At 42.8% G+C, this 138,554-nt stretch overlaps 1 protein-coding gene across 1 annotated transcript; it reads left to right on the top strand.

Annotated features, from left to right (window-relative positions):
• Positions 1 to 17,589: 17,589 nt before the first annotated feature.
• LOC116984416 (mucin-2-like) lies at positions 17,590 to 121,334 on the top strand. Its single transcript, XM_033038569.1, has 87 exons — positions 17,590 to 17,668; positions 22,657 to 22,918; positions 23,776 to 23,890; positions 26,011 to 26,098; positions 26,181 to 26,287; positions 27,105 to 27,369; positions 28,506 to 28,631; positions 29,851 to 29,968; positions 30,110 to 30,248; positions 30,339 to 30,449; positions 30,566 to 30,635; positions 31,655 to 31,792; positions 31,900 to 32,064; positions 33,498 to 33,592; positions 35,888 to 36,014; positions 38,638 to 38,890; positions 40,289 to 40,341; positions 40,425 to 40,525; positions 42,177 to 42,328; positions 42,441 to 42,579; positions 43,168 to 43,278; positions 44,438 to 44,617; positions 46,033 to 46,272; positions 48,800 to 48,956; positions 49,969 to 50,097; positions 51,036 to 51,183; positions 52,465 to 52,508; positions 53,295 to 54,406; positions 54,575 to 55,745; positions 57,689 to 57,901; positions 58,684 to 58,896; positions 59,645 to 59,857; positions 60,420 to 60,632; positions 61,012 to 61,224; positions 61,787 to 61,999; positions 62,781 to 62,993; positions 63,735 to 63,947; positions 64,696 to 64,908; positions 65,471 to 65,683; positions 66,466 to 66,678; positions 67,427 to 67,639; positions 68,202 to 68,414; positions 69,197 to 69,409; positions 70,158 to 70,370; positions 70,933 to 71,145; positions 71,928 to 72,140; positions 72,520 to 72,732; positions 73,295 to 73,507; positions 74,290 to 74,502; positions 74,882 to 75,094; positions 75,657 to 75,869; positions 76,619 to 76,831; positions 77,472 to 77,684; positions 78,916 to 79,128; positions 79,877 to 80,089; positions 80,729 to 80,941; positions 81,690 to 81,902; positions 82,543 to 82,755; positions 84,541 to 84,753; positions 85,840 to 86,052; positions 87,838 to 88,050; positions 88,616 to 88,828; positions 89,579 to 89,791; positions 90,431 to 90,643; positions 91,392 to 91,604; positions 92,242 to 92,454; positions 94,240 to 94,449; positions 95,230 to 95,439; positions 98,278 to 98,496; positions 99,757 to 99,941; positions 101,749 to 101,923; positions 104,957 to 105,201; positions 107,308 to 107,491; positions 108,166 to 108,412; positions 109,156 to 109,337; positions 110,559 to 110,628; positions 110,742 to 110,836; positions 111,471 to 111,502; positions 111,605 to 111,782; positions 113,568 to 113,672; positions 113,801 to 113,841; positions 115,355 to 115,477; positions 115,559 to 115,657; positions 117,157 to 117,285; positions 117,377 to 117,416; positions 118,579 to 118,696; positions 120,497 to 121,334. The coding sequence occupies exons 1-87, from the start codon at positions 17,590 to 17,592 to the stop codon at positions 120,729 to 120,731; spliced, it is 16,998 nt and encodes a 5,665-aa protein (XP_032894460.1). The 3' UTR covers positions 120,732 to 121,334.
• Positions 121,335 to 138,554: the final 17,220 nt, after the last annotated feature.

The following is a 138,554-nucleotide window of genomic DNA, read 5'->3' as shown; positions in this document are numbered from 1 at the left end:
TCAATAACTTTAAAAACATTCAAATTAAGATGAAGTGAACTAAAAACATTCCGAAGAAGGCTCTCAACCCGAAATATCTTCCATTCCTTCTATCAAGGGATGCCGCCTGAGTCACTCCGGCATTTTGAGCCTATCTTCGGGGTGGGAGATTGCAACCTTCACATGGTCCGCCCTGTTTCGATGAATGCAATCAGCCCGGCGTGCACAATCAAATAAGATCAAATAAAACAAGTTGTCCTACAACTTTAGGCTGTGCACGCCATACGCAAGAACAAGAAGTCTATCGTCGGTGTAAATCAGCGTCTGCGGTTCCTTCCTACACACGGAAGAGAGCCATGCCACCTGTACACAGGGAAGCATTCCCAGTAGTCCCATTCCCAATCACCCTGCAGTTTGTTTTCATACACATGCCTTTTAAGCTATTTTTTAATCCTTATGCCATACACAATAAAATAATTCACAGTAGCCAGTTAAACGGGAAGTGGGAGGAAAACTACACAGACAAATCCATGTCTCCAGAGCTGTGAGGAAGCAGGACCAGTTGCTTGGCCAGTGTACAACCAAACGGGGTTAAGGGGTTGCATATATGAAACCCTGTTCATGTGAGCCAAACTTGAACTGCGTGCGATACAAACCATCACAGTTCAATTCAACTGCGTACAAACCATAATGCAGGATATCATTTAATTTCTAGACTAATGTCTTGAAAAGTAAAATATAATTATCTAACACCACCTAACCATATGGATTCTCCTATAGTCATAAAACACTGAAGTAGGCCCTTCAGCCCATCATGTCAACATTGAACTTTACCTAATTACAGGAATTCCATTTACCAGGACGCACCTTACTGTGAGCAAAAAGCAAACTGCAGTAGGAACTCAAAGGGAACAAGCAGCCTCCATGAAGGAAAATGGACAGGCGATGATTCAGATCCACACCCTAAATGCCATCTGTCCATTTCCCTCACAAATGCTGCCTGAACCGCTGAGTTCCTCCAACATTTAGTTTTTTTGCTCATGAGTCTTTTATCCAGAATGGGGGAATCAAGAACCAGGGACCATAGATTTAAAATGAGAGGGGATAGATTTAAAAGGAACACGAGGGGCTACTTTTTCACACAGGGTGGTGGGTCTATGGAACGCGCTGTCAGAGGAGGTAGTTGATGCAGGTATGATGACAACTTTAAAAAGGCATTTGGAAAGGTACATAAGAACAACACTGGCACAGCGGTAGAGTTGCTTTCTTACTGCGCCAGAGACCCGGGATTGATTCTGACTACGGGTGCTGTCTGTACGGAGTTTGTACATTCTCCCCGTGACCGCGTGGGTTTTCTCCAGGTGACCCGGTTTCCTCCAACACTCCATTGAGTACAGGTTTGTAGGTTAATTGGCTTCGGTAAAGATTGTAAATTGTCCCTAGTGTGTAGGATGGGGCTAGGGGATAGCTGGTTGACGCGGACTCAGTGGACTGAAGGGCCTGTTTCCAAGCTGTTACTCTAAAGTACTAAACTAAAATAAGAATGGTGTAGATGGATATGGGCCAAATACGGGCATGTAGGACTGGTGTAGATGGCTACCTTGGTCGGCGTGGGCAAGTTGGGCCGAAGGACCTATTTCCGTGCTGTATGACACTCAGGTTCCAGCTCCTGCAGTCTTGTGTTTCAGCTTACCATCCCTTCCTTTAGATATCATTTGGAGTAATTAATTTTTAAAGTGAAAATATAGAATTCTAAAGAAAAATTATCTGCTTAAATTCAGTGAATTTTTTGTTCACTACCCCGTGACAATTGCTTTCATTCTTATTTCCCTGTTGATTCTACAGTTAAAGGGGATCCACACAACATTTTGTGATTAACCAAGGAGTTGTTTCTCCCTTGTGTTATTTATCACACTTCTGTCCAGCTTAATATTTAAGTATGATAACATTGTTTAAAAACCTCAAGCTCCAGGTGTCAAATTGTTTTTTTTAAGCAAACAATCTCACCCTGGTATGTTTACAAGTAGATTACATTTTAGATCCAAGTCCAAGAAATGCTTTCAGACTCATGACAATAATTTCTCCAAAATGGAAATAAAACTTAAAATACCGTGGGACTGAAATTCCAGTGGGATGAATGGGATTCTTCCTCATAAATTAATTCAGAAACCAGAATCAGCTTTTAGATCACTTACATGGAGTGCTCTGGTAATGGTGATCAGTATAGATTCAAGGAGTCATACAGCACTGGGACCCACCATGTCCGTGTAGATCATTGTACCTATCTGCACTGATCCCATTTGCCTGCATTAGATCCATAGGTTTCTATGCCTTGGCAAATCAAGTGCCTGTCTATATGCCTCTTAAATATTGTGATTGCATCAGCTCCTCCTCTGGCAAGTTGTCGATCACACCCTGTATGAAATCCCTTCATTTTGTTGCTGAACCTCCTCCCCCTCCACATTAAACCTCCGCATTCTTATTCCATCATATTTATGAGATGATTCGCAAAGCATAAAGCCACGCCAATAGGAGTTATAGGAGTATAATTAGACCATTCGGCCCATCGAGTCCACTCCGCCATTCAATCATGGCGGATCTCTGCCTCCAAATCCCATTTCCTGCCTTCTCCCCATAACCCTTGACAGCCGTTCTAATCAAGAATTTGTCTATCTCTGCCTTAAAAATATCCACTCATTAGGCCTCCACAGCCCTCTGTGGCAATGAGTTCCACAGATTAAATAACCTCTGACCAAAGCGGTCCTCCTCACCAATGGCAGTTTCCAATGGCATTCCAGATATGGTCTACCCTCTGAGTGAAAAAGTTGCCTTGGAGGTTTCACTTAAATCTTTCCCCTCTCACATTAAACCTATGACAACTAGTTTTAGAGTCCACTAGCTTTGGTGAAAGTCTGTGAAAGACCTTATCCATGCAGTTTATGATCCTGCGCACCTCAATAATATCAGCCCTCCGCAAAGAAAACAGTCCCAGCTTCTCCCTATACCTCAAGTACACAGGTCCAAGTAACATTCTGGTGAATCCCTTTTGCACTCCTTTCAATGTAATACCATCTGAGACCTTCGGGGAATGGATAATTCAAGTACTTATCCAAATACTTATTGTATGACTGAAGAGTGTCCACCTCCACTGCCCACTCTAGCAGTTCGTTCTACATTCCAATAGTAGTTTATTTTTTTGTAAATTTAGTTTAGTTTAGTTTAGAGATACAGCGTGGAAACAGGCCCTTATGACCACCGAGTCCACGCTGACCTGCGATCCCCGTATACTTGCACTATCCTACACACTAGGGACAATATACATTTTTTACCGAAGCCAAATTAACCTATAAACCTGTCTTTGAGATAGGGGAGTAAACCGGGGCACCCAGGGAAAACCCACACGATCATGGGGAGAACGTATAAACTCTGTACCAGTAGTTAGGATTGAACCCAGGTCAATGGCACATAAGGCAGCAACTCTACCGCTGTGCCACTGTGCTGTCCATACTCTGGCAAAAGTTCCTTCTCTCAGCTTCTTACTCCCTATCACAACCTGCCCTGTAGTCTTAGATATTTTCACTCGGGGGGGGGGGGGGAATTATACCAGTTACCCATTCCACGCTGCATATTATTGTGCATCCTTCAGTCAGGTCTCCCCTCAGCATCCTTCTACCATGGAGAGTAAAGCCAGCCCATCCACTCCAAAGACGTACAGGTATGTCAGTTAATTGGCTTGGTAAAAAATATTAAATTCTCCCTAGTGTGTGTAGGATGGTGTTAATGTGCGGGGATTGCTGGTCGGTGTGGACTCGGTGGGCCGAAGGGCGTGTTTCCGCGCTGTACCCCTAAACTAAACTAAACTCCGAACTGAAGTATTCCATCCAGGTCATGTCCTGGTAAAACCAAAACAAAATGCTGGAAAATCTCACCGGCTCAGCCAGCATTCGCGGAAAGAGAAACTCGACATTTTTTTGTTAGAGTCAAAGAGTTGTGTAGCACAGAAACACGCCCTTTGGCATATCTTGTGCAGGAAGGAACTGCAGATGCTGGTTTAAACCATAGATAGACCCAAAATGCTGGAGGAACTCAGCGGGACAGGCAACATCTCTGGAGAGAAGGAATGGGTGACGTTTCGGGTGGAGACCATTCTTCAGACTATCTTTGGCATATCTTGTTCATACCCACTAAGATGTCGACCCAAGTTAATCCTATTGGCCTGCATGTGGTCTTTAACCCTCTAAACCTTTTCTATCCATTTACCTGCTCAATTGTCTTTTAAACATTGTAACTGTATTACCTTTGTGGTTTCCTTTGGCAGCTTTTTCCATTTACTCATCTCCCTGTGTGCGGTAAAATTGTGCCTGGTCCCTTTTAAATCTTTCCATTCCCATCTTAAATCGGTATCCCTTTGTCTTCTTATCTCCTACCCTATGACAATTATTATGACCACCCCCTTATCTACACCTCTCACAATTTTATAGACCTCTATCATGTCAAACCCCAGCCTTCTACACTCCAAGGGAAAAGGGTCCAAGCTTAAACAGCAACTCAAGACCTCCAGTTCTTGTAACATCAGTGTGACACCGAACTTCACACAATACTGGTCTGGTCTCACCAACATCTTCTGCAGTTGTAATATAATGTCTCAACCCCTGTGTTCAGTGCCCTGACCGATGAAAGCAAGTGAACCAAATACCTTCATCACCACCCTGTCCACCTAACTCGCCACTTTTAGGGACCCACATATTTTTACCTTTGAATCACTGTTCAACAACACTCTCCGGGCCCCCGCCATTTCCTGTATGCCAAGATCAGATTTCCATATTCAAAATATACCATACTTGTCCAGGTTAAATTCTACCAGCCATTCCACATCCCACATCCCCAGTATATCTACAGATTGTGACGGCCATCTTCACACTCCACACACCACCAATTTTGATGTCATCTGCACTATATTCTTACCATGTTCGCAACATTGTCATCCAAATCATTGATCTAATTTGACCTTGAAGAGCCTATGACCAGACATCCTTGAAGCACACCACTGGTCACAGCTCTAATCAGAAAAATAATCCTCCACTATTACCCTCTCTCCTGCCACCAAGCCAATTTTGTATCTTCATGTGATCTTACCTTCCAAACTGGATTACCATGTAGGACTTGTAAAAGGCCTTGCTAAAGTCCATGTAGACTTTCTTACCACATATAAAATCATGAGAGGAATAGATCGGATAGATGCACAGAGTCTCTTGCCTAGAGTATGTGAATCGAGGACAAGTGGACATATATGTTTAAGGTGAAGGGGAAAAGATTTAATAGGAATTAGAGGGATAACTTTTTCACACAAAGGGTGGTGGGTGTATGGAACAAGCTGCTTGATGAAGAAATTGAGGCTGGGACTATGCCAATGTTTAAGAAATAGTTATACAGGTACATGGATAAGACAGGTTTGGAGGGATATGGGCTAAACACGGGCAGGTGGGACTAGCGTAGCTGGGAGAGGTTGGCTGATGTGAGCAAGTTGGGCCGAAGGGTCTGTTTCCACGCTGTATCACTCTATGGCTCTATAACTCTACTAAAAATATGTTATACACCTCTATAAGATCACCCCACATTCACCTGCGCACCAAGGAATAGAGTCCCAGCCTACTCAACATCTCCCTATAGCTCTACGCTCAATACAATACGCTCCTGTTTATTTGGTATCCAGAAATCTCACGCCACTGACAAAAATGTCAAAAGCCTTTGACTTTAACCCACAAACTACTATTGAACGTGATAAAATTATGTTAGAATCTGCACTGCTCTTTTAACATTTAGAATTACTATCATATGTTGAAAGAATGGGGTTCTATACTGGAATTTAGAAGGATGAGAGGGGAACTTATTGAAACACATAAGGAGTGTGGGAGTGGCGGCGCCTAACAGCAGCGGCTCGACTACAGTCGTCTGTCTTTTTTTATTTTTTGTCTTGTTAAATGTATGTCTTTGAGTCAGTTTTTTTTGTTTTTTTTAGCTGTGTATATGTGGGGGGTGGTGGGGGGGTCTGTGGGGGAAACCGTTAATCTCTTCCCTGTGCGGGGACCCGACTATTCCCTGTCGGGTCTCGGATGTCGTTGGGCCTAACATCGTGGAGCCGGCGGCGAGCTCCGGCCGGGACTAACCTGAGGGCTCCAGTTGCAGAGCCTGCGGAACTGAGATCGCGGAGCTGGCCAACTTCGGATCGGGAAGAGCTGTGGTGGCGCGCGGCTGCGACCCAACTTTTGGAGTTCGGAGGCACCGGCCGCAGACCCGGTGGACGGGAACATCGGGAGCTCGCAGGTCCCTGGTGGGAGACCGCTTTTCCGAGCTCCGCAACGGCGACTTCTCCCGCTGGAATCGCGGGTTTAAGGACATGGAGCCGGGGCCTAACATCGCCCGGTGTGGCTTAAACGGCCTCAGGACTTACCATCGCCCGCCGGGGGCTTTAACATCGGAGTCCCAGTTCGCCTCGACACTGCAGTTGGACTGCTGGACCACGGGAGAAGGAACAAAGGGAAGAGATAAAGACTTTGCCTTCCATCACAGTGAGGAGATGTTGGAGACTCACTGTGATGGATGTTTATGTAAACTATGTTAAGTGTGGGTCTTGGATTGTGTTTGTAATGTAAAAAAACTGTAGAAATGGAATTTCGTTCAAACCCAGGTTTGAATGACAATAAATAGCATTCTATTCTATTCCATTCTATTATTAAGGGATTGGACACGCTAGAGGCAGGAAACATGTTCCCGATGTTGGGGGAGTCCAGAACCAGGGGCCACAGTTTAAGAATGAGGGGTAGGCCACTTAGAACGGAGATGAGGAAAAAAGATTTCACCCAAAGAGTTGTGAATTTGTGGAATTCTCTGCCTCAGAATGCAGTGGAGGACAATTCTCTGGATGCTTTCAAGAGGGAGTTAGATAGAGCTCTTAAAGATAGTGGAGTCAAGGGATATGGGGAGAAGGCAGGAACGGGATACTGATTGTGGATGATCAACCATGATCACAGTGAATGGCGGCGCTGGCTCGAAGGGCCGAAAGGCCTACTCCTGCACCTGTTGTCTATAATTATGTTATTTTAGCTTAATTGGTAGCCCAGGCCTTGTGAACATCCATGTCAGAGACTCTATGACATAAAGTAAACTCTAGACAAAAAGTCATAGAGTGATACAGTGTGGAACCAGGCCCTTCGGCCTAACTTATACACCTCAATCTGATCACCCCTCATCCTCCTACGCTCCACGTAATAGTGCCAGCCCACTTAACCTCTCCCTATAACTCAGGCCTTCTAGCACTAGCAACATCCTTGTAAATCTTCTCAGTACCCTTTCCAGCTTGACAACATCTTTTCTATAACATGGTGCCCAGAACTGAACACAATACTCTAAATGTGGCCTCACCAACGTCTTATAGAACTGCAACATGACCTCCCAAATTCTATACTCAATACTCTGACTGATGAAGGCCAATGTGCCAAACGCTTTTTTGACCACCCTATCTATCTGCGACACCGCCTGCAAGGAACCATGTACCTGCACTCCTAGATCCCTCTGCTGTACAACACTCCCCAAAGCCCAACCATTCATTGTGTAGGTCCTGACCACATTAAATTCCATCAACCTTTCCTTAGCCCACCTGGCCAATAGATGAAGATCCTGCTGCAATTTTTCACAACCATCTCCACTATCTAACCACCCACTTTTGTATCATCTGCAAACTTCCTAATCTTGCCGTGTGTGTTCTTATCCAAATCATTGATGTAAATGATAAACAGTAACGGACCCAGCACAGAACCCTGAGGCACACTACGTCACGGGCCTCTAGTCCGAGAAGTAACCTTCCACCATCACCCTCTGCTTCCTTCCATGGAGCCAATTTTTTATCCATTCAGCTGTCTCTCCTTGAATCCCATACGATCTAGCCTTCCAGAGCAGCATACCATGAAGAACCTTGTCGAATGCTTTGCTGAAGTTTATATATACAACCTCTACAGTTCTGTCCTCATCGAACTTTTTGGTCACGTCTTAAAAAAATTCAATCAGATTTGTGAGACACGACCTCCCACGTACAAACCCATGCTGACAATCCTTAATCAGTCCTTGTTCGTCTAAATGAATGTATAACCTATCCCTCAGAATACTCCATAGTAACTTTCCAACTACAGATGTTAAGCTCACTGGCCTATGGTTCCCAGCATTTTCCGTGCAGCCCTTCTTGAATAGAGGCACAACATTTGCCACCCTCCAGTCTTCTGGCACCTCTCCTGTATTTAAAGAGGACTCGTAAATTTCAATCAGAGCTCCAGCAATTTCCTCTCTGGCTTCCCACAATGTCCTCAGATATATCCGATCAGGCCCTGGAGATTTGTCTACCTTCATACACGATAGTACCTTCAGCACATCTTCAACCGTAACTCTGACCTGAGTGGTAACTTTTTAATGCAGAGGGTGGCAGGTGTATGGAACGAGCTGCAGGAGGAGGTAGTTGGGGCAGGAACAATTGCAACATTTAAGAAACACTAGACTAAGTGGGACCCGTTGGGTCCCAGTCACACAGGAGGCCTGGTCCCCCAATGCAACCCATTCCCCAATGCAATATTCCACCACTCACCCGTTCCCCCAACGCAAACCGTTCCCCCAACGCAATCTTCGGCAGGGGTTGTGGAGGTGGATTATGGGGTTGGGGGAGTAATGGGGGCGGGGGTGTTGTGGGAGGTGTGGGATTGTAAAGGCAGGAGGTTGTGGGGACGAGGGGTTGTGGGGGCGGGTAGGTTGTAGAGACAGGGGAGGGTTGTGTGGGTGGGGGTGTGTGGTGGCGAGGGGTTGTGGAGGCAGGGGGCGGTGTGGAGGCGGGGGGTGGTGTGGGCGGGGGGCATTGTGGGGGGGTATTGTGGGGGGAGGGGGGTGTGTGGGTGGGGCGTTGTGAGGGGGAGAGGGGTGCATGGGTGGGGGGGGGAGTTGTGGGAGGAGAAGGGTGTGTGGGCGGGGGAGAGGAGGGGAGTGAGCTCGGGTCCCTCCGAAAATTGTGTCCGGTTGGAAACCTCCGCCGGCCATGCTCAGCTCCATTAATGACGCGATGGCGCAGGAAGGGCGGACCATCCCGGTGATGACAGGGGAAGAGACTAATCCACGTGTCGCTGAACAGCAGGAGAAGAGATCGATCTGCGCACGCGCTTTTAAAAAATATTTTTTATACCTCGCTAACCTTTATGACATTCAACCAATCGGAACAAAACTTGGTGCAATCGCAGCATGGGAAAACTGTGAGTGAAGTGGCGAAAAATCGTAGCGCTGTCGCGAACCGTTTTTGTGCAAATAGAAAGACCGCCCAAACCGGAAGATAACAAGATCAGAGATAGATAGATAGATAGATAGATAGATAGATAGATAGATAGATAGATAGATAGATAGATAGATAGATAGATAGATAGATAGATAGATAGATAGATAGATAGATAGATAGATAGATAGATAGATAGATAGATAGATAGATAGATAGATAGATAGATAGATAGATAGATAGATAGATAGATAGATAGATAGATAGATGGATATGACAGGTTTAGGGAGATACGGGCCAAATGCAGGCATGTGTAGCGTAGCGTAGCGTAGCTGGGACATGTTGGCCGGTGTGGGCAAATTGGACTGATGGGCCTGTTTCCACACTGTAAGACTCTATGACTCCATGACTTTACAGGGCAGTGAAGTTGTAGGCTGATTGACAACAATATGGTCAGAAGATTTGGCGCTTTATTCATTTGCTCCAAGTACTTTTCATACGTGTAGCTACTGCTCAAACACAGCGCGTGCAAATATTCAATTTCTTCTTGACTCTGTTGGTGTGAGGTGGTGGGAATTGGAGGATTTGGAGTCAGTTTGAAATGTGCCATGGGGCATTCTCTTCAATGGTAAAGAGGCCTGCTTACCTACACTCTTATAAAACTGGAATTGAGGAAGATGACCTCCAGCTGCATAAAGGGAAAAATAATATTTATATATCTTTAAAATAAGATATATATATTGCAGTGGAGTAGTATATATTGCATTTTGGTGACTGACAAGTTAGTCAAGCCCTGAATTCTGTCCATATTTGTTGTAAATAGCTACCTCTGGGGTGCACAGGATTGCACAACTATTCCTCTCTGACATTCTGAAGGTGAAAGACGTTATCCCTCTATTGTTTAATTACACGAGAACAAACAGGATGCTGTTCCTGATCCTGGTTGCAAACGTAAATCCATGTTGAGTCATTCGCTTTTAACCAGAATGTCGAGTGGATTTTAACACCATTAATCTAGATTGTTTGCAATAGGTGTCAAAAATAAAAGCACAATTAGTGATGAGCAGTGGTATTGGTTTGGATTACGGATTTCAATGTTAACCGGTTATGAATTGCCCCATCGAGAAATTCCAGTAGCTGCTGGAGTGCAGTAGATATACACCGGCTATGGGGCTGTAATGACCCTCTTGTCGATGATGGCCGTCCACTTTAACTTGCTTCATCGGCTACATATTTTCCAAATGCAACATGCATCAGCTGATGGTTCCTCTGAGGCCATGTTAGGTTGTACACTATCCAAGAAGAATTTGATGTACACTTTGGGTGAACTATGAGTTCTCCAATTTTAGATAACTAACCGAAGAAGTTGGTAACTAAGACTTTGACAAGGCTGCATTTAGAGTATTGTGTTCAGTTCTGGGCACCATGTTATAGGAAAGTTGGTGTCAAGCTGGAAAGGGTGCAGAGCAGATTTACGAGGACTTTGCCCGGACTCTTGGGTCTGAGTTATAGGGAGAGGTTGAGTAGTCTTGGACTCTGTTTGGGCCGCAGGAGAATGAGGGGTGATCTTATAGAGGTGTATGAAATTATAAGAGGAATAAATCGGGTAGATGCACAGAGTCTCTTGCTCAGAGTAGGTGAATCAAGGACCAGAGGACATAGGTTTAAGGTGAAGAGGAAAAGATTTAATAAGAATCTGAGGGGTAACTTTTTCACACGAAGGGTTGTGGGTAAACATACTCCGGGGGCGCTGTTCTGGCAGCAGCCATGTCAGCAGCGCGTCAGTTTTTTCAACCTTTTTTATTTTTTTAGTTTGTTTTAAAGTATGTATTTAATGTTCCTTCGTGTGTTTTGTGTGGGGGTTGGTGTGGGGGGGGTAAGGGGGAAACCGCTTTGGTCGCCTCCTCCATGGAGAGGCGACTTTTTTCTAGGTCGCCTCCCCCGTGGCCTAACATCAAGGATCGGCGCGGCCTTTCCCGGAGACGCGCCCGGGGCTTCAGCGGCGGGCGCAGCGTGGACTCTCGGCGTGGAGTGGGTGAGCCCTCGCCGGGGCTCGCTGGAGGGGAGTGCTCCGTTTCGCTGGCCCGGGGCAGCCGGCAGCCTGAAGCCGCGGTCTGCAGAGCTCCAGCTGGTGCGGCGTCTACAGCCCGGGATCCCTCGTGGGGGACCCGGGGGAAGAAGAAGCCATCACTGCCGGTCCGCGGCCAACTTCTACCGCGGGGCCGGCATGGACTTACCATCACCCCTGGAGGGGAGCTTCGACCGCCGGCCCTGCAGTCTGCGGTGCTTCTGGCTGCGGCGGGGACTTTAAATCTTGATCACTGGCCTGCGGCCTACAACAACTTAAAGCCGCGGTCTCCGGTGAGGAAGAGCCGATCCTGGACTGACTCTGGACTCTGGTCCTGACCACGGGGGGGAAATGGAGGAGGACTGGCCAAATTTTTGTGCCTTCCACCACAGTGATGAATGCTGTGGTGGATGTTTGTGTTACAGTTTGTGTGTTCTTTATTATTGTATCGCTGCTGACAACCCAATCCTTGCCGGGTCACTGCTCGTGCGGTCGACTGGTTGGTGCAGAGAGCAGCTTTGAATGTTTGTCTCTTCGTTGATTGTGTTCCTTTCTTTTTTTAAAAAGCTACTGTAATGCGCCCTTTAAATTGCCCCTCGGGGATGAATAAAGTGCTTGATTGATTGATTGATTGATTGATTGGTATATGGAACAAGCTGCCGGAGGAGGTGTTTGAGGCGGGAACTATTGCAATGTTTAAGAAACAGTTAGCCTGGTGCATGGATAGGACAGGTTTGGAGGGATATGGGCAAAATGCATGCAGGTGGGACAATTGTGGCTGAGCCAAGTTGGCCGGTGTGGGCAATTTGGGCTGAAGGGCCTGTTTCCACGTTGTACCACTATGACACTATAAACTTTCAAACAGCAACCCACCGACTCCCTCCGCCTTCATCCATTCCTCTCTTCTCTGTGCCTCACCTGCATTTGAACCATTTCTCCACTTCCCTCCCTCCCCTCCCTCTCCCTGTCCCCTCCCTGCAATCCTCCCCTTCACTAATCTCGGCCTTCCCCATTGCTATAAACCCCCTCTGCCATCAACTGTATCCATTCATCTGTTGAATCTTCTCTTCCTCATCTCCTTCCAGTTTTCCCCCCCCCAACCCCAAACCCTGAAGAAGGACCCGACCCAAAACATCATTACACGAGAACAAACAGGATGTTGTTCCTGATCCTGGTTGCAAACATAAGTCCATGTTGAGTCATTCGCTTTTGACCAGAATGTCGAGTGGATTTTAATACCATTAATCTAGATTGTTTGCAATAGGTGTCAAAAATAAAAGCACAATTAGTGATGAGCAGTGGTATTGGTTTGGATTGCAGATTTCAATGTTGACCTGTTATGAATTGCCCCATCGAGAAATTCCAGTAGCTGCTGGAGTGCAGTAGATATACACCGGCTATGGGGCTGTAATGACCCTCTTGTTGATGATGGCCGTCCACTTTAACTTGCTTCATCGGCTACATATTTTCCAAATGCAATATGCATCAGCTGATGGTTCCTCTGAGGCCATGTTAGGTTGTACGCTATCCAAGAAGAATATGAGGTACACTTTGATTTCTCCAATTTTAGATAACTAACCGAAGACGTTGGTAACTAAGATGTTGACAAGACTGCATTTAGAGTATTGTGTTCAGTTCTGGGCACCATGTTATAGGAAAGTTGGTGTCAAGTTGGAAAGAGTGCAGAGCAGATTTACGAGGATGTTGCCCGGACTCGAGGGTCTGAGTTATAAGACTCCCGTTCTTCCAACACAATCAGTCTGAAGAAGGGTCCTGACCCAAATCTTCACCTGTCCACATTCTCCAGAGATGTTCCCTGGCGTGCTGCGTACCTCCAGCACTTTGTGTCTATTCCTCCCCAAGGCATGGTTGACTAATTGCCCCCTGTTACGTTTGCAACCCTGATGGCAGGGGGATTCCCAACATCAAGGAGGATCACACCTGCAGCGAGTACAGTGCCAGGTAGCACTGGGGAAGCCTCCAATGCTGCCGCAAACAATGTTGACGGGGCAGCTTGCACAAGGGTCCACAACCGCCCTCCCCCCCACATTACATGTTCTGCAGCACCAGGCGATCAGACATCTTTGACCACTGCTATTTCACCATCAAAGATGCCTATGGCTCCATCACTCGCCCTCACTTTCGGAAATCCGACCACTTACTGTGCTCCTTCCTCCTGTGTGTTGGCAGCAACTGCAGAGTGCAGCCCAGGGGTGAGTGTTGTACACAGCTGGTCACGGGGAGGCAGGGGAATGACTCTGCCTAGGAGTTGGTAGACTGGGCAACGTTCAAGGTCTCCGCAACGAGCACGTCACGGCTGTTCGTGGCTTCATAAGGAACTGTGTGTGCAGGAGTGTGCTCCCACGAAAACCATAAAAGTGTTCCTCAACCAGAAGCCTTGGATGAACCAGGAGGCCCACAATCTTTTGAAGATCAGATCTCGTGCATTCAAGTCTGATGATGTAAATACATATAATGTGCTTTTTCCGGCACCCATAGCCCCCAATGGTCTTGCAATCTCAGTCAACACAGCCCACGGTAGAAGATTCTTCAGGGACGTTAGCCCTCAGTAAGCATCTAGACCCAATGTTATACCTGGTCGCATTCTCAAAACCTGTTCTGGCCACCTGGCTGGAGTTTTTGCAGACTTCTTTAACCTCTCATTACTGAGGTCTCAGGTTCCCACCTGCTTTAAAAGGGCATCAATAATATTGTTGCCCAAGAAGAGTAAGGTAACTTGCCTCAATAACTACCGACCAGTGGCATTAACATGCATGGTGATGCAGTGCTTTGAGAGGCTAGTTATAGCGTATATCAGATCCTACCGCAGCAAGTACCTGGACGTATTTGCCTACCACCACAATAGATCAATTGTGGATGCGATTTCAATGGCTCTCTATTCTGCACTGGACCACTTGGACAATAAAGAGCAAGTGCTAGTGAATGGGAGTAGTACAGATGATTAGTACTTGATGGTCAGCATAGAATTACAGGTCTGAAGGACCAATTTCCATGCTGTATGTATTTATACAGGAATAGATAAAGGAAAGAGCCACAGTGTCCCACTTATGTGTTGAGGGCTCTTAACACTATTGATTTACAGAGGGATCTTGTGGTGCAAATCAATTGCTCCCTGAAAATACCGACATAAGTCGATAAAGGGGTAAAGATGGCATGTGATATACAGGACCTTCACCGTGAAGAGTAGGGCCCTGGAGAGTTTGTGGGCTAGAGGGATCCATGAGTACAAGTACATATTTCCCTGAAAGTGTTGTGAACTGTTGTCCAATATTATACCTGGAGAATTGTGTTCAGTTTCCGTGCCCTGATACAGGAAAGATGTCATTAAGTTGGAAAGAGTGCAGAGAAGATTTACAAGGATGTTGCCAGACTTGAAGACCTGAACTACAGGTTGGGCAGGCTAGGATCTGAGGAGGGATCGTACAAAGTATAAAATCATGAGGAGACGGATGAGATGAATGCTCCAGGGCAAGGGAATCAGTAATCAAAGTGTTTAAGACAAAACTGCAGATGCGGGAAAATCGAAGGTAGACAAAAGTGCTGGAGAAACTCAGCGGGTGCAGCAGCTTCTATGGAGGGAAGGAAATAGGCAACATTTCGAGCCGAAACCCTTCTGAACTTGGATTGGCTTCTGGTAAAAGGGGAAACATTTAATAGAAAAGTAAGAAGCAACATTTTCACACAGAGGGTGGTGAGTGTATGGAATGTGCTGCCAATAGGATGTATTTGAGGCAAGTACGATAACAATATTTCAGCATTTGGACAGGTGCATGGAGAGGACAGGTTTAGAAGAATAGAGTTCAAATGTGTGCAAAAGCAATGCGTTTACATGGGCATGTTAGTGAACATGGATGAGTTGGGCCAACGGGCCTGTTTCTGTGCTGCATGACTCGATAAGAGACTGTGAAGCAGCACAGGCTCTCTAACATCTGAGGGCTTGGTAAGACACCTTGATCGGCAGGGATGAGTTGAGCCAAGGGTCTGTTTCCAGGTTATAGGACCTTATGACTCAGTGCTAGTGGGCTGGGCTGAAGATGAGCCAATGCATTCTCATCCATGCTCAGCCAGGCATACGGGCTAGATGAACAGCGTAGCTCTCTTGAGATTTCCAACATCTCAGAAGCCAGTCTTCAACCAATACACTCCACGTGTCAAGAAACAGCTGTGAGCACTGGATACAGCAGAGGCTGTGAAATTGGAGAGGATCCCAGCTGTTGTACAGAAGTTGTGCTCCAGAACTAGACGTATCTCCATCTAGGCAATTCATTTAGTTACAACCTAAATGATAGTAATACAAGTCTGTTGGTTCTGACCTTCATGGTGGTTCTGAACTTTAATCAGCTGGCATTTAAATAACTCCCACATATCACATGTGGACTTACCCAATAGCAATTCCTCCCAGTGTACCTTCCAGAACTCCTGCCTAATAACATGTTTAAGAAGGAACTGCAGATGGTGGGAAATCGAAGGTAGACAAAAATGCTGGAGAAACTCATGCGGGTGAGGCAGCATCTATGGAGCGAAAGAAAAAGGCAACGTTGCCTATTTCCTTCGCTCCATAAACTCCCGCTGAGTTTCTCCAGCATTTTTGTCTACCTGCCTAATAACATTGTAGTTTGCCTTAATCCAATTTAGCATCTTCCCACATGGTCCAGCCTTCTCCCTATTCAAAGCAATCTTAAAACTTAGTGAAGAAAGAACACAGAGTGTTGGAGTAACTCAGCGGGTCAGGCAGCATCCTTGGAGAACATGGATAGGTGATATTTTCGGTCGGGACCCTGCTTCAGACGGATTGTGGGGGTGGTGGGGGGGGGGGGGAAGCTCTTTTCGAGTTGTGATTACCTGCGCACTTAATCTGCACTGAGTTACTTCATGTCTTCAAAATTGTGACCAATGGTGTACACTATATCACCACATTTGATATCATGGACAGTGAGGAAGTGTATCTAAGTTATAGAAGGACCTCATAAAGTTGGAAAGGGTGCAGAAGAGATTCACCATGATGTTAGCTGCGCTTGCGGACTTGAGTAATAGAGAGATATCACAGAGGCTGGGACTTTTTTCTTGGGAGTGTCGGGGACTAAAGGGTGATTTTATTGAGGTCTGAAAGATCATGAGGGCCATGGATAAAATGCATGATAAGTCCCTGTCGGGGATTTTTCCCAGTCGGGGATTCTAAAATTACAGTGGGACTAATAGGGCATAGGTCTATTAGGTGGTGTGATGGTAGAGCTACTGCCTTATAGCGCCAGAGACCCGGGTTCGATCCTGACTACGGGTGCTGTCTGTACGGAATTTGTGCGTTCTCCCCGTGATCTGCGTGGGTTTACACCAGGATCTTTGGTTTCCTCCCACACTCCTAAGACGTTCAGGTTTGTAGGTTAATTAGCTTGGTATAAATGCATAAATGTTAAAAAAATGTTGGCAAATTTAATCAATAGACAATAGACAATAGACAATAGGTGCAGGAGTAGGCCATTCGGCCCTTCGAGCCAGCACCGCCATTCAATGTGATCAATGCTGATCATCCCCAATCAGTACCCCGTTCCTGCCTTCTCCCCATATCCCCTGACTCCGCTATTTTTAAGAGCCCTATCTAGCTCTCTTTTGAAAGCATCCAGAGAACCGGCCTCCACCGCCTTCTGAGGCAGCGAATTCCACACTCACCACTCTCTGTGAGAAAAAGTGTTTCCTCGTCTCCGTTCTAAATGGCTTACTCCTTATTCTTAATCCAATTTAGCATCCAATTTGTGGAAATAGCTTGAAGACTAGGATCAAATCAGTCAGGACATTTGCAGTTACAGAGTAAATGTTTCAGGTTTAGGTTTTGTGCGAATAATCTGCGCAGTGATACATTTTTGTCTCATTCTCACAATTTGCCTCACAAATAGCTTGAAGTTAGGAAATAATTTGTCAACCTGTCAGTTACTTTCTGATTGTTATTTATTTTATCTTTTACTTTCTTCTTGAATAAATAAACGACAATTTTTCTACACCTGTTTAGCAAACAGTCTTTGCCACACACACATACTCCTTAAATCAGATCTCATGAGTGTTTTGATGTTGACACTTGAGGGTAAAACAAATTCTATCTTGGTGAACTCCTCCCAACAGTCACTTACAATCTGGACACGTGCCGAATTCTCCTGTATAAAAGACTGAGCCACAGGTGAACAGCCACCTACGGGGGCTCGGCAGCTCAGACTGAGTTCTAACCAAGATGGGAACCAGTAGGACTCCATCAGTATGGATCCTCATACTGATTATTTCATCCTCGTCTGGTTTAAGCAGCTCGGAATGTAAGCATGTTCTTTTCATAACTTTTTTTTTTATAATTTTAAAATCCAATTTGTCAATGCAGTCCATGTTTTTACAAGTAGTTACAAGGAGGCACAGAGACTGCAGATGCTGGGATCTTACACAAAAAAGAAATTGCTCAAGGAATAGAACAAGTCAGGCAGCATCTGTGGAGAGAAATAGACATCAGGGTCAGACTAGTCTATTTCCCTTCTTCAGGCTAGTCTATTGCCCTGAACAATTTGGTGCGTGTCTCTTATCGTAAGGTTCAGTTAACTGAGAGACAGAAACACATGCAGAACATTATGTACCAATCCATTGCAGTGAAAGTATTTTCAATGTACATGAAGCCAATGTTCTTTTAAATAATTGGTCTGTTGATCATTCTAGAAAAAAAATACTTGATTATTCTTGAATATTAACTTGATTTTTAATTTGAAATTATTTGATGATTTTTGTTCTATTTTCTCAAAATTCTTCAGAATTTTTATATTTATATTTTATATTTATATTTTTATTTTTATATTTAAAAATGCTAATTAAAAATAACATTCAATGCAATTCAATGATTCTTTAATATCACGTATGCTGAGGTAACACTTAAATTATTTTTTTTGCATACAGTTCAGCAAAGTATTACCATACACAAGCACCATCTTAGATTAATGCAAAGTGTATAGAAACAGTACGTTGAGACGATAGACACGAGTCACCAGGTTTTAGGATCGTTTTCAAAGTCGTTTTCAAGTTGCTATAAGTACAGCTGGCCATTGAGGCCCATTGCCCTGGCTTACTTGAGGCCTATTGCCCTGGCTTGGCCAAGGGAAGTTGTAAGCTTCCTCCACCACTCTGTGCAGCTACAGGTCTTTTCAATCTTTTCTCATAAATTAACAACATTGTTTTCAACATTTTCCCATAAACTAATGACTATTCCAATGTGCCAGTTGTTAGAGGCACACGCTAGAGGCAGGAAACATGTTCCTGATGTTGGGGTGGTCCAGAACCAGTGGCCACAGTTTAAGAATGAGGGGTAGGCCATTTAGAACAGAGATGAGGAAACACTTTTTCACCCAGAGAGTTGTGAATCTGTGGAATTCTCTGCCTCAGAAGGCAGTGGAGGCCAATTCACTGGATGCTTTCAAGAGAGAATTAGATGGAGCTCTTAAAGATAGCGGAGTCAGGGGATATGGTGAGAAGGCAGGAACGGGGCACTGATTGGGGATGATTAGCCATGATCACAGTGAATGGCGGTGCTGGCACGAAGGGCCGTATGGCCTACTCCTGCACCTATTGTCTATTGTCTATTGTCTATTGTTGGCTTTGTTGCTGATATATTAGCATCATAAAGTTAGAAAATGCTGGAACACACATCAAATATATAAATGCGCTTTCCTCAAAATTGGAAAAATTAAACAATGAATCAATAAAGTTGAGATAACCCTGGCAAATTGCTGCCGAGCATCTTGTGGGTGATTTTCAATGTAGTCACAGTGTTTTGGCAGTGGAGAGAGTAAGTGCTTGTGGTGGTGAACAGGGTGAGCTGTCTTGTCCTGCCTGCTTTTGAGAGTTAATTGAGCTACCCAGGCAAATGGAGAGAGTTCCGTCTCCTGATTGAGGAGGAGGTGTTACGGCTCTTGAAGAGCTTTAATGTGGATAAATCCCCGGGACCTGATGGGATTTATCTCAGGTTATTGAGAGAGTCAAGAGAGGAGATGATGGGAACATTCACAAGGATCTTGGAGTCTTCTCTAGCTATTGGCAAGATCCCGTATGGCGGGAGAGTGGCTCATGTTGTTCCTTTATTAAGAAGGGGAGAGAATCCAGGGAATTATAGGCCAGTGAGCCTCAGTGGTGGGGAAACTATTGGAGAGGATTCTTTGGAAAGGGATTCACTCTCATTTGGAAGAGATTGGGTTAATTAGCGACAGTCAGCATGGCTTTGTACACGGCAGGTCATGTCATACTAACTTGATCGAGTTTTCTGAGGGTGATCAAGAATATCAATGAGTGGAGGGCAGTGGATGTTGCCTCCATGGATTTTAGTGAATCATTTGATAGTCCCCAATGGGAGGTTAATCCATAAGATTAAGATGCATGTGATTATTCGTGACTTGGTCAGATGGATTCGGAACTGTCTTACTGACCAAAGACATAGGTTTGTGGTGGAACGACAATATTCAGGCTGGAGGTCCGTGATCAGTGGAGTTCAGCAGCGGATCTGTGGCGGGACTGCTGCTACTTGTGATATTGGATGTGAACGTAGACGGCTTGGTTACAGATGACACCATGATTATATGGGTGGCGGATTGTGAGGAAGCTTGTCAAAGTATACAGTGGGATATAGATCAGCTGCAGAAATGAGCAGAAAAATGGCAGATGGGGTTTAATCCGAGCAAGTGTGAGGTGTTGCAAAAGTGATGGTCTTGCCATCATATTCAGCACCAATATCATGGGCCGAAGGGCCTGTTCTTCTGCTGTACTGTTCCTTGTTCTTTGAGTCAGATTAACCAGCCTTTGGCTCTTCTCTCAGAGTAAAGGGCCTGTCCCACTTGGGCGTCATTTGCGCGTCATTTACGCAACATCATTTACGCATCACGACGCACGGCGCGCTCGTTGTGACACGTACGTGATGCGCGCATGGTGTGCATTATGCGCGCATGGCGCGTGGTGAGGCGTGGTGGCGTAGGCAGTGACGCGTGGTCGTGTCAAGTGGGACAGGCCCTTAAGTGCATTTTATGACAGCTCCAATGTGTTTCTGGTCAGGGGAGTTTTGTAAAATGTTGGAAGTAGTGGATTCAACATGACCCTACCCTTTCATTATACATGCCCATCAGGCCAGGAGATCCACCATGGTTCTGTAAGGAACGTATAGCTTAGCAGGAGCAGTATATTAAAGAATTATGTATAAAACTCGTGAAGTTCTGACCAGACGCTAAATAACAGAAAACAGTGTACGATGGACAGAGCTAAATGACTTCGAGCCAACAGATTAGGTCAAATAGAGACACAAGTGTCTGCTGATGCTAGAATCTTGAACAAAATATCAAGTGATGGAGGAACTCATGGGGGCAGGAAGCATCAAACTACAGATTAGATGAAATAACAGCAGGAGGAAACTTCAAACATTCAGATGTTCAATATGGGTGCATTCTAGCATTGGAGAAAAAAAAAGGACTCAAGCTTTTCCGACATCTTCAACCGAGCCACAAGTAGATAAATCTATGCACTACCTGTTGTAGTTACGTATGACTTGATTGTACTTGATGAATAGTATGATTCAATCAGATAGCACACAAGAATAAACCAACACCAATATTTTGTCACCCAATAGTTGGACAGATTAGGAGAGAGATACGTAATTACTTTTTCAGCTAAAGGAAATGCAGATCAATAGAAGGAAAGTTGGGATTAGTCTCAAATGGTTCATTTTTGGTTAGAATCAACACGAATGGCGCTTTCTTTGCCATTTTCTATATTTCTGCGATGTTTTGATGTTGTACTTCTAACTAATTACTGTTATATAACTTGCAGAAGTTTTAATTTTTGTACTTTGCTCTAATTAGTTTATATTAAAAATATAATAATTCTTGTGTTTTTGGATAAAGCTGAATCGACATCGGTGAACAAGAGCGTGGTGCTGCTTCCCAGAATATCATGGACTCCAATTTTTACAAGTAACTACACAAAATAATTAAGAGAAAATGTTTTCCAGTGTAAGACTTCATTTGCTGGCACAGATCCAGAGTTAGGATGCTAAAATGCTTCAAAATAGAAAATCGGGGTTAATGAACAAGTTGTGACAAGACAAAATCACATTCTTGTTAAAATCAACAGATTTTAGAAGAGACAATTAAAGCAAATCACAGATTGCAGTTTCCAGATGTGAGCGTGGAACTTGTGTGATAAATCTTAGCTTTAACATCGTGAGAACTAGGGTGGGGAAAATGTTTAGTATGACATATGGAGCTTATGAGGTTCAAAGGCAAATCATTTGGGAGATTAATGATTGAAAACAAAAACTCCAAAGGGATATAATAAATATTATATCAGAAAAATGTTGCAGCATTTTTTTTCTTTCCAATTGTCATTGAATGTGCCCAATGCTTACAGTACCTTTCCAAGAACAGGAATGGTAATCTCTACCTGAATTAATTTATATTTTTGGAGAGAAGAATGATCATGTTGAGTAACCATCTAGTCAGGAAAGGGAATTCTGACTTCTCATTGTGCAAGAGGTGAGACAATGTAGTGCAAGTTCTCTAGAGATGGTAATGCATTACACTTAGGAGCAGATATAGGGGGAAGAACAATGGAGGACCCTGCGTGGTGGGAGCACCGTGAGAGAGGAGGGGGGAGGCCTTAACAGTGGGGGGGGGGGGGGGGGGCGGGGCGGACAAAGAACAATGAGGACCCGGTGTGGGGGGGAACTGTTGGAGGGGGGGGAGGGAGAACAAAACGGGAAGCTGGGGTGCTTTGTAACTTTGTCAGTGCCGTAGGTGGTTGCTATTTGTATACATTATGTATGCAAGCAAAGAATCTCACTGTGCCTAATCACATGTGACAATAAATATTCCTATTCCTATTCCTATCTAGTGTTTGGAACTAACACTAGATAGATATTTAGGAATTTAAGGGAAAATATCTACTTATGAAACTTGTTCTAACAGATTAGCCAGTGCTGCCCTTATATGAATAATTGTGCTTTGTTTACTCGATAAACATGATTATAAACATCTCATCAAAAAGGTGTCTTTTAATTTCTTTACCAGATTCCCGTGATGAAGTTTATTTTCTGAAAAAAAAATGGATAAACAAATGTGTTCTAAATATTAATAATTCATCCGAGTACAAAGTTTAAAGGGACGTGATCTTATGTGTGCAGATACACAGATATTTTTTTTAGTATCCTGTATACCATAGTGATATATTTTTTAAACCATGTGCAACTCACCACACGTCCAAGTAATGGTACACTATTCTCAATTCATAGGTTACAATCCAAACCACAATTACCGTGTTTGCAGTACCTGGGGCAATTACCACTTCAAAACCTTTGATGGAGATGTTTATCATTTTCCTGGAACCTGCAATTATGTCTTCGCATCGCAGTGCTTGAGTTCGTACGAGGACTTCAACATCCAGATAAGGCGAACCAGCACTGATGGTCATCCAAGGATCAGTCACATTGTCATGAAAATTGATGGATCAGTTGTAGAAGTAATTAATTCAGCCATTTTCGTCGATGATAATGTGTAAGTATTTTTGATTATCAAGTATCATTTGGATTTTTTCCTTTACGATTTAACTATTTAAACCTGCACTGCAGTGTGTGGTGAAATACATAGACTAATAGAACATTGTAGCACACACACAATCCATTCAGATTACCATAATGTCTTCTCACCACATCAACGGTCATCTAGTTGAATTGTTTTTCTCACTTTCCTTGCCCTCATTTGCAAACAATTTTTCACAACATTTCTGGATTATCCATCAAGATATTTCTCAAAACGCTTGCATATTGATTTGTTACTCTTAGATTCGTGCAGCATGGAAACAGGCCATTCGGCCCAACTCATCCATGCCAACCAGTGGGCACCCTTCAGTATTAATCTTATCACCCAGTACTGGGTCCATACTCTTCTAAGCCTAAGCCTTTCACGTGCTCATCTGGACTCTTTATCAATGCTGTTAGTGCTCAGGTACTCACTACTCCCTGGAAGAAGAAGATCCCCCTCAAATTCTCTCCAAATCTCTTATCTCTTACCCCTAAATATATGTTTTCTATTTTTATCTACTCTAACATGTAGAAAGGTTTCCTGCTGTCCAATCTATCTTTACCGCTAAATACTTTTTGATAACTAACATGGACTCAGCGGGCTGGAGGGTATGTTTCCGATCAGTGTAATTCAATGACTGTGTTATGGTAAACTTATTCTGCACCTTGTTTAGGCTGCACTTTATGTATTGTGCATAGTCCAGATTGCAATGTTATAAAACAGATACAAATGTTATTGATAAAGTAGCACACAGCAAAGTGTTTGGCAAATCATAATCATAAAAAATGTTGAAACCGTGCTGGAAACTGAATGAATTCCTTTTATTGCAGGGTGACACTACCTTTTGCCCATTCTGGAATCATGATAGAGAATGTCAGCGATTACACCCGCATTACAGCAAAGATTGGCTTGACATTGACGTGGAATGGAGATGATGCCCTTGAGGTATGACAATCTCAATATCAGTCAATTCAACAAATATGGCTTTATAATAGGACGTATGTTTACCCTCACATTTTATGAGTATTTTCTTTGCTTCAAGATCCTTGCCAAAATTAAATGAAGGACATTGCATTTCCTCGTCCCTCTTTTGTTAAATCTTCATCATCAGTTTGTTGTGTGGAATGATTTTCCTAACAAAGGGTGTCTATTATGATTACCGTTACATGTCATGCCACTCCATTCACATCCAATATCCTGAGGGTCACTATTGCCCATGTAAATAACATGGCAATAGGGTTCAGGTCAGGGACTGGATATCCAGAGTCCCCCAAAGGTCCTTCACCATTTTCAGGTCATGAGGTGAGGTTTTCCACTAGCCTGGATAAGTTGCTGCTTCAGCACCACTCAAGATCCAGGAGAGAAGAATCGGAGAGATTGGTATCCAAGCTAAGCTTTAAATGTACAGTCCTGCATCACCAGCATATGGTTGCTGCAGCCTTGCTATAGGATCTGCTACAATTCTCCAAGGCTTCCTCAACAGCACGCACACAAAAATGTACAAACATTATCAACTGAAAAGGAACAAGATGGCAAATACATGGATACTACACACAAGTTCTCAATTTATACAAACTTCTGATCTTGAATTGAAATGGTTTTTGCAAGTCAATAATCTAAGCATGATGATTTGAGGTAGTATTTCTTCAGGGTTTTAGACCTATCGCTGCCTTCAATGATTTCCCTGCCCGCACAAGGTCATAAGTGGAGATTTCTGTTGATAATTTAAATTGCATTCTCAACTCTGACAAAACAATGCAGTCCATGTCTAGGTGCAATATCTCTGACACCATGTGGACTGTTAAATGCTGAGTAATATTGTGATGAAGTTGAAAGAATGCAGAGAAGATTCCAAAGGATGTTTGCCGGGTTTGTGTTGTAAGGAAAGGCAGGATAGGCAGGGGCAGTATTCTCTGGAGAAGGAGGCTGAGCAGGAAATCACACTACCACTGCTGAGTCCCCCACTATCAAGGCTTGGGGTGGAAAAGGTAATGGTAAATGTGGTCAGGTGGTCACCCTTGACCAAACACTAAACTGAATCAGAAACTGCGGTGACAACATTCTTTGCATTAGCTACAAGGCCCGGAATGAGTGCAGCTCCAAGGAAGCCCATGTTTAATGTTTTGGCAACCTGTCTACCACTCTAATTATTCATTCCATCCATTACTGGGGCATCGGGCTTGCCACTCATCTCTGAAATACACTGCGGCTACTCAGCAGAACCTGCCCAACCTACATCACTCACCTGCAAGAAGTACGCGGGCTGGATACATTCAGGCTCCATACCCTCCTTGATTTAAAAACATCTTCTTTCTTCACTATCACTGGATACCTCCCAGACATCTTCACCAGAAGGTGGATTTCTGCCAATGAATCATAATTATACAGCACAGAAATAAGCCCTTTGTCCAGACTCCTCCATGCTAAGATCTCTATCTGAGCGTCTGCAGGCATTCAGCCCATAACCTAGTCTATCCATGTAACTGCAACCTTCTCAAGACCAACTAGGGAAGGGTAATACATCCTGACCTTACCAGCAAATGCTACATCATAAAATGAATCAAAGCTTCATGGAATCTACAGACAACTTATCTGATTTTGTTCAAGAAGCATTTTTCCACAAATATATGTTTTCTCGTCACCATCATTGATTTTAAGGATGTGTTTACTTTGTTGGAGAAAATTGTGTGTTTGACCTGTACCATGAATCTGGCTTTCACGTGAAGCTTAATTATGGCTCAGATCGGGACAGCACTCGAAGAAAATCTGAGCAAGACGGTTCAAGGCCTTAACAGTACATACTGGGAAATACTCGGAGAGAACCCAAAATGTTTTGCTGACTCACAGCATTTACATCCTTTTTCTATTCTGCTTTTTAATGGTTACATGCAGACTTTACATTTTCACAATAATTCGTCAATGATCTTGAAAGTGAATAAATAAAAAAATGTTGCTTTTAGTAATCACAACATCAATAAGTGAAAGCAAACAGCTATATTACCAAAAATGTGTTTGAAATGTAGCTCACATTATATTTTGTCTGATGTTCTCTTTTCTTGTGTTAGCTTCAACTGGGTCAACAGTTTGTCAACACAACTTGCGGATTGTGTGGTGACTTCAATGGCATCCTTGAGAACGATTTTCTTTCAAATGGTATGTACGATGGGAAGTATGAGCTGTAATTGATTTGCTATTTAATGCCCAGTATTCACTCATTGCCCTTCACTGACTGCAGGCTTCCACATGACTCCCATCCAGTTTGGGAATTTGCAGAAATTGAATGGACCCACAGAACACTGCAAAGACGTGCTCTCTGATGGTGTGAAAAATTGCTCAGAATTTGTAAGTGAATGCTTCTTCATTATCTAAATTGTTCTCTCCGTTCCCGGAGCAGCAGGTTCAGGAACAGCTTCTTCCCTGCGGTTGTTACCCTACTTAACTCTGCACCTTGGTGATTGCCAGTAATCCCCCCCCACCCCAGACACTCCTTCCCCCAGTGACTGATCTCCCCCCACCCCCACCCCCCCCCCCCCCCCCCCCGAAAATTGCATTACTGCTACTGTATATACATATATATATATTTTACTGTTCCATTATTCTGTGTTTGCACATCTGGGTGAGATGCTATCTGCATTTCGTTGTCTCTGTACTTGTACACTGCGCAATGACAATAAAGTTTGAATCTGAATCTGAATCTGAATCTGAAATCACTGCCGAAATGTGAAGCCAAATCATCTGCAAACACGTCAAGAACTATGAGTTTTTTAAAAATGGTGTTCATTCAATTACTTTTTTTTCACACAAAGTCTCTGAGAGTGACTTTTATTTCTAATCTCAAACAATGTTTTGGTTCAGGTCCCTTCTTCAAACTGACGGAGTAGAGAGAAGATAGCTGGTGGAGAGAGATGAGGGGAAGTGGTGGGACAAGTGCATTCAGATGAGGGGTTGATTGGAAGTGTCGGGCAGGTGGGTGTAAATAGTAACTTAGATGGCATTGCGGGTCGGGACCCTTGTACAGAATGGGAGTAGAGAGGAGATAACTAACAGAGAGCTGGAGAAAGCTACAAGCATTTATTGGAAATACCAGTAGCATGTGCACTGATGTTCTACACAGTTACCAACTAGTCACCAGGACCATCAATAAGTGAACCTTCCACAGGTCGATGTTCATTCCTACCCTTCACTAAATAACTTTCATTTACAGGAATCTGTGTGTGAAAATGTACTCAAAGGGCCTGAATTTACCAGCTGCTATAACACACTGGACATCTCACCTTTCATCAAAAGTTGCATGCTGGACTTATGTCAGTGCAATGATTTGAAGCAATCATCAACGTGCCTCTGCAACACCTTATCAGAATTTTCTAGGCAGTGTGCTCATGTTGGAGGGAAGCCAACCAATTGGAGACGGGATGGTTTATGTGGCAAGTACCTTTCAAAACTATCTCCGTCTCATTTAATCTTGTTTCAGGTACATTCTTATGTATGCTAATGTAGGGCAGCACAGTGGAGCAGTGCTGGAGTTGCTGCCTTACAGCGCCAGAGACCCAGGTTTAATCCTGACTACAGGTGCTCTCTGAACGGAATTTGTACATTCTCCCTGTGACCGTGTGGGTATTCTTCGGGTGCTCATGTTTCCTCCCACATTCCAAAGACGTTCAGGATGTAGGTAGTAGGTTCAGGTTGCCCTCCCCCTAGTCGCAACAGAGACAGAGTCCACCTAGTTCTTACCTTCCTCCCCATTAGCCGTCGCCTACAACACATAATCCTCCGAAATTTCCGCCACCTCCAACGGGATCCCACCACTAGCCACATTTTCCCATCTCCACCCCTTTCCGCCTTCCGCAGAGACCGTTTCCTCCGCAACTCCCTGGTTAACTCATCCCCTCCCACCCAATCCACCCCCTCCCCAGGTACCTTCCCCTGCTCCCACAGAAGATGCAACACCTGTCACTATACCTCTTACCTTGACTCTGTCCATGGACCCTGATAGTCCCTGTCAGGTTAGGCAGAGGATCACTTGCACCTCCTCCATTGTCAGAATGAGGCTAAGCAAAAATTGGCAGAACAGCATCTCATATTTTGCTTGGGCAGCTTACATCCCTGTGGTATGAATATTGATTTCTCTCACTTCAGGTAGACCCGGCATTCCCTCCCTCTTTATCCATCCCCCATCCAAGTCGCACTAGCTTCTCATTTTCATCCTACAAACAGCTTATAATGGCCCGTTTCCTTTATCACATCTTTCATTATTTGTTCTTTATCTCCCCGCATCACCATCTATATCCCTCGTTTCCCTTATCCCTAACCAGTCTGAAGAAGGGTCTCGAAGCGAAACGTCCCCCATTCCTTCTCTCCAGAGTTGCTGCCTGTCCCGCTGAGTTACTCCAGCTTTTTGTGTCTATTTTCAGGTTGTGGGTGAATTGGCTTGGTAAAATAGCAAAATGGCCCTAGTATGTATAGGATAGTTGGCGCAGACTCAGTGGGCCGAAGGGTCTATTTCCATGCAAACTAAACTAATGATGAAGACTCTAAAGGGTGAATTTCTTCTCTTTTTCAGAAAAGTCATGCCAGCTTAATATGACCCATGATGAATGTGGTACTCCATGTGCAGACACGTGTTCAAATCCTTCAAGGAGCCAGATGTGCGATGATCACTGTATTGATGGCTGCTTCTGCCCTCCCTGTAAGACACCATATAATAGAAAATAGAATCAGATCACGTAATAATATCAGATCAGATAATGAAATATAATTAGATCAGTGAATAACTTTGTATGATTATGGTTTCCTTTTCTGAAGTAGTCATAGAGTATTTGAGCATAGACATAAAAATGTGGTTATTTGAGCATAGACATAAAAACGTGGTTAAGGTTCAATTCAAAGTTAATTGATCGAATCCAATAACTTAGTGTTTCTATTACTCTTGATTGATCGTTGTCTATCGCCAGCATTTTATGTTTTTAATTTGCACCATCTGCAATTATTTTCCATTGTATTTTAAAATGTACCTCTTTTATCTTGGCTACTGATGTAGGGTGAGTTGATTATTGTGCCAAACCTAAGCAACACGGAAATATTTTCATATCGCGCCTGTGAAGCGTTTTAGGATATTTTTATAAAGTTGAAGGTTTACTGTATTGTCTTTGCAAAACAGTTAGGAGAGAAGATTGAGAGCTTAGTTGATCACTTCACGATGGAGGGACATGATGGGAAAGAGCGCTCGCAACTGGCAGCGCCATCTGTGGCCGTTCGGGGAATTTCAACTGAGCTCTTGCAATTTTCTCTGGATTACAGTCAAGAATCAAGAGTGATTTATTGTCATATGTCCCAGATAGAACAATGAAATTCTTACTTGCAGCAGCACAACAGAATATGTAAACCTAGTAAACCTATAATAAATAAAGAAAAAAGGAAAAAAACGTTCAGTAAACATTAAACATTAAAAAAAAAACAATAATAGTGCAAAAATAACAAAAATAGTCTATGTAGATCAAAGCATATTTGAGGTTGTAGTGCTTAATAGCCTAATGGCTGAAGGGAAGAAGCTGTTCCTGAACCTGGACGTTACAGTTTTCAGGCTCCTGTACCTTCTTCCCGATGGCAGGGGTGAAATGAGGGGTGGGTAGGCCATCAGTTGCTGGAAAATCGATGTTCAACCTGTATGATGCTTCTCTTAAAGAAGCACTTATATTATTCAACATCGAGAGAAGAATTAACAATGATATAGAATCCTATGAAATATTTACCTGAGAGCAGTCTTTCTGGTAATACTGTATTATAAAGCTGACATTAACAAATTCTAATGACAGTCTTGTTACAATTCATTATGAATAACTGAACCATATCATTAAGTCTACATCTTAATAATGCCTGCAAGTCTAACAATATATTTTTTACTTTAGACACTGTTTTCGATGATATTTCTAACAGTGGATGCATCCCAGAAGAAAGGTGTCCTTGTACCTACAATGGACAGGCTTATGCAACTGGAGAGTCTTATTCCACCAAATGCAGTAAATGGTAATAAATCTTTAATTTGATCTTTGACTAAAATTTAGTTGAGTGGTGACTTTTTAATTATGCTACCATTTGCCACTTATTATATCGAAATCTTATTTAAAGAAAATAATGTTTCTAACAATGTTTTTTTCAACCTGATAGCATTTGCAATGGAGGCCAGTGGTCTTGTACTGATCGGATCTGCCCTGGGATCTGTTCCATCGAGGGAGGTGCTCACATTAATACATTTGATGAAAGCCATTACACATTCCATGGAAAGTGCCACTATGTTCTTGCGAAGGTAAAAACTTTAGTGGCTCAGTAAACGGTAAAGAACTGGACTTAGTAAGTTCAATCTACCAATACTGTTTCTTCTCATGTTTTGCTTTAGGACTGCAGAAATTCCATGTTCACAGTCCTGGGAGAGCTGCAGCCATGTGGCATAACAGAAACTGAGACTTGTTTAAAGTCAGTGGTAGTGACTGCACGTGGAACTCAAACTGTAAGTGGTTGTGGGCAAGCTTTCTTTCAAATTAGTGAACTTGAGACAAAAGAAGAACAATTATTTGTAACATTCCTATATTCTGTGTGCATTTATACTGTTTTTTTCCCCCACAGATCATCTCCATTAACCCTACCGGCAGAGTTTCTGTCAATTCAATCATAACTCAATTGCCTGTTACCACTGGTAAGTTATGATCTAGAGTTAAGATCTGGGGGCGGCACAATGGTGCATCGAGGCAGCACAGTGGTAGATTTGCTGCCTTACAGCGGCAGAAACCCGCATTCAATCCTAACCACGGGTACTGTCTGTACAGAGTTTGTACGTTCTCCCTGTGACCTCCGTGGTTTTTCTCTGGGTGCTCCAGTTTCCTCCCACATTCTAAAGCGTGCAAGTCTGGTCACCATATGATATGATATGATGTGATAGCACTGGAGAGGATGCAAAGGGGATTTACCAGGACGTTGCCTGAAATGGAGCGTTCCAGTTACAGTGAGAGATTGGTAAAACTGGGATAGACATAAAAATCTGGAGTAACGCAGCGGGAAAGGCAGCATCTCTGGAGAGAAGGAGTGGGTGACGTTTCGGGTCGAGACCCTTCCTCAAACTGGGTCTGTTTTCCCTGGAGTGATTAAGAGGGGATGTGACAGGTATACAGTATAAAGTTATAATGGATATAGAGAGGGTAGATGGTAGGAAAGCTTCACCCATATCAGGAGTAGATAAAACTTGAGGACTTGAGGGTACAGAGTTAGGGTAAAGGGAAAGAGACTTAAAGGGAATTGGAGTGGGATGCTCTTCACCACCCCCCCCCCCCCCCCGGGATTTCCGCCCATGCAGGGAGGTGAGTGAGATTGATACAGATGGGTGCCCACTGGTTGATGTGGATGCGGTGAGCAAAGGGTCTGTTTGTCACTAGGACTCTTTGCCTCTCACCATCAGTGTTAACAGTTTGACCTTAACTCTAAATAATGAAAAGGTTTGAAATGTATGTATCTAATATGTGCACCACAGAAAATAATGTTAAATCTATGCAGGAGATGTAAATTAAACAATTAAACTTCATCATTATTATTCAGTAATAATTTTTACTTTTGATGTTAAAATGATTCAATGGTGTTTTGGGGAATTTAATTCTGGGAGCATCTTTTTACCATCTTGCTGTCACTTATTTAGGTATACAATTTTATTTTTTATTTTCACAGCCAATATCACTGTGTTCAAGCCCTCAAATTTCCATGTTATTCTGCAAACATCCTTTGGACTGCAGCTCCAGATTCAGTTAGTGCCCCTAATGCAGCTCTATGTAACTCTGGATCCATACTTCAAGAATCGGATGTGTGGTCAGTTACAATCTTCTTGGTACCTTCACTAACGAGTCATTGTTTTTGCTACCGTTGCTTCAGTACATTGAGTGATTATTAAGTACTGTTTCTCTGCACTTATTTAGGTCTTTGTGGAAACTTCAACGACATACTGAACGATGAGTTTATGATAGCATCTGGTATTGTGGAAGGAACATCAGCCACTTTTGCAAACACTTGGAAGACCCATGCCAGCTGCCCAGACAGAAAAGATTATCAAGAAAATCCATGCTCCTTAAGTGTTGAAAATGGTAAGCTGACAACATTTCCTTTCGGTATTGAACTAAAAAGATTCAATCAGAGCCAATTAATATTGTTTTAAATAAGCAGGGGAAATTCAACTAATCGCATAATACAACACATATGAGTTTATTCAATATTCTACAACAAAAGTGGTTTTCATCCCTGGAGACCATCATTAATAAACCTTGTGGAGGACTATGAGGAATGTGGCAAGATATCACAGCTCGCAATATGTATCTGCTGAATTTCCAGCAAGCATGCCTGGCCAGAACTAGGAAAGAGCATCAGGGAAATACAGTACAACATAACTAAAACGTTCTTTCTTCATATTCAATGCTTCTTGTTTCACTTGCCTCTCAGCCTTTACTTATGAAACCCCCTCTAAATGTCATGTAATTCATTGATATCAACATTAGCTTTATTCAACAATAATAGATCAATCTTATTCGATCTTTCCTCATAAGATCTGTGTAAACCATAGAAAGACTTTCTTATCTTTGTGTTAGATCCCCTTTATAACAAAGGCATAACATTTGTCTTTTCATTTCTTCCTATATCAACAAGTAAACTTTCTGGATTATACATTCAAAATCACCTTAAATCTCTCGAGTCATCAACATTTACTTGGTTTCAAGCCTCAGTATAGCCCTGATCCAAAATATTGGATATTCTACTCCAGAGGCAAAGTGAGATGGGCTTTTCTTAATCTCTGAGCAGCCTCTAATCAAAGCGTATCAAGAGCTGCAGTAAAATTGAAATCATTGTGGCACGAGAAAAAGTCGAGTCATCTTACCACAGAGGAAGGTGGCTGTGGTTGTTAATCATTTCAAGCCAGGACATCATCCAGGTGCTCAGTTCCAATCCGAGCTCCTCAGGTGTTGCAGTAGTCCTGTATGTAGCAAGACCTGGCCTATGCTTATGCCTGACCAATTAATTGCCAAATGACAGTCAATGGCCACCTCTGACCAGAATCATATCAGCTCCCTTTCTCATTTAGCAATAGTGCCATCAACAAGTGCTCCACCATCAACATCAAGAATACATCTTTAGCACATGAGAGGGGAAGAAACTATTCCCGAATCTGGCTGTATGTGCTTTCAAGCTTTTGTATCTGGGCCAACAGAGGAAGAGGACTGAACTCTGGTGCCTTCCCTCGCAGTGGGAAACTTTGATACCGCTGTGTGGGGATGTTTGCGTTAAAGACTATCGTGTTCCGTGTTCTTTCTTTTATTCGTATGGCTGTATGGTGACCACAAATTTCACTGTACATGTGACAATAAATGTCTCTTGTCTCTTGGCTTGTCTATCTCCTGCCGTAAGGCATACTGTATGTGTCTCAAAAAGCTTAATGAACAGCTTGTGTTGTTGTTTCTGTCGCAAAATTATCAGTTATGAAGTGGCTTCGACAGCATAAATATCTAATTTCTTCTTGTTTTAATAGCGAAATATGCTAAGCATTGGTGCGGTCTACTGCTGGCTGAAGACTCTGTGTTTGCACAGTGCCATTCACAGATTAATCCTGAAATCTACAATCAGGTACAAAAAGATTCTGTAACTTCATTTAAGAAAGATTGTCACATTAGCTGCATGAGGAGAAACTTTGATGTGAAAATCTTAAGATTGTATCGTTGTATAAGATCAGGCAAATAATTAAAGCCTGCAGAAATGTTAGATTTTATTTGCTGACATGGGCTTCACGACAAAGATTAGTATTTACTATTGGCCTCTTATATCTGCCAAAGTCAGAATATTGTCCATGCTTGCAGTCCTGGACAGCTTCATTTGCTGCAAAGTTGCAAAGGAAATTCTGTAAATATTTCCATTTCTGGTCATTGATGAAGTAAGGAATGGAAACTGAATAGGGTGAGAATACTGCTTGATAAACTTACTTGATGTCCTTGGGTCTGAAAAAACGTACTTTCAATGATCACAACCATCGTCTTTCATGCAGGGTACATACAGTAGTATTTGTATATAGTATATACATCTTTGTTATCCATTTACTGTGTTCTTACCAGGACACCTTGATATTATACTCAGTTCAATGCCACCTTAATGTCCTCACAACTCAATTCATTATCGCACAGGGTTTTGATTGTCATATTCCATTCTATATTCATATTAACTCTCATATCTTCACAAAAGATAGAAGCCCATTGAGCTCAGGCTGACTCTCAGAGAAGAGCTCGTCCATCAACACATGTCCCCCACCTACATTAGTTCATTATCATTTGTTGGGAGTTTTTTAAGGAGGTGACCAAGAGGATCGATGAGGACGGTGGATGTTTTCTCTATAAATGTTAGCAAGGCCGTTGACAAAGTCCCACATGGTAGGCTGGTTTGGAAGGTTAGATCAAAGGGGAGGTACACAAAAATGCTGGAGAAACTCAGCGGGTGCAGCAGCATCTATGGAGCGAAGGAAATAGGCAACTTTTTCGGGCCGAAACCCTTCTTCAGACTCGAAATAGGCAACGTTTCGGGCCAAAACCCTTCTTCAGACTGGAATAGGCAACGTTTCGGGCTGAAACCCTTCTTCAGATCAAAGGGGATGCAGGCGGTGATAGCCAATGGATACAAATTTGGCTGAGGGTAGTAGTGGAGGGTTGTTTATCAGATTGGTGGCCTGGGGCCAGTTGTGTGCTGCAGGGATCAGTGTTGGGTTCACTGGTATTTGTCATACGTATGATTTGGATGAGAATTAGGAGAAATACTGAGTAAGTTGCAAATGACACCGACTTGTGGTGCAGGAGACGGTGAAGAAAGTTGTCTAAGATTACAACAAGATCTATATCATCAAGGAAAGTTAGTAAGGAAATGGACAGATGGAATTTAACTCAAGACAAATGAAAATGATTCATTTTGGGAAGTTGAACCAGTCCCGGACATACGCTGTAAATGGTGAGATCCTGGGAATGTGTGGAACTCCAAGACCTTTGGGCACAAGTATATTGTTCTTTGAATATAGCAACTCAGGTAGGCAGAGTGGTGAAAAAGGCATGTAGTATGCTTGCTTTAATGAGCCTAGGCAGTGATTACAGTGAGTTTGGACGTCATGTTACCATTGTACAAACTATTGATCAGGCAGCACTTCAAGGGTTGTGTGCAGTTCTGGTCTCCTGCCTATGGGCAAGATATGCTTAAGTTAAAGAGGGTGCAGAAAATATTTACAGGAATGTTGCCTTATCTAGAGGGCTTAAGGCGTAAGGAAGAATGGAGAGGCTGAGTGGTTTTCCGGGACCAAGGAGGCTGAGAGGCAGCCTCTAAGAGATTTATATGGGGCAAGATAGGATAGATAGTCACAGTCCTTTTACAAAGCTTGGGGAGTCTAAACCCAGAGGTTTAAGGTGAGAGGGGAAAGATTTAAAGGTGACTGGAGGGGCAAGTTTTCACATAGCGGGCGTTTGATATACAGAATGAGCTACTATACAAAATGGTAGAGGTGAATTACAGTGTTAAAAAAAACATTTGGACAGGTACATGATAGGGAAGGTTGAGAGGGAAATGGGCCTAACACAGCCAAATGGGGCTGGTCAAGATAAATATCTTAGTCTGCATGGACCCCCCCCCCCCCCCCCTCCACACTCAATTATACCGAGGGAGCTTACAGTGGCAAATTAATCAGCCTGTTGTGGGAATGTGGGGTGAAATCAGAGGAAAACCAACATGGTGACAGGGAGAATGTACAAACTCCACACAGACAGAGGTCAGGATAAAACCCAGGGCACCCTGTTACTATCTACTGAGTGATACATTTGGAGTATGATATCTTGGTTCAATATTTTAAAACATTCGCCTAAATGTGTGTTTGATAACTTTTTGTGTGTCCTGCAGCATTGCAAATATGACACCTGCAACTGTGAGAAGACTGAGGACTGCATGTGTGCTACCCTCTCTGCATATGTTCAGGCGTGTGCAGCCAAGGGCATTGTCATTTCCAACTGGAGAGCTGATGTGTGCTGTAAGTTTCGTACATTGACCTACTTCCAGTGCAACAATCTTTACCAAATGTGCATCAGATTTGCAGCAGTAATGGGTGAAGCGTTTGTCCTTTCCCACATAATGAAGCCCTTTCACTTCACATGCACAGAGGTATCCACAATGGGCAATGGTGTCTTGTGCCTTAATGCCAGTATTTCCTCGTCCAGCTACTAACATTGTTTGCCAATCACCAGCATGATCGCTCTCACCAGCATCCTCTGAGCCTAACTGGCCTTTTGGAAAGTCCCTGCACCGTCACAACCTTCACCAAATGTGCTCAGCCCCCACCCCTTACTGAATGCTGTAACTCTCATCTACATCTCGTTGCTGCTGCACTTGATTATTACAACAGTCCTGGTCAACAAAACATCTGTCATCCAAATCCTAGTTTCACAGAGTCACTTCAGTGAAAGTGTCATCTTAATCTGATGCCCAAACTCGCACCACTCCAAAATCAACCAACTCCAAATGCAGACCACCTAACCTACATCATCACTCATTGTTCACCTGAACTACAGTCACACATTGTTTCCTTGTACCATCCGACCTACACTGTCACCCATCCTCCCCCATTTATTAGCAATGTTACAAAATTTTGAGATTTTAAAAATTAAGTCTGCAATTTATCCCATCTGATAAAGCATAAAAAATAAGTTTAATTTGACACCTAATTCACTTTCATATCTCAAGTATTTAAAAGTTATGGCCATTTTCATACTCGGAAATGAGCATCTTGTTCCCTATTGATTTTCTATGGACATAACAAAAAAGCTGTGATCGTGGACAGTCAAAAGCCCATAACTTTCTTAAAAATGAAGAGAACTGAATGAAATTTTCAGTTATCATAGATTGAAGCATTCTGAAACAAATATAAAATAATCTTACTTGGATGACCTGAAATTAAAGCATATAATTAGTTAGTTACCTAATTGTAGCTAATTTCGAACTTCAATTACTAGATCTAAACATCTATCCATTTCTTAATAAATGATTAACATTTTTAAATAGCCTAAGTGTCCAAATAATATTCACAAATAATTCACAATAAAACATGATTTTTAAATCTCATTTACATTAATTTATAGGCCAAATGGAAGGAATTTAGTGTTTAATTGCTGTAAATTAAAGTCCATTTAAATCAGCTTTCTAGTGGGATCCTGTGAACGCGCTGGTTTAGAACGTTCACATTGCGGTAGATTTGTACCCTCAAATGCCCAGAAAAATACTGCGGGATATAATGCGCCCAAAATTAGCTACTCGCAATATTAAACTTTGTATAAAGGGATCTTAAGAAGCCCTTTTTAACGTAAAAATAAACAGCCTACCTTCCGTTTTCCCCTGTATGAGATCTGGCCCGTTGCCGGCGGTCGGGGGTTTAGAGGTTAATTTTTAACCTACTATAACAATTAAATAACGCCCTTAAAACTAATAATAGCTCAAGCGAGGGAATCTTCCAGCGATTTTTCGTTAATAATTAACTAGGCCGAAAAACCTCGATTTGAACAGCCTAGGGAAAATCGCATTTTAAACCCGCCCCCCTCTAAACGGCACCAAAATCGCGCACACGGGCTGGGACAGATTTTCAGCGACGCTTCAGGTAGGCTTTGTAACATACCTACATTTATATTCATGTAAATTCTTCCTATCCATCTGTCAAAAATTCTAATTGTATCCACTTCTATAGCTTCTCATGGCACCTCATTCCAGATATGGACCCCCACCCCCCACCCACCCTCCTCTGAGTGCATATGTTGCCCATGAGGTCCTTCTTAAATTTCTCCATTCTCTCCTTAAGCCTGTGCTCTCTAGTTTTAGAATCCTCTACTCTGGGAAAAAGATGATAGTAAGCATTTGTTTTATCCATGCTCCTCGTAATTTTGTATATTTCATTAAGGTCACCCCTTAGCTTCCTACCCTTGAAAGAAAAATGAAAAATAAAAAAGTTAGACCCTTCCTTTGTTCAGAATTCTTCCCAAGGCCAGAGTTCAGGCCTGATTGATCACGTGATCTGCTTCAGTGTGCTACCTGCTCAACTAAAGCTAAGGATGATTTCCAGGTGGGAGTCTGACTTAGAAAATGTTTCTATTCCACAAAATGTGTAAAACACAGGATATTCCAGGTATCTGCTCATGTAGATCACCTTTGTATATAACCAGCTTCTGGGAACAATTGTGTTCATAAGGGTGGCACGGTGGTGCAGCGGTAGAGTTACTGCCTCACAGCGCCAGAGACCCGGGTTCAATCCTGACTATGGGTGCTGTCTGTACAGAGTTTGTACGTTCTCCCCGTGACCTGTGTAGGTTTCTCTGGGAGCTCCGTTTTCCTCCCACACTCCAAAGTCGTACAGGTTTGTAGGCTAATTGGCTTTGATGTTTTTTTTTTAAAGATAAATTGTCCCCTGTGTGTAGGATAATGTTAGTGTGCGGGGATCGTTGGTCGGCATGGACTCGGCGGGCTGAAGGGCCTGGTTCCAGGCAGTATCTCCAAGCTAAACTAAAATAGCAAATCTTAGCATAACCAAAGCAATCTTTTAAAAAGGTATCGTTTTAATAGTTTAATAAAGGTTTTACTTGTATTCCTCACATTGTGTTTTTTGATTGCAGCAAAGTACACCAACTGTCCAACGACACTTGTCTACAGCTACAACATGACCAGCTGCCAACGCACCTGCCAATCGCTGGCCGCACCGGACAAGACTTGTGAAGTCAGCATTGACCCAGTGGATGGATGTGGTTGTGCTGAAGGAACCTACATGGATGACACAGGGAAATGTGTGGAGCCCTCCGACTGCCCATGCTACCACAAGGGGACAGTCGTGCCCGCCGGAGAGGTCATTCATGAGAACGATGCCATGTGGTGAGTCAAGTTGAGCTAACTGTCTCGTGTACATGTAGTGTGAGGTACAGCTACAATGCAAATCTTGCCCAACAGCAGCATCACGCACATCGATTCACACAATACATATTGGCATAAATGATGTACAAATTCTACTTCAATTACATACAAGTTCTGCAACACATTGAAAAAAAGAGAAAAAGCAAGACATTTGTGCAAACACAATTATAAAATCAGGTCCGTGGTAGTGCAAGAGGTTGTGTGTGATGTTCCGTTGCTGAGGTAGGATTAGCGTTGTGCAGGTCAGTTCCAGAACCTGATTGTTCTAGGAAGGTAGCTGTTCCTGAACCCGTTACTGTGGGGCTTCATACTTCTGTACCCTCCTGTTCTGATGATGATGATGACCCTTCACACCTGCCCTAAAGGCCAGTCCCACTTGGGCGACCTAATCCGCGAGTTCTGGTGAGTTTGCCCTCGACTCATACTCGCAGCATGGTCGACATGAGGTCATAGGAGGTCTTCGCAACTCTCCTTCATGCTCGAGAGTGGTCTCCGCGTACTCGAGGCCTCAGCTAGGTCGCGGCGTTTTTTAAAAAAAAGGTCGCCATGGAAAAAATTGATACTTTTTTTACTCGTAGGTTTAGTCGTGGCGGGTTGTAGTAGGTCGGCATGTTAGTCATAGGTAATCGAAGGTAGTCGAAGGTAGTCGAAGGTGGACATAGATAGTCTTCATCATAGTCGAAGGGAGGTCGAAGAAGATTGAAGGAGGTCATCTTCACTCTCCACTATTCGGTGTCCAATTTTCCCGAAGTTAGTCGTAGCTGGTCAAAGCTGGTCTTCAACATAGTCGAAGGAGATTGAAGGAGGTCTTCAACGTGTCATTTTTTCAAACTCTTCTAAACTCGCCAATTAGGTTTCCCAAGTGGGACAGCCCTGTGACCATTCGGATGATCTATGCTGGCCTCAACTGCTCTTCCATGACAATGCTCCACACCCTTCTATTCCTCGGTCTAACAAATATTTATCCATCTCAAATATTTCTAATAGTTCTTTGTGTGAAATAAAGTGGTTTACAACCATTTATTTAGAAGTTGAATTCAGTTAATGGCAGTTGAATGAAACATTGCAACTTCATATTCCAAATAATGTATCAAACTACGTGTTTTTAAAATGGTGGGCAAATTTGTGATTATGTTGTGCCTAACAGCAGAGTTTAGTGCTTATTTGAAAAAATGATTCATCTTCCACCCAGCACTGTGAAGAATTCCAGAGATTGACCACCCGCAGTGAGAACAGACTTCTACGTACCTCAGTTTTAAATGGCCGTCCCCTTAACTTGTTCAATCCATTTGTCCATGCCTCTCCCACTATATGATGTCTGAATTCTGTAACTGATGATATCTTGCTCTTGTATTACAGCACCTGCAATATGGGGAAACTTGACTGTATTGGAGACGGTTCAGAAACGGAAGGTAATATCTTGAGAAAAAATAATATCTCAAAGGAAAAATATTTCCTTCATGTTCTTAGGTTCACTATTGGTTTTGCTTTTCAGTCTGCATGTCTCCCATGGTTTACTTTGACTGCCAGAATACTTCACCAGGCAGCAAAGGGTCAGAATGTCAGAAGAGCTGTCAAACCCTCGACATGGAGTGTGTAAGTACAAGCAAACAACCATGTGAAAAGATGCTGATATCTCAGCGTTCAGTTACAACAAGGATATCATTCCTTGCTCCCCGCAGATGGTATTCTGCTCGCTGAGAGAGAATCTACTTTTGGTCCTTTCAGTTTATCTTCACTAAAAACATGGGCGCTATCATATCTCATGGATTTTAGAATCACACAACTGTAATAGCTCCATTGTTTGAAAATCTTTGCATTCTTGAAAAGCTCCACTTAATTCAGAAACAGGATAATCCTCAGTGTGTGAATTCACTGCGAGAGCACAGAGTTTTAAAGAATGCACTTATTTTGGATCACACGCAGATAGAGATCAGTGTAACTTGACTTCCTTTCCTGCACTAACAGTGTGGTCTGAAGGCCCAATTCCTGCCCTGTTCTACGGGCTTTCCACATTGTTATATATTGTGAATAGCCAGGACCAACACAGTTCCGACTCAGTGCTGACTGATTACTGCAGCCACCCCAGGGGTACGGTGACAATTTAGGAAATTAAGAAACTAAAGCCCCATAACCAGTGAAGAACATGAAAGTAAGCAAACTGTGGTGACTTAGTTTCTCCTGTGTCGCTAATCCTTTGGCCTGCAAATATCACTGACTGCTTGCAATTCCAGTAGCAGGTACACATTTTGTGAGGTCATTCCTCACAAAGTGATGTGGAGAATCCCTGCAAGATTGGTCTCAGCTGCTGGAGTCCAGAACTGGAGGGATGTGTCAGGGCCGGCTTATAAGGTCATACATATGGTCATAAGTGATAGCAGAATTAGGCCATCCGACACATCAAGTCTACTCCGTCATTCAACCATAGCTGATCTATCTCTTCGTCCCAACGCCATATCCCCCGACACCCGTACTAATCAAGAATCTATCTATCTATCTCTGCCTAAAAATATCTATTAACTTGACCCCCACAGCCTTCTGTAGCAGCCTTCTTGTGTGGTTCATACATTGTTAACAGCAGAGCATTGGCAGGATCATTCCATCTCATTTCTTCAATCCTGTTGTGTTCCTCCACTTTTTTTTGTATGTAAGTTCTGGTCAGTTGAGTAAACCTGCAAACCATGTTACATGTGTGAGTATTTGAGGATTACCAGATATACCAACAGCCTGCCTCTTCCACGGAGCTTGCTCAAGTATACCTCAACGTCCAGGAGATAAACATAGATGTTAGAGGCTCAGACCCGTCAACATAGTCTGATGCTCCGATGCCTGTTTGCTTAGTTTTCATCAGCCACCCAAGCCAAGTTGAGTTTATTGTCGTAAGCAAAAGCACGGTGAGGTACAGGTACAATGAAAATCTTGCTTGCAACAGCATCACAGGCATATAGACTCAGGCAAACACACTAAAACATAAATTGAACATAAATTGTGCTGGACAGTGAATAAAAAAGACTGCAAGAAAAAACAGAAAACCAACTTAAAGTTCAGTTCTGTGTCTCACTTTAAAATGTTAATGCATCTAGTAGTAGTTGGTGCTCGTTTTGGTATATTGAAAGAAGCATTTACTTAGCACTGTTCACCCTACTGAGAATGCAGCATCTCAACATCTACTCTCAGGCTCTGTCTGCAAAAGAACCAAAGTAGTGCAGAGATCAAATATTAATATAATTTTTAATTGTCTCTGCAGTATGATACCGATTGTGTCTCTGGATGCATGTGTCCTGAAGGTTTGCTTTCTGATGGAAATGGTGGCTGTATTCCCTTAAATGAATGTCCCTGCACACACAATGGCATCCAATATCAATCTGGGGAAAGCCTCCAGGTAGACTGCAACTCATGGTATGTAGAAAATGTTCACTCTCATTTTGCCGTTAGCTTGATCTGTAGGAAACAAGTGCAGAATCTCAGAGCTTATACATCGTGGTTAGTAAACATCTTGTTTGATTTTCAGTGTATGCAATAACAGATCTTGGACCTGCTCAGGACATGAGTGTCACGGAACATGCATGATCTATGGCGATGGGAATTACATCACGTTTGATGGACAACGCTACATTTTCAATGGGGACTGTGAATATATAGTTGCACAGGTATTGTTAGACAAATATGGCCTTTGCATTATTATAGTTACATTTCAATTCAGTGATGAATTTGAATATTAATGTGGAATGTAAATTTTAGTTTAGTTCAGTGATACAGCGCGGAAACAGGCCCTTCGGCCCATCGAGTCCACACCAACTGGCGATCCCTGCACACTGACACTATCCTTCACACACCAGGGACAATTTACCAAGCCAATTAACCAACAAACCTGCACGTCTTTGGAGGGTGGGAGGAAACCGATGATCTCGGGGGAAACCCACGCAGGTCACGGGGAGAACGTACAAACTCCGTACAGACAAGCACCCGTAGTCTGCATCGAACCCGTGTCTCTGGCGCTTTAAGGCTACCGCTATGCCAACGTTGCTCTACCGCTATGCCACCGTGCCGCCCAATCATTGATAATACTGAAGCAATTATGATAAATTATGTTTATTATTGTTATTATGCTTCAAATATCTAAACTTTTACATCTATTCGGATATTTAAAGAAAAATGATGAATTATGTACCTAAATTCTGTGCCCTCTATTATGCATATAGATGGTCTTTAACCTTGTCTTTATATGATTGTTTCAGGATTATTGTGGAAATAATCCTTCCAATGGAACCTTCAGGATAATCACTGAAAACATCCCTTGTGGCACGACTGGGACAACGTGTTCTAAATCAATCAAAATCTTCTTGGGTGTAAGTGAATAAACAAGTGCTTGTTGGTGCTTCTTCTTTGCCGTTCACAGGCAGTTCAGTTCAGTTCAGTTTTAGTTTATTGTCACGTGTACTGAGAAACAATGAGAAGCTTTTGTTGTGTACTAACCAGTCAGCGGAAAGACAAAACATGATTACTATCGTGCCGTCCACAGTGTATAGATACATGATAAGGGAATAACGTTTAGTGCAAAGTAAAGCCAGTAAAGTCCAATCAAAGATAGTTCGAAGGTTTCCTATGAGGTAGATAGTAGTTCAGGGCTGCTCTCTAGTTGTGGTAGGATGATTCAGTGGCCTGATAACAGCTGGGGATAAAACTGCCCCTGAATCTGGAGGTGTGCGTCTTCACACCTCTATACCTTTTGCCCGATGGGAGAGGGGAGAAGAGGGAGTGGCCAGGGTGCGTTAGAAATGGAGTCAATGGAAGGGATGTTGGTTTGTGTGATGGTGTGAGCTGCGTCCACAATTCGTTGCAATTTCTTGCGGTCTTGGAGCTGTTCTCAAACCAAGCTGTGATGCATCCCGATAAACCGTCCGGTTAGGAATGGGAAGATGAGCTTGAACATACATCAGTATAATTATTACATTCTATGGGTTGTTACCTCAGCTGTGTCAGGAACATCCCAGACTATAGCTGATGCTTCAAACCAAACATCACAGTGTGTTGACTCTTCAATGTGTTCTCTCTGCTCGACAAGGTGAGATGTCATCTATTCCTCCCGCAGCCCACAGAAGCACGGACATTTGTTGGTCATTGTAGAGTTCTCCAAATATGGAGGCACTCTCTGATTGCTCCTGTGGCAGTTACAGCTCCCAATTCCCAAATACAAATATTGCTTCATGGTGACTCAACATGCAATTGATGGCAGACTATCAGAGGACTTCTCTAAAGTGCCGCCCAGCACCACGTTTCCTTTCAATAATCCCTTCTGCACTTATTTACTATTTCAGTGCATGGATGTCCTAGACTTGATGTTGAATAAAGAAGCCCATATGTCCAAATATCTCGGCCTATACAGTATGTGTGTTAATAATAGCATCAGTTGTGAACATGCCACCCTTTTTCCAATAAGCTGAGAGACCAGTTGCTGAATGTGTCATTTATTTCGCACTTGTTTCATGTGATTGTTTGAACTTTCAGAACACTGAAATAAAACTGTCAGACGGAAAGTATGAGACGGTGAAGCTGATGAGTGGTATACAAGTGCCTTACAAAGTACGTAATCTTGGCATCTATCTTGTACTAGAGGCCAGCAATGGAATTATACTATTCTGGGACAAGAAAACAAGCCTGACCATTAAACTGAGTCACTCATTCAAGGTAAGTACTTGCAGTGAACCTTGTGAATATTCCCATTTGCCGAAAGGGCAACTTTATTTTTTTTTTTAAATAAGAACATTTTAGATTTACTTATGTTTATTAGAAATATGTCAAATTCCACAAATGTACATGACACTGAGGTCGTTCAGAAGTACAGGGCGAGTGGAGACCATTCAGCAAACGGTATGCATGATGGCCACAAATAAATGGATAATCCCAGCTCCAGTCATTCTTGCTGCTAATGTCCATCCAGGCTCCTCACACATGCATGGCACAATTGCCTGCACCATGCTTTCAGACAGGGAATTTTAAACCCTGAATGAAAATACATTTCCTCAACTTCCCTCTACCATTAAACTCAGTGTGTCTAGTTATTGTTCATAAGTTGAAGCACTTTCATTAAATCTCCCTTAGTCTTTTGTTCCAAAATAAGCAACACCAGACTTACGTCTTTGCCATAATTTACTGGCACTGACAACATGCCTTTGTACATTCTCTCATATATGTCCTTTCTATAATATGGTACTCTTGGTACTCTTGCTGTGACATGACTAGTGTTTTTCTTTTAATTTCTTGCTTTATATGCCTCAACTAATAAAAGAGAGAATGATATGTGGTTTTTAACCGCATGATCCAGATGGTTCAGGGTTTCTGTGTACACATACACCAGAATTTCTCTAATGTCAGATCGAATCAACTTGTTACGGTTAAAATATGTTAATATGCTAAAATAATCATTTCAAGGTTTAGGTTATCATAGTCTAGTTTAGTTTAGAGATAGAGGGCGAAACATTCCCTTCGGCCCATCGAGTTCACACCGACCAGCGATCCCCACATACTAGGGACAAATTTACATTTATACTAAGCCAATTAACCTACAAACCTGTACTTCTTTAGAGTGTGGGAGGAAACTGAAAACCCACGCTGGTCTGGGGGGGAATGTACAAACTACGTACAGAAAAGCACCTGTGGTCAGGATTGAACCTGGGTCCCTGGCGCTGTAAGACAGTAGCTCATCTGCTCCGCCACCGTGCCGCCCGCATGATAACAAATCTCAATGTAAACAATTTTAATCGTGGTGAAAGCAAGCACTGCCAGAATTATAAGGATATCCTGGCATGATTTAACACAATGATATGAAGCTAGGAGTACATGAACAATTCAGATCATGAGATTATTATAGTTTGGAGAATCGCCAGCATTGTAAGTAATCAACACTCAATGCAGATATAATATCTACTTTGAAATCTTATTTTGTTAGCATAATTGTTGTGATTAAAATCTATTGCTCTCTTGATTTATTTCTCCATTATTTCAATTGCAAAGATATGTTTTAACACACTAAATCCGAGAAGGTACCGTGTAGGTGTGACCATAACGTATCTTGGGGATTGATTGTTTTGGATTAATTGCAGGGAACCATATGTGGATTGTGCGGTAATTATGATGGGAACGTACACAATGATTTCACCACAAGAAGTCATTTAGTAGTTGCAAATGCTGACGAGTTTGGAAACAGTTGGAAGGTGTCTCCTGTCTGTGCAAATGCGAAGAAACCTGAAGACCCCTGCTCGATTAATGTGCATCGAGATGCATGGGCTCAGAAGCAATGCAGCATCCTCAAGAATGGGCCATTCCTACCTTGTAATTCTCAGGTACTATTCTTAACATCAAGGTGTTTAATGTGCCTTTGCCTTGCCTTTACACAATTAATCCACAAATGACTCTATCTATAAGCAACAATTAATAATTTGTGGAAGCACATATACCATCCACGAGATACTACTGCAAGGATCTCAACATTTTCCGTTGCCATAGAGTAAAATGTCCTTTGCCTTCCAGATACAACAAATAACTAAATACAAAACCCTTTACAGTATATGTCACAAATTTCAGAGGTATGTTAGCTACCATTGAATATCATATTTAGTTTTTTTTTTAGTTTAGAGATGCAGCGCGAAAACAGGCCCATCAGGTCACCGAGTCCACACCAAGCAACGATCCCCGCACATCAACACTACCCCATACACACTAGGTATAATTTTACATTTACCCCAAGCCAATTAACCTACAGACCTGTACGTCTTTGGAGTGTGGGAGGAAACCCAAGATCTCGGAGAAAAACCCACACAGTCCACAGGGAGAACATACAAACTCCGTATTGAGAACACCCAAGGTCAGGATCGAACCAGGATCTCTGGCGCGTGTCACCGTGTCACCCCCTGAGGGAGAGACAGAGAAATGCCTGGCATAGCATTTATACAGCATGGAAACAGGTTCTTCATCCCAACTTGTCCACGCTGACCAATATGTCTTCCTGAACTAGACCCATTTGCTTTCATTTGACTGTGTCCCTCCAAACCTTTCTTGTCCACGAACATGTCCAAGCGTCTTTTAAATGTATAATAGTACCTGCATCTACTTCTGACAGTTCATTCCAAACACCCATCACCCTCTTTGTGAAAAGGTTACCCCCTCAGATTCACTTTAAGTCTACATCCTCTAATTTAAGATTCCCCTACTCTGGGGAAAAAGACTCTGACCATTCACATTATCTACATCTCTCGTGATTTAAAAAACTTCTATTTCCACCCCTCGACCTTCTTCACTCCAGGGAATACAAGAGGCAATCTATGGAGATTACGTTACACTTAGAAGGAGGTTGGAATCTGGAACACACTGTTGAGGAGGGTGTGGAGGCAGGCAATCACACAATGTTTAAGTACTATCTGGATGAGCACTTGAATTGTATACAGTCCCTGCCTGTCCAGTCTTTCCTTGTAGCCCAAAAGCTTCAATGCTGGCAAAATCCTCGAGAATCTTGTTTTAGAATTGACAAGATTTCACTCTTCCCCCTCCCAAATGATGTTTCTCAAATGAATTTGTGCATGCCCTTAAATTGTTAGAGAGTCTTAGAAAGATATAGAACAGAGTCAAGCCCTTTGGTCCACTATGTCCATGCCAACCATTGTACTCAATCTGCACTAATCCCATTTACCCCATATAGTTAATTCATAGCTTTGACAATTCAAGTCTTTGTCAAGATACTACTTAAACATTGTGAGATTGCCTGCCTCCCCCATCCTCTCCAGCAGTGGATTCCAGATTCCAACTACCCTCCGAGTCTAAAATAATCTCCTCCGATCTACTCTAACAGCTTTAGTCCTCAGTTTAAACCTTTGCCCTCTAGCTTTAAATGGGTTATATTTGATCTTTAAAAAGATCACTTGCAATTCAATGGGATGGCAAGTGCCACCTGAATCTTACCATACGGCAACTTCTCAGGAACTAAGGAAATTTACATCTCCAATGACTTTTACCCACTTCTACAGAGAAAGCATCCTATCCAGATGCATCTCAGCTTGGTATGACAACTGCTCTGCTTCAGACTGCAAGAAATCGCAGGGTTGTGGAGAAGTCAGTCTATCAGCAAACTAGATTACCCTCCATTGAATCCATCTACACTACCTGTTACCTCGGGATGCAGACAACATAATCACTTTAAACCTATGCCATCTAGTTCTTGATTTCCCAGCACTTGGAAGAAGACTACGCATTCAACCTATCTTTGCCCCTCATGATTTTATACATCTCCTATAAAGTCACCGCCCAGGCTCTTGGGCTCCAAGAAATAAAGTTCAAGCCTACCCAATATCTCCCCGTAGCTCTGTGCCTTGAGTCCTGACCACATCCTCATAAATCTATTCTGCATGCTTTCTAGCTTAATGGCATCTTTCCTATACCAGGGTGACCAAAAATGAACACAATACTCCTGGTACGTCAATAGACAAAAGACAATAGGTGCAGGAGTTGGCCATTCGGCCGTTCGAGCCAGCACCGCCATTCAATGTGATCATGGCTGATCATCCCCAATCAGTACCCCGTTCCTGCCTTCTCCCCATATCCCCTGACTCCGCTATCTTTGAGAGCCCTATCTAGCTCTCTCTTGAAAGCATCCAGAGAACGTGTCTCCAGGCAGAGAATTCCACAGACTCACCACTCTCTGTGAGAATTCCACAGACTCACCACTCTCTGTGAGAATTCCACAGACTCACCACTCTCTGTGAGAAAATATGTTTCCTCATCTCCGCCCTCGCTAATATATTTTGCAGCTGTTTCATCATTTAAATTCACACATTATTTTTGAATGAAATGGCAGTCATTTGCATGCATATTTTTCAGGTGGATCCAGCCCCGTTTTACGAGTCTTGTGTACGGGATGCATGTGCCTGTGACACTGGTGGGGACTGCGAATGTCTGTGTACTGCTATCGCTGCCTACTCTCTGGCCTGTAGGATGGCAGGGCTGTGCGTTTCCTGGAGGACCCCAGAACTTTGTCGTGAGTAATGTTGTGCTTCCATTCACTTTTAGGCTTAGAGCAGTTAATCGCCAGATCCCTCCATCTCCACTTCATCATTGCCAGTTATGAATTGCTCTTCGCTAAGCTTGAGTTGTTCTTCCCTGTCATTGAGAAAAATCCTTTTGTCGCTTTAGTTTAGAGTTTAGAGACACAGCTTGCAAACAGGCCCTTCGGCCCACCGAGTCAGCGCCGACCAACAATAATCCTGTACACTGGTTCTATGTTATCCCAGTTTTACATCCTGCTCACCAGGGGTAATTTACAGAATTCAATTAAACCTACAAAGCTGCACATCTTTAGAAAGGTGGGACGAGACCACAGCACCAGGAGAAAACCCAGAGTCACAGAGAGAACATACAAACTCTGTACTGACAGCACCCACAGTCAGGATCGAACCCGGGTCTCGCAGCAGTGCTACTGCTGTGTCACTGTGCCGACAAGGAATTTTAATTCATTAGTGTGAGGCCGACTCTGATCCTGTCGTTACCATCTCTACACCCCACTTGGCATCCTCCCATCCTGTGTGTCACCACCCACCCACCAGGTTCTGGACATTGTCAGATTCAAACAGAGTTAAAATTAATTCATTAGTCAGAGGAATGTAAGATAAAATAATCCATCAGGACCATTTCATTCTTTGCAGTTTAAAAATGGAAGGAATCCATTCCACAGAATGGTGTTCTGCTTTACATTACTATATCAGGATCTCTTACAATTCTTAACTTTCCAAAGAATCAACAAACAAAATGCTGTGGCTTCAATGTCAGTGCAAGTCCTTCCTCACCTAGGGAGAGTTCTTCGGAGGACAGATTTTATATAAAATAAAAGTAAGATAGCATTCATTCAGGCAGCAATCTAATCCATATTATTGCCAAGGGAACAATCTGTTCCACCATATTCGCACTCTGGTAAACAACACGAATGTGAATCTATTCCACGATGTTTAGGTGACAAGACTGATGACTACTCGGAATGCTTTTTATGTTTCCAGCTCTCTTCTGTACTTACTACAATCCGAATGATGAGTGTGAATGGCACTATGCACCGTGCGGGATTCCCTGCGTCAAAACCTGCCAGAACCCAAGTGGGGCTTGCTCCAAAATTATCCCCAAACTTGAAGGTAACAGCGTCTCTGTTAATTAATGAAGTGATGGGATTTCATTAAATGTTGAATAACAAGCAAACTGCATCAATGTAGGTTTATCTTCTGTCTCGATAAGTGAGCAAAAGTCATTCTACAGGAAACCTTTCAAATTCATAATTATACCTGAGAAGTTTCCCTTCATAATAAGTTTGCACTAGCAGGAAGTAGAGGGAATATAGTGGGAAGTGGAGGAAATGATCCAACAGATGAACTGTATCATGTTACCTGAAATCATTTGTTTAAATATCAAAAGTGAGCACTTTGATTGCCACTTCATTCACTTGTTTGATCCTGGCTACCAAAGGCATGATGTATAATTTGCTTCATCTTGCCAAGGTTTTAAGTTCAATATTGTACAAACTATCATATATTATCATGAAGAGCAAGGGTAACCAATGGATGGAGGCAACCCTACCTCCAGATTGCAGAGTCTGAGAAGGGTCCCGACCCTATCCCTTTTCGTCAGAGATGCTGCCTGACCCGCTGAGTTACTCCAGCACTGTGTGTCTATCTTTGGTATAAACCAGCATCTGCCGTTCGTTGCTTCCGCTCATCATCCTAGTCTGGATGTACATTGGTGGATTTGTACTGAGGCAGACTCTCATTCCCACAATCGTGACACTTTCACATCATGAACCGCACCACATTCCTGAGGGGAGTGGGAGAAATGGTCACATACGGTATTGCTTCCACAACACCCATTTCCTGATAATAACCATTGTTATTAGAAACCAGATAGAATATTACACCGAAGAAAAAAATGGTATCAAGTTGCTCATTGCAATTTAAAGTACTGCTGGATTTCTTTGTGATTTGGAACAAATTAGTCTGCAGGTCGACCACAGAGCAACAATCCTGGTGCTCTGAATGTTTGAGCAGTCAGTTGTAATCTGATAATTTTGTTGTTTCCATAGGCTGCTACCCAGACTGTCCCTCAGAGAAGCCGTTTCTAGATGAAGATAAGATGCAGTGTGTTCCATTGAGCAACTGTCCCTGTCACATTAATGGGACATACTACGAGCCAGGCCAATCAGTCCCATCTACTCGGAATTGTGAATCCTGGTAAGTAACATGTTCCTGTAAAAAGTAGTAAGTGAAACTCATTGCAAGTGCAGGGAACTAAAGACAAGGAGGCCCGTCGAGAGTGCAACAAGTGTAGCGAGGTGTTTAAAATGAAAAATTTGATTTGCCAACAGTCATACAAAAAAAGCAACAAGATGCATAACTACATAAAGATTAAACATAGACTTAAACAGCCCCCACAGCGGTGTGTGAGAATCCTCAAGGCACGCAGCATAAGCGGAGATCCACAGCCATCAGTTTAATGTCCGGGCCACACACACACACACTCCATCATCATGTGACCAGAGTTGTACCGACCGCTATCACACTCTCTGCAGTCCATGTCCGCCCGAACAATCAGAAAGCCGTCCACACTCGCACTAGACTCCGGGCTGTCCTCATGGCGCCATGTCCCCGTAAACAACGAGATCACCGCACTCACGGCACTCCCTCCGAGTCCTCACTAGCGCAGGCAGCACGTCCATCTTGTTTTTCGGCGACGTCATATTCCCCACTGTGATGGAAGACAAATAATGGATACCTTCCCGCGAGTCGGGGCAATTGAAACATCCACAGTCAGGCATTCGCCAATCGAACCCACCGCATCGGGGCGATCGAGGCTCCCGTGATCGGGGCGGTCGAACCTCCTGCGATTGGAGCTCCTGAAGTTGATCCCTAACAAAGGGACCGCCAGCTCCACGATGTTAAGGCACGATACAAAAAAGTCACATCTCCGTCAAGGGACAAATGTTGGCATCTTATACCGCAGGGGATTTTAAATGGTCACTGTACACAAATACAGCAATCAACACCAATGTTGGATCCACGGGCCCCACCACTGGTGCAGCAGGTGGCAGGTGGATAGGTTGTGAGGTGGTGTTCTCCTTCTGCAGTTTTGGAGGCTGCAATGTGGGCTCGGGAAGGTTGATGACATGGGTTCACATCCTGCCAAAGGACTTGGAGAGCAAATCTACACCCAGAGCTCAATGACTACAATCAAATATGAAATTACTCTTTCATAAAATATTCATTTTAGCAAACTCCGATGAAGATGTGGTATCAACTAAAATATGAGCAGTTCAGTGCAACAGATGCTACTTTCAAAGGTTCAATAACCAATTAATCTTCCTCACTCCATATTCTCTTGTGTATGAATGACAATTTCTCAATTTTAAACAATGGCAAGATAGCTAAAGTTATAAAGAAACACGGTCATTTTTTTGCATATCAGTTCTGAAATGTCAAATTGAATAACTAATGCATTTTGTTTATATTTTTTAGCAAGTGTAATAATGGTGAAGTACATTGCACCTACCACAAATCAGGTATGTCCATTGCACACAAGGCTCATCTTGGGTGTTTTATTTTTCAAAATAAATCGGACGTAATGTAATTGATGACTGAAATATTCAGGATACTAAAGGACAAAGAGTAGATGAAAATAATGTTGCTGGATTGTGGTTAAGGAATGAGGAAAGAATGAAAACAATCAGACCCAATTCGAGTCATAGACCCCATCTACACTAGTGCCAACTGCTCCCTAAATCTTTCCAAACCATGTAGCTGTCCAAATGGCTTTTAAATGTTGTATATAGAACCTACTTCAACTACTGCCTCTGGCAACTCATTCAATATACTCACTGTATGAAAACGTTGCCTCCCAGATTTCTATTAAATCTTTCCCCTCTTGCCTTAAAACTATGTCCTCTGGTTCTTATAATCTTAACTGCTAACTGCTAACTGCACGAATGAAAGTCAATGTCTTGACTTCTCCAATTCCATTGCCATTGACTTCTCCCATTGACTTCTCCAATTTCAGGTAGTCCTTGCCTTTCTCCCTCGTTCCCCTCCCCTTCCTAGCTCTCCCACAGCCCACTGTCTCCGCCTCTTCCTTTCTTCTCCCCATCCCCACCACCCCCACATCAGTCTGGAGAAGGGTATCGACCCGAAACATCACCTACTCCTTCGCTCCATAGATGCTGCCTCACCCGCTGAGTTTTCCCAGCATTTTTGTCTACCTTTGATTTTTCCAGCATCTGCAGTTCTTTCTTAAAGATAATAATTTATTGTTCATTTTCAATAATTGTTGATTTATATTTTTCCTTTCTTAGCGTGCACCTGTGTCTACGATGGCAAAATATTCCATGATGGAGATATTATCTACCATACCACAGACGGCATTGGGGGATGCATCAAAGCAACGTGCGGTGTGAATGGGACAATAATCCGACAGGTGTACCCATGCACTCCCACGACCTCCACGGTTCCCAGCACAACACTTAGCTTTGAAACCCCAACCACATCACCTGGAGTCCCATGGATTTTAACTTCCGCCACAAATTCTATTCCAACTGGAACAGTCTCTATCCCTCCGATGACAACAGCACAGAAGACCACCACCACAACAGCTCCAGTCACCACACAGAGAACCACAACTACAACGTCCACTGAAACGACCACAAAAAGAACCCAGCCAACATCAACCACCACCTTACCAACAACAGTCACCACTACAACAGCTCCAGTCACTACACATAGCACCACAACTGCAGTCTCCACTGAAGCCACGACAAAAATAACCCAACTAACATCCACTACCACTACACCTACCACCACCACCATTACTCCAGTCACTACACTGAGAACCACAACTACAACGTCCACTGAAACTACACCCGAGAGAACTCAGCCAACATCAACCACCACCTTACCGACAACAGTCACCACCACAACAGCTCCAGTCACTACACATAGCATCACTACAGTCTCCACTGAAACCACGACAAAAAGAACCCAACCAACATCCACAACCACTACACCTACACCTACACCAACCACCACCACCACTACTCCAGTCACTACCCATAGCACAACCACAACCTCCATTAAAACTACACCCGAGAGAACCCAGCCAACATCAACCACCACCTTACCGACAACAGTCACCACTACAACATCTAGCCTAACTGCCTCCACCGCTCCAAAGACAGCAGCAGTGTTGACCACCTCAACAACTCCAGTCACCACACATAGCACCACAACTACAACCACCATTAAAACTACACCCGAGAGAACCCAGCCGACATCAACGACAACTTCTCCCACAACAGCTACCACCACGGCTCCAGTCATTACACATAGTACCACAACTACAACATCCACTGAAACTACACCTGAAAGAACAACAACCACCACCTCACCGACAACAGTCACCACTACCACAGTTCCAGTCACTACACATAGCACAACTACAACCTCCATTAAAACTACACCTGAAAGAACCCAGCCAACATCTACCACCACTACACCAACCACCACCACCACTACTCCAGTCACTTCACATAGCACCACAACTACAGTCTCCACTGAAACTACCACAAAAGGAACTCAGCCAACATCAACCACCACCTTACCGACAACAGTCACCACCACAACAGCTCCAGTCACTACACATAGCATCACTACAGTCTCCACTGAAACCACGACAAAAAGAACCCAACCAACATCCACAACCACTACACCTACACCTACACCAACCACCACCACCACTACTCCAGTCACTACCCATAGCACAACCACAACCTCCATTAAAACTACACCCGAGAGAACCCAGCCAACATCAACCACCACCTTACCGACAACAGTCACCACTACAACATCTAGCCTAACTGCCTCCACCGCTCCAAAGACAGCAGCAGTGTTGACCACCTCAACAACTCCAGTCACCACACATAGCACCACAACTACAACCACCATTAAAACTACACCCGAGAGAACCCAGCCGACATCAACGACAACTTCTCCCACAACAGCTACCACCACGGCTCCAGTCATTACACATAGTACCACAACTACAACATCCACTGAAACTACACCTGAAAGAACAACAACCACCACCTCACCGACAACAGTCACCACTACCACAGTTCCAGTCACTACACATAGCACAACTACAACCTCCATTAAAACTACACCTGAAAGAACCCAGCCAACATCTACCACCACTACACCAACCACCACCACCACTACTCCAGTCACTTCACATAGCACCACAACTACAGTCTCCACTGAAACTACCACAAAAAGAACCCAGCCAACATCTACCGCCACCTTACCAACAACCGTCACCACCACCACAGCAGCTCCAGTCACTACACATAGCCTCACCACAACCTCCACTGAAACAACGACAAAAGGAACCCAACCAACAGCCACTACCACGACACCAACCACCACCACCACCACTACTACAACAGCTCCAGTCACTACACATAGCCTCACCACAACCTCCACTGAAACCACATTGAAAGCAACCCAACCAACATCCACGACCACTACACCAACGACAGTCACCACTACAACATCCAACCCAACAACAACTGCCTCCACCGTGCCAAAGACAGAAGCACTGCTGACCACCTCAACAACTCCAGTCACTACATTGAGAGCCACAACCACAACTTTCGCTCAAACTTCATCTGAACGAACCCAACCCATATCAACGACCATCCCAGCAACAACAACATGCTCATGCACAGTGCAAGGGAAGATATTATCACCAGGTAATTTTGCTAATTAATTAATTACTTAATTGCATTCTATTAACTTTTTGAATTGTCGAATCTTGATCATTATTTCTGGGTCCTTCCCAATTAGTGTGACCATGCACTATTTTCTCTCTCTTGCTGTTGATTATGTTTTGTAGTATTCTTCAATACACATTGTAGTTTGCACAAATTATCATAAATCATCTGTCTCCAATTATGCCCTGTGAAAACTGCAGCTTCCATTTCCTTTGCCCACTTCTATGTTTGTTCACGGAAACAGGGCACAGTGATAATCACTAATGGCAGAAAAACTGTGTTCATAAAGTCTATGGTGTCAGAATACCCATTCGGGAACAGTGGACACATATTATCCATCAGCTGTTTTCCATAAACACATTGACCTTCCCTGATTCACTGATTTCTCTACATTTAAAAATGACAAGGGATCTGATATAAATTAAGTCACTCATTTCTGATTGGAGATGATTTTGTTCTCTCTAAGAAACAAGATTCTTTGGAACTCTCTCTTTCTTAAAACAGTGGAAGTAGAGATTTTCTATCTATTAAAGCAGAGGGAGATAGATTCAGGACAAGATGTGAGTGTTGAAAAATTACAATGGGTAGATGGGAGAGTGATTCTCGAATGAATCACAGATATAACAGACATGACCTTATTGGCGCAGTGGTAGAGTTGCTGCCTTACAGCGAATGCAGCGCTACAGACCTGGGGTCGATCCCGACTATGGGTGCTATTTGTACGGAGTTTGTACGTTCACCCCGTGACCATCGTGGGTTTTCTCCGAGACCTTCGGTTTCCTCCCACACTCCAAAGACGTAGAGTTGGTTAATTGGCTTGGAAAATGTAAAAAATGTCCCTAGTGGGTATTAATGTGCGGGGATTGCTGGTCAGCGTAGACCCGGTGGGCCAAAGGGCCTGTTTCCGCGCTGTATCTCTAAACTAAACTAAACTAAAGAGGTATTAAAAATGCATTAAAGGCTGGTGAGTGTGTGGAGCATGCAGTCAAAGGAAATGGTACAGGAGGGTATAATTACAACATAGAAATCAAGTCGAGATTGTTAAATTGTAATATTCACGAGGACTGGACATTGACATTGTTACTTCCTAAGGGTTTATAGGTACATTAAACACAACAATACAACAAACAAATGTACAATAAACAATAATGTTTAATAATATAATAAATTAACTGTTATATTAGGTAATTAGATCATAATAGTGGGAATTGAAGTATGGCTTAAAAGACATTTGGGCAGGTGGGTGCATGGGAAAGTTTCAAATGATTATGGGCCAAACACAGTTAAATGGGACATTCAATTAGGTAATTTGGTTAGCTTGGATGAGTTTCCATGCTGTATAACACTATGACTGGTGGATTGGAATTGAGAGGCAGTTCCTGCTCCAAGTGTGTGTATGTCTACATGGTGGCTGTTGGTGTTGTTCCAAATCTCAGAAGAATCTTGGAATATTGTGCAACTTAACGAGTTTGGAAAGAGAATTTGGAGAACTGATGTTAAGGTACACATGAGTCCTTAAGGAGCCATCACTATATCTGGGAAATGTCTGGAAATGATAAGTCCAATAGTTCCCTGAAAGCACCGATGGCCAAAAGCTACCAATGACAAACACCATCAAGGAAATCTGATTCCCATTTTTGTATCCATTCAACCCAGTTGAAATAAATTGTGTTTGTTAGCATGAATGACAGAGCTAGAAGAACCGCTGCTAACCAGCTCCAAAAACGCAGACAATGCTGTTTGCTCAGATTTGGTTCAGAATATCATGATCCTTAATGCAGTCAGCAAAATAATATTCGCATATTTCAAACTTATTTCCCAAGTGAAAGACATGAACCAGTGTCAACATCATACATAAAGATAGTCATCAGTTACATCACCTTCAGGTGGACACAACCTGATTTTTTTTTCTTTGCCTCCAGGTCAGGCAACTGTGACTTCTGCAGGTAAATCAGGCCTCTGTAACTTTACTCTGTGTACTGAGGATTGTGAAATTCTGAAGTACACAGGAAGATGTGAAACTACAACCAGACCAGCAGAAACCACAACATCAGCTACAACAGTGACAGTAACACCAACGTCAAAAGGAACTACAATCTGTTCATGTGATGTTGACGGACATATAATGTCACCAGGTAAGTGTGTCAGTAATCAAAGTGCTCTGCTGTTCACATTTTAAAGTAAGAGGTCTACCTCTGTCTATAGCTATGTGCAGATGATTGCAAGAAATACATTAGATTATGAAGCTGATGCATTATACTATACGTTAACAAACATGATCGCAACTTATTGCTTTCAATGAATTTCCGTTTGAGTTAATGTGGTCAAAGTTTTTCATTGCTCCAATGCGACCTTTTTCCTTGCAACCATAGAGCTACAGGATGTATTTGGTTCAAATGCTCCTTAAATGCAACATCATATTACGATACAGCTCAACATCCCTACATTGAGATTAGCAGCAGCATTGATCAGTAGAAGTTTGTACACAATTCAGAACCCCACATCTTTACTAGAAATTCTGTGGTCCACCCGATCCCATGGCTGTGTTATGGGCCTGATCATGCCCCGCTGAAAATGATATTTCTTCATAAAAATACACGACGCAACTAAGCAACCTTACTGCAATTCCCGTTAACTCTCCTGCTGGATTCTGTGTTGAGTTTTTCCATTCTATCGGCATTGCCATTTTGCAAGGCCTGCCAACCACAAGCTACGATATCAAAACACACACTGGTATTTTCTCAGGGGAGGGACAGAATTTCTTGATTCTTGACACAAACTCATTGAAATTATATTAGAGCCTCCACAAAAAAATCTGCACAACTGAAATACTCATATTCAACATCATACATAAAGATATTTATCAGTTACGTCACCTTCAGGTGGACACAACCTGATTTTTATGTTCTGCCTCCAGGTCAGGCAACTGTGACATCTGCAGGTAAATCAGGCCTCTGTAACTTTACTCTGTGTACTAAGGATTGTGAAATTCTGAAGTACACAGGAAGATGTGAAACTACAACCAGACCAGCAGAAACCACAACATCAGCTACAACAGTGACAGTAACACCAACGTCAAAAGGAACTACAATCTGTTCATGTGATGTTGACGGACATATAATGTCACCAGGTAAGTGTGTCAGTAATCAAAGTGCTCTTCTGTTCACATTTCAAAGAAAGAGCTTTACACCTGTCTCTTGGGTAGAGAAAAATGCTGGTGAAACTCACGGGTGAGGCAGCATCGATGGAACCTACATCTGTCTCTTGCTAAGTGCAGATGATAGCAAGAAATGCATCCAATTATGAAGTTGATGCACAGTTCTAAACATGTCAACATAAATTATAGAATCTTTTTGCTTTCTTAGTTTGTTCCATTTGAGTTAATGTGGTTGAAGCTTTTAATAGTTTAAAATCACCGGAGTCTTCTTCCTTGCAACCACTGAGCAACAGGATATATTTGATTCAAATGCTCCTTAAATGCAACATCATGTTACGATAAAGTTTAACACCCCTACATTGTGCTTGACAGCAGCATTGATCAGAGAGGTTTGCTCACAATGTAGACCTACACTTTTATACTGTAAATGTTGTGGTCCGCCCATGGTTTCTGTTATGGGCCAGGTCATGCCACCCGTCAAAAAAGTTATTTCTGCCCAAAAATGAACTACGCAACTGAGCAACCTTACTGCAATTGCCGCTCACTCTTCTGCTGATTTGTGTATTATATTCTCTCCGCAATTCCCTTATACAAGGCCTGCCAGCCACAAGCTACGATATGAAATCACGCACTGTGTTTGATCAAAGGATGTACATTATTTCTTGATTCTTGATGCAAACACTTTGAAATTCCAACCTGATTTTCTTTTCTTTGCCTCCAGGTCAGGCAACTGTGACGTCTACAGGTAAATCAGGCCTCTGTAGCTTTGTTCTGTGTACTGAAGATTGTAAAGTTCTGAAGTACACAGGTAGATGTGAAAGTACAACCAGACCAACAGAAACTACAACATCAGCTACAACAGTAACAGTAACACCAACGTCAAGAGGAACTACCACATGTACCTGTGAGAATGACGGGCGAAAAATGCTCCCTGGTAAGTGTGTCAATTATCACAGAGATCTTCCATTCACATTGAAAAGACAAAGAAATCCATAATCCCAAAGCTGAAAATGGCAGTAGCATTGATTGGCAATGGATGGCAAATTATCACACCCTTGCTTTTCATTGGGTAAACGCATGTCCACCCATTTGCAAGGTTAATTGTACACGCCTGATCACTCACCTTCAGGAGACATTGCCATCTCCTCGCAATAATGAATCATGCAACTGAGTATCCGTTCTGCAGTTGTCAAGTAATCGTCTGCTGATTCCTGTATTGTGCTTTTACATTCACTCTACAATTCCCTTTTACACAGCCTGTCAGCAGCAACAAGCTTTGCCAAAATGTTATGCTTCACAACCAGACCCTGGTGCTTGCACAGATGTAGTTCAGAACGTCCCGATCCTTGATGCATTCTGCGAAATAATATTCGCATATTTCAAACTTATTTCCCAAGTGAAAGACATGAACCAGCTTCAACATCATACATAAAGATATTTATCAGTTACATCACCTTCAGGTGGACACAACCTGATTTTTTTTTCTTTGCCTCCAGGTCAGGCAACTGTGACTTCTACAGGTAAATCAGGCCTCTGTAACTTTACTCTGTGTACTGAGGATTGTGAAATTCTGAAGTACGCAGGAAGATGTGAAACTACAACCAGACCAGCAGAAACCACAACATCAGCTACAACAGTAACAGTAACACCAACGTCAAAAGGAACTACAATCTGTTCATGTGATGTTAACGGACATATAATGTCACCAGGTAAGTGTGTCAGTAATCAAAGTGCTCTTCTGTTCACATTTCAAAGAAAGAGCTTTACACCTGTCTCTTGGGTAGAGAAAAATGCTGGTGAAACTCACGGGTGAGGCAGCATCGATGGAACCTACATCTGTCTCTTGCTAAGTGCAGATGATAGCAATAAATGCATCTAATTATGAAGTTGATGCACAGTTCTAAACATTTCAACATAAATTATAGAATCTTTTTGCTTTTTTAGTTTTTTTCATTTGAGTTAATGTGGATGAAGCTCTTAACAGTTTAAAATCACGCACTATGTTTGATCAAAGGAGGTACATTTTTTCTTGATTCTTGATTTTAACACTTTGAAATTACAACCTGATCTTCTTTTCTTTGCCTCCAGGTCAGGCAACTGTGACGTCTACAGGTAAATCAGGCCTCTGTAACTTTGTTCTGTGTACTGAAGATTGTAAAGTTCTGAAGTACACAGGTAGATGTGAAAGTACAACCAGACCAACAGAAACTACAACATCAGCTACAACAGTGACAGTAACACCAACGTCAAGAGGAACTACCACATGTACCTGTGAGAATGACGGGCGAAAAATGCTCCCTGGTAAGTGTGTCAATTATCACAGAGCTCTTTCATTCACATTGAAAAGACAAAGAAATCCATAATCCCAAAGCTGAAAATGGCAGCAGCATTGATTGACAATGGATGGCAAATAATCACACACTTGCTTTTCATTGGGACAACGTATGTCCACCCACTTGCAAGGTTAATTGTAGACACCTGATCACGCACCTTCAGGAGACATTGCCATCTCCTCGCAATAATGAATCATGCAACTGAGTATCCGTTCTGCAGTTGTCAAGTAATCGTCTGCTGATTCCTGTATTGTGCTTTTACATTCACTCTACAATTCCCTTTTACACAGCCTGTCAGCAGCAACCAGCTTTGCCAAAATGTTATGCTTCACAACCAGACCCTGGTGCTTGCGCAGATGTGGTTCAGAACGTCCCGATCCTTGATGCATTCTGCAAAATAATATTCTGATATTTCAAATTTATTTCCCAAGTGAAAGACAAGAACCAGCTTCAACATCATACATAAAGATAGTCATCACTTACATCACCTTCAGGTGGACACAACCTGATTTTTTTTTCTTTGCCTCCAGGTCAGGCAACTGTGACGTCTACAGGTAAATCAGGCCTCTGTAACTTTACTCTGTGTACTGAGGATTGTGAAATTCTGAAGTACGCAGGAAGATGTGAAACTACAACCAGACCAGCAGAAACCACAACATCAGCTACAACAGTAACAGTAACACCAACGTCAAAAGGAACTACAATCTGTTCATGTGATGTTGACGGACATATAATGTCACCAGGTAAGTGTGTCAGTAATCAAAGTGCTCTGCTGTTCACATTTTAAAGTAAGAGGTCTACCTCAGTCTATAGCTATGTGCAGATGATTGCAAGAAATACATTAGATTATGAAACTGATGCATTATACTATACGTTAACAAAAATGATCGCAACTTATTGCTTTCAATGAATTTCCGTTTGAGTTAATGTGGTCAAAGTTTTTCATTGCTCCAATGCGACCTTTTTCCTTGCAACCATAGAGCTACAGGATGTATTTGGTTCAAATGCTCCTTAAATGCAACATCATATTACGATACAGCTCAACATCCCTACATTGAGATTAGCAGCAGCATTGATCAGTAGAAGTTTGTACACAATTCAGAACCCCCACATCTTTACTAGAAATTCTGTGGTCCACCGGATCCCATGGCTGTGTTATGGGCCTGATCATGCCCCACTGAAAATGATATTTCTTCACAAAAATACACGACGCAACTAAGCAACCTTACTGCAATTCCCGTTAACTCTTCTGCTGGATTCTGTGTTGAGTTTTTCCATTCTATCGGCATTGCCATTTTGCAAGGCCTGCCAACACAAGCTACGATATGAAAACACACACTGGTATTTTCTCAGGGGAGGGACAGAATTTCTTGATTCTTGACACAAACTCATTGAAATTATATTAGAGCCTCCACAAAAAATCTGCACAACTGAAATACTCATATTCAACATCATACATAAAGATATTTATCAGTTACGTCACCTTCAGGTGGACACAACCTGATTTTTATGTTCTGCCTCCAGGTCAGGCAACTGTGACTTCTGCAGGTAAATCAGGCCTCTGTAACTTTACTCTGTGTACTGAGGATTGTGAAGTTCTGAAGTACACAGGAAGATGTGAAACTACAACCAGACCAGCAGAAACCACAACATCAGCTACAACGGTGACAGTAACACCAACGTCAAAAGGAACTACAATCTGTTCATGTGATGTTGACGGACATATAATGTCACCAGGTAAGTGTGTCAGTAATCAAAGTGCTCTTCTGTTCACATTTCAAAGAAAGAGCTTTACAGCTGTCTCTTGGGTAGAGAAAAATGCTGGTGAAACTCAGCGGGTGAGGCAGCATCGATGGAACCTACATCTGTCTCTTGCTAAGTGCAGATGATAGCAAGAAATGCATCCAATTATGAAGTTGATGCACAGTTCTAAACATGTCAACATAAATTATAGAATATTTTTGCTTTCTTAGTTTTTTCCATTTGAGTTAATGTGGTTGAAGCTCATAATAGTTTAAAATCACGCAGTGTGTTTGATCAAAGGAGGTACATAATTTCTTGACTCATGATGCAAACACTTTGAAATTACAACCTGATCTTGTCTGGAAAATGAGTCCAGCAGTTCCCTGAAAGTACCGATGTCCAAAAGCTACCAATGTCAAACATCATCGATCAAAACTGATTCCCATTTTTTGTGTCCATTCATCACAGTTGAAAAAAATTGTGTTTGTTTGCATTAATGACATAGCTAGAAGAACTACTGCCAACCAGCTCCAAAAACGCAGACAATGCTGTTTGCTCAGATTTGGTTCAGAATATCCTGATCCTTGATGCAGTCGGCAAAATAATATTCGCATATTTCAAACTTATTTCCCAAGTGAAAGACATGAACCAGCTTCAATATCATACATAAAGATATTTATCAGTTACATCACCTTCAGGTGGACACAACCTTATATTTTTTTTCCTTTGCACCAGGTCAGGCAACTGTGACTTCTACAGGTAAATCAGGCCTCTGTAACTTTACTCTGTGTACTGAGGATTGTGAAGTTCTGAAGTACACAGGAAGATGTGAAACTACAACCAGACCAGCAGAAACCACAACATCAGCTACAACAGTGACAGTAACACCAACGTCAAAAGGAACTACAATCTGTTCATGTGATGTTGATGGACATATAATGTCACCAGGTAAGTGTGTCAGTAATCAAAGTGCTCTTCTGTTCACATTTCAAAGAAAGAGCTTTACAGCTGTCTCTTGGGTAGACAAAAATGCTGGTGAAACTCACGGGTGAGGCAGCATCGATGGAACCTACATCTGTCTCTTGCTAAGTGCAGATGATAGCAAGAAATGCATCCAATTATGAAGTTGAAGCACAGTTCTAAACATGTCAACATAAATGATAGAATCTTTTTGCTTTCTTAGTTTTTTCCATTTGAGTTAATGTGGATGAAGCTCTTAATAGTTTAAAATCACTGGAGGCTTCATCCTTGCAACCACTGAGCAACAGGATATATTTGATTCAAATGCTCCTTAAATGCAACATCATGTTACGATAAAGTTGAACACCCCTACATTGTGCTTGACAGCAGCATTGATCAGAGAGGTTTGCTCACAATGTGGACCTACACTTTTATACTGTAAATGTTGTGGTCCGCCCATGGTTTCTGTTATGGGCCAGATCATGCCTCCCGTGAAAAAAGTTATTTCTGCCCAAAAATGAACTACGCAACTGAGCAACCTTACTGCAATTGCCGCTCACTCTTCTGCTGATTTGTGTATTATATTCTCTCCGCAATTCCCTTTTACAAGGCCTGCCAGCCACAAGCTACGATATAAAATCATGCAGTGTGTTTGATCAAAGGAGGTACATCATTTCTTCATTCTTAATGCAAACACTTTGAAATTACAACCTGAATTTCTTTTCTTTGCCTCCAGGTCAGGCAACTGTGACGTCTACAGGTAAATCAGGCCTCTGTAGCTTTGTTTTGTGTACTGAAGATTGTAAAGTTCAGAAGTACACAGCTAGATGTGAAAGTACAACCAGATCAACAGAAACTACAACATCAGCTACAACAGTGACAGTAACACCAATGTCAAGAGGAACTACCACATGTACCTGTGAGAATGACGGGCGAAAAATGCTCCCTGGTAAGTGTGTCAATTATCACAGAGCTCTTCCATTCACATTGAAAAGACAAAGAAACACACAATCCCAAAACTGATAATGGCAGCAGCATTGATTGGCAATGGATGGCAAATAATCACACACTTGCTTTTCATTGGGTAAACATATGTCCACCCATTTGCAAGGTTAATTGTACACGCCTGATCACGCACCTTCAGGAGACATTGCCATCTCCTCGCAATAATGAATCATGCAACTGAGTATCTGTTCTGCAGTTGTCAAGTAATCGTCTGCTGATTCCTGTATTGAGCTTTTACATTCATTCTATAATTCCCTTTTACACAGCCTGTCAGCAGCAACCAGCTTTGCCAAAATGTTATGCTTCACAACCAGACCCTGGTGCTTGCACAGATGTGGTTCAGAACGTCCCGATCCTTGATGCCTTCTGCAAAATAATATTATCATATTTCAAACTTATTTTCCAAGTGAAAGACATGAACCAACATCAACATCATACATAAAGATAGTCATCAGTTTCATCACCTTCAGGTGGACACAACCTGATCTGTTTTTCTTTGCCTCCAGGTCAGGCAACTGTGACGTCTACAGGTAAATCAGCCCTCTGTAACTTTACTCTGTGTACTGAGGATTGTGAAATTCTGAAGTACACAGGAAGTTGTGGAACTACAACCAGACCAGCAGAAACCACAACATCAGCTACAACAGTGACAGTAACACCAACGTCAAAAGGAACTACAATCTGTTCATGTGATGTTGACGGACATATAATGTCACCAGGTAAGTGTGTCAGTAATCAAAGTGCTCTGCTGTTCACATTTCAAAGTAAGATGTCTACCTCAGTCTATAGCTATGTGCAGATGATTGCAAGAAATGCATTAGATTATGAAGCTGATGCATTATACTATACGTTAACAAAAATGATCGCAACTTATTGCTTTCAATGAATTCCCGTTTGAGTTAATGTGGTCAAAGTTTTTCATTGCTCCAATGCGACCTTTTTCCTTGCAACCATAGAGCTACAGGATGTATTTGGTTCAAATGCTCCTTAAATGCAACATCATATTACGATACAGCTCAACATCCCTACATTGAGATTAGCAGCAGCATTGATCAGTAGAAGTTTGTACACAATTCAGAACACCCACATCTTTACTAGAAATTCTGTGGTCCACCCGATCCCATGGCTGTGTTATGGGCCTGATCATGCCCCGCTGAAAATGATATTTCTTCACAAAAATACACGACGCAACTAAGCAACCTTACTGCAATTCCCGTTAACTCTTCTGCTGGATTCTGTGTTGAGTTTTTCCATTCTATCGGCATTGCCATTTTGCAAGGCCTGCCAACCACAAGCTACGATATGAAAACACACACTGGTATTTTCTCAGGGGAGGGACAGAATTTCTTGATTCTTGACACAAACTCATTGAAATTATATTAGAGCCTCCACAAAAAATCTGCACAACTGAAATACTCATATTCAACATCATACATAAAGATATTTATCAGTTACGTCACCTTCAGGTGGACACAACCTGATTTTTATGTTCTGCCTCCAGGTCAGGCAACTGTGACATCTGCAGGTAAATCAGGCCTCTGTAACTTTACTCTGTGTACTGAGGATTGTGAAGTTCTGAAGTACACAGGAAGATGTGAAACTACAACCAGACCAGCAGAAACCACAACATCAGCTACAATGGTGACAGTAACACCAACGTCAAAAGGAACTACAATCTGTTCATGTGATGTTGACGGACATATAATGTCACCAGGTAAGTGTGTCAGTAATCAAAGTGCTCTTCTGTTCACATTTCAAAGAAAGAGCTTTACACCTGTCTCTTGGGTAGACAAAAATGCTGGTGAAACTCACGGGTGAGGCAGCATCTATGGAACCTACATCTGTCTCTTGCTAAGTGCAGATGATAGCAAGAAATGCATCTAATTATGAAGTTGATGCACAGTTCTAAACATGTCAACAAAAATGATTGAATCTTTTTGCTTTCTTAGTTTTTTCCATTTGAGTTAATGTGGATGAAGCTCTTAATAGTTTAAAATCACTGGAGGCTTCATCCTTGTAACCACTGAGCAACAGGATATATTTGATTCAAATGCTCCTTAAATGCAACATCATGTTACGATAAAGTTCAACACCCCTACATTGTGCTTGACAGCAGCATTGATCAGAGAGGTTTGCTCACAATGTGGACCTACACTTTTATACTGTAAATGTTGTGGTCCGCCCATGGTTTCTGTTATGGGCCTGATCATGCCTCCCGTGAAAAAAGTTATTTCTGCCCAAAAATGAACTACGCAACTGAGCAACCTTACTGCAATTGCCGCTCACTCTTCTGCTGCTTTGTGTATTATATTCTCTCCGCAATTCCCTTTTACAAGGCCTGCCAGCCACAAGCTACGATATAAAATCATGCAGTGTGTTTGATCAAAGGAGGTACATCATTTCTTCATTCTTAATGCAAACACTTTGAAATTACAACCTGAATTTCTTTTCTTTGCCTCCAGGTCAGGCAACTGTGACGTCTACAGGTAAATCAGGCCTCTGTAGCTTTGTTTTGTGTACTGAAGATTGTAAAGTTCAGAAGTACACAGCTAGATGTGAAAGTACAACCAGATCAACAGAAACTACAACATCAGCTACAACAGTGACAGTAACACCAATGTCAAGAGGTACTACCACATGTACCTGTGAGAATGACGGGCGAAAAATGCTCCCTGGTAAGTGTGTCAATTATCACAGAGCTCTTCCATTCACATTGAAAAGACAAAGAAACACACAATCCCAAAACTGATAATGGCAGCAGCATTGATTGGCAATGGATGGCAAATAATCACACACTTGCTTTTCATTGGGTAAACATATGTCCACCCATTTGCAAGGTTAATTGTACACGCCTGATCACGCACCTTCAGGAGACATTGCCATCTCCTCGCAATAATGAATCATGCAACTGAGTATCTGTTCTGCAGTTGTCAAGTAATCGTCTGCTGATTCCTGTATTGAGCTTTTACATTCATTCTATAATTCCCTTTTACACAGCCTGTCAGCAGCAACCAGCTTTGCCAAAATGTTATGCTTCACAACCAGACCCTGGTGCTTGCACAGATGTGGTTCAGAACGTCCCGATCCTTGATGCCTTCTGCAAAATAATATTATCATATTTCAAACTTATTTTCCAAGTGAAAGACATGAACCAACATCAACATCATACATAAAGATAGTCATCAGTTTCATCACCTTCAGGTGGACACAACCTAATCTGTTTTTCTTTGCCTCCAGGTCAGGCAACTGTGACGTCTACAGGTAAATCAGCCCTCTGTAACTTTACTCTGTGTACTGAGGATTGTGAAATTCTGAAGTACACAGGAAGTTGTGGAACTACAACCAGACCAGCAGAAACCACAACATCAGCTACAACAGTGACAGTAACACCAACGTCAAAAGGAACTACAATCTGTTCATGTGATGTTGACGGACATATAATGTCACCAGGTAAGTGTGTCAGTAATCAAAGTGCTCTGCTGTTCACATTTCAAAGTAAGATGTCTACCTCAGTCTATAGCTATGTGCAGATGATTGCAAGAAATGCATTAGATTATGAAGCTGATGCATTATACTGTACGTTAACAAAAATGATCGCAACTTATTGCTTTCAATGAATTCCCGTTTGAGTTAATGTGGTCAAAGTTTTTCATTGCTCCAATGCGACCTTTTTCCTTGCAACCATAGAGCTACAGGATGTATTTGGTTCAAATGCTCCTTAAATGCAACATCATATTACGATACAGCTCAACATCCCTACATTGAGATTAGCAGCAGCATTGATCAGTAGAAGTTTGTACACAATTCAGAACACCCACATCTTTACTAGAAATTCTGTGGTCCACCCGATCCCATGGCTGTGTTATGGGCCTGATCATGCCCCGCTGAAAATGATATTTCTTCACAAAAATACACGACGCAACTAAGCAACCTTACTGCAATTCCCGTTAACTCTTCTGCTGGATTCTGTGTTGAGTTTTTCCATTCTATCGGCATTGCCATTTTGCAAGGCCTGCCAACCACAAGCTACGATATGAAAACACACACTGGTATTTTCTCAGGGGAGGGACAGAATTTCTTGATTCTTGACACAAACTCATTGAAATTATATTAGAGCCTCCACAAAAAATCTGCACAACTGAAATACTCATATTCAACATCATACATAAAGATATTTATCAGTTACGTCACCTTCAGGTGGACACAACCTGATTTTTATGTTCTGCCTCCAGGTCAGGCAACTGTGACATCTGCAGGTAAATCAGGCCTCTGTAACTTTACTCTGTGTACTGAGGATTGTGAAGTTCTGAAGTACACAGGAAGATGTGAAACTACAACCAGACCAGCAGAAACCACAACATCAGCTACAATGGTGACAGTAACACCAACGTCAAAAGGAACTACAATCTGTTCATGTGATGTTGACGGACATATAATGTCACCAGGTAAGTGTGTCAGTAATCAAAGTGCTCTTCTGTTCACATTTCAAAGAAAGAGCTTTACAGCTGTCTCTTGGGTAGACAAAAATGCTGGTGAAACTCACGGGTGAGGCAGCATCTATGGAACCTACATCTGTCTCTTGCTAAGTGCAGATGATAGCAAGAAATGCATCTAATTATGAAGTTGATGCACAGTTCTAAACATGTCAACAAAAATGATTGAATCTTTTTGCTTTCTTAGTTTTTTCCATTTGAGTTAATGTGGATGAAGCTCTTAATAGTTTAAAATCACTGGAGGCTTCATCCTTGCAACCACTGAGCAACAGGATATATTTGATTCAAATGCTCCTTAAATGCAACATCATGTTACGATAAAGTTCAACACCCCTACATTGTGCTTGACAGCAGCATTGATCAGAGAGGTTTGCTCACAATGTGGACCTACACTTTTATACTGTAAATGTTGTGGTCCGCCCATGGTTTCTGTTATGGGCCTGATCATGCCTCCCGTGAAAAAAGTTATTTCTGCCCAAAAATGAACTACGCAACTGAGCAACCTTACTGCAATTGCCGCTCACTCTTCTGCTGCTTTGTGTATTATATTCTCTCCGCAATTCCCTTTTACAAGGCCTGCCAGCCACAAGCTACGATATAAAATCATGCAGTGTGTTTGATCAAAGGAGGTACATCATTTCTTCATTCTTAATGCAAACACTTTGTAATTACAACCTGAATTTCTTTTCTTTGCCTCCAGGTCAGGCAACTGTGACGTCTACAGGTAAATCAGGCCTCTGTAGCTTTGTTCTGTGTACTGAAGATTGTAAAGTTCAGAAGTACACAGCTAGATGTGAAAGTACAACCAGATCAACAGAAACTACTACATCAGCTACAACAGTGACAGTAACACCAACGTCAAGAGGAACTACCACATGTACCTGTGAGAATGACGGGCGAAAAATGCTCCCTGGTAAGTGTGTCAATTATCACAGAGCTCTTCCATTCACATTGAAAAGACAAAGAAACACATAATCCCAAAACTGAAAATGGCAGCAGCATTGATTGGCAATGGATGGCAAATAATCACACACTTGCTTTTCATTGGGTAAACATATGTCCACCCATTTGCAAGGTTAATTGTACACGCCTGATCACGCACCTTCAGGAGACATTGCCATCTCCTCGCAATAATGAATCATGCAACTGAGTATCCGTTCTGCAGTTGTCAAGTAATCGTCTGCTGATTCCTGTATTGAGCTTTTACATTCATTCTATAATATCCTTTTACACAGCCTGTCAGCAGCAACCAGCTTTGCCAAAATGTTATGCTTCACAACCAGACCCTGGTGCTTGCACAGATGTGGTTCAGAACGTCCCGATCCTTGATGCATTCTGCAAAATAATATTATCATATTTCAAACTTATTTCCCAAGTGAAAGACATGAACCAACATCAACATCATACATAAAGATAGTCATCAGTTTCATCACCTTCAGGTGGACACAACCTGATCTGTTTTTCTTTGCCTCCAGGTCAGGCAACTGTGACGTCTACAGGTAAATCAGGCCTCTGTAACTTTACTCTGTGTACTGAGGATTGTGAAATTCTGAAGTACACAGGAAGATGTGAAACTACAACCATACCAGAAGAAACCACAACATCAGCTACAACAGTGACAGTAACACCAACGTCAAAAGGAACTACAATCTGTTCATGTGATGTTGACGGACATATAATGTCACCAGGTAAGTGTGTCAGTAATCAAAGTGCTCTGCTGTTCACATTTCAAAGTAAGAGGTCTACCTCAGTCTATAGCTATGTGCAGATGATTGCAAGAAATGCATTAGATTATGAAGCTGATGCATTATACTATACGTTAACAAAAATGATCGCAACTTATTGCTTTCAATGAATTCCCGTTTGAGTTAATGTGGTCAAAGTTTTTCATTGCTCCAATGCGACCTTTTTCCTTGCAACCATAGAGCTACAGGATGTATTTGGTTCAAATGCTCCTTAAATGCAACATCATATTACGATACAGCTCAACATCCCTACATTGAGATTAGCAGCAGCATTGATCAGTAGAAGTGTGTACACAATTCAGAACAACCACATCTTTACTAGAAATTCTGTGGTCCACCGGATCCCATGGCTGTGTTATGGGCCTGATCATGCCCCGCTGAAAATTATATTTCTTCACAAAAATACACGACGCAACTAAGCAACCTTACTGCAATTCCCGTTAACTCTCCTGCTGGATTCTGTGTTGAGTTTTTCCATTCTATCGGCATTGCCATTTTGCAAGGCCTGCCAACCACAAGCTACGATATGAAAACACACACTGGTATTTTCTCAGGGGAGGGACAGAATTTCTTGATTCTTGACACAAACTCATTGAAATTATATTAGAGCCTCCACAAAAAATCTGCACAACTGAAATACTCATATTCAACATCATACATAAAGATATTTATCAGTTACGTCACCTTCAGGTGGACACAACCTGATTTTTATGTTCTGCCTCCAGGTCAGGCAACTGTGACATCTGCAGGTAAATCAGGCCTCTGTAACTTTACTCTGTGTACTGAGGATTGTGAAGTTCTGAAGTACACAGGAAGATGTGAAACTACAACCAGACCAGCAGAAACCACAACATCAGCTACAACGGTGACAGTAACACCAACGTCAAAAGGAACCACAATCTGTTCATGTGATGTTGACGGACATATAATGTCACCAGGTAAGTGTGTCAGTAATCAAAGTGCTCTTCTGTTCACATTTCAAAGAAAGAGCTTTACACCTGTCTCTTGGGTAGACAAAAATGCTGGTGAAACTCACGGGTGAGGCAGCATCGATGGAACCTACATCTGTCTCTTGCTAAGTGCAGATGATAGCAAGAAATGCATCTAATTATGAAGTTGATGCACAGTTCTAAACATGTCAACATAAATTATAGAATCTTTTTGCTTTTTTAGTTTTTTCCATTTGAGTTAATGTGGATGAAGCTCTTAATAGTTTAAAATCACGCACTGTGTTTGATCAAAGGAGGTACATTTTTTCTTGATTCTTGATGTTAATACTTTGAAATTACAACCTGATCTTCATTTGTTTGCCTCCAGGTCAGGCAACTGTGACGTCTACAGGTAAATCAGGCCTCTGTAACTTTGTTTTGTGTACCGAAGATTGTAAAGTTCTGAAGTACACAGGTAGATGTGAAAGTACAACCAGACCAACAGAAACTACAACATCAGCTACAACAGTGACAGTAACACCAACGTCAAGAGGAACTACCACATGTACCTGTGAGAATGACGGGCGAAAAATGCTCCCTGGTAAGTGTGTCAATTATCACAGAGCTCTTCCATTCACATTGAAAAGACAAAGAAATCCATAATCCCAAAGCTGAAAATGGCAGCAGCATTGATTGACAATGGATGGCAAATAATCACAAACTTGCTTTTCATTGGGGAAACGTATGTCCACCCATTTGCAAGGTTAATTGTAGACGCCTGATCACGCACCTTCAGGAGACATTGCCATCTCCTCGCAATAATGAATCATGCAACTGAGTATCCGTTCTGCAGTTGTCAAGTAATCGTCTGCTGATTCCTGTATTGAGCTTTTACATTCATTCTATAATTCCCTTTTACACAGCCTGTCAGCAGCAACCAGCTTTGCCAAAATGTTATGCTTCACAACCAGACCCTGGTGCTTGCACAGATGTGGTTCAGAACGTCCCGATCCTTGATGCATTCTGCAAAATAATATTAGCATATTTCAAACTTATTTCCCAAGTGAAAGACATGAACCAACATCAACATCATACATAAAGATAGTCATCAGTTTCATCACCTTCAGGTGGACACAACCTGATCTGTTTTTCTTTGCCTCCAGGTCAGGCAACTGTGACGTCTACAGGTAAATCAGGCCTCTGTAACTTTACTCTGTGTACTGAGGATTGTGAAATTCTGAAGTACACAGGAAGATGTGAAACTACAACCATACCAGAAGAAACCACAACATCAGCTACAACAGTGACAGTAACACCAACGTCAAAAGGAACTACAATCTGTTCATGTGATGTTGACGGACATATAATGTCACCAGGTAAGTGTGTCAGTAATCAAAGTGCTCTGCTGTTCACATTTCAAAGTAAGAGGTCTACCTCAGTCTATAGCTATGTGCAGATGATTGCAAGAAATGCATTAGATTATGAAGCTGATGCATTATACTATACGTTAACAAAAATGATCGCAACTTATTGCTTTCAATGAATTCCCGTTTGAGTTAATGTGGTCAAAGTTTTTCATTGCTCCAATGCGACCTTTTTCCTTGCAACCATAGAGCTACAGGATGTATTTGGTTCAAATGCTCCTTAAATGCAACATCATATTACGATACAGCTCAACATCCCTACATTGAGATTAGCAGCAGCATTGATCAGTAGAAGTGTGTACACAATTCAGAACAACCACATCTTTACTAGAAATTCTGTGGTCCACCGGATCCCATGGCTGTGTTATGGGCCTGATCATGCCCCGCTGAAAATTATATTTCTTCACAAAAATACACGACGCAACTAAGCAACCTTACTGCAATTCCCGTTAACTCTCCTGCTGGATTCTGTGTTGAGTTTTTCCATTCTATCGGCATTGCCATTTTGCAAGGCCTGCCAACCACAAGCTACGATATGAAAACACACACTGGTATTTTCTCAGGGGAGGGACAGAATTTCTTGATTCTTGACACAAACTCATTGAAATTATATTAGAGCCTCCACAAAAAATCTGCACAACTGAAATACTCATATTCAACATCATACATAAAGATATTTATCAGTTACGTCACCTTCAGGTGGACACAACCTGATTTTTATGTTCTGCCTCCAGGTCAGGCAACTGTGACGTCTACAGGTAAATCAGGCCTCTGTAACTTTACTCTGTGTACTGAGGATTGTGAAATTCTGAAGTACACAGGAAGATGTGAAACTACAACCAGACCAGCAGAAACCACAACATCAGCTACAACAGTGACAGTAACACCAACGTCAAAAGGAACTACAATCTGTTCATGTGATGTTAACGGACATATAATGTCACCAGGTAAGTGTGTCAGTAATCAAAGTGCTCTTCTATTCACATTTCAAAGAAAGAGCTTTACAGCTGTCTCTTGGGTAGAGAAAAATGCTGGTGAAACTCACGGGTGAGGCAGCATCGATGGAACCTACATCTGTCTCTTGCTAAGTGCAGATGATAGCAAGAAATGCATCTAATTATGAAGTTGATGCACAGTTCTAAACATGTCAACATAAATTATAGAATCTTTTATTTTTTTTAGTTTTTCCCATTTGAGTTAATGTGGATGAAGCTCTTAATAGTTTAAAATCACGCACTGTGTTTGATCAAAGGAGGTACATTTTTTCTTGATTCTTGATGTTAATACTTTGAAATTACAACCTGATCTTCATTTGTTTGCCTCCAGGTCAGGCAACTGTGACGTCTACAGGTAAATCAGGCCTCTGTAACTTTGTTTTGTGTACCGAAGATTGTAAAGTTCTGAAGTACACAGGTAGATGTGAAAGTACAACCAGACCAACAGAAACTACAACATCAGCTACAACAGTGACAGTAATACCAACGTCAAGAGGAACTACCACATGTACCTGTGAGAATGACGGGCGAAAAATGCTCCCTGGTAAGTGTGTCAATTATCACAGAGCTCTTCCATTCACATTGAAAAGACAAAGAAATCCATAATCCCAAAGCTGAAAATGGCAGCAGCATTGATTGACAATGGATGGCAAATAATCACAAACTTGCTTTTCATTGGGGAAACGTATGTCCACCCATTTGCAAGGTTAATTGTAGACGCCTGATCACGCACCTTCAGGAGACATTGCCATCTCCTCGCAATAATGAATCATGCAACGGAGTATCCGTTCTGCAGTTGTCAAGTAATCGTCTGCTGATTCCTGTATTGAGCTTTTACATTCACTCTACAATTCCCTTTTACACAGCCTGTCAGCAGCAACCAGCTTTGCCAAAATGTTATGCTTCACAACCAGACCCTGGTGCTTGCGCAGATGTGGTTCAGAACGTCCCGATCCTTGATGCATTCTGCAAAATAATATTCTGATATTTCAAACTTATTTCCCAAGTGAAAGACAAGAACCAGCTTCAACATCATACATAAAGATAGTCATCAGTTACATCACCTTCAGGTGGACACAACCTGATTTTTTTTTCTTTGCCTCCAGGTCAGGCAACTGTGACGTCTGCAGGTAAATCAGGCCTCTGTAACTTTACTCTGTGTACTGAGGATTGTGAAATTCTGAAGTACACAGGAAGATGTGAAACTACAACCAGACCAGCAGAAACCACAACATCAGCTACAACAGTGACAGTAACACCAACGTCAAAAGGAACTACAATCTGTTCATGTGATGTTAACGGACATATAATGTCACCAGGTAAGTGTGTCAGTAATCAAAGTGCTCTTCTGTTCACATTTCAAAGAAAGAGCTTTACAGCTGTCTCTTGGGTAGACAAAAATGCTGGTGAAACTCACGGGTGAGGCAGCATCTATGGAACCTACATCTGTCTCTTGCTAAGTGCAGATGATAGCAAGAAATGCATCCAATTATGAAGTTGATGCACAGTTCTAAACATGTCAACATAAATTATAGAATATTTTTGCTTTTTTAGTTTTTTGCATTTGCGTTAATGTGGATGAAGCTCTTAATAGTTTAAAATCACCGGAGGCTTCTTCCTTGCAACCACTGAACAACAGGATATATTTGATTCAAATGCTCTTTTAAATGCAACATCATGTTACGATAAATTTGAACACCCCTACATTGTGCTTGACAGCAGCATTGATCAGAGAACTTTGCTCACAATGTAGACCTACACTTTTATACTGTAAATGTTGTGGTCCGCCCATGGTTTCTGTTATGGGCCAGATCATGCCACCCGTCAAAAAAGTTATTTCTGCCCAAAAATGAACTAAGCAACTGAGCAACCTTACTGCAATTGCCGCTCACTCTTCTGCTGATTTGTGTATTATATTCTCTCCGCAATTCCCTTTTACAAGGCCTGCCAGCCACAAGCTACGATATGAAATCACGCAGTGTGTTTGATCAAAGGAGGTACATCATTTCTTCATTCTTGCTGCAAACACTTTGAAATTACTACCTGATTTTCTTTTCTTTGCCTCCAGGTCAGGCAACTGTAACGTCTACAGGTAAATCAGGCCTCTGTAACTTTGTTCTGTGTACTGAAGATTGTAAAGTTCTGAAGTACACAGGTAGATGTGAAAGTACAACCAGACCAACAGAAACTACAACATCAGCTACAACAGTGACAGTAACACCAACGTCAAGAGGAACAACCACATGTACCTGTGAGAATGACGGGCGGCAAATGCTCCCTGGTAAGTAGGTCAATTAGGTAATTTGGTTAGCCTGGATGAGTTTTAATGCAGTATAACTCCACGACAATAGTGGATTGAATTTGAGGGGCAGTTCTGGCTTCTAGTGTGTGTATGTCTACATGGTGGCTGTTGGTGTCGTTCCAAATCTCAGAAGAATCTTGGAATATTGTGAAACTTAAAGAGTCTGGAAAGAGAATTTGAAGAACTGATGTTAAGCTACACATGAGTCCTTAAGGAGCCATCACTATATCTGGGAAATGTCTGGAAATGATGAGTCTAGTAGTTCCCTGAAAGCACCGATGGCCAAAAGCTACCAATGTCAAACACTATCAAGGAAAACTGATTCCCATTTTTTGTATCCATTCATCCCAGTTAAAAAAAATTGTGTTTGTTTGCATTAATGACCGAGCTAGAAGAATCGCTGCCAACCAGCTCCAAAAACGCAGACAATGCTGTTTGCTCAGATTTGGTTCAGAACATCCTGATCCTTGATGCAGTTGGCAAAATAATATTCGCATATTTCAAACTTATTTCCCAAGTGAAAGACATGAACCAGATTCAACATCATACATAAAGATATTTATCAGTTACATCACCTTCAGGTGGACACAACCTTATTTTTTTTTTCCTTTGCCACCAGATCAGTCAACTGTGACATCTACAGGTAAATCAGGCCTCTGCATCTTTACTCTGTGTACTGAGGATTGTGAAATTCTGAAGTACACAGGAAGATGTGAAATGACAGCCATACCAGAAGAAACCACAACATCAGCTACAACAGTGACAGTAACACCAACGTCAAAAGGAACCACAATCTGTTCATGTGATGTTAACGGACATATAATGTCACCAGGTAAGTGTGTCAGTAATCAAAGTGCTCTTCTGTTCACATTTCAAAGAAAGAGCTTTACAGCTGTCTCTTGGGTAGACAAAAATGCTGGTGAAACTCACGGGTGAGGCAGCATCTATGGAACCTACATCTGTCTCTTGCTAAGTGCAGATGATAGCAAGAAATGCATCCAATTATGAAGTTGATGCACAGTTCTAAACATGTCAACATAAATTATAGAATATTTTTGCTTTCTTAGTCTTTTGCATTTGCGTTAATGTGGATAAAGCTCTTAATAGTTTAAAATCACCGGAGGCTTCTTCCTTGCAACCACTGAGCAACAGGATATATTTGATTCAAATGCTCCTTAAATGCAACATCATGTTACGATAAATTTCAACACCCCTACATTGTGCTTGACAGCAGCATTGATCAGAGAGGTTTGCTCACAATGTAGACCTACACTTTTATACTGTAAATGTTGTGGTCCGCCCATGGTTTCTGTTATGGGCCAGATCATGCCACCCGTCAAAAAAGTTATTTCTGCCCAAAAATGAACTACGCAACTGAGCAACCTTACTGCAATTGCCGCTCACTCTTCTGCTGATTTGTGTATTATATTCTGTGCGCAATTCCCTTTTACAAGGCCTGCCAGCCACAAGCTACGATATGAAATCACGCAGTGTGTTTGATCAAAGGAGGGGCAGTTCTGGCTTCTAGTGTGTGTATGTCTACATGGTGGCTGTTGGTGTTGTTCCAAATCTCAGAAGAATCTTGGAATATTGTGATACTTAAAGAGTCTGGAAAGAGAATTTGAAGAACTGATGTTAAGCTACACATGAGTCCTTAAGGAGCCATCACTATATCTGGGAAATGTCTGGAAATGATGAGTCCAGTAGTTCCCTGAAAGCACCGATGGCCAAAAGCTACCGATGTCAAACACTATCAAGGAAAACTGATTCCCATTTTTTGTATCCATTCATCCCAGTTAAAAAAAATTGTGTTTGTTTGCATTAATGACAGAGCTAGAAGAATCGCTGCCAACCAGCTCCAAAAACGCAGACAATGCTGTTTGCTCAGATTTGGTTCAGAACATCCTGATCCTTGATGCAGTTGGCAAAATAATATTCGCATATTTCAAACTTATTTCCCAAGTGAAAGACATGAACCAGATTCAACATCATACATAAAGATATTTATCAGTTACATCACCTTCAGGTGGACACAACCTTATTTTTTTTTCCTTTGCCACCAGGTCAGGCAACTGTGACATCTACAGGTAAATCAGGCCTCTGCAACTTTACTCTGTGTACTGAGGATTGTGAAATTCTGAAGTACACAGGAAGATGTGAAACTACAACCATACCAGAAGAAACCACAACATCAGCTACAACAGTGACAGTAACACCAACGTCAAAAGGAACCACAATCTGTTCATGTGATGTTAACGGACATATAATGTCACCAGGTAAGTGTGTCAGTAATCAAAGTGCTCTTCTGTTCACATTTCAAAGAACGAGCTTTACAGCTGTCTCTTGGGTAGAGAAAAATGCTGGTGAAACTCACGGGTGAGGCAGCATCTATGGAACCTACATCTGTCTCTTGCTAAGTGCAGATGATAGCAAGAAATGCATCCAATTATGAAGTTGATGCACAGTTCTAAACATGTCAACATAAATTATAGAATATTTTTGCTTTCTTAGTCTTTTGCATTTGCGTTAATGTGGATAAAGCTCTTAATAGTTTAAAATCACCGGAGGCTTCTTCCTTGCAACCACTGAGCAACAGGATATATTTGATTCAAATGCTCCTTAAATGCAACATCATGTTACGATAAATTTCAACACCCCTACATTGTGCTTGACAGCAGCATTGATCAGAGAGGTTTGCTCACAATGTAGACCTACACTTTTATACTGTAAATGTTGTGGTCCGCCCATGGTTTCTGTTATGGGCCAGATCATGCCACCCGTCAAAAAAGTTATTTCTGCCCAAAAATGAACTACGCAACTGAGCAACCTTACTGCAATTGCCGCTCACTCTTCTGCTGATTTGTGTATTATATTCTGTGCGCAATTCCCTTTTACAAGGCCTGCCAGCCACAAGCTACGATATGAAATCACGCAGTGTGTTTGATCAAAGGAGGTACATCATTTCTTCATTCTTGCTGCAAACACTTTGAAATTACAACCTGATTTTCTTTTCTTTGCCTCCAGGTCAGGCAACTGTAATGTCTACAGGTAAATCAGGCCTCTGTAACTTTGTTCTGTGTACTGAAGATTGTAAAGTTCTGAAGTACACAGGTAGATGTGAAAGTACAACCAGACCAACAGAAACTACAACATCAGCTACAACAGTGACAGTAACACCAACGTCAAGAGGAACAACCACATGTACCTGTGAGAATGACGGGCGGCAAATGCTCCCTGGTAAGTAGGTCAATTAGGTAATTTGGTTAGCCTGGATGAGTTTTAATGCAGTATAACTCCACGACAATAGTGGATTGGATTTGAGGGGCAGTTCTGGCTTCTAGTGTGTGTATGTCTACATGGTGGCTGTTGGTGTTGTTCCAAATCTCAGAAGAATCTTGGAATATTGTGATACTTAAAGAGTCTGGAAAGAGAATTTGAAGAACTGATGTTAAGCTACACATGAGTCCTTAAGGAGCCATCACTATATCTGGGAAATGTCTGGAAATGATGAGTCCAGTAGTTCCCTGAAAGCACCGATGGCCAAAAGCTACCGATGTCAAACACTATCAAGGAAAACTGATTCCCATTTTTTGTATCCATTCATCCCAGTTAAAAAAAATTGTGTTTGTTTGCATTAATGACAGAGCTAGAAGAATCGCTGCCAACCAGCTCCAAAAACGCAGACAATGCTGTTTGCTCAGATTTGGTTCAGAACATCCTGATCCTTGATGCAGTTGGCAAAATAATATTCGCATATTTCAAACTTATTTCCCAAGTGAAAGACATGAACCAGATTCAACATCATACATAAAGATATTTATCAGTTACATCACCTTCAGGTGGACACAACCTTATTTTTTTTTCCTTTGCCACCAGGTCAGGCAACTGTGACATCTACAGGTAAATCAGGCCTCTGCAACTTTACTCTGTGTACTGAGGATTGTGAAATTCTGAAGTACACAGGAAGATGTGAAACTACAACCATACCAGAAGAAACCACAACATCAGCTACAACAGTGACAGTAACACCAACGTCAAAAGGAACCACAATCTGTTCATGTGATGTTAACGGACATATAATGTCACCAGGTAAGTGTGTCAGTAATCAAAGTGCTCTTCTGTTCACATTTCAAAGAACGAGCTTTACAGCTGTCTCTTGGGTAGACAAAAATGCTGGTGAAACTCACGGGTGAGGCAGCATCTATGGAACCTACATCTGTCTCTTGCTAAGTGCAGATGATAGCAAGAAATGCATCCAATTATGAAGTTGATGCACAGTTCTAAACATGTCAACATAAATTATAGAATATTTTTGCTTTCTTAGTCTTTTGCATTTGCGTTAATGTGGATAAAGCTCTTAATAGTTTAAAATCACCGGAGGCTTCTTCCTTGCAACCACTGAGCAACAGGATATATTTGATTCAAATGCTCCTTAAATGCAACATCATGTTACGATAAATTTCAACACCCCTACATTGTGCTTGACAGCAGCATTGATCAGAGAGGTTTGCTCACAATGTAGACCTACACTTTTATACTGTAAATGTTGTGGTCCGCCCATGGTTTCTGTTATGGGCCAGATCATGCCACCCGTCAAAAAAGTTATTTCTGCCCAAAAATGAACTACGCAACTGAGCAACCTTACTGCAATTGCCGCTCACTCTTCTGCTGATTTGTGTATTATATTCTGTGCGCAATTCCCTTTTACAAGGCCTGCCAGCCACAAGCTACGATATGAAATCACGCAGTGTGTTTGATCAAAGGAGGTACATCATTTCTTCATTCTTGCTGCAAACACTTTGAAATTACAACCTGATTTTCTTTTCTTTGCCTCCAGGTCAGGCAACTGTAACGTCTACAGGTAAATCAGGCCTCTGTAACTTTGTTCTGTGTACTGAAGATTGTAAAGTTCTGAAGTACACAGGTAGATGTGAAAGTACAACCAGACCAACAGAAACTACAACATCAGCTACAACAGTGACAGTAACACCAACGTCAAGAGGAACAACCACATGTACCTGTGAGAATGACGGGCGGCAAATGCTCCCTGGTAAGTAGGTCAATTAGGTAATTTGGTTAGCCTGGATGAGTTTTAATGCAGTATAACTCCACGACAATAGTGGATTGGATTTGAGGGGCAGTTCTGGCTTCTAGTGTGTGTATGTCTACATGGTGGCTGTTGGTGTTGTTCCAAATCTCAGAAGAATCTTGGAATATTGTGATACTTAAAGAGTCTGGAAAGAGAATTTGAAGAACTGATGTTAAGCTACACATGAGTCCTTAAGGAGCCATCACTATATCTGGGAAATGTCTGGAAATGATGAGTCCAGTAGTTCCCTGAAAGCACCGATGGCCAAAAGCTACCGATGTCAAACACTATCAAGGAAAACTGATTCCCATTTTTTGTATCCATTCATCCCAGTTAAAAAAAATTGTGTTTGTTTGCATTAATGACAGAGCTAGAAGAATCGCTGCCAACCAGCTCCAAAAACGCAGACAATGCTGTTTGCTCAGATTTGGTTCAGAACATCCTGATCCTTGATGCAGTTGGCAAAATAATATTCGCATATTTCAAACTTACTTCCCAAGTGAAAGACATGAACCAGCTTCAACATCATACATAAAGATATTTATCAGTTACATCACCTTCAGGTGGACACAACCTTATTTTTTTTTTCCTTTGCCACCAGGTCAGGCAACTGTGACTTCTACAGGTAAATCAGGCCTCTGTAACTTTACTCTGTGTACTGAGGATTGTGAAGTTCTGAAGTACACAGGAAGATGTGAAACTACAACCAGACCAGCAGAAACCACAACATCAGCTACAACAGTGACAGTAACACCAACGTCAAAAGGAACTACAATCTGTTCATGTGATGTTAACGGACATATAATGTCACCAGGTAAGTGTGTCAGTAATCAAAGTGCTCTTCTGTTCACATTTCAAAGAAAGAGCTTTACAGCTGTCTCTTGGGTAGAGAAAAATGCTGGTGAAACACACGGGTGAGGCAGCATCGATGGAACCTACATCTGTCTCTTGCTAAGTGCAGATGATAGCAAGAAATGCATCCAATTATGAAGTTGATGCACAGTTCTAAACATGTCAACATAAATTATAGAATCTTTTTGCTTTCTTAGTTTTTTCCATTTGAGTTAATGTGGATGAAGCTCTTAATAGTTTAAAATCACCGGAGGCTTCTTCCTTTCAACCACTGAGCAACAGGATAAATTTGATTCAAATGGTCCTTAAATGCAACATCATGTTACGATAAAGTTCAACACCCCTACATTGTGCTTGACAGCAGCATTGATCAGAGAGGTTTGCTCACAATGTGGACCTACACTTTTATACTGTAAATGTTGTGGTCCGCCCATGGTTTCTGTTATGGGCCAGATCATGCCACCCGTCAAAAAAGTTATTTCTGCCCAAAAATGAACTACACAACTGAGCAACCTTACTGCAATTGCCGCTCACTCTTCTGCTGATTTCAGTATTATATTCTCTCCGCAATTCCCTTTTACAAGGCCTGCCAGCCACAAGCTACGATATGAAATCACGCACTGTGTTTGATGGAAACAGAGAAAATAAGTGCAGGAGTAGGTCATTCTGCCCTTCGAGCCTGCACCGCCATTCAATATGATCATGGCTGATCATCCAACTCAGTATCCTGTACCTGCCTTCTCTCCATACCCCCTGATCCCTTTAGCCACAAGGGCCACATCGAACTCCCTCTTAAATATAGCCAATGAACTGGCCTCAACTACCTTCTGTGGCAGAGAGTTCCAGAGATTCACCACTCTCTGTGTGAAAAAAGTATTTCTCATCTAGGTCCTAAAGGATTTCCCCTCTATCCTTAAGCTGTGACCCCTTGTCCTGGACTTCCCCAACATCGGGAACAATCTTCCTGCATCTAGCCTGTCCAACCCCTTAAGAATTTTGTAAGTTTCTATAAGATCCCCCCTCAATTTCCGAAATTCTAGCGAGTACAAGTCGAGTCTATCCAGTCTTTCTTCATATGAAAGTCCTGACATCCCAGGAATTAGTCTGGTGAACCTTCTCTGCACTCCCTCTATGGCAATAATGTCCTTCCTCAGATTTGGAGACCAAAATTGTACACAATGCTCCAGGTGTGGTCTCACCAAGACCCTGTACAACTGCAGTTGAACCACCCTGCTCCTATACTCAAATACTTTTGCTATGAATGCTAACATACCATTCACTTTCTTCACTGCCTGCTGCACCTGCATGCCTACTTTCAATGACTGGTGTACCATGACACCCAGGTCTTGTTGCATCTCTCCTTTTCCTAATCGGCCACCATTTATATAACAGTCTGCTTTTCTGTTTTTGCCACCAAAGTGGATAACCTCACATTTATCCACATTATACTGCATCTGCCATGCATTTGCCCACTCACCCAGCCTATCCAAGTCACCTTGCAGCCTCCTAGCATCCTCCTCACAGCTAACACTGCCCCCGAGCTTAGTGTCATCAACAAAATTGGAGACGTTGCATTCAATTCCCTCGTCCAAATCATTAATATATATTGTAAATAGCTGGGGTCCCAGCACTCAGCCTTGCGGTACCCCACTAGTCACTGCCTGCCATCAAAGGATGTACATCACTTCTTGATTCTTGATGCAAACACTTTGAAATTACAACCTGATTTTCTTTTCTTTGCCTCCAGGTCAGGCAACTGTGACGTCTACAGGTAAATCAGGCCTCTGTAACTTTGTTCTGTGTACTGAGGATTGTAAAGTTCTGAAGTACACAGGTAGATGTGAAAGTACAACCAGACCAACAGAAACTACAACATCAGCTACAACAGTGACAGTAACACCAACGTCAAGATCAACTACCACATGTACCTGTGAGAATGACGGGCGAAAAATGCTCCCTGGTAAGTGTGTCAATTATCACAGAGCTCTTCCATTCACATTGAAAAGACAAAGAAACACATAATCCCAAAGCTGAAAATGGCAGCAGCATTGATTGGCAATGGATGGCAAATAATCACACCCTTGCTTTTATTGGGTAAACATATGTCCACCCATTTGCAAGGTTAATTGTACACGCCTGATCATGCACCTTCAGGAGACATTGCCATCTCCTCGCAATAATGAATCATGCAACTGAGTATCTGTTCTGCAGTTGTCAAGTAATCGTCTGCTGATTCCTGTATTGAGCTTTTACATTCACTCTATAATTCCCTTTTACACAGCCTGTCAGCAGCAACCAGCTTTGCCAAAATGTTATGCTTCACAACCAGACCCTGGTGCTTGCACAGATGTGGTTCAGAATGTCCCGATCCTTGATGCATTCTGCGAAATAATATTATCATATTTCAAACTTACTTACTAAGTGAACCAGGGTCATCAGCAGAGATAAAGATATAACATGCAGGTTCACAAACCCTGATTTTCTTTACTTTGCCTACAGGTCAGGCAATGCTGTTTTCTGCCAGTAAATCAGTGCTGTGTAACTTTACTCTGTGTTCTAAGGTTCAAATTAATATGGATCCAACACAGGTAAATGGGACATTCAAATAGGTAACTTGGTTAGCTTGGATGAGTTTCAATGCAGTATAACACTACGACAATGGTGGATTGGATTTGAGAGGCAGTTCCTGCTCCTAGTGTGTGTGTGTCTACATGGTGGCTGTTCGTGTTGTTCCAAATTTCAGAAGAATCTTGGAATATTGTGAAACTTAAAGAGTCTGGAAAAAGAATTTGGAGAACAGATGTTAAGCTACACACGAGTCCTTAAGGAGCCATCACTATATCTGGGAATTGTCTGGAAATGATAAGTCCAGCAGTTCCCTGAAAGCATCGATGGCCAAAAGCTTTCAATGTCAAACACTATCAAGGAAAACTGATTGCCATTTTTTGTATCCATTCATCCCAGTTTCAACATCATACATAAAGATATTTATCAGTTTCATCATCTTCAGGTGGACACAACCTTATTTTTTTTTCTTTGCCTCCAGGTCAGGCAACAATGAGTTCTACAGGTAACTCAGGCCCCTGTAACTTTACTCTGTGTACTGAGGATTGTGAAATTCTGAAGTACACAGGAAGATGTGAAACTACAACCAGACCAGCAGAAACCACAACATCAGCTACAACAGTGACAGTAACACCAACGTCAAAAGGAACTACAATCTGTTCATGTGATGTTAACGGACATATAATGTCACCAGGTAAGTGTGTCAGTAATCAAAGTGCTCTTCTGTTCACATTTCAAAGAAAGAGCTTTACACCTGTCTCTTGGGTAGACAAAAATGCTGGTGAAACTCACGGGTGAGGCAGCATCGATGGAACCTACATCTGTCTCTTGCTAAGTGCAGATGATAGCAAGAAATGCATCCAATTATGAAGTTGATGAACAGTTCTAAACATGTCAACATAAATTATAGAATATTTTTGCTTTTTTAGTTTTTTGCATTTGCGTTAATGTGGATGAAGCTCTTAATAGTTTAAAATCACTGGAGGCTTCTTCCTTGCAACCATTGAGCAACAGGATATATTCGATTTAAATGCTCCTTAAATGCAACATCATGTTACGATAAAGTTCAACACCCCTACATTGTGCTTGACAGCAGCATTGATCAGAGAGGTTTGCTCACAATGTGGACCTACACTTTTATACTGTAAATGTTGTGGTCCGCCCATGGTTTCTGTTATGGGCCAGATCATGCCTCCCGTCAAAAAAGTTATTTCTGTCCAAAAATGAACTACGTAACTGAGCAACCTTACTGCAATTGCCGCTCACTCATCTGCTGATTTGTGTATTATATTCTCTCCGCAATTCCCTTTTACAAGGCCTGCCAGCCACAAGCTACGATATGAAATCACACACTGTGTTTGATAGAAACATAGAAAAAAGGTGCAGGAGTAGGTCATTCTGCCCTTCGAGCCTGCACCGCCATTCAATATGATCATGGCTGGTCATCCAACTCAGTATCCTGTACCTGCTTTCTCTCCATACCCCCTGATCCCTTTAGCCACAAGGGCCACATCGAACTCCCTCTTAAATATAGCCAATGAACTGGCCTCAACTACCTTCTGTGGCAGAGAGTTCCAGAGATTCACCACTCTCTGTGTCAAAAAAGTATTTCTCATCTCGGTCCTAAAGGATTTCCCCTCTATCCTTAAGCTGTGACCCCTTGTCCTGGACTTCCCCAACATCGGGAACAATCTTCCTGCATCTAGCCTGTCCAACCCCTTAAGAATTTTGTAAGTTTCTATAAGATCCCCCCTCAATCTCCTAAATTCTAGCGAGTACAAGCCGAGTCTATCCAGTCTTTCTTCATATGAAAGTCCTGACATTCCAGGAATTAGTCTGGTGAACCTTCTCTGCACTCCCTCTATGGCAATAATGTCCTTTCTCAGATTTGGAGACCAAAACTATACGCAATACTCCAGGTGTGGTCTCACCAAGACCCTGTACAACTGCAGTAAAACCTCCCTGCTCCGATACTCCAATCCTTTTGCTATGAATGCTAACATACCATTCACTTTCTTCACTGCCTGCTGCACCTGCATGCCTACTTTCAATGACTGGTGTACCATGACACCCAGGTCTCGCTGCATCTCCCCTTTTCCGAACCGGCCACCATTTAGATAATAGTCTGCTTTCCTGTTTTTGCCACCAAAGTGGATAACCTCACATTTATCCACATTATAATGCATCTGCCATGCATTTTCCCACTCACCCAGCCTATCCAAGTCGCCTTGCAGCCTCCTAGCATCCTCCTCACAGCTAACACTGCCCCCGAGCTTAGTGTCATCCACAAAATTGGAGACGTTGCATTCAATTCCCTCGTCCAAATCATTAATATATATTGTAAATAGCTGGGGTCCCAGCACTCAGCCTTGCGGTACCCCACTAGTCACTGCCTGCCATCAAAGGATGTACATCACTTCTTGATTGTTGATGCAAACACTTTGAAATTACAACCTGATTTTCTTTTCTTTGCCTCCAGGTCAGGCAACTGTAACGTCTACAGGTAAATCAGGCCTCTGTAACTTTGTTCTGTGTACTGAAGATTGTAAAGTTCTGAAGTACACAGGAAGATGTGAAAGTACAACCAGACCAACAGAAACTACAACATCAGCTACAACAGTGACAGTAACACCAACGTCAAGAGGAACTACCACATGTACCTGTGAGAATGACGGGCGAATAATGCTCCCTGGTAAGTGTGTCAATTATCACAGAGCTCTTCCATTCAGAATTGAAAAGACAAAGAAATCCATAATCCCAAAGCTGAAAATGGCAGCAGCATTGATTGGCAATGGATGGCAAATAATCACACCCTTGCTTTTCATTGGGGAAATGTATGTCCACCCATTTGCAAGGTTAATTGTAGACGCCTGATCACGCACCTTCAGGAGACATTGCCATCTCCTCGCAATAATGAATCATGCAACTGAGTATCCGTTCTGCAGTTGTCAAGTAATCGTCTGCTGATTCCTGTATTGAGCTTTTACATTCACTCTACAATTCCCTTTTATACAGCCTGTCAGCAGCAACCAGCTTTGCCAAAATGTTATGCTTCACAATCAGACCCTGCTGCTTGCACAGATGTGGTTCAGAACGTCCCGATCCTTGATGCATTCTGCGAAATAATATTCGCATATTTCAAACTTATTTCGCAAGTGAAAGACATGAACCAGCTTCAACATCATACATAAAGATATATATCAGTTACATCACCTTCAGGTGGACACAACCTTATTTTTTTTTTCCTTTGCCACCAGGTCAGGCAACTGTGACTTCTGCAGGTAAATCAGGTCTCTGCAACTTTACTCTGTGTACTGAGGATTGTGAAATTCTGAAGTACACAGGAAGATGTGAAACTACAACCAGACCAGCAGAAACCACAACATCAGCTACAACAGTGACAGTAACACCAACGTCAAAAGGAACTACAATCTGTTCATGTGATGTTAACGGACATATAATGTCACCAGGTAAGTGTGTCAGTAATCAAAGTGCTCTTCTGTTCACATTGCAAAGAAAGAGCTTTACACCTGTCTCTTGGGTAGACAAAAATGCTGGTGAAACTCAGCGGGTGAGGCAGCATCGATGGAACCTACATCTGTCTCTTGCTAAGTGCAGATGATAGCAAGAAATGCATCCAATTATGAAGTTGATGCACAGTTCTAAACATGTCAACATAAATTATAGAATATTTTTGCTTTTTTAGTTTTTTGCATTTGCGTTAATATGGATGAAGCTCTTAATAGTTTAAAATCACCGGAGGCTTCTTCCTTGCAACCACTGAGCAACAGGATATATTTAATTCAAATGCTCCATAAATGCAACATCATGTTACGATAAAGTTCAACACCCCTACATTGTGCTTGACAGCAGCATTGATCAGAGAGGGTTGCTCACAATGTAGACCTACACTTTTATACTGTAAATGTTGTGGTCCGCCCATGGTTTCTGTTATGGGCCAGATCATGCCACCCGTCAAAAAAGTTATTTCTGCCCAAAAATGAACTACGCAACTGAGCAACCTTACTGCAATTGCCGCTCACTCTTCTGCTGATTTGTGTATTATATTCTGTCCGCAATTCCCTTTTTACAAGGCCTGCCAACCACAAGCTACGATATGAAATCACGCAGTGTGTTTGATCAAAGGAGGTACATCATTTCTTCATTCTTGCTGCAAACACTTTGAAATTACTACCTGATTTTCTTTTCTTTGCCTCCAGGTCAGGCAACTGTGACGTCTACAGGTAAATCAGGCCTCTGTAACTTTGTTCTGTGTACTGAAGATTGTAAAGTTCTGAAGTACACAGGTAGATGTGAAAGTACAACCAGACCAACAGAAACTACAACATCAGCTACAACAGTGACAGTAACACCAACGTCAAGAGGAACAACCACATGTACCTGTGAGAATGACGGGCGGCAAATGCTCCCTGGTAAGTAGGTCAATTAGGTCATTTGCTTAGCCTGGATGAGTTTTAATGCAGTATAACTCCACGACAATAGTGGATTGGATTTGAGGGGCAGTTCCGGCTTCAAGTGTGTGTATGTCTACATGGTGCTGTTGGTGTCGTTCCAAATCTCAGAAGAATCTTGGAATATTGTGATACTTAAAGAGTCTGGAAAGAGAATTTGGAGAACTGATGTTAAGCTACACATGAGTCCTTAAGGAGCCATCACTATATCTGGGAAATGTCTGGAAATGATGAGTCCAGTAGTTCCCTGAAAGCACCGGTGGCCAAAAGCTACCAATGTCAAACACTATCAAGGAAAACTGATTCCCATTTTTTGTATCCATTCATCCCAGTTAAAAAAAATTGTGTTTGTTTGCATTAATGACAGAGCTAGAAGAATCGCTGCCAACCAGCTCCAAAAACGCAGACAATGCTGTTTGCTCAGATTTGGTTCAGAACATCCTGATCCTTGATGCAGTTGGCAAAATAATATTCGCATATTTCAAACTTATTTCCCAAGTGAAAGACATGAACCAGCTTCAACATCATACATAAAGATATTTATCAGTTACATCACCTTCAGGTGGACACAACCTTATTTTTTTTTTCCTTTGCCACCAGGTCAGGCAACTGTGACTTCTACAGGTAAATCAGGCCTCTGTAACTTTACTCTGTGTACTGAGGATTGTGAAATTCTGAAGTACACAGGAATATGTGAAACTACAACCAGACCAGCAGAAACCACAACATCAGCTACAACAGTGACAGTAACACCAACGTCAAAAGGAACCACAATCTGTTCATGTGATGTTAACGGACATATAATGTCACCAGGTAAGTGTGTCAGTAATCAAAGTGCTCTTCTGTTCACATTTCAAAGAAAGAGCTTTACACCTGTCTCTTGGGTAGACAAAAATGCTGGCGAAACTCACGGGTGAGGCAGCATCGATGGAACCTACATCTGTCTCTTGCTAAGTGCAGATGATAGCAAGAAATTCATCCAATTATGAAGTTGATGCACAGTTCTAAACATGTCAACATAAATTATAGAATATTTTTGCTTTTTTAGTTTTTTGCATTTGCGTTAATGTGGATGAAGCTCTTAATAGTTTAAAATCACCGGAGGCTTCTTCCTTGCAACCACTGAGCAACAGGATATATTTGATTCAAATGCTCCTTAAATGCAACATCATGTTACGATAAATTTCAACACCCCTACATTGTGCTTGACAGCAGCATTGATCAGAGAGGTTTGCTCACAATGTGGACCTACACTTTTATACTGTAAATGTTGCGGTCCGCCCATGGTTTCTGTTATGGGCCAGATCATGCCACCCGTCAAAAAAGTTATTTCTGCCCAAAAATGAACTACGCAACTGAGCAACCTTACTGCAATTGCCGCTCACTCTTCTGCTGATTTGTGTATTATATTCTGTCCGCAATTCCCTTTTACAAGGCCTGCCAGCCACAAGCTACGATATGAAATCAAGCAATGGGTTTGATCAAAGGAGGTACATCATTTCTTCATTCTTGCTGCAAACACTTTGAAATTACAACCTGATTTTCTTTTCTTTGCCTCCAGGTCAGGCAACTGTAACGTCTACAGGTAAATCAGGCCTCTGTAACTTTGTTCTGTGTACTGAAGATTGTAAAGTTCTGAAGTACACAGGTAGATGTGAAAGTACAACCAGACCACCAGAAACTACAACATCAGCTACAACAGTGACAGTAACACCAACGTCAAGAGGAACAACCACATGTACCTGTGAGAATGACGGGCGGCAGATGCTCCCTGGTAAGTAGGTCAATTAGGTAATTTGGTTAGCCTGGATGAGTTTTAATGCAGTATAACTCCACGACAATAGTGGATTGGATTTGAGGGACAGTTCCGGCTTCTAGTGTGTGTATGTCTACATGGTGGCTGTTGGTGTTGTTCCAAATCTCAGAAGAATCTTGGAATATTGTGAAACTTAAAGAGTCTGGAAAGAGAATTTGAAGAACTGATGTTAAGCTACACATGAGTCCTTAAGGAGCCATCACTATATCTGGGAAATGTCTGGAAATGATGAGTCCAGTAGTTCCCTGAAAGCACCGATGGCCAAAAGCTACCAATGTCAAACACTATCAAGGAAACTGATTCCCATTTTTTGTATCCATTCATCCCAGTTAAAAAAAATTGTGTTTGTTTGCATTAATGACAGAGCTAGAAGAATCGCTGCCAACCAGCTCCAAAAACGCAGACAATGCTGTTTGCTCAGATTTGGTTCAGAACATCCTGATCCTTGATGCAGTTGGCAAAATAATATTTGCATATTTCAAACTTATTTCCCAAGTGAAAGACATGAACCAGCTTCAACATCATACATAAAGATATTTATCAGTTACATCACCTTCAGGTGGACACAACCTGATTTTTTTTCCTTTGCCTCCAGGTCAGGCAACTGTGACTTCTGCAGGTAAATCAGGCCTCTGTAACTTTACTCTGTGTACTGAGGATTGTGAAGTTCTGAAGTACACAGGAAGATGTGAAACTACAACCAGACCAGCAGAAACCACAACATCAGCTACAACAGTGACAGTAACACCAACGTCAAAAGGAACCACAATCTGTTCATGTGATGTTGATGGACATATAATGTCACCAGGTAAGTGTGTCAGTAATCAAAGTGCTCTTCTGTTCACATTTCAAAGAAAGAGCTTTACAGCTGTCTCTTGGGTAGAGAAAAATGCTGGTGAAACTCACGGGTGAGGCAGCATCTATGGAACCTACATCTGTCTCTTGCTAAGTGCAGATGATAGCAAGAAATGCATCCAATTATGAAGTAGATGCACAGTTCTAAACATGTCAACATAAATTATAGAATCTTTTTGCTTTCTTAGTTTTTTCCATTTGAGTTAATGTGGATGAAGCTCTTAATAGTTTAAAATCACCGGAGGCTTCTTCCTTTCAACCACTGAGCAACAGGATATATTTGATTCAAATGCTCCTTAAATGCAACATCATGTTACGATAAAGTTCAACACCCCTACATTGTGCTTGACAGCAGCATTGATCAGAGAGGTTTGCTCACAATGTGGACCTACACTTTTATACTGTAAATGTTGTGGTCCGCCCATGGTTTCTGTTGTGGGCCAGATCATGCCACCCGTCAAAAATGTTATTTCTGCCCAAAAATGAACTACGCAACTGAGCAACCTTACTGCAATTGCCGCTCACTCTTCTGCTGATTTGTGTATTATATTCTCTCCGCAATTCCCTTTTACAAGGCTTGCCAGCCACAAGCTACGATATGAAATCACGCACTGTGTTTGATGGAAACAGAGAAAATAAGTGCAGGAGTAGGTCATTCTGCCCTTCGAGCCTGCACCGCCATTCAATATGATCCTGGCTGATCATCCAACTCAGTATCCTGTACCTGCCTTCTCTCCATACCCCCTGATCCCTTTAGCCACAAGGGCCACATCGAACTCCCTCTTAAATATAGCCAATGAACTGGCCTCAACTACCTTCTGTGGCAGAGAGTTCCAGAGATTCACCACTCTCTGTGTGAAAAAAGTATTTCTCATCTCGGTCCTAAAGGATTTCCCCTCTATCCTTAAGCTGTGACCCCTTGTCCTGGACTTCCCCAACATCGGGAACAATCTTCCTGCATCTAGCCTGTCCAACCCCTTAAGAATTTTGTAAGTTTCTATAAGATCCCCCCTCAATCTCCGAAATTCTAGCGAGTACAAGTCGAGTCTATCCAGTCTTTCTTCATATGAAAGTCCTGACATCCCAGGAATTAGTCTGGTGAACCTTCTCTGCACTCCCTCTATGGCAATAATGTCCTTCCTCAGATTTGGAGACCAAAACTGTACACAATACTCCAGGTGTGGTCTCACCAAGACCCTGTACAACTGCAGTTGAACCTCCCTGCTCCTATACTCAAATACTTTTGCTATGAATGCTAACATACCATTCACTTTCTTCACTGCCTGCTGCACCTGCATGCCTACTTTCAATGACTGGTGTACCATGACACCCAGGTCTCGTTGCATCTCTCCTTTTCCTAATCGGCCACCATTTAGATAACAGTCTGCTTTTCTGTTTTTGCCACCAAAGTGGATAACCTCACATTTATCCACATTATACTGCATCTGCCATGCATTTGCCCACTCACCCAGCCTATCCAAGTCACCTTGCAACCTCCTAGCATCCTCCTCACAGCTAACACTGCCCCCGAGCTTAGTGTCATCCACAAAATTGGAGACGTTGCATTCAATTCCCTCGTCCAAATCATTAATATATATTGTAAATAGCTGGGGTCCCAGCACTCAGCCTTGCAGTACCCCACTAGTCACTGCCTGCCATCAAAGGATGTATATCATTTCTTGATTGTTGATGCAAACACTTTGAAATTACAACCTGATTTTCTTTTCTTTGCCTCCAGGTCAGGCAACTGTGACGTCTACAGGTAAATCAGGCCTCTGTAACTTTGTTCTGTGTACTGAGGATTGTAAAGTTCTGAAGTACACAGGAAGTTGTGTAACTACAACCAGACCAGCAGAAACCACATCAGCTACAACAGTGACACTAACACCAACGTCAAAAGGAACTACAATCTGTTCATGTGATGTTGACGGACATATAATGTCACCAGGTAAGTGTGTCAATTATCATAGTGCTCTTCCGGAAACATTTTAAAGTCAGAAATTTACCTCAGTCGTTAGCTTTGTGTAAATGACTGCAAGAAATGCATCAGATTATGAAGCAAACGCATTATCCTATAAATATTAATAGAAATTATAGCATCTTATTTCTCTCAATGACTTTTCTGTTTGGGTCAAAGTTTTCCGTTGCTCCAAGGTGACCTTCTTGCAACCATTGAGCTACATGATATATTTGGTGCAAATGATCCTTTAATGCAACATCTTGTTACGATATAATTCAACACCCCTACATTGCGATTGGCTGCAACATTGATCATAGAGGTTTACTCACGATTGTGGACCTACACTTTTATACTGGAAACGTTGTCGTCCACCTGAACCCATGTTTTGTGTTATGGGCCAGATCATGCCTCCCCTGAAAAAAGTTATTTCTGCCCAAAAATGATCTACGCAACAGAGCAACCTTACTGCAATTGTCACTCACTCTTCTGCTGATTTCTGTATTGAGCTTTTATATTCTCTCTGCAATTTTCTTTTAGAAGGCCTGCCAGCTACAAGCTACGATATGAAATCACGCACTAGTCTTTGCTCAAATGTGGTTGAGAATTTCTTGAGACTTGATACAAATTATTTGAAATTAAATTAAAGCCTCCGCAACAATTCTGCACAAACGAAATACATAACTCAGCTTCAACATCAAACATAAAGATATCTATCAGTTACATCACCTTCAGGTGTACACAACCTGATTTTCTTTACTTTGCCTCCAGGTCAGGCAACTGTGACGTCTACAGGTAAATCAGGCCTCTGTAACTTTACTCTGTGTACTGAAGATTGTGAAGTTCTGAAGTACACAGGAAGATGTGAAACTACAACCGGACCAGCAGAAACCACAACATCAGCTAAAACAGTGACAGTACCACCAACGTCAAGAGGAACTACATGTACCTGTGAGAATGACGGGCAAATAATGCTACCTGGTAAGTGTGTCAATTAATTAATTCATAAATTATTTTAATTTTCTAATTAAACTTTTGTTTCAGACTCAAGGTCCAGATAAAAGATGACATTACACAGAATACATTACATATAAAAACACCATAAAATACATATAAAAGCTTAGTAAATTACTTATAAGAGCATTATAAATTATACACAAAAATGCAATACATGATTTAAAATCCAGAATGAAAAGAAAGATCATGTCCTACAACGAGACAACGATACCAATGTCCACAATTGGGATTGGTAGTGTAGTGCTGAACCTTATGTTTGATTAGACCAAGATAACTTCATTTTCAGAATCATTAATCCTGCAAATAAATTGATACATATGATTTCTTAGGATAGCTTGTAAAGTACAGACTCCTGCAGCCACAAACATTTGACTTGCACTACACCATCTAGGTTTCTTTAGTAGTATTCTCATGACATCATTATTCGCTACTTTAAGTCCCTGTAGTTTGACCACAGGTGTGCAGTATAAAGTGGTGTACAATATGCTCTGAACAGAGACATCTTCACTACATCTGTACACGCACCAAACTTGTGAAAGGGAATACTCGCTTGTACATACAGCAAATGACGTTGTTTATAAATATCCTCATCATTTGTCATTTGTTCTGTAATAAAATGCCCAAGATATTTGACCTTATTACAGACACCAAGATTATTGTCAGACAATTTAAAATCAGGAAATTTTAGACATTTACCCTCTTTGGATCTACAGATCATAACAGCACTCTTACCAGCATTACATTTGATATCATGTTCCACATCATACACAGAACATATAGTAAGGAGCTGCAGGAGACCAGTGCTAGATGGACTAAAGACCACAAGATCATCTGCATACATAATATGGTTCACTAAAGTATTACCAATCATGCACCCAGTATTACAGGCTTTCAATTGCTTGGACAGATCATCAATATAAAGATTAAAAAGGACTAGGGACAATATTCCCCCTTGTCTAACACCATTGCTCATCCCAAATGGGGCTGAGACCCTATTGCCCCATTTTACTTGCATAGTCTGGTGGGCATACCAGTAAGCCAGAATTCTCACAATGTATTTAGGCACCCCTCTGTGACTCCCAATTTTACAAAGAGCTTTCCATGATTAACATGACCAAAGGCTTTGGAAGCATCAATAAAGCACATAAGAATTGATGAGTGTTTATATTTGTTTACAATCTCCTTTAGGGCATATATACACGTCAGTGTCATGTTTAGCTTTAATACCACTCTGGTTATCTCATTTAACTCATTTAATCTATCCAGCAGAATTATTTCTAGGACTTTTGACAATATGCTGGCTAAAGCCTGTAATTATTTAGTCTGCCTACTTTACCAGCTTTGTCCTTAATGACTGGCACCAGCAGAACAGACAACATTGAGTCTGGTAACAAGCCATGAATCATAAAGCCAGTAAAACAAATAGCAAGGAATATCATAGACTATCATAGAGCCTATTACATTCATGTTGCAAAGAAACAGATTTTGTGCAATGACTCTTGCTGTCTGCAGTTGAATTCTAAAAGTGCCTCAGATTTTGAAGTTGTTGCTCCAATCCATATGTCAACCAGATGATACAATAAATTGTAGAAATGTATTTCTATCCTAGATTTTTTTTAAATAATTTTTTTTTTAAGTTCACAATGAAGCAGTAGCCAAGAATGAACATTAACTTCCATAGAAGGCTTGGGATTTTGACATGTCCCCAACAACCCTCACCAACCTCTACAGATGCGCCACAGAAAACATTTTTAGGCAACGGCTTCATCCAAAATAGAAATAGCGCCAGGATAGAACTGTTTCAAGTTGTTCTCAGCAGCAACATCAGATTGTGATGTAATCCATGATCCCATGCTGAGAATGGCAGCAGCATTCATTGGCAATGAATGGCAAATAATTACAGACTCTTGGTTTTGCTTGGGAAAACATCTGTCCTCCCATCTCCAAGGTTAATTGTACATGTCCGAGCATGTACTTTCTGGGGAAATAGTCATCTCCTCATATTTAAGTAACTACAAAAGTTCCCTCCCCCCCCACCACCATGTTGCCCACCCTCCCCTTTCTCCCCCCACTTCCACTTTCTTCCCCCCCTCTATCGCTTGTGCCTCATCTAGACTTGCACTTATCTCTAACACTTCCACATCCACTGACATTTCTTCCTCTAGCCTCACGATTCGCAACTCATGAATCCTTTTCTCTTGCACGTTCTGACCTTTGCCTACACGTCTGCATCTCCAAAACCCACCGCAATCCATCTGAATAAGAGTCCTGACCCGAAATGTCACATATCCATGTTCTCCAGAGATTCTGCCTGACCCGCTGAGTTACTCCAACACTTTGAGTCTTTTTTTGTAAACCAAAATCTGCAGTTCCTTGGGCCTTCATCTCATGTCCTGTGGAGATGCGGTTCCAATGTTGCCATTGACCCACTGCTCTTTCTAGTTTGTGATGTCCTCTTCCCATTGCATAGAGCTTGCCTGGTGAAGAAAACACAGTTCAACAGCAGTCTACAAACCTTGCAAAGGAATTGCCCAATACATATTTGTACATGTCTTTGTATATTATATATATTGTGACAGCAAACAGCATCAAAATCCACAGGGTTTAACAGTAGCTAACTAGTGTCTGGGCTGAAGAAACATTTTGGCGTTAATAATATCAGTGGCAATGTAGTGGTGATGTCGTTTCTGCAGAATGAGCGGTGACTCCTAGTGTATTCCATGCTTGAAATATGACTTTTGTTCATTTTTATATCCATCTAACACATTGATGAAGCATAATTCCTGTTGCTTTGACATGCAGGGCAATCCACTGTGAGTTCCGAAGATAAATCAGGCCTCTGCAATTACACACTGTGCACTGAGGGCTGCAAAATTGCGACATATACAAGAAAATGCGAAAACACCTCTCCAATCCCCGAGCACAGTACAACTACAACCACAACAGCGCAGACAACAACTGCCAGTTCCACAGCTTCAACGACTTGCTTCTGCAAAGTCAACGGGAAAGTAATATCTGCAGGTGAGTGTATCGCTTGTTCATAACATGTGACTGTATAAATCAATCATTAAATTGTATAATTGAAATGATAGTCCAGTCCTTTCCATGGCTTGCTTCACAGTCCATGAATGTGTTTGTTAGACCTCTGTATAAGCTCAGCACTGGTCTTCCACACAACTGTTCCAGAGCAGTGGAAGCAGGCCTCTTATCAATGTGCCACAATGTCCTTATCTTCCCATGTGTGAGGATGTTCCCAGGCTTCCTTGTTCATGTGCTACTAGCCCAAGTTAACCCAGACCCCTGATTTTGGCCTCATCTCCCCTTGATCAACTGGTAGAGAGAAGCAGTCACCAAACTGACACCAGTACATAACCCAGTGTTTCCAGCGAAGCAATCACAGTACTGACCATTTGCTGCTGTGCACTCAATTTGTTCACTCACACAAATACCTGTGGCTTGGTAAAATATCCACATTTTCTTCTTCAGTTCAGTATATTATCACGTGTACCGAGGTACAGTAAAAAGCTTGTGTTGCGCCCTAACCAGTTTGCGGAAAGACAATACATGATTACAATCGAACCATTCACAGTGTACAGATACATGATCAGGGAATAATGTTTAGTGCAAGGTAAAGCCAATAAAGTTCAATCAAAGATAGTCAGAGGGTCACCGATGAGGAGGATCGTCATTCAGGACTGCTCTCTGGCTGCGGTGGAATGTTCCAGTTGCCTGATAGCAGCTGGAAAGAAACTGTCCCTGAATCTGAAGGTGTGCATTTTCACTTCTATACCTTTTGCCCGATGGGAGAGGGAGAAGAGGGAGTGGGCAAGGTGTGACCCGTGCTCCTCTTTGTAAAGAATGTACTATCTGTATGTCTGTCGGACTGTAAGTTAGCTTTCTCCTTTATTTCTCTGTTTTTACTTTGTCTTTCTATTTGTGGTATTTTTTGGTTCCTTTTGGTCTTTATTAATGTAGCCTGTAGTAGTTTCCTGCATTGTCCAAATTCAAAAAGGGGTCTTGAAATGCATGCATATGGTTTGAAGGCCATCTACCTCAGATTTATTCCAGAAATTCAGTTCTATTTGAAAAGATCACTGAGGATGTGAGAAGAGCCTTATTTGCTCGATGAGCAACACCATTGTATCACAGGTTTGTGCAGCAATGTATACATTTCCGTGGTTTGTCCAAAAATGCAGGACTCGCAAGTGTGTTTTTAACCTAAATGCTGAATTAGTGCAGTGTGTCAAGACTTATGGAGATCGTATTTCCTTTTCTTTCTAGGAGAGGAAATTTACTTTACCAGTGATAAAGCTGGCTGGTGTTACATTGGCTTATGTACATCTAAGTGTGAAATTGTGAAGCACACCATACCATGCGAAGCCTCCACTTCCGTTTTACCAACCACGTCAGCACCAACAACAACAGTACCAGTGATCGGTTGCCCAGACCTGCACCCACCGAGAGCTGTGAGTATCCTCGTGACATCAGGGGTCTTTAGAACATAGAATAGTACATACAACATTGGAACAAGCTCTTCAGCCCCAATGTTAGTGCCGAAACATGATGCCATGTTCTCATCTACCTGTACATGATCCATATCCAAAGTCTATTCCCTGCACTTCCATGTGCCTATCCAAAAGCCGATTTGTTTTTTAGTTTTTAGTTTTAGAGATACAGCACCAAAACAGGCCCTTCAGCCCACCAAGTCCGCACACACCAGCAAACACCCCGTACACTAACACTATCCTGCACACCGGAGACAAATTACAATCTTTACCAAAGCCTATTAACCTACAAACCTGTACATCTTTGGAGTGTGGGTGGAAACTGGAGCACCATGAGAAATCCCACATGGTCATGGGGAGAACATACAAACTCCGTACAGACAGCACCCATAGTTAGGTTCGAACAGGGGTCTCTGTCGCTGTAAGTCAACAATCTACCACTGCACCACCGTGCCACCCTAACGCCCAGCTGATCCAGCATTACTTTGCCTGGGAAACTGGAGCGGACTGTTCTAAGTTGCAGCTGCTATGAGGAGATGCTTCACCAACCAGCTGGGAGCCCAAGTCACTCAGTCCTCTAAAATCTCATGACTTCATGAATCTTTACAGCACCTCTCCCACCCAGCCCTACTGCCAGTCCCTATACAAACCCCTTCACCATGGATCAGGAAAGTACTCCCTCACCCCCCGCAGCCTTATCCCTCCTCCCTCGTCCCAGGCCATCCAATCCCAAACACCGCGGCCACCTGTGGACGAGCCTCCCCTGAATGGGGCGCACCTCACCTACAGTCCACCAGGACTCATTCCCAGACAAAGACAAACCAAAGTCTTTCCTCTATGCATTCCGCACCAGTGCAGTCTACCAGCCACATGTTGTAGGGGCCTCTCAGTGACAAATGATGCTCAAGCTCTTGATTTTGCTGCAACAGATGCAGCATGCGATGAAACCCCATGTTTTAGTGTTTCCCCCGGACACAGTGAATTCCCAGATTACTGGGATATAAAATATGTCCATCTACATTCTGGCCCTCTGCTCATTGCTTCTCCCCTTTCCCTTCTTTACTGAATATCTCCTACCTGGCTGTCCCTGGCCTTCTAATCCCCATGTAACCCTTCCATGATATTCTTTCTATTTTTCTGTCATTCCCCTTACAAACGTCTACAGCTTCCCTCTCTTCTCGAAATATCATTGAGGTCCACCTCCCCCAAAACCAAAGGAACTCATCTCAAGAGCTCATCTCAAGTGCGTCATAACTGGTACTGAAACTTTTAAGGAAAGTTTTTTAGTACTCATGGGTGATGGGGATCATCCGATTTTATTAAAACCGAAAAATATCAGCATGTTTTACCATCCTTTTCCTATCAAATAATTTTTGGTCATCCTCGATTAAACTTATTGGGTTTCTTGACCTATTAGACTTATCACACATGTCTTTAGAAGACTTTAATGAGCTAATTTTCATCCCAGTGTCACATTTATGGGTCTAAATGGTATAGATATTTTAAGGGAACACCCCCATAATATATTGAAGGTCTCTTAACCATCCCCATGTGATTCTTTGCCCTGCCACATCCCTGCACTATTTCTGACCTTACTGGAATTGAAGGCTCAGATCTCAATGGGTTCTTGGCACAATCAGATTCGGGTCTGGTCGGGTGGTAGATGTTTTCTCCTTCTCCAGCCTCGGGGATTCTGTGAATGCCTTAACTTCTTACAATTGTTCATTCTCCTTACCCCCCCCCCCCCCCCTCCCTCCACGAACCACAGATGAATGAGACTTGGAAAATGGACAATTGCACAAAGGCAACATGCAAAGGGAATAACACTGTTTCCGTGGAGTCATTGAAATGTCCAAGTATTAAACCAATGATTTGTCAAAATGGACTGCAACCCAGAAAGATTTATGACCATTCCAACTGCTGCTATCAGCAAGAATGTGGCTGTGAGTATTGTGGAAACACATACATTATCATTATTAAATGTGATTTAATAGATGGGTGGAAGATGGAGGTAACATGCTGAAGGAACGCGTAGTTCATTATTTCACTGTGTTAATTGACGAGTCGATAATACATCATCCCAACAGGTCTCACCACCAGAATTAATCCAGCCTTATTTTTCAACTTTTTTTGTCTGGGCAACTCATTGAGTTCTGGCAGAACTTGGATTCAGGCAAAGGTGTCTAGCTTAGATGGGAATCTTGCTCAGCAGAGATGAGTTGGGCCAAAGGGCCTGTATCCATGCTGCATGATTCCATGAGTATTAGAGGACAGTAGTCAAGGTCCGGGGGTGAGGAGAAATGAGAGGCCATTCTTCCCTTCAGTCCTGAAAACAAGAGACAATCCAATAAGTAAGTCCAGGAGCTAATCTCAAGTAGATCATAACTGCAACAGAAACTTTTATGGAAAGTTTTTTTAGTGTTTGTGCGTAATGGGTGTTATCAGATTTTATAAAAACAAAAATATTCACATGAGGACAACAGAATAAGAGTTGTGGAACATATACAATACCAACCACAGAGATCTATGGGAGTAGCGACATGATCCATGGTGAGGAAAGAAAATTCTGGGGAAAAGATCTTGCTGAAGAAACATACCATCATGAAGAAATATTTCAAAAATATTATTGGGAGGAATTTATTGGTAATTTAACTACTTGAAAAATATGCAAATTTCTGGTATATGCTGATTCCTAGTAAGATGAAAAATATATATTAATTTAACTATTTGCAAAATATACTTGGTATGGGGATTTCTTGGGGAATGGGGAGGTAATTCCTTGCAAATGGACATAGATTTCACCAACTGCAAACTGATGTAGTGTTTGAAGAGTGTAGCATGCCATTTCTCTCCGCTTCAGCCTTGTCTTAGAAATGTAAAAAAAAAATGGCCAAATAGAATAAGAAGAGCCTTTCCTCCCAACATGCTGGGTTTTTCACATAGAGTCAAGGAAACCCAGAGAATGGAAACAATCCCTTTGGTCCACCTTCTAAGCAGATCCCATATGAACTGTTTGGCCCATATCCCTTTAAATATTTTCTATCTATGTATCTTTTAAAATGTCTTTTAAACGTTGCTATTGTATCTGCCTCAACTACTTCGCCTGGCAATCTTAGTACATTTGGAGCATTGACCTGATGCCAGTATATCTAAGCATATGATGCCAGTACACCATCCTTTCCAGTAGTGTATGGGAACTCGTGTCTTGCTAATCCGATGGTGTTCGCACATCTTGCCAGCTCTTCAGTATTGTGTTGGAGCTGAAGACTATATTCACCTCAACACCACCACTGATTTTCAAAACCTCTGCCACCTTAAGGATCACACCTTCTGCCTTCACATCCACGCCATTAGTGAATGTAACAAATGACAACAGTCCCATCACCAAGCCCTACGGTCTGAAGAAAGGGGTCCTGACCCAAAACACTGCCTGTCGTGCTAAGTTCCTCCAGCACTTTGGTTTTTGCTCAAGATTCCGGCATCTGCAGCCTCTCGTGTCTCCCAAAGGTAGATGGCTAGTCAAAAGCTTCAAAATACAAAACCAACCCTCCAAGCATCAACAACCACCTCCTATCATCAAACCAAATTAGGATCTAACTTGCCCATTTACCCTGGATCATAATCTCCCATGTGAAACTTTATTAGACATTTACTAAAGTCTATGAAGACGACATCAACTGCACATCTCTCAACCACAATATATTCTTCCAATAGTTCAATCAATTTAGTCTGTCAGGATCCTTCCTCAACATACTGCCTTTCCTTAATTAATCACCATCTTAGATTAATATTGTCCCTTATTTTTGTTCCCATTTTATTTACAATATTGGCATAATTGCAGAATAAAGGGGAGAGGCGAGGAGGAATGTCTTCCCTCAGACAATGATGAATCTGTAATACTCTGTCCCAGATAACTGGGGAGATGGAGTAATTGAAAATGTTGCTGGCCGAAACAGACAAATGATTGAACACCAGGGCAGTCGGGGTCAATAGGAATAAGCAGGAATTGAAGGGAATAATGGAGGCAGTTCAACAGCCATTTTAACAGGCAGACATTTTAACAACAGATCAACAGGCAGAACACGCCCAAATCGTGATCTGGCGGACTGCTGCTCCCATTCCTCTGCTCTCTCTTTCAAGTCCAAATCTAAGCAAAACTTGAATTAGGAAGACACATATTTAACATGAAATCTTGCATCACATTTCTCTTCCGTCAAAAGGCAATTTCAGCACACAAAGAAATCGAACAATCCATTCTCCCAAAAATATAGTCACAAACTGAAAGAAATTGTGAAGCAGCACGCTTTGGTTTTTTGGTTGAAGAGTGAGTTTTGAAGAACTTCGTGCTCATGTACGATGGGGCTTTGGAATCTCATGACTGAACAAGCTTCCCTGTGGTTTTGAAGACAATCTCCCGGTGACATACTGGGATCTCGGCTGTGACATTTTGAGAAAGTGCTAAGTGGGTCTTCAAACTATCGTTCTCCAAGTTGGAGACATAATCTCAATCAACACAACAAACCCATCACTGCCAATTCCATGGGAAGTTAAAAGTGCCTTGGAGCATAGGACCTTGCCAATAGATTGGGGCTGTCCAAAAATGCTGCAATTGGCCCATTCAGACAGCACACAATGGGATTCATACATCAACAATCTGGGTTGCTTTAGACCTGAGTTTAAAATTACCATAACCTTATTCCTTTATTGGTAGAAAGCATTTTTCTTCCAAAAACAATGATTAGACTTCTAGCTTAAAAAAAAATAATATATACAGTATTTTCATTTTTATTAAGAACTAACAAAAGGTCATCAACCTGAACTGTTAACCCTATCTTCCTCCCCATAGACACTTGTCAAACCAGATCAATATCTCCAGCATTTTCAGTTTTTATTTCTATTTTCCAGTATCTGTATGTTTGCTTTTTCAGCTTAAATAAATATTTTGTTGGAAACAGAGTCTGCCTTTGATGTTCCAGGTTCCTGCATGGGATGGGGAGGTTCCCATTACATTACTTTTGATGGAACAGATTACACATTCAAAGGAAAATGTACTTACATCGTGGTGAAGCAAATAACAGAAAAGATCGAAAACTTCACGATTTACTTGGACAACGCCAACGTTGGGCCCGAAATGTCACAACCAATAGCCCTCAAAATATTCTACAAATCTTTAGTAATCACATTGATTCGGGTGACTGTCAACAACTCAATAAAAGCCACGGTAAGTGTTTCTACACTTTCTGCCAATTGGCAAAGAAGAGCTTTGCCCACCAGTTTGGATTTAAATCCATGATGAAAGTCCATTGCAAATAAAGCCATTGGGTTAAGGCTGGGGTGGCTGTGACTTTGCCTCTATGTCAATGATCCTCTCAATCTAAGGATGTATTCCAGGATGTATTCCAATCTATCCCATTGTGGCCCTTGCATTATTTTAAACTGCATTCTCTGCAGCTGTAACATTATATTCTGCACTCTATTGTATTTTTTGCACTACCTGATACATTCATTTATGATAAGATTTGCCTGGATAGCACACAGAAGAAGGTTTTTCAGTATCCCAGTGCACATGACAATAATAAACCAGTATTGGGCATTGAGGACAAACTGTTCTCAATGACCTCCTAGAAATAACAGAAAGCTAGGAATATCCCATTGTGTATATGTGTGCCATAGATTTGTCTGCCTAACCATCTCAATCCTCCCACTGGCCCAGGGTGCCCTCAAGTGGTAAGACCAAGTCACTGTCGGTCCACTGTCGGACAGCGTGTAAATAGTCTATGTGTAAAGATGGTGTCATTTACCTGCTACACTTAATGTTTACTCCTATTATGTGCAAATGTCCCATCGAGAAGAGTTCACCAAAGCCTCAGTCAGAGGAAATGTCCAGAAGAAAAAAACCCGGGGAAGGAAGCAAACAGGAAAATGGTTCCAATGTCAGTCATAGAGCTCTTTAGCACAAAAACAGACCTATTAACCAACTTTATATTCCCCGTTGACTTAATGTCTACCAAGTATGCCAAATCTATGTATACCAAGTTGCTGATTCAACTCGTCCCACAGACTGTGGTGCTCCCTGATAGAAATATATAAAACCATGACCAAGTGGGATCCATTGGGTCCTGGTACCTCAACGCAATATTCCACCACTCACTCATTCCCCCAACGCAACCTGTTCCACCAACGCAAAATTCCAACACTCACTTGTTCCCCCAACGCAACCCGTTCCACCAACGCAAAATTCCACCACTCACCAATAGCCCCAACGCGGCTCATTTCCCCTCATCCCCCAGCACTCACTCCCCCTCCTCTTCACCCTCCCTCTTTTTAAACTTTAAAAAATTGACTTATCATTTAAAAAAATCTAATTCCACTTAGCTGCCCCTGCCCATTACAATGGTACAAATGACAGGACTCCCAGTGTCTTGTCATTTGTAACCTTTCTTACCGTGAAAAGTCAAGTGAAAAGTTACATTTTTAAAGCTTAAAATGTGAATAACTTGTAAAATATACCATCAATCTGAACTAACCTTGATACAACACACCACAGGACGATGGTGAGTATGTGGTTCAACAATTGTAGTGCTATAGTGTACCGTTTAGGCATAATTTGGAGACATCACAGACAGACAGACATAGAAACAAACAAGATGAGAGTTTTAGTAATATATAGATTCTGAAAGCTATGGATGGAGTAGATAGAATTTTTTCTCAGGGTGGAAATGTGAAAGACAAGAGGACATAGCTTTAAGGTGAGTGGGGAAAGTTTATAGGAGATGGACAAGAAAGAGGGTGGTAGGTGCTGTAATGTGCTATTCGGTGAGGTGGTGGAAGCAGATATAATAGTGATACTTAAGAGTCATTTAGACAACCACATGTACAGAGAGGGTATGGAGGGATATAGAACATGTACAGGCAAAAGAGATCAGTTTAACTTGGTATCAACTTCCACACAGTCACCATGGGCCAAAGGGCCTGTTTCTATGCTGCATGCTCTATATGTTCTTCAGGGGGGGGGGGCAGGAATGGATTTGAACAGAAATTAAGGTAGGATTGGACTCAAGGCAGAGAAACATCCAAAGTCAGAGAAAAATTCCTGCTGCCCCGCTCATTGAGAAGGGTTTGGCAGTGTTGCTCAGGAAACCCACAACCAGTGATTTGCCAGGCAATGCCGCCACACAGCAACAGACCATAACCATCAACCGCGGGCCTAGGGGTCACCACCTGCTCCATGATTCTAGACTGACTCGGGTGCAAACATGTTCCTCATGCTTATAAAGTACAGAAATAAAACTGTAGCTAACTGGAGCATCTTGCTTTTCTTATACAGGCCCAGGTCAATGATGAAGAGATTATACAACCTTATTCCCATGATGGGGTCAAGATCAGTTCCTCAGGGATCACGGAAACGGTGGAGATTATTCCCATTAATGCTACTATTACCTTTGATGGCCTGGGCTTTACTATAGACCTTCCTCACGCGATCTTTGGGGGAAACGTTGAAGGACAGTGTGGTATGTATCATTGGGACTTCTTCATTTCAGTTTCCAGTATTGTAAAAATGCTGCATCTAAATTGAGATATCGCCATGCATGGATTAACACGAGGGCTTTCAAAAACTACGTTCAGAACATGGAGATGTTGGAAATCTGTATTTGTTCTGTTAATAAGTTTTTTGTTTTGTGAGATAAAAAAAAAATAAGGACAATTATCATTCATGGATGTTAGTGGTCATATTTGCTAATGTTTTTCTCATTTTGCTATCCCAACTTTACAAACAAGTTATTTTTGTGGGAGGATATGGTGACTGAGAGGTAATCTAACGAGGTGTATCTCAGAATGTACTTTACATTCCTCTGTGGGGGCAGCGAGAGGTTTAACCAAAGGGACAATGTAAAGCAGATCAAGACATTCTTTAAAGAATGGCATCCATGTTGAATATCAAATGGATGTTACATTGGGGGTGTTCAGAGAAATGCATTTGGATGTTTGGCCTAATTGTTTAAGTTCTGACACTGTGGGGGGAAGGCGTTGGGGTTTGAGCCCATGAATCAGTGGAGGAGTGGTGTGGAGGAGGTTAACGGAGATGTGAAAATGCATTGGGAAGACCTCTTTGCTTGTGAGCATCCGATGACGTTAGAAGTACATTTTAAGTAATGCCCTCAATTCTCAATTTCCACTTCCCTAGGTACCTGCACCAACAACAAGACAGATGACTGCACACTGCCTGATGGAACCGTGGTATCTTCTTGCACTCACGCCGCCTCTCACTGGAAAATTTCGGATAAGAACAAAGCACATTGTGATGCCCGAACTACAACCCCAATGCCAACACTTTCTTCAACTACACCTTCTCTAAAAACCACACTCAGTCCGACAACTGTGCCAATTACCCCTTGTGCAGCATCAAATATCTGCAAGATCATCCTTGGCCCGTAAGTCTTATTCCCAGGGTAAAGGTGGCATTTGGGTGGTGTTGGGAATGTGGTTAATCATTCCCCTTTCTATCGTCTAAGTGACCAGTTGGCACAGCTATTTAGTCATTTTAACAATCAGAATACTGTTTAAATATTATATTCTTAAAGGTATGCGTTAAATTTCCTTATGATTGCCAACAAACTAGTTGACCTGGATGATTCACACCTGGTGACAATTGCCATTCAATTGCAACAATTGCCTGTGAACTGTGGTCCTGGTGACCGACCTTCGGAATATCAACCATGAGTGCATCTTCCAAAACCAAAGCTACTGTCGTTAACTGTATACTTTCCCGCTACATTTGATCGCCATTGAAATTGTGATGAGTAGAAGTATTGTGGTGAACCTACAGAACTGTCCACCTCATAAGGTTTCAGAAGCTAAGTCGTTCTGAGGGATTGATAGATTTCTGGACATTTATCATCTGACCAGCTAGCCAGCTCATCTACTGCTATTGTTTGACTAGTATCACCCTTTTTCCCTCATTTTTTTCAACTATTGTCAGAAGTAGATGAATGGCCTCATCGTCACCACTCAGAGAGGGCTAGAAGAGAAAGGAGAATGAGAGGAGGTGGGAGACAGAGTGGGAGGTGGTCACTTATCTCTGACAATGAAGGAATGATGACTTGCAATCAATATGTAAGGTAGACAGTTCCACTCAGAACATTTTGCATTTTTAACATTGTTCTTCTTTTCATAGTATCTTCACAAAATGCCATGACAAGGTACATCCAGGCCCATTCTATGAAGCCTGCGTGAATGACGCATGCCATGTCATGAATGAGACAATAATATGTTCCAGTATAGACATGTATTCCAAGATGTGCAGATCTAAAGGCGATACCTGTGTGGATTGGCGGGATCACACCGACGGAATATGTTGTAAGTAACTGATCAAGAATCAAAGTGCTGGAGGAATTCGACAGGTCAGGTAGCATCTGTAGAGGACAATGAGCAATGATTCAGGTCGGGACCTTTCTTCAGACTGATGGAGAAAGTTGTAAAAGAAAGATAGGAGTGGCAAAGTGATAGGTGGATACAGGTGAGGAGGAATGTATGGTAGATTGGTGGAGGCAGTGACAAACATTGAAGATGCAAAGGAGACAAAAGGGTGTCTCAATTCTCAGAAAGGAGAGGTGCAATGTAAAGATGGTGGAAGGGATGTGGGTGGAAGGGGACAGGGAGAGGCAAGAGGGAATAAATGGGAAATGCAAGACTCGAGGATGGGAGGGGTGGGAGAGGAATGTAGGGAGGAGAGTAAAAGAGGGTCACAATGGGAGGGGGTAGGGGGTGGTAGAGGAAAGAGATAGGGCGGTAGGAAATTAACAACTAATAATTTCCTCATAATACCATTGAATGATTTAACACAGGAGTTTCTTCAGATTATCATGACTGCTCTGACTCTCCATTCTTGCCTAGATTGCCCTTCTCACCCCGTGGCCTTGATTTGTTAACTGTTTTCAAATATTTGTCCAAATTCTTTTCAAAACTGAGTGAAGGATATTTGATTATCATATCTACTGGGAATGGAACAATGACATTCTACTTGTTGCGGCTTAACATGCTCATAAAGGCAATAACATATGTATAAATATATTATCAATAAAATAAATGAATAACTGTAACACTAGATAACCATAAGTGCAATACCAAATTCCGTAGTGCAACCAGAGCTACAGTCCATAGGAGATCAGAATAGGCAGTTAATATCAAACAAATCCTTTATTTGATTTTCGCTCAGAGAGTAGTGGAGAGTATCTAGAATAAACTGCCTGAGGCAGCTGTAGAAGCAGTATAATTACATATTTTTAATTTATAAATGTGGATATGAAATGCTGAGAGGGATATGGGCTATATGCAGGCAAATGGGACTAGCTGACTAAGTGAACTTGGTTGGCATGGATAGGGTCAGACGATGAGCCTTTCTGTTCTGTACAGCTCTATAACTCTGTGAATCTATGAATCCTGACGGAAAACAGGGAAGAATATCAGGAAAGTGAGAAAGAGTATCCAGCATGGTAACCATTAACCAAAAGAGTTGGACAATCGTGGAATTTCAGATTTGATACCTAATGTCTTGTTTCCTTGTTTACTTTAATCCAGCATATCACTGCCCTGCAAAGATGGAATATAAACCATGTGCATCAAAGGAGCAGCCAACTTGTGGGTCCAGGTTTGTTGCATTTATTTTGCAAAACATTCTCACTGATAATTCAAAAATCATTCTCTCGTTTTCCTTCTCCCCTTCACTCAGTGCACAATATTAATGCTCCCTTTTGTGATTAGATCGCATGACGAAAATACACCCAGTGATGAAGGCTGCTTCTGTCCTGATGGGAAGATCCTGTTTCAGCCCGGAGACATCTGCACGGATAGCTGTAGTAAGTATATTTCTGTACAACCGCTACAAGGTCTGGTACCACCACTACCAAGTTCCCGCAATTGAATCTTAACTGGAACTACCCTGACAACTGCAGAGAAGGGATGTAATATCACGTGAGAATTGTAGGGAGAGTTCCGCACATTGGGAATGATGGAATACATCATGAGAGAAAATCCAGGAAAGTGAAGGGCCTGTCCCACTTTCATGACCCTTGCCGAGTTTGCTCTTGACTCATACTCGTAGCATGGTTGTCACGAGATCGTAGAAGGTCTTAGGTAGGTCGTAGCAGATCGTGATGGTAGTCGTAGGCACTCATGGCATCAAGTAGGTCGCAGCCTGCTGAAAAATGTCCACGAGTAAAAAAGGTCGTGAATTAGGTCGTGAAAGTGGGACAGGCCCATAACTCAGCTGAAAGTGCATATTATTGCAATGATTATTTTGGTTAATTGGTTTGTGAGTGACTAACTTAACGCTGCCTCCTCTGATCAGCAGTCACTTAATTTTATCCATCATCTTTATTTCTTTGTATTTTATATGTTATGTTTCTGTGTTGATTAAGAAGCATTTAGTTTATTGGTTCAAATTCAGTCAGTAAGCACATTAGTTATGACTTTTCTTTATGTCCATTGTAGATTGTATTGGACCTGATGGAAAACCAAAGCAGGTAGGTTTATCAAGCGAGCAGCCAATATCTATCATTGAGAATGATATTAACTTCTGCTTCTGCATTTATAAAAACATCCTGCTGTTCTTGTGCTTGTGACAGGTCGGTGAAACATGGCAAAGCAATTGTCAGGATTGTTCTTGCAGCAAGGCGACATTGAGCATCATCTGCAAACCCCACAAATGCCCCGTATCACCTCCAGTGGTGTGCAAAGAACAAGGCTTTGTACCAGTTGTTGAAAGGAACCAAAACGACTTATGTTGTACAGAAACCATCTGCAGTAAGTGGACCCTTTCTCCGTTTTACAAAAACAGAAAACACTTGAAATACACAGCAGATCAGGCAGCGTCTGTGGACAAAGGAGTACAGAGTGAACATTTCACCTCACTGCCCATTGATCAGATGTTTAAGAAGGAACTGCAGATGCTGGAAAATCGAAGGTACACAAAAATGCTGGAGAAACACAGCGGGTGCAGCAGCATCTATGGAGCGAAGGAAATAGGCAACGTTTCGGGCCGAAACGTTGCCTATTTCCTTTGCTCCATAGATGCTGCTGCACCCGCTGAGTTTCTCCAGCATTTTTGTGCTCCTTAATCAGAACTGGAAATGTCCTTTCCAGTTCTGTGGAAGGATCATAGACCTGAAAGCAATTCTCCATCTTTTGCAACATTTTGATTATTAATCTTCCCAGTTAGCGTGTATGAATATTCCATTGTACAGATCCAGCATGAAATCTTCTATTATTTAAAAGCAAAATCATACGCATTATGAGTTTTGCCAAGAGAGAATCGTGTTTACTTATGTAATGATTTTAGAAATATTAATTTCTAAGCAAAATCTAGCTGTTAAATGGGATAGGTTAGCATAGACCGAAGGGTTTGTTTCTGTGTTGTGTGATTCTTAAGTTCTCGAAGATTAAGTTCTACTGATAAAAGACTTGGGAGATTAACACTTAGACTACTCCATGAAGAGCACATAGGATCAATTTTAATTACTAGATGTAAGTACCCCTATGTGAAATTTTAAAAAATTCAATGTACTCGGAGAGGATAGAAAGGGTTTAGGTATTAGGTTGAGGAATTCAGTGTGTCAGGCATCATCTGTGAAGGGAAATGGACAGACGATATTTCAGATCAGGACCCTTCTTTTATTATGCAGGCTATTAGAGGTTATCTAAAATTAGAGAATTCAGTGTTGATGTTATTGGGTTATAAGCTACCCAAGCGGAGTATGATACGCTGTTCCTCCAGTTTGTGTGTGGCCTCACTCTGGCAATGGAGGAGGCCCAGGACAGAAAGGTCAATTTGGGAATGGGAAGTGGAATTTAAATGGTTAGCAAGCAGGTGATCCAGTAGGACCTAGCAGACTGAGTGCAAGTCTTCATCCAAGCTTGGTCTCGCCAATATTCAGGAGACCATATTGGGATATTGGATGCAGTAGATGAGGTTAGAAGAGGTGCATGTGAACCTCTGTCTCATCTGGAAGGACTGTTGGGGTCCCTGGATGGAGGCAAGGGAGGAGGTATAGGGACAGGTGGTGCACCTCCTGCGGTTGCAGTGGAAAGTACCTGGGAGGCGGTGATTTGTGTGGGAAGGGATGAGTGAACCAAGGAGTTGCGGAGAGAATGGCCTCTGCAGATGGCGGAAAGAGGAAAAGATGGGAAGATATGTGGTGGTGGGATCACATTGGAGGTGATGGAAATGTCAGGGGATGGTGTTTTGTTACAGAGGCTGATAGTGTGAAAGGTGAGGAGCAAAGGAATCCTTTTCCGATCTGGGGGTTTGCAAAGAGTGAACAGTGATTGTCAGTTGTAAACTGAGGTTGATCACGATCCACCAGAAATGATAGGCTCACCACTGGATTAATTTTGAAGAGCAGTGTTAATCAGTCTAGTTGGAACTCAAAACTTGTAGTGAATTGGGAAATTGGTCTAATCAGGCCTTGATTTATTGAAATACTAGTAGAAACATTTTGTTTAACCTAAAATGAAACTCTCTAATGAATATTACCTATGGTCATAAGTAAAGAGCTTTTACGTAACTAACATCATATTTTGCCTATTCAGAATGTAACATAACTCACTGCCCAACTGTGAAATTTGGCTGCAAAGCTGGATACACGCCCGAGCTCCACATGAAAGATGGTAATTGCTGCCCAACTTACACCTGTGGTAAGTGTTACTTTTACAGTATGTTGTTCTGTGATACAAGTAGTTTATGGTCACTATCGTGATAATTTAAAGAGCATGCCTGCCTGTATGTGAACTGTTAACTTAATGGCATATTATTTCATTTTCAGTACCAAAAAAAGTCTGTGTGTTCAATGACACTGAATACAAGGTAAGGTATACTGACATATGCTGAGTTACTAATTACAGTTTTACGGCATAAAAACATGACATTTGGCCTAACTCGTCCACACAGACCAATGGGTCCATGGTCCTGTCTTCCTCGGCAATTTGGGTGCTCAACATATATATTAATTTGCTCTGTGTACAGTTTTTCATGTTTCTATCCTGTTTTCTCATTCATGAATCACAGTAGACAAAACTTTGCTTGCACTCAGATGAACAAATGGTAGAAAAACATTAAAATGTAGTAAGAGGTGAAATTGGAGCAGAGCACGTGCCAATGCAATGTTAGTTTTCAAAGCAAAAAATTCAAATCATAGGGTTAGCAATTTAATTGGCAGGAATGTCAGTTATGAGCATACAGGAAGGCTACAAAGGGATATTGATAGGTCCAGCGGCATGGTGGCGCACCAGTAGAGATGCTGCCCCTTACAGCGCCAATGACACAGGTTCAATCCTGACAATTGATACTGCATGTACAGATTTTGTCCATTCTCCCCGTGTCCTCATGGGTTTTCTCCGGGTGCTCCGGTTTCCTCCACACTCCAAAGATGTACAGGTTTGTAGGCTAAAATTGGCATTGGTAAAATTGTAAATTGTCCTTAATATGTGTAGGATATATCACGATGTATGGGGATCGTGGGTCAGCACAGGCTCAGTGGGCTGAAGGGCCTGTTTCCATGCTGCATCTCTAAACTGAACTAGACTAAACATATTATTTAAATAGAGAAATATTGCAGAGTTCTGAAATGGAACAAGATCCAGTTGTGCTAGGATTATGCCACGTATTGAGGGAAGCCAGTATTATATTGTCCTTTATCGCCAGGAAAATGAAAGTTGGGAAAATGTAGTTCAGTTCCTCTGGGCTTTAGTGAGGTCACATCAAGACAGGGTGCACATCATCAGTCTCCTAATATAAGGAAAGATGACACTGCACTGGAAACAATCCGAGGTTAATATCTGAAATGAATGGGTTGCTGTATGGTGAAAGGGTGGAGGTTGGGCTAGTATCGGTTGGGTTTTGAAGTGAGAGGGAGCTTGGCTGGAACAGATCGGAGCCTGGGTGTTCTTGAGAGGGTGGGTGTTGGGAGGAGGTGTTTCTTCTGAAGAGGGAACTGAGGATTTATGTTTAACAATGTGGAGTCATTCACCAAACTCTCTTCCTCAAAGGTAGGTGGAACCAGCCTGATTATTTTTAAGGTAGAAGTAGATAGTGTCATGGTAACACAAGATTCTCAATACGAAAGGACGTGGATAGATGGGAATGTGTTGAGGCTTCGAATTAATTAGCCACGATTACTTTGAATTTTAGAGAAGGGGAAATGGCAAAATCCTGGGCCGAGTTTGTACGTCAATGGTTCTGGGAATTTGCTGCATAAAAACATAAACCTCCAGAGTTTTATCTTCTTCACTGTATGAAATCCAACAGTTACATTCCATTGTATTAAAAACCCAGCACAAATTTAAACCACATCTATACTCAAACTTTACTTGTGTTTCAGCCGGGAATGACTGTACCACAGAACACATGCAAGGATTGCAAATGTACTGAAGAAGTGGATCCATTAACCAAGCTCCATGCCATTGCATGCACGCCCATTAAGTGTGATACTCAGTGTTCAAAGGTAACCATCTATCCCACTAATCACTCATTATTCCATTTATAGTCAATGAAATGGGACTAATTATTGAAATCTTCCCCACAGGGCTATGAATATAAGAAGCAGGAAGGACAATGTTGTGGAAATTGTACCCAGGTTTTATGTATAATTGAACTGCCAAACAGGCCACCAATAATCCTTAAGGTATGCATTTTACTTCTTGGAAACCAGTTATCATAAATATTTTGCTTGGGCAGCTTATAACTCAGTAGTATCAATATTGATTTCTCTAACCTCAAGTAACCCCTACATTCCCTCTCACTCTATCCCTCCCCCACCCACGTCGCACCAGCTTCTCGTTCTCACCAAGCAAACAACTAACAATCACCTGTTTCCTTTATTATCATTACTTTTTTGCATATCTTTCATTTATTGTTCTCTATCTCGCTACATCATTGTCAATATCTCTCGTTTTCCTCTCCCGTGACCATGCCTGAAGAAGGGTCTCGACCCAAAACGTCACCGGACCTCTGACACTGTGAGGCAGTAACTCTACTGCTGTGCCTGTGGTTTTATGAAAAGAAAATGGTGTTTGAAAATGTTATTGAACTTCTTTGAGAGTGCAACATTTATATGGTGCACAGTGAAGCTCTGATAAACCAGCACAGAGAGTTTGTCAGTGCTCAATAAGCAGATTCTCCAGAGTCTTGGATGTTACTCCCGTTAGTACCCCAAGAAATGTTTCATTCACTTTTTCTTACTTGGAACACAGTAATATCACACATTTTCCAATGTGCAGGAGAATTTAAATTGGGATCCCAGTGAGTTTATAAGGAAGATGGAGAAACAATAAATGCTGGTTGATTAAAAAAAAGACAAACAGTGCTTGAGTAACTCAGTGGGTCAGTCAGCATCCCTGGACAGCATGGATAGGTGACAATTTGGGTCAGGCATCTTATAAGGAACATAGGAATGGTACCCCAGTGAGTTTACAGTTCAGAGACTCAACTGTAAGGATGGAGATGGTGTTTCTGCAGCTACACATAGGACTCAAATGATAAATTACCTCCCTGTTGCCAGAGTGATGGATGAGTCAGAGGAGGGACATTCTGAAAGGGGGAAAGTAAACATCAGTAGTCATTGAACACTTTGATAGATAGCATGGGTAGATAAACGAACCAGGTTCTGGAATATGAATTTAGGGAGTCAGGCATAGATTAAAGACAGGGCTCCTAATATTGTGCAGTAAATAAAGAGTATGATGCACTCCAGAGTGTAGGAACAGGAAGACGGGTCAGATAAAAACACGGCTGACAGGATGGTGTAGGATGGAGGCAGTTTTGGGTCATTCGGAGCATCTCCAGTGAAGGTGGGACCTATACATCATGGTGCGTTGTACCTGAAACCTGAATGCGTCCAATATCTTTACTGATGCTGTGGGAGAGATTTCAATCCAGTTGGCAGAGGACTGGACACAGAGCAGCTTAATTGGGGGCAAGCTTCAGTCAAATGTTGAAGGAAAACTGCGCAAACCCACCACTTGTAAGGCAAAGAAGTAAAGGGAACTAATAGTAGTAAACCAAATTACTGGGGGAAAATGCAACATGACAGTTAATAAGATGTATGAATCAATGGTCTGATTATTTTCACGGATTTGAACATTTAAAGAGACAAGTCTATTTTTTCTTCCCTGTTTTCCACAGCCTGGAGATAAAACATCAATGGGGAAAAACAACTGTACAACATATGAATGTAAGAAAATAGGGAGCCACTTTATTCCAAACATCTACAATCAATGGTGCCCTCGTTTGGATCATGACAACTGTGAGCTTGTAAGTTCGACTGGTCATGAATTAATATTTGTTCTACAATATTGCGTTGTACTTTCAATTATCTTCAATTAATGTTTATTCTCTTTGACAGGGAACAATACACATGGACAAGGATGGCTGTTGTCAGACTTGTAAGTAGCAGACTGACACAATTGCAGAATAACTCCCCGCACTTGAATTAGACAGAGCGGATTATTTAATCAAGTCTCAGCTCACTGAATTCTCCCCGCCTTGAGTTGCCATTAATAGGCTGACACTGAAGTGTCTGTATTTCATTGTTAAAGGAACAGGCAGAGAGATTCAATTGTCAGTGCGTCTGAGGTATCCAATCAATCTTTAATCATGATTGGTATCTCTGAGTGCAATCCGTCCATAACACTACTTCAGGTCACGCATTCCTGGTGAGTGTGACCCTTGCACACACACATTCATGGTGAGTGTGACCCTTGCACACCCACATTCATGGTGAGTGTGACTCTTACACACACATTCATGGTGAGTGTGACCCTTGCACATCCACATTCATGGCGAGTGTGACTTGCACACACATTCATGGTGAGTGTGAACCTTGCACACACATTCATGGTGAGTGTGACCCTTGCACACATTCATAGCAAGTGTGAACCTTGCACACACATTCATGGTGAGTGTGACCCTTACACACACATTCATGGTGAGTGTGAACCTTGCACACATATTCCTCTGGTGCGTATGACCTTTGCACACAAGACCATGGTGAGTGTGACCCTAGTGCACCCACTCCTGGTGAGTGTGAGCCTTGCACACTTATTCCTCTGGTGTGACCCTTGCACACGCATTCATGGTGAGGGTGACCTTGCGCACACATTGATCATAGAGAGAACGTGCATACTCCACACAGACAGCAGCCGGGATTGAGCCCAGGTCTCTGGTGCTGTGAGGCAGCAGCTCCACCAGCTGTGGCAGATGTACCGCTCTTTACTATTTTCATTAAGATGTTTATGACAAAACTCAACACTGCTTGGCTGGTGCAACGACATAACTTTTCCTTTCTACGGAGTTACACTGCTCCTGAATATCTGGGGTTCAATGTAGGTGACTATAGAAAGGGATGGAAGGGGAAAATATTTTTTCTCCTTTGCCTCCCCACAAATAAAGAAAATCTCTGCAAAATAATATATCCGACCAATGTAAAATCAGGTGATATTCTGATCTTAAAATTCTCCCCTTAACCCTCATGCTCCTTCATAGGTTGAAGTCATTTGTGAATCTTAATTCAAGTTTGTTGATCCTTATTTCTGATTGCATTTGCAGGTATTCCAAAGACATGCAGTGTTAAAAAGATCCTGACCCACATCAATCACAAGGGATGCCGATCACAACAAGAAATGCCGATGACCTCCTGTGCAGGGCGCTGTATGACCTCTTCAGTGTACGTATCAACACTAAATTCATAGAATATAGAACGGTATAACACAGGAACAAAATCCATAACGCCCCCCCATTTCCCAGCCTAGCTAAAAATCCCATGATCGTATCCTCCTCCTCTATCACCCCCGGCGGCTCACCATCCACTTTGTAAAAAACAATTGCCTTGCACCTCTCCTTTAAACTTTATCCCTCACCCCTCAAAGCTATGCCCTCTAGTATTTGATATTCCCATCTTGGGAAAAAGGTTCTCACTGCCTCATCATTTTATACATTTCTATCAGGTCTTCTCTGAACTTCCGGCATTCCAGTGAAAACAATCCAAGTCTGTCCAACTTCTTTTTAATTGCTAATACCCCTAATGCAGGCATTAATTTGATAAACCTCCTCTGCACCCTCTCCAAAGCTTCCATCTCCTTCCTGTAATGGGGCAGCCAGAACTGCACACAATACTACAAATTCAGCCTTACCAATGTCCTAAAAAGCTGCAGCATGGCTTCCAGACTCTTATATTCAATGCCCCAACTAATTACTATTTACTATGCTGTCTATTTGTGTTGCCACTTTCCAGGAGATATGAACTTGGACCCCAAGATCCCTCTGTCCATCAATGTTGCTTAATGAATTCCATTAATTATACATTTTCCCTTGACATTCAACCTCCCATTGTGCAAGATTGAAAACCGCCTCAAACCTGTCACACCATGTAATGTGATCATGGCTCATCTCCCCTTGGCCTCAACTCCTCTTCTGTGCCAGTTCCACATCAAACTCAATTCCCTAATGGTTCTATAAATGATCTGCCTCCACATTAATTCCTTCCATTGATCCGACCTCTGCAGCCATCCAGGCGTGAGAATCCCAGAGAATCCTCTCCCTCTGCCTGTAAATATTCCGATGCACCTCAGTTGTAAAAAGCTGCTCATTATTATTGTAAAGATGTTTAGGTGTTTAAGGGGAGAGATAGGTGCAAACCCAGGTGGGGCACAAAGGGGGGGAGAGTGGGGTGAAGAGAATGGGGTGGCTAGGAGTCGAGAGGGGCAACAGTAACCACCTATTTCCAGGGCCAGCCTTAGGAGGTGCGGGGCCCAATTGGGAACAATTTTGGTGAGCCCCAGGTTCCCAGCCAAGGTCTGTAGAATCATAGACATATAAATACAGGCTATTATAGACTTTATATCTCCATGGTAGAATGGAAAGTAATCAAAATGTGCGCTTAAAAAGTGCCTGCGAGTTAAGGGACCAAACAGATCTACTCGAGCCGAGAGTAGATTACTCTAGCGCGGGGCCCCCTTAGGCGTGGGGTCCAATTGGGAGCAATTGGTCCAATTGGCTTAAGGCCGGCCCTGCCTATTTCTGCTCTTCCACCTACATCCTTCCCCTCGCTTCACAAATTGCCACTCTTCAACTTTTACACTTACCTAAACGTGCACCTTTAGTCTTTTCATCTCAGACCTTCGTCCCCCATCCAAGTATTAAAATCTCCCCTCACCTGTTTCATCCCATTACCTGCCAGGCCTTCTCCTGCCCTTCCTCTCATTCACCTTTCATTCCCTCCTCTACAATCAGTCTGAAGAAGGGTTCAGACCCGATACAACACTTATCCATGCTCTCCAGTTGTTGTCTATCCTCCAGCACTTTGCACCCCTGAGTGAGTGATTGACTGAGTGATTGACATGTGAAGGAGTGTTACCAGTAATTCCACGTGTATTGAACGTGTTAACACATTGTTTTTAGAGAACTGTGCCCTTGTCTATCCAGAATCAATATTCTGAGTATTCTTTCCTCTCTTGTTCTACGACAGGTATTCTTCCGAAGCAAATATGATTTCACATAACTGTAGCTGCTGTAAGGAGTTGGAAACCAGCAAGAAAAACATCACCTTACTTTGTCCAGGCAGTAAGACAACTACGTTCACCTACACTTACGTCACCAAGTGTGGGTGTGTGCCCACAAAATGTGAGCCACTCATAAAACAAGTGGCGGAACCCCCAGCTCGTGACACAGCCCAAAAAACACTGAACAAGAACGAAGGCTAGAGATTTCTTGAATGGTGCCAGAAACTGAGAAATCGATTAGTTTCAAATAGAAAGATATTATGAGCTGTAAATGCTTGAAACTGTTTCTACCTTCTTTAAACATTGTAATATAGTTTTATCGATTTCTTAATCAATTCTAAAGGATCTACTAAGCCAAAAAATATGAAACTTCATTTCTAAGTTCTTGTTAGGGTTACAGAGCTACTAATCTGCTTGCTAAGTAATGGGACAAAATGGGCCATTCACTAAGATTAAATGGAGCAACCTGCTGCTTGATCTTTGCTGGGTTCCATCATTTTTGCAGTGTTTTTCCCAGATGCTTTGAGAGAAATGTATTTGCCAGAAGTCATAGAATAACTCCATGAGCTGGTTACACAGCTGTGGTGATTTGGTGGCATTTGAAGGGCTGTTATCAGCAACACATTGCTTTTTGAGAACTATGCCCTAGGAGCATACTTTTTAAGACCATATTTAAACAGCATCGTGCAATAATCTCCTACCTTCAGGTTACCGGAAAATGAAGTTTCATTTCATCCTTAGTATTTCTACACTCACTCTAATTACAAGAACACTTTGAATTAGTTGCTGTAATAATCATCAATAAAAATTAATCTGCATTTATTGTCTGCACTTTCATTGACTGGTTTTAACGCTGACACTGAACCTTGTATTCCATTTGACGCGGATGAGGTGTGGAGGGAATACCTTGTGTTACACCTGTACCCTGAATCTGGCGTCACTTGGGGACCAACTCAGATAGGAACAGACACAGAATAAAACATCTCGTAGAACCGCGGAAGTTTCCCAAAGAAGTCGGTTTATTTAAGGCCTTAATGCCCCTGTCCCACTTAGGAAACCTGAACGGAAACCTCTGGAGACTTTGCGCCCCACCCAAGGTTTCCGTGCGGTTCCCGGAGGTTTTTGTCAGTCTCCCTACCTGCTTCCACTACCTGCAACCTCCGGCAACCACCTGCAACCTCCGGGAACCGCACGGAAACCTTGGGTGGGGCGCAAAGTCTCCAGATGTTTCCGTTCAGGTTTCCTAAGTGGGACAGGGGCATAACAGTATGAGAAACCCAAAATGTTTCAAAGATTCACGACACCCACAGCATTTTTATATTCTCACCACACAATATCGTCATATGTGCAAATGCACAGTGAAATATTTTTTCTTATATACAATCCAGTACAGTATTCCCATACCCAAGAATATCCTTGATTTTAGCAAGTGCACATAAATAGTATACTAGCTCGCATGTAAGTGGCTCACTCTAGTTCTTATGAGCGGTTCCCAATCCGGGCAAGCTGCAGGCTGCTGCAGGGCCTCCAGAAGTCGTCTTCCTTGGATGCAACATCCCTTTCCTCGCCCGCCCACCTTTGTACCTCAGGAGCACCTCCTGTGGCTGACCTAGAGGATCCTCAATTCCTCACTTCACTTCCCTCTTCCTCAGACCTCACTTCCCTCTCCTTCTGGCCTTTATCACTTAATAGTGCTTCTTTGAGCAAACCACAATTAGTAGTACTAAAGCAAACTACTAAAGATGCTGGAAACCTAAAATCAGAACTTGCTGAAAGTGCTCGGTAGCTCAGGGTACAACCAATATTCATTACGTTTCAGTCAATGTGATGAAGGATCAGTCCTGAAAGGTTCGGTCTGATTTTCTCTCCACAGAGGCTGCTAGTCCTGCTGAATATTTCCACATTGTCTGTGTTTAGTCAGTGAGGCCACACCCAGTGCACTCTGCACAGATCTAATCACATAGGAGAGATTTGCTGGGAGTCAGAGTTAATTTATAGAGAAGTTGAGAAAACATAGACTGAAGAAGGATAATGCTTCCTGGTGGGGGTGAATGGTGCAGGTAGGGGAAGGCCGGTGCAGAGCAAGAATCACAGCCTATACCACAAGGCAAAGAATGGACAATGTATGGGGGCAAATCCAACCACCACAGGAGACTTGTTGTCAATTTGCTGGAGGCAATTTGCTTCTTGTTTCCCTTTGACATGGAGAACAGTTGAAGAGCAAGGTAGGGAGCTCTGGCATTGTTGGCTTCTTCCAACATGGGGCAGCCTTGCACTGTCAGAGTGGTGAACATTGGGAAGAGTACACCACGTTCACATGGAAAGGCAGCGTCAGCGACTTCTGAATTTAGCTGTGAGCCGAGGTTGTGTTTGTCTCTTGTTCCGTCAAGGTCTCAGAAGTCACTTCAGATTACAGAGGGGCTAAGGAAAATTTCAAGTGGTTGAGTTATAGAGAGCAACAGCTGACTAGAACTGACACCCAGGTGTTAAAAGATCGATTCCAGAGACCTGCAAGTGATTCGAGAGACAGGCAGAAATCTGTGATCTTAGAAGGGCTTCATCACATTTCGTGAAAAGTACCGAAGGTGGCCTGAAATAATGGATAATGTATTGGTGGGAGGGGGGGGGCAACTCCAACCACCACCGGCGGCCTGTGGTCAGCGGAGAGAGGCATTTCGCCTCTTGCTTCCCTTGGACATGAATACTACAGATAACCCCGGCGTTGGATTCCAGAGTGGTGCCCATTCGGGTCTGAGGATTCTGTGGAAATGGCCTCATCTGTGGAAATTGCAGTAAGGTCTGGGGGGCATTTCTCATGACGAGTGAGAAATAGGCGACACAAGTGATCGTAGATGTTCAGACTCTTGAGCGAAAATAAATCCTTGAGGATCTCAGTGGGTCAGGATCTCAGTAGACCAGGCAACATGGTAGTGGGAACTGATTCTCCCGCTCAACTGCTCACTAGAAGAAACAACCGATCCGAAAGACGCCCGGTAATCTCCAAGAGCTCAAAATGGCCATCAAATCTGAAGATAAAGCAGAGGTGGCCAGAGAGAGATCACCCCGGCCCAGTGTCCCGCCACAGCCCCTTCACCCAGAGCCTGTCGTGTATTCGCTGTGCTAAAGACTGGGTCATTCCCAATCCTGGGAAAGTGCGCCAACAATCCTCCAACGGCCACTTCTGTGGGAAGGAGCTGGAGTCCTGCATCACTTCTCCCGCGAAATGTTGCGCCCTCAGTACTTCCACTCCCAAATATGTCGCTTCCCCATCAGCACTTCCACCCACAGCCTGATGAGAATGCTACATGTAACCCTGGCGCTGGATTCCAGAGAGGTGCCTGTGGACGTTGGAGTCAGGTCTGGGGAGCGCTGATCAGGACGGGCGAGAAACAAGGACATCAGTCACTGTATATGACTGGATACTTTAAAGGCAGAAATAGATTCTTGATTAGTACGGGTGCCTGGGGTTACGGCGAGAAGGCGGGGGAATGGGGTTGAGAGGGAGAGATAGATCCGCTATGATTGAATGGTGGAGTAAACAATGAACTGAATGGCCTAATTCTGCTCCTAACACTTATGAATTTATGAATATATCAGATGTTATTAATCCTGAGCACAAATACATCGTTGAGGAAGTCAAAGGCACCGGCAGCATCGGAGGGGCAACTGGTTGCCCTCTCGACTGCTCATTCGACAGTGACACCGAACTTGTCCTCACAGCCACCTAGACTCAACAGCACACAAAAGCAAATGATCCATAAATTATACATAAATCCTAAAACGGGCATTAGCGCAACATTACATGATTTGAATATAATCCACGATGGCGCAAGAGGTGCAAGTGATGTTCGGTTACTGATCCGGAATGTACCCCGCTCTGTCTGCCGGCCAGGTGCCCGGGAAGTGGTGGCAATGTGGAATTACAGTGGGGAGTATACGGTGTCAGAGGGAAATTATAGAGATGTGTAAACATTGACCGAGGAAGGATAATGACCGGGAAGCACAACCTACATAACTGGGCAAAGAATGGACAATGTACGGGGGCAACCCCAACCACCACAGGAGGCTTGTGGTCAACGAATGGAGGCTTTTCCCCTCTTGTTTCCCTTTGACATGGGGATATGTTGAAGAGCAAGGTAGGGAGCTCGGGCATTGTTGGCTTCTACCAACAAGGTGCCGCCTTGCACTGTCAGAATGGCAAATCTTGATACATACAACTCCATACAGGAATGGCCTACTCCTGCACCTAATTTCTATGTTTCTATGTTTCTATACAAATAAAATCACCCCGTCAGCAGCTTCTGCGTTTGGCTGTGAACAGAGGTTATGTTTCTCTCTTGCTCAATCAAGGTCTCATAAGTCACTTTCTAATACAGATGGGGAAAGGAGAATCTCAAGTGGTTGCGTTATGGAGAGCAACAGCTGACTAGAACTGATCCTCCGGTGCTGAAAGATTCACTGCAGGAAGATGCAAGTGATCGGAAAGACGCCCGGTAATCTCCTAGAGCTCAAAATGGTTTAATCAAATCTGAAGATAAGACAGATGTACCAGAGGTGGCCTGAGAGAGGTCACCCCCGGCCCAGTGTCCCATCACACCGACCCAGTGTCCCACCACAGACCCATCACCCCGGCCCAGGGTCCCACCACAGACCCATCACCCCGGGCCTGCCGTTTAGTCGTTGTGCTAAAGACTGTGTCATTCTCTTCCCTGAGAAAGTGCACAAACGTCCCTCCAACGGCCACTGCTGCGGGAATGAGCTGGAGTCCGGCATCGGTGAGCTCCACGTCCTCACACAACCCACGTGAGGATCTCAGCAACTCAGCGTGTTGAGCAGCATCTGTGGGGGGAGCAGGAATGGCCATCCCATTGTGCATCGCTCCCTCAGCACTCACAGTCCCACAATGTGGCATCACTTTAATAGGGAGGTTTCACGGCCCATGACCCGTACTGTTGCTACACTACTCCAAATGGAGTACACGCGATGAACAGCAGGTAGGCACTTACCGTTGTTTCCAGCGCACCCGCTGAAATTATCAATTTTTGCGCTGTAAATAATTATGGAAAGCGGGATAAGCGTGAGAGACATTTAGCCTACATCAGAATTCCAAAAGTGAGGAGAAATGACGGTAGATAGAAGCGAGAGCTGAAGGGGGGAGGACAACAGCCAGAGTGCTTGGCGAACATTGGCCATTTGCTCACTGCATTTCGTCAACTAAGGCATTATTTGTGTTTTTCTTGATTCCTTTGGCATCTAAAAAGTTTCAGAAGTGATGAATCTGGCTGTAAATTGTTAAAATCGCCCATGGTTGTCAAGTAGGTTTTTACATACAAAAAGAAAACGCCTCTGAAGCAAAATTTACAGCCAGATTTATCACTTCTGAGACTTTTTAGACACCAAAGGAATCAAGAAAAAACACAAATAATGCCTTAGTGTTGATGAAATGCAGTGAGCAAACGCGATAATTCCCAATATTTTTACTTCCGATATCTGCACGGCCAATGTTCGCCAAGCACTTTAGATGCTGTTGTCCCTTCAGCTCTCGCTTCTCTTTACCTTCATTTCGCTTCACTTTTGGAATTCTAAAGTTGGGTACATGTCTCCCACACTTACCCCGACTTCCACAATTTTTTACAGTTCAAAAATTCAACCTTTTGGCGGTTTTTAACAGGTAGAAAAGTACGCGTTTCTTGCATTAATAACATATACCGGAAGTTACGGATGTCCTCCAGATGGATTGAGCGGCCCCGTGCGTCAAGCCCTATGAACCAGTGACCTTACGTGCAACCCCCCTATACCTGCCCTTCCACGGTGTCAAACCCCCCCAGCGCTTCTCCCGTGAAGTGGCGCAGCCTCAGTATTTCCCCTCCTAAATATGGCGCTTCCCCCATCAGCACCGCTCTTTCCACCAAAGATACTAGAGGAGTCAGGTCTGGGGAGCGTTCATCAGGACGGGCGAGAAACAAGGACGCAAGTGACTGTAGATGACTGGATACTTTAAAGACAGATAGATTCTTGATTAGTGTGTATGGCAGAGGTTATGGGGAGAAGGTAGGAGAATGAGAGGGGGAGATAGATCAGCCATGATGTTATGGTGGAGTAAACGACAGAATGAATGGCCTAATTCTGCTCCTATCACTTCTGACCTTCTCACTCGACAGTGGAACAGAACCTGTCTCCGCACTAACGGCTCCTTTTAAAAGCTCCCGCGCTTGCTCCATTCTCCCGGGGGGTGAATGGAGGAAGTGGGGTGCGGGGTAACTCCAACCACCGCAGGAGGCTTGTGGTCAACAATGGGAGGCATTTCGCTTCTTGCTTCCCGTTGACATGGAGATGAGTTGAAGAGCAAGGTAGGGAGCTCGGGCATTGTTGGCTTCAGTCAAACCCTCAGAAGTCGCTTTCGGATTACAGAGGGGCTAAGGAGCATTTCAAGCTGGCAACCGGACACAGATTGGTCATTCGACCATGCGGCGCTCCCTCAGAAGTTCCTCAGCACCTATCCTCCAACAGCGTGGTGTTGCCTCAGTACCTCCCGCAGTGTGGCTCTCCCTCAGCATTTCCCCAACCTGGTCATCCCACATAACCTGGCCTCGCACTCCCGGCTCCTGTTTAAATCTCCCGTGCTGCTCCACATCTCAGCTGTGTTCTCCCTGTTTTTCCGAACTCAAATCAAGTATATTGTACACACGAGTTACAGGTGAGTTTCAGGTACAATGGGATTTGATTGCAGGAGCATCACAGCCACCAAGACTCAAACAACGCACAAAAACAAATTATGCATTATAGCTTTCATAGCAAAAGTATTTGAGTATAGGAGCAGGGAGGTTCAACTGCAGTTGTACAGGGTCTTGGTGAGACCACACCTGGAGTATTGCGTACAGTTTTGGTCTCCAAATCTGAGGAAGGACATTATTGCCATAGAGGGAGTGCAGAGAAGGTTCACCAGACTGATTCCTGGGATGTCAGGACTGTCTTATGAAGAAAGACTGGATAGACTTGGTTTATACTCTCTAGAATTTAGGAGATTGAGAGGGGATCTTATAGAAACTTACAAAATTCTTAAGGGGTTGGACAGGCTAGATGCAGGAAGATTGCTCCCGATATTGGGGAAGTCCAGGACAAGGGGTCACAGCTTAAGGATAAGGGGGAAATCCTTTAAAACCGAGATGAGAAGAACTTTTTTCACACAGAGAGTGGTGAATCTCTGGAACTCTCTGCCACAGAGGGTAGTCGAGGCCAGTTCATTGGCTATATTTAAGAGGGAGTTAGATGTGGCCCTTGTGGCTAAGGGGATCAGAGGGTATGGAGTGAAGGCAGGTACGGGATACTGAGTTGGATGATCAGCCATGATCATATTGAATGGCGGTGCAGGCTCGAAGGGCCGAATGGCCTACTCCTGCACCTAATTTCTATGTTTCTATGTTTTAAGAAACGGACATTGGTGCAAAAAAGCACAATGAGAAAACAAATCTATGACATGCAGGAGGTGCAAGTTCTGTTCCGTTGCTGATGCGTAATGTTTCTCCGCTCTGTCTGCCCGTCAGGTACCAAGTGGAGGGAATGTGGAAGTGTTATCGTGGGGAGAATACGGGGTCAGAGTGAATTTATAGAGATGCGTAAAAATTGACCAAGGAAGGATAATGCCCAGAAAGCACAAATCTAACCACTGGGTAAAGAATGGACAATGTACGGCGGCAACTCCAACCACCATACGAGGCTTGTGGTCAATGAAGGGAGGCATTTTGCCGTTTGTTTCCCTTTGCCATGGAGATGAGTTGAAGAGCAAGGTAGGGGGCTGAAGCATTGTTGACTTCTACCAACATGGGGCAGCCTTGCACTGTCAGAATGGTGAACCTTGAGAGGAGTTCACATGGAATGGCCCTGTCAGCGGCTTCTGTATTTAGCCGCGACCACAGGTTGTGTTTGCCTCTTGCTCAGTCAAGGTCTCAGAGGTCGCTTTCAGATTACAGAGGGGGCGAAGGAAAATGTCGAATGTTTGAGTTATGGAGAGTAACAGCTGACTAGAACTGCCCCCCATGTGTTAAAGGATCGACTGCAGAAACCTGCAAGTGATCCGACAGACAGGTAGAAATCTCCGTGTGCTCAGAAGGGCTTCATCATCACATTTGGGGGGGAAATACCAGAGGTGGCCTGAGAGAGGTCACCCCTGGGTCAGCGAGTCCACGGCGTCGCCACCCCTGGGGCCCGCGGTGGAGTCACTGCGCTCAAAAACAGATTATGCTCATCCCTTGGGGGGAATGGCTGATACTAGCTCAACCTCGCCTCCAACCTGCACCCGTGGGCGGGAGGTGGGGTATGAGGAAGAAAATGGTAGGATCGGTTGATTGGAAAGTGAGGGTTTGACAGGGATACAGAGGAAGAAATGGTTACCTAAAATGGGAATAATTCAAGGATTAGATTTGTAATATTGCCGGCAGCTGTACCCCGCCCACGCCCCCACATCAGTTTCACAGCTAGACGGTCCCGGGATGGAGGCCAGACACAGATTATTCAATCAGGTCCATCACTCCTGGTCGACACGTGGCCTCTTTATATTTTTCATTTTACACTGCCTGGGTGTTTTCAATTAACTTTAATAATTTTAAGTCTTCTGATTTTAATAAAGATCTATCTTACTTTATTTAATTGTCCCATTACAAAGTCCCTGGATCTTGACGTTTAACGCCCGGGCATTGTTGACCTTTACCAATAGGGGGCAACCTTGCTCTGCACGAACGGCGAACCTTGGCAGGAGTACATTCTGTACACACGGAAAAGCACCGTCAGCGGCTTCTGTGTTTAGCTGTGAACAGAACTTGTTCATTCTTGCTCAATCAAGGTCCCAGAAGTCGCTTTCTGATGCAGATGGGCAAATGAGAATTTCAAGTGGTTGAGTTATGGAGAGCAACAGCTGACTAGAACTGGCCCCGCTGCTGAAAGATCCCCTGCAGGGCTATGCACCAGTTCCACCTGCCTGCATTTGGCCCATATTCCTCTAAACCTGTACCTATCTCACTGTTTCTCATGTGCTGCACCTGTTGATCAGCGCCTGACTCTACTGTGGAATGTAATTAGGAATGTAATTTAGCCAAACCTTATTCATACTTAATTCAATTTAAAGCATAAATGTTGCATTCAAGTGTAAGTTAAAAGACTCGCTACAGTATGTTAATCTCCAGGAGCTCATAAGGGCTTCACCAAAGCTTGAGAAATGGCTGGCCTGAGAGAGGTCACCCCCCCCCCCCCTTCCCCCGGCCCAGCTTCCCACCTCAGCCCCATCACCCCGGGCCTGTCGCAGAGTCGCTGTGCTAAAGGCTGGATCATTCTCATCCCTGGGAAAGCGCATCCCTAATATCACAGCCATGCCTCCAACTTCCACCCCTGTGGGAATGAGCTGTATAAGTGCCATTCACCTCCTCAAGCAATCTACTGGAGGGACTCAGCGATTCAGCGTGTTGAGCAGCATCTGTGGGTGGAGAACAGGAAGTATGGAGGGGCAGGTCCTTGCTTCAGGACTGAGAGTAGAGAGGGGGAACAGCCAGAATAGGATGGAGACGGGGAGCCTGGAACATGCTGGGTAAGGTAGTTGAAAATGAGAGATTGATTGGAAGGAGAGAGAGATGTTGGGGGGAGGGGGATAAGAGATAAGGGCAGGGTTGCCAACATTGGGTTAGAGTTGAGAGTGAAACATTACGAGGGAATATAGTGACCGAGGGGGTGAGGGTGTTGGAGGGGCGCAAAACAACTAATGGAACGTTCTTATCTTGCAAAATCCAATGTCTGCCTGGACCTGCTCAATTTAAGGAACATTGCCCGCGATCCCATACTGGGTTCTCCAGCTCAACGACTGATGTCTCATCAAACCCATGCTGCCCTGCCTGTACCCCAGCAGCTTTTGCAGCCACAGGTCCGTTCACCTCCTGCGGTCCAGAAACAACTACAATTGAAGCGTGATGCACAAAAAATGATTTTTTGACATGTCCAGTAAGCCACTTGAACCTCTCTCCAGTGGACAAGTTGTTTGCCTCCAGACTAACAAGGGCTATGGCCGACTGGGTCACATCCACGGCCTTGCTAAAGAACCGCTCTCTTACCTGGTAAGCGCGGACGGAGGCATCTACAGACGCAAAGATCAACATCTCCTTCCTGTGAAGGAACCACGTCCTGCGGCTCCGTATCCAGAGGTTTTACCTTCCCGCTACTGGGCCGACTGCTCAACAACCGGAGACTGTGTCCCCCGCGGCCTCTCCACGGCGTTCAGCGCCCAGCTCGCCTATTTCACCACCTCCACTCGGCGGGTCTCCGGTGCCCAGTTACTTCACCGGTGAAAGGAGACGCGGATTTGTACCACACGTGCACCGCAGGCCACCCCTTAGATACGGTGATTTTGTGTAACCATCTATGCTTCCCCATATGCGTTATTACCGTTTCGGCTACTGTATTTTTTAGCCACCATGTATTCACGTATCTATGCTTTATTTTGTTTCTACAAGGAAGGATGTAGATTGGTTACTTCTTACTAACCAATTGTAGTGCTTGTTAGTAGAAGCTTGGCCTACTATGCGATTTACATTATCAGAAGTTTGCCTACGTAATTTAGACTGAGTAACTACTAGTTACTACAACACCCTGCAGACGAATGCTGTATGAGTACTTTAATAAATATGTGTTGCACCTTGACGTGTGCACGGCTCGACTCATTACACTCGTGTACTAGCAGGTGTATGCAGTCAAGTCGCGTTTATTGTCATTAGCACAAGTACCCCGAGGCACAGGTATAATGAAAATCTTGCTTGCAGCTAGAGAATGTGGAAACACTATTGTGGGGAGAATAGCTGTCTGTGTGAATTTACTAACAGAAGGTTAGTAAATATTGACAAAATGCCTGCTGCTGGGGTTGAATTGAGAAAGTGGGAAGAATCTGGTGCGGAATCCCAAACTAGACCACTGGGTAAAGGATGGACAGTGTACTAGGCCGATGGACAACTACAATTATCACAGGAGGCTTGTGGTCAACCACGAGAAGCATTTCCCCTCTTGATTCTCTTTGACATGGAGAATCATTGTATGTCAGCTTCATCCACTCATGGAGGTTGTAGTCATAGACTTTGGCATCTTGTCCAAAGACTTGCATGTCATCCACTATCCCAACTGCTCCTTTGCAGTCGTGGTAAGTCTCACCCAATTTTCTGCTGGAAGACATCGTGGCTCACTTGAAGGGAGGTACTGAAATCGGTATTTTCCAAAGGGAGTATTGAAAGTTGTGAGCATCGAAAACTCTTCATCGATTTTAATATTCCAATATACATTCCTTGCACCTAGCTTGGTGAACACCTTGGCTCCAGCTAATGAAGGAGTTATTTCTTCAGGTATGCGGTAATGATCTCTCTTCAAGACTCTGTTAAGATCACGAGGATCAAGGCATATCCTCAGTCTGCCATTGGGCCATTCCTTCACTTCGATGTGGTTGGCCCAATATGTTGGTTTGTCAACTTTGACAATGATTCCCTTCTTTTACATTGTCTCCAACTCTGCTTTGAGTTTATCTTTCAGTTCGAGTGGAATTCGGTGTGCAGTTTGGATGCAGTATAGATTCACTGATGGATCTTGAGTACTGTGGTACTCGAGTCCTCAAAGTAGCCGATGGCGTCATCAAAGCAATCAGGATACATTGCCATGAGATCATATGTGTTGGTGAATACTGCTCAGATGCTGTAGATGGTGGTGAGAGTTGTTGGGGACATGGGGTGCTTTCTTGGCCATGACTTCAATATGGGTGGTCCAGGACACATTGACTCCTGGTGATATTTACTCCTAGGAACTTACAGCTTTCAAATATCTCTTCTTTGGCACCATCAATGCATACCACTATGTATGTGTACCATTTCGCTTCCTGAAGTCAATCACAATCTCCTTTGTTTCACTGACATTGAAAGGAAGGTTGTTATCTTGACAGCAGGTCACGAGTTTCTCAATCTCCTTCCCGTACTCTGTCTCATCATAATTTGTTATCTGGCCCACAGTGGTGGTGTCATCCACGAATTTGTAGACTGAGTTCGATTTGTACTTGGCTGTACAGTTGTGGATGTACAAGGAGTAGAGAAGGGGGCTCGGTTTTGCGGATTATACCTTAGCTCTCGAAGGCATTAAACATAGAAACATAGAAAATAGGTGCAGGAGTAGGCCATTCGGCCCTTTGAGCCTGCACCACAATTCAATATGATCATGGCTGATCGTCCAACTCAGTATCCTGTACCTGCCTTCTCTCCATACCCCCTGATCCCTTTAGCTACAAGGGCCACATCTAACTCACTCTTAAATATAGCCAATGAACTGGCCTCAACTACCTTCTGTGGCAGAGAGTTCCAGAGATTCTCTGAAAAATGTTTTTCTCATCTCGGTCCTAAAGGATTTCCCCTTTATCCTTAAACTGTGACTCCTTGTCCTGGACTTCCCCCAACACCGGGAACAATCTTCCTGCATCTAGCCTGTCCAACCCCTTAAGAATTTTGTAAGTTTCTATTAACCCTCGAAAAGTATAGCAATATATGCAAGGGTTGGCCCTTGGTTCGAGATGATTTGCAAATGTATCTAAGATAACATTTGCTCGTGCTCAAATGTCCAACTATTATCCAACTCTATTCCCTTCTCTCACATCCAAAGAAGCAGGTAGATAGCTTTCTCACTCTCACCAACATTCTTGAAACACATTGTTGATTTTTGTCTAAATCTGACGAAGGCATTCGTTATATCAGCTGTTTCGCAGTCTATTAGTGGTGCTAGAACAGACATGTTCATTGCAGCTATGTCTGTTGTGAAGTTCACAGCATTGCCGTTTCAATTGTATGTAACAAATAAATCACAGATTCGATCAGTTATAAATATATATGTCTGCAGTGTGGTTACTCACTCGTTTCCACTGGCATCTAGCGACAAAACAAAGTCATTTGTTGCTGAACATTTGAGTCGTCGGTAACTAGTTATTCAATCATAACAATATAACAACATGAAGAACAAGGTAGCGAGATCGGACATTACTGGCTTCTACCAACAAGGGGCAGCCTTGCACCGTCAGAATGATGAACGTTGGGAAGAGTACACCACGTACACATGGAAAGGCCCTGTCAGCTACTACTGTATTTAGCTGTGACCAGAGGTTGTTTGCCTCTTCAAGGTCTCAATAGTTGCTTTCAGAGGGGCTAAGGAAAATTTCAAGTGGCTGAGTTATAGAGAGCAACAGCTGACTAGAACTGACCCTCTGGTGTTAAAAGATCGACCACAGAGACCTGCGAGTGATTCGGGAGATGGCCTGTACTCTCCAAGCGCTCAGAAGGTCTTCAATCAAATCTAGGGAAAAGGGCAGGCGTAAGTAGCCGAGCTGTCCTGAGAGAGGTCACCCCTGGCCCAGCGTCCCACCACAGCCTCGTCAGCCCAGTCCTGCCGTGGAGTCACTGTGCTAAAGACTGGAAAAGTGCACCCCTGACATCACAACCTTGCCTCCAACCTCCACCCCAGGTGGGGACAGTGGGTAAGAGCCAGATCCAGCATCAGTGTGCTCCGCCTCTTAAAGCAATGTGTGGGATGGGTTCGACGGGTTGAGCAGCATCTGTGGGGGGAGGGCAGAACTTCCAGACATCTCGGGTCAGGGTCTGAATCAGGACTTGAGACATTTAAAATGTGTTAGAAGTCCTAGGAGTAGAATAAGACCATCCGGCCCATCGAGTCTACTCCACCATTCAATCACAGCTGATCTATCTTTCCCTCTCAATCCTATTCTCCTGCCTCCTCCCCATAACCCCTGACACCCTTACAAATCAAAAATCTGTCATTGTCCACCTTTAAATTATCTGTTACAAGGTTAATTCCAGGGATGGCGGGACTGTCATATGCTGAGAGAATGGAGCAGCTGGGCTTGTACACTCTGGAGTTTAGAAGGATGAGAGGGTATCTCATTGAAACATATAAGTTTGTTAAGGGTTTGGACATGTTGGATGCAGGAAGCATGTTCCCGATGTTGGGCGAGTCCAGAACCAGGGGCCACAGTTTAAGAATAAGGGGTGAGCCATTTAGAATGGAGACGAGGAAACACTTTTTCTCACAGAGAGTGGTGAGTCTGTGGAATCCTCTGCCTCAGAAGGCGGTGGAGGCAGGTTCTCTGGATGCTTTCAAGAGAGAGCTGGATAGGGCTCTTAAAGATAGCGGAGTCAGGGGATATGGAGAAAAGGCAGGAAAGGGGGACTGATTGGGGATGATCAGCCATGATCACATTGAATGGCGGTGCTGGCTCGAAGGGCTGAATGGCCTATTCCTGCACCTATTGTCTATTGTCTATTGTTAAGGGCCTCCACAGCCATCTGTGGCAATGAATTCCACAGCTTCACCACCCTAAAGAAATTCCTTCTCATCTCATTTCTAAAGGTATGTCTTTTTATTCTGAGGCCATGGCCTCTGGTCCCAGACTGTGGGGGCGACGAGCATTTACAAAGCCCCTGGTATTTGACTCTAATGCTGTAGTTCCGCCCTGCAGCAAAAGCAACAATGCAGCACTCCTGCAGTACTGCACCATTGCCTCTCCCAGAACTACACATATCACCAGAGATAGACACAAAACTCGGGAGTAGTTCTCTGGTGAAAACAAATAGGTGGCGATTCGGATCGAAACCCTTCTTCAGACTGAGAGTCAGGGGAGGGAGAAACTAGAGGTATGAATAGGTTCAGAACAAATTAGATCCAGCACCGATGACCAAGGAAAGATGGAGCCCACAATTATCCATTGTTGGCTGTGTACGAGGTGATAATATGGATATGAAGAATGGAACTGGCAGGATGACTAGGGTGGGGGAGGGATGGAGAGCAGGGGAACGCAGGGGTTACTTGAAATTAGAGAAATCAATATCCAGGTCATTGGATTGTAAACTGCCCAAGTGAAATATGAGGTGCTGTTTCTCCAATTTGCACGCGGCCTCCCTCTGACAATGGAGGTGGCCCAGGACAGAAAGGTCAATATGGGAACTGGGAAATTGCATGGGTCAAGGCGGACTGAGCAAAGGTGTTCAGTGAAACTATCGGCCAGTCTGTGCTTGGCCACGGCGATATATAGGATTCCACACCTTCAACAACGGATACAGTAGATGAGGTTGGAGGAAGTGCATATGAAATTCTGCCTCATCAGAAAGGTCTGTCGGGGTCCTTGGACGGAGTCAAGAAAGGAGGAGTATAGAGATAGGTGTTGCATCTCCTGCAGTTTCAAGGGAAAGTACCTGGGGAGGGGGTTGTTTGGATGGGAAGGGATGAATGAACCAGGGATTTGCATAGGGAATGGTCTCTGTGGAAGGCAGGAAGGGGTGGAGACGGATAGATGTGACTAGTGGTGGGATCCCTTTGTTGGTGGCGAAAATGTCTGAAGATTATGTGCTGTATGCAACGGATGATGGGGTGAACGGTGAGGACGAGGAGGACTCTGTTTCTGTTGCGAATGGGGGAGGAGTAGCAAGAGTGGAGTTGCAGGGTACCGAGGAGACCCGTGTGAGGACCTCAGCTATGATGGAAGAGGGGAACTCCTGTTTCCTAAAGAGTGAGAACATCTTGGATATCGTGGTATGGAGCACCTCATCTTGGGTGCAGATGTGGCATAGACAGAGAAATTGAGAGTAGGGGATAAAATCTTTGCAGGAGGCTGGGTTGGAAGGAGTATCGTCTAGATAGTTGTTGGCGTCAGTAAGTTGGTAATAGACGTCAGTCAATAGTCTATATCTTGTGATGGAGATGGTGAGATCAAGAAAGGGGAGGGAGGTGTCGGAGATGGTCCAAGTGAATTTGAGTGCAGGATGGAAATTGGTAGTGAAGTTAATGAAATCCATGAGCTCTGCATGGCTGCAGGAGGTAGACCCGATGTAGGTGTCAATATAGCAGCTTCGGGGATAGGGCCCATGCACACCTGGAACAGTGATTGTTCAACGTACCCTATAAAGAGGCAGGCATAGCTGCGGCCCATGCGGGTGCCCATTGCTACGCCATGGATTTGGAGGAAGTGGGAGTAGTCGAAGAAGTTCTAGAGAGTGAGGACCAGCTCCGCTAGGCAGAGGAGAGGGTTGGTGGAGGGAAATTGGATGCTTCAGTAGTCGAGGCAGAAACGGCCACAACAGCCTTCTTGGTGGAGGATGACTGAACATCCATAGTAAAGATGACCATATCCTCCAGGACATGCGGGGTTGGGATAAATGCTGGCCTCAACGGGAGAAATTAATGAAGAGACTGTTGTTACGCCCTGACATTGGACTCGCTCTCACTGGTTGCCGTCTACAGCAGTTATCTGACTACAGCCCAGACAAATCAGCTCACCCACAGCGCTTCCTGCACAGACTCCCCCACCTCTGTAGCTCCAACACTGCACTGTGTCCACAGTGGAGAAAACTCACCTGACTCCCCCTGGTGGTGCAAGATCACCCAGTGAGACACACGTTGAGGGAAGGGGATCCTTCCCGTACTCTCTCCTGATAGCCCGCTGACCGCGTGTCTGTATCTCATGGACCTGTGTTCCCTCCCTCAGCACTGCTCTCCCCTTAATGTAGAGCTTCTTTGGTACTTCCCTTCCACAGTGTGGAACGCCCTCAGTACAAACCCTCCATAGCTTGATGCCTCTATGCTACAGGTAATGCTGGGCATGTGTTGAGTCTGGACTGTGAATGGCTCAATTGTAATAATGTATTGTCTTTCCGCTGACTAGTTTGCACGCAACAAAAGCTTTTCACTCTACCTCGGTGCACCTCTACCAACCCTCTCCTCTGCCTAGCGGAGCTGATCCTCAATCTCAATAAACTAAACCTAGGCCTCCTCCACTATCAGAGTGATGCCCAGTGCAAATTGGAGGAACAGCACCTCATATTTTGCTTGGGCAGCTTACACCCCAGCGGTATGAATATTGACCTCTCTAACTTGGTAACCCTCACTTTCCATCTGTCTCCATCCCTCCCCTTTCCTAGTTTTCCGACCAGTCTGGCTGTTGCTGATTACATTTTATCTCTGTATGCTTCGCTGTCACTTTCTCCTAGCTAACAAATACAAATACAACTCATTCTATAAATTTGCAGATGACATCCCTGTCGTGGGCCGGATATCGAATAATAACGAGGCAGAGCACAGAATCGGAGATTGAGAACCTTGTAACTTGGTGCCAAAACAACAAAGTCTTCCTCAATGTCAACGCGACAAAGGAGATTGTGATTGGCTTCAGGAAGTGGAGTAGTACACATAACAAAGTATACATTGATGGTGCCAAAGTGGGAATGATCAAAAGTTCCTAGTTATAAATACCAGCAATTTATCCTGAACCAGCCACATTGAAGCCGTGGTGAGCTATACTAATGGGCCTGTCCCACAGGTGACTTTTTAGGCGACTGCAGGAGGCACTGCAGTCGCCACATGGTCGCCACATGTTCGCGGGTGGTTGCCGGGGAGTCGCCTTCATGGTCGTGAGGAGTTCCCGTATTCTGGGAACTAGTCGCGGCCTCATTATGGTCGCCGTGAATTTTTCAACATGTTGAAAAATTAGCGGCAACTAGAATGAAGCCTCCATGGAGAGTAGCGAGAATTCTCGAGTCGTAGGTGGGTCGCCAGGAGGTCGAAGATTCTTTGAGGTTCTCGTAGATTGTAGCCAGTGCTGACCAGTGAATTTCATTGGCTCATTGGGAAAAAAAAGGTAAGCAGTAGTTTTCAGAACCAAGGATAACCGGTAATCTTAAATGTCCGCCGAGCTTCACAGCCGTGTATCTCTGGCTTCATAAAAGTTGTCTCCACTCCTACTCCCCTCTCTCCCCCCCCCCCCCTTTAAAAAAGTTACCGTACACTGTGCTTTAGCCGTCTTTTTACAGCTCCTGTTCATCGCAGTGTATGTCTGTTTCACCTTGGCTTTGCATGTGTCAATTTTTTAGACAGCGCTCCCCCCGCTTGCCCTGTCCCCCACCTGCATAACGGGCTGGTGAAGGAAGCTGTGTGTTTGTGTGTGTTCCACTCTTGACAGTCGCC

The sequence above is a fragment of the Amblyraja radiata genome, chromosome 20 (genome assembly GCF_010909765.2).
Source record: "Amblyraja radiata isolate CabotCenter1 chromosome 20, sAmbRad1.1.pri, whole genome shotgun sequence".
NCBI lineage: Eukaryota > Metazoa > Chordata > Chondrichthyes > Rajiformes > Rajidae > Amblyraja > Amblyraja radiata.
Note: the sequence above shows the minus strand (reverse complement) of the source record. Positions and strands in the feature narration are given on the sequence as shown.

Coding starts and splice junctions, on each gene's coding strand:
- LOC116984416 (XM_033038569.1), top strand. CDS start 17,590: ATGGGAACCAGTAGGACTCCATCAGTATGGATCCTCATACTGATTATT. Junction 92,455..94,239: donor TGGACATATAATGTCACCAG/GTAAGTGTGTCA, acceptor CTTTGCCTCCAG/GTCAGGCAACTGTGACGTCT. Junction 108,413..109,155: donor TGCAAGATCATCCTTGGCCC/GTAAGTCTTATT, acceptor TTCTTTTCATAG/TATCTTCACAAAATGCCATG.